Source organism: Poecile atricapillus, chromosome 2, assembly GCF_030490865.1.
Source record: "Poecile atricapillus isolate bPoeAtr1 chromosome 2, bPoeAtr1.hap1, whole genome shotgun sequence".
Classification (NCBI taxonomy): domain Eukaryota; kingdom Metazoa; phylum Chordata; class Aves; order Passeriformes; family Paridae; genus Poecile; species Poecile atricapillus.
This window is the reverse complement of record NC_081250.1, coordinates 42,953,541-43,097,419: the sequence shown is the minus strand read 5'-3', so window position 1 is coordinate 43,097,419 and position 143,879 is coordinate 42,953,541. Positions and strand designations below refer to the sequence as shown.

The 143,879-nt window shown below is 40.4% G+C and overlaps 2 protein-coding genes across 6 annotated transcripts; one reads left to right on the top strand and one right to left on the bottom strand.

Annotated features, from left to right (window-relative positions):
* The first annotated feature begins 34,520 nt into the window (after positions 1-34,520).
* On the top strand, positions 34,521-66,690 carry CAPN7 (calpain 7). 5 transcript variants are annotated; one of them, XM_058833702.1, is made up of 21 exons: positions 34,521-34,730; positions 38,726-38,834; positions 39,433-39,590; positions 41,833-41,900; positions 42,955-43,155; positions 43,591-43,677; positions 44,353-44,479; positions 44,789-44,874; positions 46,563-46,656; positions 48,236-48,382; positions 50,013-50,119; positions 51,657-51,777; positions 52,031-52,175; positions 53,623-53,722; positions 55,367-55,502; positions 55,926-56,001; positions 58,215-58,360; positions 59,120-59,182; positions 61,558-61,688; positions 62,665-62,757; positions 62,838-66,690. In XM_058833702.1, exons 1-21 carry the CDS (start codon positions 34,629-34,631, stop codon positions 62,980-62,982), a joined length of 2,442 nt encoding a protein of 813 aa, XP_058689685.1. In that variant the 5' UTR covers positions 34,521-34,628; the 3' UTR covers positions 62,983-66,690. The 5 variants fall into 5 exon arrangements, with proteins under 5 accessions (XP_058689685.1, XP_058689686.1, XP_058689689.1 ...); XM_058833703.1 differs by lacking the exon at positions 59,120-59,182; XM_058833706.1 differs by lacking the exons at positions 55,367-55,502; positions 58,215-58,360.
* Positions 66,691-67,522: 832 nt separating this feature from the next.
* SH3BP5 (SH3 domain binding protein 5) lies at positions 67,523-118,718 on the bottom strand. The gene is made up of 9 exons (XM_058833707.1): positions 118,541-118,718; positions 116,304-116,366; positions 106,092-106,220; positions 87,188-87,352; positions 79,068-79,198; positions 75,145-75,187; positions 73,043-73,262; positions 69,654-69,914; positions 67,523-68,981 (listed from the first exon to the last, which is right to left on the bottom strand). Exons 1-9 carry the CDS (start codon positions 118,619-118,621, stop codon positions 68,800-68,802), a joined length of 1,275 nt encoding a protein of 424 aa, XP_058689690.1. The 5' UTR covers positions 118,622-118,718; the 3' UTR covers positions 67,523-68,799.
* Between the last annotated feature and the right edge of the window lie 25,161 nt (positions 118,719-143,879).

The following is a 143,879-nucleotide window of genomic DNA, read 5'->3' as shown; positions in this document are numbered from 1 at the left end:
CCCATGTGTTTGACATGGCTGTGAAAAAAAACCCAAACACAACCCCAAGAAAATACCAATGGCTATTATAAAATTTCAGTTGGTGTTTTCAGGATACTCTCTGATAAAAAAGCTCATTGGAGTACTTGGTCAAATCAAACATCTTTCCAGTGAATTGAAAAAGAAAGCATTACACAGTAATGAAATTCTAAGGTAAAATGAAAAAAATATAAGGAGTTGGAAACTTGTTAGGATGAAGTTATTGTAATGCCTTGGAAACACATAGGAATATTTCAACTTTGTATTGGAAATCATGTAAATATCATACCCTTAGGGCAAAAACTTGAGCAGAGAGAAACTGGAATAAAGGGAATTTTTAGCTGCAAAGCAACTCTGTTTACATTCTGAACATTGTCTTAGCACCTTAATCTAGCCTTTTAGTAAAATAGAAAGGTGTAAGCAAATCAACAAAAGTAATGGAAAATATCAGTAAATTGATTTATGAAGAAGTATTAGAAAACTATACTTTTGTTTGAGATAACCAAAAATTCATTAACTACAACCACATAACTGAACTGCAGATATCATTTATCTCACATGCTACTGGAATGAGTAGAAATAATGGAATGAATAGTAGTCTAATGGAGACTACATATATTTAAAACCTTAATAATTACTTCTGCCAAGTATGCTGTAGAAGTAGTGGTATCTGTAATATTCAAAAAGGCTTAAAACAAACAATTTAAAATCTTAAAAGAAGTAATCCTTCTGGATCAAAACAGACTTATAGAAGAGGATATTTGGAATAACGAGTCACAAAAGGATAAGGCACGTACGTAGTGAAAAAGGGTTGTTTTCTAGTCTCAGCTTGTCATTTGGAAATTACTCATTCCCAATAGATAATAAGTTTCTTTATTAATCAGACTTAATTTTTTTAATCCCTCTCCATTTTCTGCTGAATTGGTGCAGGAGAGTGCTTAATGATTTTTATATGTACAAATAATTTCAATTACAAAAATACTTTTACATAGGAGCATGAAGCAGAGAAAGGATCATATTCAGTGTTTCTCCTTCATCTGTCCTAACATAAAATATCATGGGGACATGCATGCATGCTCTCAAATACTACAAAAACCAGAAACACTTTGAAAAATAAAGCTGTTCTTATTTAATGTCTATCTTAGACCTCCTACCTTCCTTCCAGGATTTCCCCGGACACCATGATCACCACTTTCTCCAAGACACTTACAAATAACCTTACAGCATTTTCTTTCTGCAACGGTATCCTGAAAAATTACAGGAAACATTTCATTTGCATATATTAATCATAAAACAAATACTTATTTTTCCCCTCCTTTTGTTTGTATCATAGAAGGACTTACAAGGTTTCTCTGCAAGATGTTTGCAATATCTTCAAACCCAACACTCAGAGGTTCATTGTATCCAAACCCTCTGCCAAACTCTATTTCCCAAAATTCAGTCAAGTTCTGTGTATAGTCCAGGCCAACTAATAGAAGTGCATCGAGACCTTCAACATAAGCACAGACTTAAATTAGTGAATTTAACCACTATTAAAAACCATACTATTTAACCAACAATATAAATTTTAATAACAGCAATTCCCTGCAAGACTTAAATTTCATGGCTTCAACACAGAATGCTAAAAGAAATCAAGCTATTGAGAAAAACGTGTAAGAGGAAAATCGAGACCAGTAATTTTCCAGTTGATTTCTCTCCCTAGCTGTCAGACCAGATTGTTACTCAGATGCCCAAACACAAGTTCAAGCCTGTTTTTTTCCTAGAGAAGTCAGAGCTGTACCTAACCTCTGATGAGAGGAGTTCATCCTGAATTGCTTCAGGTGTTGGAGCTAGACTTCAGAAACAAGAACCTCTGCACCCCTAGGCATGTCTCTGGCATCATCTGCCCTTATAATGACAAGGCATCACATACACATGTTTCACATGAAGAAGTAAATACTCTCCCAGGGACTCCTGGGCAATGCCACATGAGCATGGAGAGGCAGTGTTACATGGAAAAGTTGGAATGGGGGAGCTGTACATCAGGCCTGTGGTAGTAGGAGGCTGGAACATCCATGTGTTACTGTAATACCTTTAAAGCGAAGTGAGTCTGCTGCTTTCTTCAGGTCTTCCAGTGAATCATCCAGTCCATCTGAAAATACTAACAGAACCTGTCAGGAAAGGGAGTAATGACAAGTCAATTGCAAAGGGACTGAAAGTTCAGTCTTTGTAAAAAGTACAGTTCACATTGAGAAATGGCTCTGAGATAGTCAAATTGCATTAGACTGTGGTAGATCTGAAATGTGTGCTGGAAAATGGTAGTGAGGAACAACGAGAACAGAACACAAAAGCTTCTCTTCCTTGGTAGCATTTCTATTTGAGGGATTTTTCTTGCTGAATATAGCATGGCTATTATACCTGTTATCTTAGCATGCAAGATAGGAGACAAATTCTTTTTTAACTTACCCACTGAAAAACTTTCTCTGATGTCTGAAGAATTATCTTATATGTGAATGTGGAGAATCATTTAAAGCAAACAAATTTTCCCATTTCTCCAATAGCAGTTCCCATTGGCTGTCAACTGGGCCACACCAGTAAGAGCATCCTTTTTGGTTCTAGTCCTCTCCCCATGCAGATAGGCATGTCATCACCCTACTCTGTTCTCTGCCCTGTATTTCCTTCCTAAGACATCAGGTTTAGCTCACCTCAGGATGTTAATAATTTATATTTGCTACATTTCCATTTTTTCAGGCCAAAGAGTTATAGTTGTCCTCTTCCAGGAAAGCACAATTTCTTACAGTTCTCCCTCAAGCTATCAGTCCCTTCCCATTTTTCTCCTTCAATTCCCTCTTCAAATCAACAGAAGATCAGATTCCATTCACTCAGTGGATTTGCCTAGAAAGAAGCTGCACAAGTAAATTGTGTCCTTTCCCCAATGGTAATGACTTAAAATCCTCCTAAACTCTCTGACCAAAAAGTGGGCAAGCACAGCTAGAGCTTCTTTCCTCCTACCTTCATATTTTACATTTCCTATGCATGGCATGGTTTTGACCAACGCAAACACCATTACTTCTGTTAAAGTAATTTTTTCCACAAGTGACAAAAGCAAATGAAGTGACTCTCACACCAATTAAAGCTAGAGCTAACTGGTAAGTTACCAAATACTCAACATGGAGGCATTGGTACAAATTCTATGCTTACTCAAGCACCATGTGATACAGCAGAGAGCTGGACCATGGATGGGTAAACTCATCACAGATTGTTAAAGACAACACTGTAGGCCCAGTTTTGGTTGTTTTTAATATGATCTTTCCATTTTAAAAACATGGGGAACAGAAAATGTGGGGTGTTATCATGGCATTATATATAAATATATGTTAAGCTATTATTTTTACAAAGCATCTGTTTATATCAAGCTCTTGTTGGAACACATGCATTGTTGAAAATGCTGGAATTAGGTACAACTTTTTTTGCTGCTAAACAAACAAATAACAAAGAAAAGAAGAAATTCAATCAACAGAGAATCATAGTCCCTGATGAGTTTTATAATGAATAATCTTTACAGAACAAGCATGTTATTGCTCAGGATCCTAGGAAGATTAAATTATGATTTCATGCACATTCTAAATTCTTGTACTTTCAATTTGTATATAAACAGTGCCAGAGAAGAATATTAATCCACTGGTAAAGTGCTGAGATATGTAGCATATTTAAGCATATAAGCATATAAGAATATAAACATATTTTAGGATATAAGCAGAAAGAAGCCTTGCTTGACGCTGATCTCCAGAACTGGCAATTAGGAGGAAAAAAGCACTGCTTTTACTTTTATGTCAAACAAGTTCTTTCTCCGAGACTCAGAACAAACAAAATCTTATGTGGTCATGTTCCCTGTTCAGACATTTTATGAAATCTTTGGAAAAAACCCATTCAATATGCAAATTGGTAAGTAAATTAATTACTTAAATTGGTAAGTCACACACTTATGCAAATGCTGTAAAAAATAGAATGCCAACTTTCACCAGAAAGAGGAGGAATTTGTAATATGGCTTCCTCACTCCACGCCAGATTAAAATTGGTGTTTTATAAAAATGAAAATAAAGTTGGATGAGGAAACCTCTTATGTATTTGGCAATAACTACCCAGTCCTTCCTTAGTAGGAAGGTCTTCCTGCATGGAGACCTTAGTAAGTGCTAATATTCAAACAATTACTACAGGACATGCTCAGTGCTTTACAGACAGTGCCTTATCAAGAATAAATTGTTAAGGCATTGACCCTGCAATACTCCAATGAGATCTGAATTTCTTGAACACAAGTTGAAAGAATCCCCATTCATTTCAGAAGAGATTAGATGAAGCTTTATGCTTCTCCCTTCACCTCACTTCAAGATGGATGAATTAACTGCAGCATCTAAGCAGATTTTCCTCATCATCAGTCATCTGTAAGTAGAACCCAGCTTTGTTACTTGAAATTATTTGACAAGTTAATGACATGAACAAACTTCTGTAAACAAATTTCTCAGATGACCTTTTTCTGTAACTTCTGCTTTGAGCTGCCACTATTCTGGACAAAGACACAGAATCATGAATTAGAATGTAGTTTCCTTTTAAGAATAAGAGTTCCTGAAAGAAAACCACTTTCTACTGCCCAAAGTACAATCATTCCATAGTATATATAAGAAGGTTGTTTGTAAGAATACTCATCATCACATGTATTAAACCAAATGCTCTAGGTACCATCTCACTACAGGAGTGCCTAAGGAATTGGAATTGCTACATCAAGTTATATCAGATCAATGAAAAAACACGAGGCTCTACATAAACTTAAGAAAATATGAGGGTGACTGAGCACTGGCACAGCTTGCCTGGAAACATTGAGAAGTCTCCATTGAAGACACACAAAAGACATCAGGACACAGCCCTGGACAGCCTGCTCTAGTTGTTCCTCATTGGGCACAGGGATTGAAGAAGGTGCCTTCCAGGGACTCCTTCTAATCTTTACCATTCTGTGATTCTGCATATTAGCATCATCTATTCCCAAACTACTTTTTTGTCTTCCTGGAGTACTCAGCATCAGAGTCTCTAAATATCAAAAATGCCTAATTTTTCCAAGATGTATGTTCATACCACTAAGTTACCTTAACTTTAGCAGAGGTCACATTAAAGAAGTTCTCCTCAAGTGCCTGCAAAAAGTCTGCAGTCATGTAGGTGTCCACAGTGCTCTGTGTATCTAAGAACTTCTGGATGATCTCTTCATTATAGTCTTCAAAACCAGAGTCAAAGATTAATTGTTTGTTCTGTGCCAATACTTGGAACTTAAACCCAATGTCAACTGGAGCATTACAGCTGGTATTTGGCAGTGATTTCATCTGGAGTAGAAGTCTGGGGAGGAATGCTTGCAGTTTCTGTTTCAGAAGCACTGTGGATACTGGCTGCATGCTCCTTGAAATATCAATTGCTATAGAAAGATCTATGATGCATTCTGAAAAAAAAAAACAAACCAAGAAACAAGGAACTATAAACATACATTCATTGTGATCTTGTTCTCTGCCAGAATCATGGAACAAAATTTGACATGATTGATTTAAAGCCAGAAGTAAGAATCAGTGAGATAGATTTTCCATAAATATAAAGCACCATCAGCCCACAGGTTTCAGTATGGCCATGTGAACTTGCAAATACAAAGAACTAAATAACCTGACACCTGCACATACCCAAACTGCAAATCATATCTGTTCTCCAGCTGCCCAGTGTCCTCAAAGGACCTAATCTTGAAAATGTCTCCATGAGCTTTGCTACCGACCGAGAATGTACAACACAAATTCCAGCTGTGAAGGGAACCTTGATGACTGACTGTGCTCTTTCACAAGACCAGGTGAAACGTGCAAATGTAGAAAAACAGACCAAAGAAACAAACATGAGAGAGAGAGAGAGGCAGTGTTGCCTACATGAAATGTCATAACCATTGTGAAAAACAGCTGCTGTAAGGTGATGGATACCTCAGTTATGGAATTGATTGCATTGCTCCTTATAATAACAACCGATAGTGTGACATGGTTAATTCCTCCCCTGCCCCAACCATCTTGCCATCATTAAAACTTCAGCCACACACCATGGTTTTTTTCTTCTCTACCTTGATTTTTTTCTCATGTTGAATATTATTCTGAGATCCTAGATGCATTATTATTCATTGTAACTCAGCAAGGAAGTCAGAGGTATGCAATTTTAGCTGTAAAACAGAACTCTATCTAAATTTATTCTCTTTTCACTCACTGACTCTGAAACACTTAGCAATCACAAGATTGCTTTCTGTGTTTGCTAGTTTAGGCTTGTTCCTATTATTCCACATAAATTTTCTAAGTTTTCCCTCTCTCATCAAAAAGATAAATGTGTTCAGTTCTTTAACCAAATACTTCTGGAAATAATTTCATCTCAGAGGGACCATCATTATGTTTCAATATTTTCACTTGTGGTACAAACTGCCCCCTAGAGGATATGATCTCCTGGAAAGCAGTGTGAAAATCTTTGAATGTGAAAGGTCACATTGAACGCGATTTTATGGCTAAAAAACTCTGACATTCAGACCTCAGAGCAACATCAAAAAATCTATGTTTCATCTTCTTAGGTCACAACAAAACAATCAGTTAAATATATCTATACCTGCATACCTGTCTACACACATACATGAACACAAAATCTAATGGATATTTCTTCCAGTATGTGTTCCTGTACAGAACACAGATTATGTGTTCACAAGGAGAATCTTCTAAGACCTGGGTCTTTTTAGTCACATAGTTTGGGGGCATTGTGAAGGGTAATCATGAACTCAGTAACTTTGCCCTGACAATTGGTCACCCACACTGCTCAGTTCTTAAAACGTTCTCTGTCAAGTCTTCAGCGTGTGAGCAAGAATAACAAAACAGCAGTGAATAGTTCACTTTTTGTGCTACTGTGTTGTGCATGAGAATGTGTAAAACATCTGGTAGGTATTCTATGCCTTGTTGGTAATCTCTATTTATTTGCAGGAGTAAACAGCTCTGTGTTGCCACACTCTTTTTCTCACCACCTCCTATGAACATCCACATTGTTAAACTGCCCTGCCTTACTGCTGCAAAGGTATCTTTTTTCTCCTGACAACATGCTGTCCCTGAAATTCAATTCTTTAAATTGACAAATCTGTCAGTTTAAAAGAAGGTGACTGGAGAAAAGGGAATGAATAGATTTATTACAGGAAAGAAGGTCAGTGAATATATTAAAACAGATGACAGGACAAGATGAAATAGGCTTCACAGAAAGTTGATCTTCATTTTGAGACAAATTTATGCAGATCTTAGCAATAAATACATGCATCACTGGGGTGAAACCCAACATGCTTTCCTTAACTTCTCTCTCTCTAAACAAGTGTCCCTGTATATATATTAAGTTTACTGCTGTATCTCCCATTAAATCTCCCTGTTCCCTGCCATGAAACACCAGGAGGTGCTACTGTGTCAGCCATAGTCATGCCTCTCCATGGCAGCATATTCCACTTCCACAGCAGCCCTCTCTCTCTACTTGCAGGAGTCAGGGAATACTTTTTCATCTGGGAGTCTGCTCAGCTCTTGATGGGAAAAAGAGTGGGTGGTAGTGCAGAGCTCATACTGAATCAGGCCCAGCTGTTCTCTCTGCAAACCACCTGAGCAGATTTAACTCACACAAGTTACTTCTGTCTTTAGGAAGAAAGGTTCAGCCCTTCATTTTGGCCCCCAACACCCCACCAAACACCAGAGAGTTTTGGGTTGTTCAAGATCTCAGTAGCCTAGGACACATGAGAGGTCCAGCTGTTGTTTAAAAATGCCTTAGACAAGCAGTGTGGTCATCCCAGTGTTCCTTTCTCAGTAAGTTTCTGATCACAAAGGGAATGAAACCTGGAGAACTGGGTTGGATCAATGTTATGGCATAAAAAGGAGAACAAAAAGCATACATCCAACACAAGTAAAATATCACCTCTATGTGAACACAACACACAGGAAGACAACAAGGAGCCTTAAAGGACAGTCACAGTCCTTACAACGATGAGCAAAGAGAGAAGAAAGGCTCCAGAACTGTCTCTTCTTCAATCAATGTCATGCACTTATGCCACAGTCAGAAGAGATCAGCTTTTTGATTTGTCATGCACTCCATTTTTCTTTTTTTCAACTTAACAAACACATCTATGATATTATCAAACTACATAGCCAGTATGAATATGTAATGTTAAAGAGCAACTGTGTATGTCTTCAGTGTTCCCTCATAAGGCACCTGGTAATGCGGCACCAAATCAGAATAAACTCAGACTCAAAACCAGCATGTGACATTCGATAAAAGTCGATGTTAACTAAAGGCATTACTGAACATTTATTTTCTTTGGGGATGGCAGACTCTCAGGCTGTATGACATTCAAGCTACTGTTGCCATCTAAAAGATGTAGTAAGGGATACCACTTTCTGTTTCTCATCCAGGAAAAGCTTTTGGGTAGCACCTCAGAATAACCATGGATTTGCTGTTCACATCTTGCCAATACCTCCCACATATCCAAGGATGGATTTCCTCACACTCCTTCTGCACAGTGCCTCTGTGAGACTTCAGTGTTGCTGACAGAAAGTGGCTGCTGACAGACCCACTGAAGCAGCGTGGTCAGCTGGAGACAGCGAAGTTATGCTTCTATGAGGTTCTTTTTAAAATATCACTGAATTGTCTGTTTCCCTCTTTTTATTAAGATACCTGCTGGAAGTATCTGCTCTGGCTCCTTTCAGACACTGAGGAACTACGAATATGAAGGCTTAATGTGAAGCACTGTCTTACTTCAGAAGCTGTTTACCATACCAAGGAGTGTAGTGGCTCTTGACTGAAGCAAAGTACAAGCTGTGAGTTGCAGACACGGGCAGTATTCTTTGGTCAAACAATTGCACTGCTGTGCAGCTAGCTCAGGTGCTTTTATCAGGGACTGCAGAAAGCTGTGTGGATATTTGTCATTGTACACACAACAAAAGTTTTGTTCCTTACCCTGACCAGGGAGACGTTTGCATTAATAGACCTGATGGACATTATTTTTGATGGTTTTCAGTGCATCAAGATTTTCCACTGTGAAATCTCCTTGCATCATCAGCTATTAAAAACAGCTCTCAAGGGGAATTTTATCATCCCTATGTCAGCTTCAAAAACATAGATCCCATTCCTCCTCAAAGCCATTGCTGCATCCTCTGCCCTGTCAGCAGAGTACTCACTGAAAATGGCTCTGCACAAGCCTCTTTTTGGCTACCAGCACTTACTATGAAGTGATTCTCTAGCACTGGAGGCTCTGCCCTATTTTGGTGCCTCCTTTGTAATGTAACTTTCATATCTTCTATAAAGAATCATTCTTGTTATAAAAAGTGTTCAACAAGAATTCATTGTATGCCACATCACTGTGCTCAATCACACCAACACAGATTTTGTCTTGCCATTGATCATTGTGCATGATCTTGAAGTTCTTTGCCCCTATACTCCAGGATCCATCTACCCAGAAAATGATGCCTGTAATGGAAGCTTTCTTGCAGAATGAAGAAATATGTTTTAACTTTCCTCTTTCCCTAAAGGTTGTGTAATCTAATAAAAAAGTAATTTTGAGTTCTAATTGCTGTTTAGAATCCAAGGCTGGACTAGCCTTTTGCAGAAAAACCGTTCCATCTATCCTGCTAAATTGCCATCACCCACTAGTTCCTTCTTTTCCCCTGTTTATCATGCAGCGGGTCAGAAGATACATCTTTCTGCAACACCATTAGTAGAAAAAGGAGAGATGCTGAAATCCGCAACACAATTTTAATTCGTAGTCTGCTCAGAACTTATCTGTAGTAGATGCATATTAAACAGTTCCATATGTGAAACATAACCATAAGAATTGTTGGCCTGGTCTCAAGAGAGCAAAGGAAAAGTTAGTCATGCACTTTGAGCTCCATTCTATATGCATACATTAATAATTAATATTTATTTTCTGAAGGGGAAAAAAATTAGTTCACACCAACTTAAAGAGTACTAAGCACATTTCTTTGTAGTAAGTATTAAACTCACATGTCTCCACAAATTCTAGAAGCATATAACACTAGCAGAGCATAGATGGAACAGTTTTCCAAATAGATTCCTCAAATCGACAGTCATGCAGAAAATATTGTTCAACTGGGCAGAACAGTTCTCAAACAGATCTTCCACAAGACCTGACTACCAAAATGGAACTGCTAAATACTGTGACTTACCTTGCTTTTGGCAGTCTTGCAACTGTAAGAGCTTTACATTGCTTTTGCAAATATGAAACCACAGCATGCATGAACAAAGTCAAAATTTAATGAGCTGTTGCATTAAATTTTGCATTACTTTTTTAGGAAAACTCTCTTATTGCAGTTATAAGTTTTATAAAAAACATACCACATTATCCCTAATAGAAGTCATAGTTAGAAAAAAAAATTCATCAATTCTTTATCCCTCTCTAACATGGGGTATAAATGTAAAAAAACAATTTTGCTGTCAACTTGAAGAGCCATTTCTTAAGTGTATTACCAGTTTCCTCTGACTCTGCAGAGAAGGTGAAAATGTAGAGAAGAAGAAGTGGTTTCCAGGCATCCATTCTGAAAACCTTCCTAGGGAAAAAAAATTCAAAATCAAAGATAAAGGGACACAGAGCATAATTCCCTAAAAAAGAGACCTTTAATTGTGGAGGATCTGGGTAAGTGTATTTTATTAACAACATGCAGGCTTTCTACCTGTATGCAAATTAAAGTAGCACTTTAAATTCATATTTTTTTCCCCTCAGTTTTTAACATACAGGCTTTGAACACAGCACTGTAAGAGTTTGACACTGATGTACAGCATATAACCAGTAGGAACTGTTTAATGCTTTGCTCTCACAATCATGCTTTGTTCTGATTCACACAGCTATATTTACCATGATCTAAATCTCAACTAAAAGCAAGCTATTCATAGTCTTGCAGTTATGCCTTTAAGATTCCCTTCTAGACTTGAAGTTTCCCACCCCCACATCAATTAAGGGAAAGCTCGGTGGTGTTAGCTATATATGATACACATAAATAAGAACAAGCATTCATTTACAAATGAAATACACCAGTGGGTCAGTAATAAAGACAATTGTCATAGAGAAATGGAAATACAGTATAAAAATTTTCCAAAAGCCAAAACTCAATGTTGTGGGTAATAGGAATGAAATCTCTCAGGAAGTACAAAATAAAGTCATGTTGAGCTTAAGCACACTAAACAAATGGGAACAAAACAGTTTTGAATAACTTTCTATTCTAGGATAAAAGCACACTTGATTCTGCCTTTAACAACCCATTAAACTGTTTATTCTGTATTTTGGATCTGCAAATACAACTTAGTAGAAGGACTACAGCTGATCTAACATTATAGCACATTAGGGTAACAGCATATAATATTGCCCTAGGTCTTGTAAATAACAAAAGGCAATGAATAGAAATTATCTGATTGAATCTATATTCTAACCTCAGGCAAGAGCAAAACTTCATTTCCAAGTATCACTACACCAAGCTGCACTGAAGCTCTTGAAGAATTCTTTGGAACCTTTGGGGAAAAAAGCACCATATTTCTTGCATTTCAAGACATTTAACAGAAACAGGAACTTTTCACTTTTATTACAACTGCAGTGGCACAGAAATTCCAGCTGCAACTGAGGTCCCTATGCAACGAAAGAGGTTCCAGGTATTATGTAGTCTTCAACAGGAGCAGAAAGAAATGCTGGGGTTGGTGCATTGAGGAAACCTCCTTCGTGCCTCTGCACATCACAATTTTCTTTAATAAGTATTACTAACATAAAGAAAACTGGTTTGCAACCATTTTGCATGCCATCTTCATGATTAAATTTTTTTCTTAGATTTGACTAATTTTTCTGCATATATTTCTGAGAATTAATGACTGTCTTAAGAGTTCCCCTTGATCATTTTGACAGAGACTTAATCCTGTTATCTATTTTCACTACTACACCTAATTATAAGAGCCTATTTTTTAGCTGTTAATAAGCTAAAACTTTATTCTGACAGACAATAAAGTATTTTAATGGTAGCCCCAAAAAAATAATGCTTACAAATTTTCATTACTGTGTTACACAGTTCCTGCTTGGATTGCAGTTATTATGCCAGAGCAGCATTAATATCTTGAACTCTCTTGTTTGAATAAATTGCAACAGATCTATAGACCCAGCTAGACGCGTACATATTCAAGGGCAGATAAGTAAATTGCTGCCAGTATTTCCAAAGCCTCCAATTTTGCTCCAGAAATTTCCATGACTATGAGTATGTGAAAAACTCAAGAGCACCAAATAGCAGCAAGCTTCCAGGGTATATATGGCTGCTCACACTCAGATGAATAAAATACAGTTGGTGTTTTAGCAAAGGGCTAGACTTTCCTCAATTACCTAAATATTCAGATTTCATATAAAAATCTCTTACTGTTCTAATATACAATATAATCTGTGATTGTTTAGCTATGCATCTATTTCCATGCCTCCTAACAGCTATGGTATTTGTTTGCCTCCTTCAGCTTCTTTGAGCCCCATGACTCAAGAATGTTCTCTAAGAATGCTCCCTGTTCTTTGGGTCAGATACCCTAGACGTGAAAAATCTCTCCCACTCTCCCTAAACAGTAAGTGCTGGATGGGAACATATTTACCACTTGCTTTGGTTTTCCCTTAATTAGTCCCTACTGACATCAAGCAGCTTCTTTAAATACACAGAAACACTGCAATTTAGAAACATATGCAGACTAATTTTCCTACTTGTACTATTTATTTTTCCTTATCTTCACGTACAAAATTCAAATCATGCACTACATGCTGCATAGATAGAGTCGCTTTAGGCCTTCTGTGTGTATTCCTCATTACTTACTAATATAAAATGAGAAATAATTTAATGGAAAATTCACATCATACAGCTTATAGATACCATGGATCAAAGCCTAAATAAACTCACTCAGAAGCATGCAGTGCTACAGTAGCAATTACAGTAGCAATATCTTAATTCTAAGAATTATTTGAATGTAAAATAGTATATACAAGGTCTTAGCATAAGGTACTTATATTTGCATATCTGTAGTTGCTTATATAAATATATATATAAGCATAATTATGCAAGGTGCTAAGGCAGCAATTCACCAAAATCTAAGACATCTTTCCACTTTAATTCTATTTCAGGAGACAAGAGCTGAAAATTATTGGAAGTCCTTAGAAAACAGTATAAAATAATACATATTTTAAAGCTCATTTTACTGCCAGCATTTTTACTTATTTGTTCTCAGAGATACACAAATTGTATATAAATCTCAAAGGAAGAAAAAGATCAACAGTATTCCTGAATACTTTAAATGCTTTGCAAAGATTACTTGCCAATATATTTTGTTTTCCTTTTTTAACCAACTAATGTACCAGTCTTATCTTCAGTTGCTTCAATGTTTTAGGCAGGCAAAAAAGTTATTCTGTAGATTTTTGTTGCCCGAGCAAAATGAACTCTCAAATGATAATATGCTTCTTAAGCACAGTGTGAAAATGAGATCATGGAGATCTTGAAGCAACATCTCTTTTTCACCTATGATTTATAAGCATCTTGCATACAGGATCTCCCTGCACACATGACTGAGGACATTTTCCCTCTTGTGTTGGTATATACTGACAAAAGGAACACAATCTTTCTTGTCTTAACTTAAAATCCCCTATCTACCAGTGCAAATAAATGTCATCATGTAATTTTCTCCTACCTACAGAAGTACTACAGTTAGATTACTTCAACTTCTACATGCTTATATTATGCTTTCTGAAGTCTTCGAAATAAGCTCATGTCCTAGAATACAGCAGACAGAAAGCTTCAGCTTACATGCCCCGGTTAGTTACTCCTCTCCTCCACTATCCCCTTTTCTCTCACTAAAGCTAATTTAAAGCCCATTTTTCCACTGTGGAATTTCCTAGTTTTACCTAACAGTAAAACAGGAGAAGTCTATCTCACCCTCCCACCTTACCACACTCCTCATACATCCATATATTGAACTTTAAATACTGAGAAATCATAGTACCAGAAGAAAGATAAATGTTGCTGTAAAAATAATACAAAATACTTTCCAGGTGTCAGCTCTTTATGTAAAGGATGAAATATTTTTGCTAGTTTTCTCCTCTCTACAGGCACATATTTTTTCCTACAAGTACATTATCTTCTTGTTAGTGCTGAAATGTCTCAGGAAGAAAGTTGCTGCAGGTTTCCTGGAGAAAAAGGAGTTTCCTAATGATACCAGGTAGAATCACAGGACCAGGCACCAATTCAAGCAAAGAGACCCTAGGTGACTTACCTGACTTAAGAAGTCAATGTGAACAACACGAGGTTCAATATGTTTCAAGGGGTGGTTTTGTTTAGAAGGGCATGCAGACACAGCTGGAAAGGATGTGGCCACCAGGATAGGAACACCCCCACAGACAGACGTAAGTACAAATAAGCATACAACCAACCATGAGGAGTTTACACCCAGTCTTACAAGAAAAAACTGACTGACACTTAAAATCAGTTTCATTTACAGTTAAAATCAGTGTCTGCCTGTCTCTGAGCAAATGGGATGGATGTTTACTTGCTGACTTCATTTTAGACAATGAGGAAATGTAATGATTTTCCATTTCGGTATTTGGTGCACCTTTTATAAACCTTTTGCCTATTTTCCCATTTCTCAGTAAAGCTTAGTAATTATCACATTATGATCCTGTAAGTAGATATTCCTTATAATTCATACTTCTATCTTCCTAATGGTTTAAACAGAACAAATTGCAATAAGTACACATTAACAAAATTTTATAAATAGACCCTGGCAGCCTCAAACATTTCTTAACCTACCATGAAATTGAAAATAAAATTACGGTTTCTCTCTTCAGTCCAGAAGATCCCTCAAAAACAAATCTTCTATCAGAAAGCCCAACTATTTATGATATCTCCATATCTGTAACCATACCCTTTTAGTGTCCCCCGAAGTCAAATGTGTTCAATGTATCAAGTACATATCTATATTCCCTTAGGATTAGGACAATTCCCTCAGAAGTCCTGACCGTCCTCTAAAAATCTTTCTCTATTTTACACACCTTCCCTTAGCTCAGCATGAGCAACCTGCAACTCCCATAACATATGACAGTGAGACAAGCAGAGCTGTTCTTGCTGCTTGCCAGGTGCCAGAAGTAAAAATTCTGTAAGACTCAGATAACAAATTTTCTGACACTGCTATGTTGCCTGCCCCAACTCCCAATACTTTGCTTTAGGGAAATCTTCACTGAAAAGTCTGTGTTTTTTCCCTCATAAAGTTATTTTTTAACACAGAATAAAAAAAAAAAAAACACAAATGGCTGATAACCTCATTAGCTAAAAATTAATTCTAACCAGCATATTTACAACATCTACCTAAAACCACAGTTAGCTTTTCTGAGAGTCTGATAAGCTTTCACTTCTTCACTTTGCACATTCTGTAATTAGCTGTTTACTAATCACACCCTAATTTAAACTGCTACACTCCGGTAAAACGAATTAAAGCTTGCTTCTAAGCATATGAATTCAACTAGACTATCCCAAATTATCGTTAAAATATGAATGTTGCATCCCACCTGACATATGAACATAACTATGCACATTACTATGGCTTTAGACTTTACGCTTGCCTTAGTTTCCTTAAGAAAGAAGTCAACCTGAAAGGTTACATCTCACCTTTCATCCCAGATGGGGGAAAAAAATTTAAAACCAAACCCAGTAAATGGAGCTGTGAAACTTAAGAGTCTTTAAACCTTGTTAAATGAGTTTTACCTAGCAATGACTCATCTTGACCCAGAGTAAGTTCACTTTCAAACTCCTAAACACTCTGTTCTTTGGCCTCAATTAAAGAAGAGCACAAGGGGACCTCCTTTGACAATTTGGGACTGCAACCAATAACCTGTATATATGTATTTCACAGCAAGGTGAATGTATCTCCTACTAAAGAAGTTGTTAAAAGGGGTAAAGGAGGCCAAAAGAATAGCTCCTTCATATGGAGGAGTAGTTTTCCCACATCAGAAAGTTCTTATGGAACTAGAGATACATTTGTTATTGTTCCTCTCTCTCTTTCCTATCTGTTCCGGCCTTAGACTTACTTTGCTGTAGTATCATGCCAGTGCCACAGATCAAGTTTGTTTACATACAGAAAAGAATATAAAAGCAATCAATAGAAAGCATTAAAGCAGGAAACCAAAACCATTTCACAGACCTTGTAAAATGGGCCAGCTAAACCCAGAGGATGATACAAGTAATTTTTCATATCCTTGCTAGTCCCTTTGACTGGAAAGTAGACAAATGTCAACAGCATAAAGGCTAAACCTTACCCACATGTGCTTCACTGACTCATTTAGTAAAGGATATTAAGTGAACTAAGCACAAACATTTCATTCATGAAAGCAGCTTCTCAAAGCCAAAAGTTCTTAAGAAAACCAGCAGATGTGACTCTCCTACTTCCAGGAATATTGAGTGGGAAGGTATCTTATCCACGGGAGTAAGTACTCAAACTCATCTGGAAAAAATTAATTTTATAAAAAGTCTTTTTCTAGAATAAAAAATAGTGTAAGTCACCTCATGTTGAGCCACCACAAAGTGGGGAATTTAAAATTGAGGACAACAGTTTGTACGCAGCGTTACACAATTTTTAAACCATCAATTATTCACTAACATATGCTACATGTACCTTTGAGATAGGATTCTAAAAATATGAGCTTACTGGGGTGGCAAGATGCAGATCCTTGCTTTATAAAAACTTAATGTTAAAAAAATCTTACCTTGCAATAGTCAATAGAAGTAAAACTTCTGCCAACATACTTGCTTAAAAACCTAATTATCCTCTCATTTCTAGTGCTGAAAATCATGCACTAGATCTTTACCAGAATCTATCACTTTTGAGGGCAGGAAAATATGAAGCTAGGAAAAATCAAGATTTTTGCTTGTGAATATCCTCACAAGACTACATCACCCATAATTAGTTCTAGGCTCATGTTGTCTTGTCAAATACAACAACTTTGTAAAATGAACAAAGCAAACAGACATATGCATTTCTGAAGCATCCTGATATTATTACTAGGTGCATATTTTACTTTGAATCATTAGAAATAAATTTTGTTTATCCAAAGGCTCTTTTCTTATTCATTGACATGAAGGAGATTTGTTTGGCTGAATGATACTGTATTTGGATTTGAATATGTGGAAGAATTATGTAAATGATTGTGTACAGGCCAATTACAGCTGAGTAACTTTGTGACAATCATCTTTACAACTGCAGCTGTTGTGAAACGAATGAAAATTAAACAGCATGTTTTATATATTGCCACACTGGGAGAAGAACCCATGATAAATTCTGGAAAGTAAGTGTGGAAATCTGACACTTTCTTAGGTGTCTGCGTGCCTATGCTGGTAACATAGAAAATGCGTTTTGTGACAGTCGCTATGCACTAAAGCCAAAATGCACCAGATAAAATGCAACTTAATCCACATGCAAATGTTCATTGATAATCCTCAGAAATGGTACCTCACTACAGCAGATCTTGAAAAACAGTTTTGTGAGGAGCTAAGAAAATTTAAAATATAACTATACAAAACCAAAATAAGACAAAAATTCTAATTTTTCCCTGAAGCTAAATTAATTTGAATACAATCTGGCACCTCTCAAGTGCTGCATTTTCTCAAAAAATCAGTGTTCTCTGATTTATTTTTTTTTAAATACTATAATCCAAGCTTTTAAACACTGAAATGAGCTACATCACACTTGTAAAATGAGGGTTTGTCATACATGGTTAGTTAGTATTACATAGAACTATCTTGGCAGATGAAAGAACATCATTTGAATCTCCAGACTACTGCTGAAGGTGTTGGTTCTCTTCTTTCAAAGCCTTGTCCCTGATGTTCCAAACCAGCAAGAATTGTGCACATAAATTCTTTCACCATACTTTTTATATTGACAATGTCCACTGAAATTCACTCCATACACACTGAATAACCTATGTAAAAAATGTATTTTGAGATAATATTCAATTAATAATAGTCATGGAATTTGGCTTTTACAACATCATCTAGAAAAAGAACTCTCTGTTTCCCTAGGACCACACAAAAGAAAACAAGTATATCAATGTTTTTTCCCTGAGCACTAATAACACTTCCAGGACAATGTTTCAGTTCAAGACTTCCATATGCCTCTAATTATTTACTGATTAGAATTCTTGCATGAACCATAATGTTTCTACAATCTAATTTTGCCTTGGAAGATTGTAGGTTCAGTTCAGATGTAAAAGGGCTTCTAAACAAATGCTTTTACTTTGTCTGGTGTCAGGAAAGCCGAAAAGAAGTGGAATCTTGCACAACATAGTGACATACATATGATTTAACTACATTCAGCCCCTTTTTAAAAGCATGATAATTACTTCCAAACACTGCAAGCAGGGCTTCTGGGATCCTCTGAAAGTTGAGAAGTGGGTTGAAATACCACCCAGAGACACTGGCCTCAACAGACAGTAAATTTCCCTCCAATGGAAGGAAGACAGCAACCATTATGTTACCAAATTTATCTGGAGCCGTTGTAGGTAAGAAAAATGCTTCTTCATGCTACAGAAATGTTTGAGATGTTGCAAATTTAAATGAGAAAAAAAATGCTAAAAGCTCAATTGCCCACATTCAAGACTTAGAGTTTTCTGTTCCCTTCGGAAGGGAGTCACCCATCTTTTTTTCTTTATGGAAGCAGTTTTGATGCAGGTAGTAGAGCAACCTAACCTCAGGGACACCCCCATGCAAGATGAATCATCATCCTTGTAATTGTTTACTTCCACTTGTAGAGCCTCCCACCTATTGTGCAAGGGAATCTGGAAAGTGGGGGACAGAAGACAAGGACACTTGGAAAAGATTGGATTTGTGCACAGTCAGGTTCCTTAGCTCGTCTTAAACCTGATATTTTCTTACGGAGCATTTAAGTGGGCATTTTCCCTACCTTTGGACTCTGGAAATGGGTGACATGACTGGAGCACTTACTGGTGAAGACCAAAGCAAAAATGTTGTTGAGTATCTCAGTTTTGTATGTATCAGTCATAGACAGGTCCCCTGTTTCCCACTGATCAGGCAGGGTGCAGTTTCTTTCTCTTCCTTTTTTTGTTCTAAGCATCTGAAGAAAACCTGTTTGTTATTTTTCATTTCCCTAGCCAGGTTCAGTTCCAGATGTGTCTTGGCTTGCCTGATTGCCTCCACACACCCTGACTTTTTCTCTTCAGTATTTCATTTTATTTTTAATTTGCTTTAACCTACACCTGTGTCATCCTTTTTTGCTGTTGTTGTTGTTTCCCTAGGAAACATCTTCTATGTATCCTACAGTTTCAAAACCCACACCATTTGTTCTGTTTAATAGCAATCAGGTGTCTCAGGAAAGACAGGGAGCAACTTTGCTTTTCTTTCAATTTATTTCCTATTCAACATATCCCTTGGGATACAAATCAGCAATGAACTACAAACTTCAATAGCACAGTTTACAGTAGATAAGGATCTGGTGTACAGATGGGACTTTCATTCCAACCTCTCCAGTAATGTCTTTCCTTAGAAGGAAAAGGAAAAGCTATTGCACTTAGACTGCCTGGCACAGGCAATGATCAGTTATTGTGAGTTTATAGGTCACACTGTGTCAAGATACGAGAGAGATATTTTGCTTTATTTCCAGTGAAAGTGAGATTCAGTAGGAAAGTCCACTTCTGAACACAGTAACTGAGAAAGGTGTAAAGGCTAAAAGTAGGATGAGCTAATAGCATGGTAAGCAAGGCTAATGCTGGAACAGAGATCACGTGAGTAAACAATTTCTGTAGATCTATCCCTGCTCCAGTTACAAGGAGCTCTACACAGTATGGATGACCACACCAACTAATGGGGCAATGGCACTGTTTGGGGTGATTTTAGGGATGTAGTGGCTTTAATTCTATTTTGTTGAACTTTTTACTGAAAAACTGATTTCAGGCATCAAATACTGTAATGTTTTGATAGACTCTCCCGCATCTGGAGGTAGAGAACACGCTGGTCAGAATATGAGACGGACACTGCTGGATGTTTGCCTGATACAGCATTCGAACTAAACCTACTTGCAGAATATCTGAAAAAGTTTCTGGATCATCCTGATCCGGTAGGACATTCACATGATGACAGTACACAGGTAGTATAGTTAATCCTGTACAGATAAAAAATCCTCACTCCCTAGGAAGGTAAGAATTCTTCAAAAAACACATTTTAAAAACTTGACTTTTTAAACTTCTGACAAATATCTTGGGCTCGGTTTACAACACTGCAGTGACATCTCATGGCTCCATAATAGTTCCAGCAGTGAACACATGCTGTCAAACAACACAGACAAAACTGAGGAACTCAAATATCTGCATGTAGAAAAGGTAGCTGGCACTGCTATGGGATAATCTAACCCCATTAGGTGGTAACAGCGGACTCATTTATCCTCCCAAATGGATAAATGCTGCCTGTTACAGGGTACTTACATCTGTTTGCACACAAGCTTGCATCCCATGTCAAGGATGCCAGTTTTAAATAAAAGGATGGAACGGATGTGGAGAATAAAATTACAAGGAACTAGACAGGGGTTAGTGAAGTTAAGAAGCAGGGTCAGAGGAGCAGCAGTAACTGCTGGAAAAATTGATTCCTACCCTTCCTAACACAGACAAGCTACCATGCCAAGACATAGACGCCTTAAGTAGCCACCTGTTTCAAGGGGAAAAAGAGGAGAAAAAAAAAAAGAAAAAAACCCCAAACCAAAACAAAAAACCAGTCTCTTAATTTAAGAAGCCTGAATCATCACATGAATATCATTACAGGGAGTTTTATACCTGCATTGCAGAATCCAGCAAGAGGTGGATAATTGCATGTATTAATAAAGTTGAAATTTTCTTAGAAAAAAAAACTATCAAAATGCTCAGTCAAAACTGAGGACTAAACCCATTCCAGTCTAGTCAATCACTGCATCTGTATACCTTTTCAAAATTTAATGCAAGATCTGTCTTTATTCCTCATTAAAACCCAAGCACAAGATCATTTTCCAGGTCATAAGAAAGCTACTATATAATTTATTTTCTTATGATGAATAGCAAAGCTTTTAACTAGGTCTCTTGGGAACCTGTTTTGGGGTTTTTTGCATTGCTAGGATCATTAAGGTACTTTATAAAAGGAAGGAAACTGAGGAGATGGAGGGAAAAGAAGCAGGCTTACATTGCTGTAGCTGAGGGTAGTTTTTTCACACAATACAGTTTTTGGGTGATTATTTTTAAAGGGTTCAAGCTCAGGCTTATGGTGAAAACTCTGCTGTCCCAGTATGCCACCATTGCATCATTAATTTTTTACTCCAGTGGCTTAAATCTTCATCATGTCTTCAAGGTCTTGATCTGAATGTGGGTGCACTGTCTAGAGAATGTGTATGCACTATCTAGAAGAACACACAGTGAGCTCTAAATAGGCTCTACTTCCATTTGATTAATTTTATGTCCTACTACAGATATTGAAAAGTCTGAGTATTTCAAAACAGGAACTGCAAAAAGTAAAACCTGTAAATCTGTAACACTCAAAAGAAATAACATAAACATTAAGGCTATGGAGTCTGCATTATCTCTACTCTCCTGGCTTTGACACAGGTCATTAATGGAGTCGAATCTTGCTGTGGCAATTTTGGTATTTAGTGAAAATTACTCGGATTTCAATCTGAGAACACATAAAGAAAATCCTCAAAGACACACTCACCTTCTACAGAAATATGTTTTCCTCCTCTGGCAGTCACCAGTTCTCATACAAAAGAAAGGAAATTAGAACATCTGGCAAAGTGAACTCTGCTATGTTCCTAAGAATGGAGGGTTCATTGAGCTCTATTATAAACTGGAATACTTCCCACTTGGCTGATACATAAAGATGAGATCAAGTTAATAAATAATAAAACATGCACAAATGCACACCTTTACTACTTTTCTTGATTTCCCTTTATTACTTCATAACACATATCACTCTCACCTAAACATTTGTTTTGTTTGGGTTTTACTTCTGTTCTTGTGACATACTCTTTGGTTTTGAAGATCCTGATCTATTGAAGAGCCTAACTTCATTGCAGCGTGTCATATGAGGCACAGACAGAAGGATCAATATTTGCATTTGACTGGACAACACAGACCCTTCAAACCCATGTGCTCCTTTTCCTGCTCTTTTTTTCTCTCATACGATCAAACAACCATGTCTCCATTGAAGTAATAGTGATTTCAGAGATCAGCAATAACTCTGCAGATTCATCCAAGCACAAAGCAGGGTAAAAAGAATAAATTATAAGTTTGGAAAGACATCTAAGCATAAAGTGACTATTCAGACTACTGCTAAAAGATAGATGACTGAGTAAAGATACAGTGGATGTTTACAAAGCCATGAACAACTTGCATTTGTGTGCTCTTCACAAAACAAGTGGTTCTTCAACAAAAGGACAGGATATCAACTGAAGCCAGATGCTCACAGACTCACAGCTAGAAAAATGGAGGCTCAAGTATTGGATGCTTAAGTTGTGGAATGCTTTGCAGCAGTGTGTTGGGATTGCTAAAACGTCACATAAGCACAAAGAGCCATGAATTATGACAATGAATTGAAAGCAAATAAATCAGAGGGCATTAAAAGTCCAGCTTTTAGCTCTAGAAGTCTCTGATCCTAGAGCATTACTACATTTCTGCTGGGTTCTTTTATTCTTCTCTCACACAGATTTTCAGGGAGGGTGGAAAAATTACTTGAAAAAAATTTGATTAACCAAGGATTGGCTCATATTTTGATGAAAAATTTATCTACCATACAGAACACAAGGATTCCTCTTGGGACTCAAGTTTAAGATCATTACAGAGAGCCTGAAGTTAAACTCTAACAACAGGATCCACTTTAAAAAAGTGTATGCACATACCACTTGTAAAACACAGCAGAAAGACAATTTTCTGCAAGATACACTGGGGATTTTTGCCCAAAACAGCTATAACTGGCTGCTCCAGTTCCAGTTCTAAACTGCTTCTTTGTTTCTAGGCAGCAAAAGAGTCAAAGAAATGTTCATCCAACAATACTGTTGGAGGCCACAGCTCCGTTTTCCAGACCATGTTCACTGCCAACTTCCTTGCCGGCAGTACTTTAAAAATAAACAAAGCACAGGAATTTGTCTTAGCTCTGATGGATGCTTTCATATCATCATGCTGTTCACGTGTCTGAGGCAGACACAATATTGTTGAAAAACAAATACCTTATTGCCTTTTAAAACCTTCAATGTATAAGTAAAAACATAACAAAAATGAGACTCTACAGGTCACATTACCATGTGGAAAGGTTATAGAATATGACAGCCAGATTGGAAGTGACATTTCCAGGTCACGGTTTTCTGTCCTTAATTCCTTCTGATTGTACTCGACCATTTTATTTTGGTAGCTCAGAGCAGACATGCTGCAACAATGCAGATTATAAAATTCACTACATACTAGACTTTGTTCAGTGTTGTTTTATCACAGAGGTAAATACTGCAAAATGGTCCCACAGGACTAAAGGGAGACTCTGGTTACATGCAGAAGGAAAAATAATAGCTGGGTTTTCATTTGAAAATGGACTCAATATTTTTGGCATGCTATTTTTTCATTAACAGCTGGAGAGTTATGGTCAGATTAAGGGATTCAAATGTAGTGTACCTATAATTGCTCTTGTTCTGGCTGTACAAACACTTACACCCATGAGCAACTTAATCCGAGTGAAATTTTCAAAGGTAAAGTAAAAGTTTAGGATATGCAATATCCTAACGAGGTCCACCATTATATACACACTGGTGTCATCAGGACTTCAATGTCATTATTTTTTTCTGCTGCACTCTTATGCAATAGAAATGGCATTATTTTAGCACTCATAATGGAATCTGCCTGCTGCCTCCCTACTTACTGCTTACAACATGTCTGGCCTCCTTCAAACAAATCATGTAATTTGATGAAAGATGAAAACATGTCATTTGACTTAAAAAAGAAAAAAAATTGTAGCAAAAAACAGCTTGGCTGAGCACAAGTGTACTTATGCACGCAGGGAAAGACTGGGGAAAGCCGAAGATGTACACTTGGTATCTACTTCAAATGCTACCAGATTAGTTCTCTGCATCAATTCATGAGGAAAAGCTCTCTCAGAAAAGTGGCAATTACCAAGATGGGTCAAAACTACCTTGGAGCAATTGTACACCATCCTCCCACTATAATTATTCTGAGCAGTTTTTCATCATTCCTTCATACACATTTGTTCTTTTCACACAGATTTTATAGCTTAAGGTCATGAAAATGTTTTTACCACAAAGCTATCTCCAAAATTCAGTTGGATGTCATTAGTACAGTAATGAAGTTCATTCATGAAGGAAAAGGTTTTTCAAGCATCCAATATCTTGCTCACCCTGGAAGACAGTTATAAAGAGTATGGTTATTCGATGAAATCTTGCAAGAATGTAGTTAAACGGAGAAGCAATATTTTAATTAAAGCAAAATTTTAGTTTTTAATTAGAGTAAGCACATCAAGCAAAATAATCAGAATGAATTTTTAATTCATTAGCAGTATTGGCAGGAGGATAAACTACCCAGTCCTGTGTCAAACCATCTTACTTATAATCCACAGAAACCATTACTGTGATCCCAAGGATTTTCCAAAAAAAATCAACCTCCCCATAGTCCGCTGAGCTGACCTTTTTAATCAAGTCCAACTGATGTTCTTCAAACTCTCCCCATTGCAGGACATTTCCGTACTTAGACGGAAGTTGAAATTTAACCCATTTTGATATATCTATATTTATTAGAACTGTTAAACTTGCTAACAAATCAGAGAGAGCAATCAGAACTTGATTACAGTGTGAGATTTGGGGGGGGGGTGGGGGTTATGAAGAATGTAATCAAGAGACACCAATCACACACCTGAAAGACACAGTCTCAATTAAGAGTATGATGTGCAAACAAATTTACTGTTTGGGAAGGTCAAGTACAAACTCAATGAACAGTTGCCTCATGTACATTACCCTCCAAAAGACAGTATGCACAAAGGAGTTTTACCTTCTCACTGACCTCATTGTTTAGTATTTAGGCTTTCACACAGTACTTGGCACAGCACAACTGATACAAATCGAGTTCAGAAACTTAATTTTGCTGGCAAAATAGCAAAAGTACGTTCTTACACAAAACTTCTCCCAACAGAAGACAGCACTCTTAATACCCAAACCTTCATGATAGCAGCAGACACAGAAACACACAAACTGTACATGAAGGACAACCCACAGAAGGCATCAATGGTTTCTTATACCTATGCCCCCTTGATCACCAGCAAGGATCTTAAACAAGGGTCTTCCCTGCCAGATTCGGCAATATCAGCTGAGGCAGCAGGGATTGTTTCCTTCTGCAGATGTGGATTTAGTTTAGCCCATAAACTGCACTACAGGGTACACCCTCTGCAAATAGAAGAAGGTAACCCTAGAAAGGAAACTTGAAATCCACATATCCTCTATATGGGTCTTGTTACCCTCCAATAGGTTTCCAGTTGTGCCTTACATATCTAATATCAAGCAGTAACTAATTCAGTCCAGCTGACTGCTGAGTTTTACAGAGTTGCCTGTTAATAAATCTGAGGAGTAAAAATCCTTATTTGTAGTAATCTCTTCTTTCTCTTCAAGCTGATACCTTTATAAATACAATGGGGTATAAAGAACTGGGTTTTGGTAGTGGTGATGGGGTGGCAGAAGTGGTCTCAGTGGAAAGAAGTATGGGGCTACCTTGTGTCAAAAACAGCTGACCCAATAATGGACCCACTGCACAACTGCACACTGAAGCTGAGCCAGCCAAAGATTGTCACGCCTCTCTGAAAAATATTTTAAGAAAGGGCAGAAAAAGATAAGACTGAGAGGACAGTGTATGGTACCAACAGAGTAACAAGGTCACAGTAGAAGGCAGTCCATGCTGGAGCAGGTACAACCCCAAAGGGACTACAGTCAGTGGAGAACCCAGACCTGAACAAAGCACACAAGTAAACATAGCAGAAGAATAGAGGAACAAGTAGCAGCAAAGACAAAATGTTACATACTGACCTCTAACTCCTGCATCATACATCTCCCTCTTAAAGTACTTCATGTAACTTCCACCAGTAACAAGATGGGAGGGGTCTGGAATGAAGTTAAGCCTAGAAAAGTGGGAGGAAAAGTGTTTTCACAAAGTGTTTAAATGTTTGTTATCTCTGTTTCCCAACCCAAATCACTAACTGAATGTTTATGATAATGGGCAATAAATTACTTTAATCCCCAGCTGGAGTCTGTTTTGTCAACAGTAACTGGTGAATGATTTCCTTGTCTTTATCTTGACTCATGAGTTTTCTCACTGCTGTTCTCCTCTTTTCTCTGTTCCTCTCCCAGCCCTGTCCCGTTGTGGATGTAGAAGTGTGAGAGCTTGGCTGCCAGCTGCAGTCAACCTATCACACTGAGGAATGTGTCTAGAGTTTTAAATTTTGAATTGCCTGGGAGTACAAATTTGACAGCATAAGAAGCTGTTTTAGTAAAGGGCTTACTTGATTAAGTTCAAGTTTCTTGCAAATAACATTAGTCATGCTAATTAAAATGCCTTCATCGGACATGAGAAAATAAACGGCACCAAAGGAACATTTTTAAAAAAGGCATAGAGCCTTTAGAGTCTTTTATAAGAGGCATAGAGCCTCTCCCAATGCATAGAGCCTGAATTTTAATTTTTCTTTAAAAAGGAAATAAAATATCGGCCAATAGTAACCCTTCAGGTGTTGCTTCTGGTAAAAATTTTATATCCTATAAAGAATAAGGCTTTCCTTACAGAAATGTTTTTTTCAACAGATGACAGAGTCACATTTTAGCATCTATTTTATAATTTTCTGCCCTTGAAATTGAGAAAATTAACTAGGTTTATGTTAAAGACTTTGATATATTATTATCAAGATAAATTTCTCTCTTTTCTTCCCTCTTTCTATAATAAGCATCACAGTCCCATGACTGTTTCAAAAGAGATGCCACAAATTACAGCCCAGAAAGCTGAGAAACTGTTTTTGAAGTGTAAGGAGGAACATTTTACTTTTAGAAAGTTGTATTACTTTTTGCAATAAACCAAGAAATTTTGGAGGACTGCAATAATCTCTGCTGAAATAGTATTACTAAAAAAAAAAAAATCTACAGAATCTATAGTAACATGACTTTATATTTCAGACTGCTATTTCTCTAGTGTTTCAGGGGTAAGGGGACCCAAAATTTGTGACCAGTCTGAATACTGGATGTTTGACTGTAAAAACCAAATCTAATTCTCTGTGAGTGAGTCAAGAAAACTTCAAAATCAAAATTAACTTAAGCAACTTTAACCACACTCATAGTGTAAATCAGACCCAAACTAAAAATGTATTTTTTCCATTTCTGTTCCTTTAACCATGCAAAAAAAATTCTGGCTTCAATCTAATCATAGATGGACACCTAGTGGTATAATATAACTGATTCCTTTATTCAAATAGCTTCATAAATCCAAAGCCCTATGAATAGAAGGGATTTCTAGCATATTAAAAATTAAAATATCATATACAAACTTAAAGGCTTAAATTTTCACCTATGCTTTCCTTGACTTCCTATTTTCATAAAAGTACCATCTGTGGCAATCAGAGGTCTGGGTTCATATTCAGAAGCCTTCAATGAAGAAAAAATTAATTTTGTAGCAAAAAGACTTTAATATAATCAATAGGTAGGGGTTCAGTCCTGAAAATACAATACTTAGCCTATGTAACAATAAATTTGTGGCACTTGGCACAAAAATAAACCCAGATCAGTTAGTCTGTTTAAGAAAACATTTTATGCACTGGAAAATATAAACAGATTTGCTCTGGAACAGCCAAGCAAACCAGGCCCATAAATAGATATAAGGAGTTGCTCCTACATAGCTGAAAAATACGGGCAACATTTCCCTAAATTATTGCAGAATCCATTTAACACTTGTGCATACACATTCAACAAGTTATTGACAAAACAGGTATTAATATTCAAAGATGCTCTGAACAAACAGCAGCCATTGTTTAGTGAGCTATTTTACCTTCCTTGGCTTCTTGTCACTTCGTTCCTTGCCTCTAAGTTCTACATCTCCCCAACTCTTCAAAATATTAATAATCATCACATGTCTAAAATATATTCACCTGACATTTACTGTATTGAATCAAACTGGAAAACACAAACCGACAACCTTTTAATGTAGGATGAAGAGGCTATTCAATATACTTTAATGACTAAAATAATGCAAATGACATGAAGCGGGAGGGGGCCAATAGAGTGATTAGTTTTATTTATTTTATAGTAGTGACAACTACCATATTCTTGCTGTACTTGGACCTAAAAAAGGAAGAGATTACCTATAGTCTGACTAAATGTGAAACAGTACAGTCTAGGGAAGCAACAAGAGAACAATGTCCTGGCTAAGCAACAGTGTAAAAACATGAACAGCATCTCAGGTAGAAGGTCTGGAAAGCAACTTATAAAAGGAGAGCACTTGGGAAAGGATGTCTCTTATGTCACTCATAAGAGAGTAGAAATCTGGAAGGCAGTTACACACAGGGACACAAAGTTTCCCACACAGTGCTCCTCTTTAACAAATAGAGGAAAAAGTAACCATTGGTAAAATATATGGGATGCTGGTTCTTAAAACCATGAAGGGGGAGGTCCCTATGAACCTGAACACAGCATATCCAACTTCTGTTTCTGAACAAGGTGGTCACCTATTGCAAAAATTCACAAGTTACTTAAAAATGACAAGAAATAATAAGGAGAAGAGCCAGTGTTGTATTAGAGCATGAAATCTGGGAGAAAATAAACACCCTTGCATTTCAGCTAGTCCTCAGAGATCAGAAGGGTTGGGTGCAGCTATGCTGAATTTCTGATTATAACCAATTTGGCCCTCTAAGTCCAGTCATATTCAATAAGAACTTTCACAATCACAAATTCGTGACTGGTACAGTTTATCTGAGCAACAGAAATAAAGATTTGGAATAACCATTGATAAATGCACTTATTGCATTAATGATAAATAGGTCAAGGCAAGCTGGCAATTAGTTAAGCTAAATTACCAATTCAAGCTAAAGTAACAAAATCAGCTTTTCACTAAGCTTAACTTCAGTTAATCAGCTTCATTTCACCAGAGTATGTCCTGACACAGTCAGAACTACAAATCTTAAAAAAAAAGGCCTACCTGTTTTGGGGTGGAGAGAGGAGGAAGCCCAACAACTTGTCTATGACCTGGGGTCATATTTTCATCCTCTACATGGAAGATTCCAAATGTCAGTGTTATATTTTTGGGTGAATGGGGTGCACTGTAGTCAAATATAGTTGGTCAAATGTTGTTGCTATCATAGGTGGGAGGGAAGCCCCTTTCTCATTTTCCTATTGATGGGTAAATTTTTTCAGATGCAAAGGAAGGATGATGAGGGGTTTTTTGACCTTTGGACAAGCTGAGCTATGGGACTTACAAATTAATCAAAGGTAGAATAGAACCTTGATACTTCAGCATTTCTTCAGACAAGTCTAAGCAGCAGTAAAGGCTGTCTGATCTCTGTCCAGTAGTCTGCTTCCATCAGCCTGTTAAAACTATACATCATTGTCTCCTCAAAGGACCAGATGCACACTTTTAACGTGCCCTGTTTCACCTGGGTGAGGGGGATTCACATCTCAGGGTCAACATCCCTGTACAGAGGTGCAAAGTGCTCTTCTGTGCTTCACTGAGACAACATTGGGCTGGAAGGCCTCTGCTTCACCCCACATACTGAGTTGTTAAGCCTTGCTCTAGCCAGGTGCAAGACAAGCGTCTCAGCTCACGTTGGCTCAACCAGCCTCGACAATTCTCTGCAGCAAGCCTGACAATTTTCCATAGCCAGTGATACAAATAGTCTGTTTTATGAAAGCCTGCTATAGACAGTTGTACAAGGATCTCTCCTCTGTATGTAGTAAACAGCCTGCAAAATTAAATGTTGTTAAATCACAGGGGAAAAAGCACCACATTAGGTACATAATGACAGATGCTAAACCATTAATCTTTTCTCAGAAAAGCTGAGTCACTCTGGAGAGTGCTCAGAACTTCGGTCAATGCTAAGCAGTGGTTAAAAGTGCAAACAGAGTTTTAGGCATCATTATGAAACAGAAGAAAACAATGCACAAGGATACAAAATTAATAAGACAACTCTAAAACTGCACATCATTTTGGTCACTCCATGTCAAAGGAAACATTGTGAGCCTGAAAAGAGATAATGGTAGAAAGAGATAGTAAAGAACACAAATTTATGGGCAAAATAAAAGATGTGAGTGATAGGATCATAATTTTTTTATAAACAAGGGAGAAAAGATGAAAAAATGCACTGAGAAACAGTATGGAAACTGGTTTATTGTTTTTGGTTTTGTTTTTGTTTTAATGGAATGTTATACAACAAATTTAAACATTCCCACAAAATATTTTGAATGTCAAAAGCAAAATGTGCTAAAGCAACAATTAGACTAATTAATTGAAAATAAACCCAGCAAGTAGTATCAGAGGCAATAATGTGAGTTCAACTCACAGTCTACAGGAAGCTGAGACAAAATACTACTTTGACTTTATCCTATTCCTATACTCTTTCAACAGGCATCAACTACATTCCAGTCAGAGGAATAAAGGACCAGAGTAACTCCTGTTCTGACTATGTATTGCCTCAACAGAGCAAAAGTAACCGTGGAGGAATTCACAGACCAAATCATATTGAAGGTTTGTATCTTTGGGGTTTTCAATGCCTGGGGTGAGGGGGGAAGCACTAAAAGCACTTTCCTCTTCACACATGCTCCCTGGCCCCTTGGTCATGGTCACAAGCCACAAGACTAGTCCTGGCCAGTTTTGGGGTCTGACCAACCCTTTTATCTCAGTCTCCTGGCATTCTTGCCTCCTTTCATCCTGTGTTTGGGTTATTACTCCTTCCTTGTCCTAAAAGTCCTGCATTCTTTCACACTTTTGCTAGCACAGCCAGCAGATGTTCATCCTGTTTTTGAAAGCACAGCAGAGATTACAGAGACAATATACATTTCTCTACCAAGTGGAATACATTTTAAAGATAATATACGTTTCCAAGGTAGCTATTCCTAATTAATGCCTAAATTTTTAACTCCCTTGTCTCATTATAAAGCATTAAAAAACCTTGGCTTCAGTCAAATGAAAATAGGTATATCAATAAACAAAATTTAGATAAGAAGCATCACCAACATGCAAATGTCTACAAATCCCTACAACACATGTTTGAAAAAATGAGGAGGAGAAGAGGCAGCAAAGCAAGAATCAAAAACTAGGAGGAAGGAAGAGGAGCTGGGAGACAGCAAATTACAGCATTATGTGAGACAAAAGAAAAAGAGGGATGAAAGTATCTTCAGAGGAAGGACAAATGAGAATTTACTGATTCTGCCTTGTTAGCAATGAAAAACTATGACACAGAAACAGAGACCTGAATTTCATCATCTGACACTGCCTCTGCAAAAAGGCATGGGGTGGAGGGAATAATATTAAGATAACATATAGAACATATGACCTTCGCAGAGAATACTGACTGCAAAAGGCAGGCAGGAAGGAAAGAAAGCAAGCATTAGATGAAATTAGGAAGGAAGGCACATAAGGTAAGTAAAAGGTAAGTAAAAGGTGTTAAGTAAGGAATACTCACAGTAAATATTACCAAAGGGAAGAAAAACTGGGGCAGAGGAGGACCTGGATGTGGAATTGGGAATTGTGACAGTGGAAAAAGGGATTTAACAATCTTAGTGGAAGTGGTTTTCTGCACAGTATCTTGGGAGGCAAGAGTTAACCATACAAACATTTCAATGTCTGGGATATATCAACATCAATTGAAAGAAATTATTCTTCCTCATCTAGAAAGAAAATGGGCCAATTTTAATATCTGTCTCCAAAAGTAAAACAGCACTACAAGCAAAAGGCAAAAAATTTATGTGCGTGAAGTCTTAGCTGCAGTCATGACCTTAATAACTTACTGTACTTTTTGTACATTTAAAAGTCTTTTGTAGAATTTTACAGAGGATCAGTAGGAAACAGAAACACACATGCCATTTATTACCTGAAAAGGGCCAATCACAGTGACCATCAAATAGTGAAAAAATAATTCTTCCAAGTGACATTTTTTAATCCAGATTAGCTGGAAGAGGCCTTAGTTTATGTTACAGAATAAGGGGTTTTGGCATGTAGATTTAAGTAAGGAACAGCATTATCTGTGGTTCTGCCCAGTTCAGCCTCCTTTTCATCATGTGTATCACTCTGAATACTTCAGAGTTGCATTTGATCCATAAATGGTTTAGTCTGAAGCCATGATACACAAATTAATTTTAGGCTATGCAAGTTACACCACTATGTGTCAACATCAACTTGAAGCAGACCCTGACTGAAACGCTTTCATTTTCATGGTATCATTAGGGAATATGGAACAAATAGAGCTTTATTCAGAAAAACCTTTTAGTGTAATGTGAATCTTTGCTGTGCTCAGACAAAACCCATAAAATATACTTTGAAAGAAAGAGAAAACTCAAAACTACTAACTTTTTAAGGAGCACAGCCAAAAAGGAAAGTTATGAAGAATAAAAGAACTTCCCCCTACATAGCAGATCTCAAAAACTGAGTTCCTTTTTGCACTAAACATTACTGTATTTATATAAATGCAGTCAGTAAAGCACAAAGGGATAAGGAAGAGAAGAAGATGGAATGGGAACACTTAACTCTGTACTTAAGAAAATTATAGGGAAAATAATAGATTTCAGTATTTCAGTACCTAGTACTCCTGCATTTAGCTGCACCTTGAACTAGATCTATAATCAGAAGACAGGCTGAAAAGACACACATAAAGGAGAGCTGCATAATAACTTGCCAGACGGTATTTTTATATCTCATGAAAACAATGCCTTGCAATAAACTGTATTTTCAGGCCAAAGTAAACGTCTGTAGAATCACAGAATTGTTCAGGTAAGAAGGAACCTCATCCAACCTTCTGTGGAAAGAGGAGCATTGATGAGACTAGCACCCTGTCTATACCCTCCTGAAAACTTCCAGCAATGTCCCCAGGGAGGCTGCTGCAATGAATGGTTGATGCTTCTATAAACATTTTCTTTCTTATGTCAAGATGAAACCTCTTCCAGTGCAACCTGTCCCCATAATCCCTTGCCATGTGACTTCTTGTGGAGGGTCCCCACTCCTCAAGAATCCCATCCCTCAGATTTCCCCGAACTGCCTCTTATGGTAGAAAAAAAGAGAAAATCCTGAACATCCTAGCTAAGCAAAACTGCTAGCCTGATTTTTTTTGTTTTAACGAGGATCAGTACAATAAACCCAGGATTTTTTGTTTGCTTTCCACTTTACACCTATACGACAAACAGGTGCACACTGAAAATGCTCTCTTTTAAAGGCTAGAAAACCTAGCTTCAAGGGGATTAACCATGTCCATCTCTATTAGCAAGTGAGAAATGGAAAAAAAAAGAACAACCTCACTCTGTAACCCCTGAGCTGCACCTGCTTCCTTCACTCATGACTGACAACCACGGGAAAGAAGGGATGGAAGAGAATCCAGGGAAGTGATTCTTCACCTGTACTCGGCACAGGTGAGGCCACACCTTGGGTGCTGTGTCCAGCTCTGGGCCCTTCAGTTCAGGGAGGACTCTGAGGTGTTGGAGTGAGTCCAGACAAAAGGAGCGACGGAGATGGTGAAGCGTCTGGAACACAAATCCTATGAGGAGCAGCTGAGGGAGCTGCGGGTGCTCAGCCTTGAGGAGGGGAGCACCTCCTCTCTCTGGGGAGACCTTATTGCTGTCTACAACTCTCTGTAAGGAGCGTGTATCCAGGCGAGGTCGATCAGTGACAGGACAAGAGAACGTAGTCTTAACCTGTGCCAAGAGAGGTTCAAGTTGGTCATTAAGAGAAATTTCTTCACCGAAGGAATGATTAGACACTGGGTTGCCCATGGAGGAGGTAGAGTCAACGCCCCTGGAGGTGTTTAAGGCTGGACGTAGCACTTAGTGTCACAGTCTGGTTGACACGGTGGTGTTCGGTCATGGGTTGGGTTCCATGATCTCAGAAGTCTTTTCCAACCGAACTAATTCCGCAATTTTGTAACCACGTAGCTCCCTGCGCGCGCTCGCCCCTCAATCGCCTCAGGCAACCGCGCGCTGCTCCCGCCCACCGCCTCACCCCCTCCGCGCGCCCGAGCACGCGCAGTGCGGCCCCGGGCGGGGCGGCCGCTGCCGGGGCGCGCGGGCGAGGGCGCGCGGTGGGCGTGGCCAAACGAGGCGGACCGGCCGCTCTCGGAGCCTGTGGGCGTGGCCACGTGCGCGGCGGGGCGGGGCGGGGGCGTGGCCAGACATGGGGGCGCGGCCGACGGGAGCGGCGGGGTCAGGGAGGCGGGGGAAGCGGCCGGGCGGGCGTGGGGCTGCTGGTGGAGGCGGGAACAGGGACAAGGTGGGCTTCGACGGGAGCTGTCGCCGCTGTCGCCGGCACCGGGAGGGCGCCGGCCATGGACGCCACCACGCTGGAGCTGGACGCGGTGAAGTTCGCGCAGCTGGCGGTGCAGCGGGACCAGAGCGGGCGCTACCAGGAAGCGGTCTTCTACTACAAGGTACGGCGGGGACGCGCCGGTTCCCTCGGGGCGCCGGTGTCTCCTTCCCCTCGCCGCGGGCCGCGTGATGCTCTTGAGTCTTGAGCTACAGGAGCGTTCGCTCTCCCTGCTTGGTCCCCCGAGGGCCGGAGAGGGGTGTTCGGCACCCCCGCGGCCCGGCACGGCCCTGCAGGCGGAGAGAGACGCGCTGGGTCAGTGCGGCCGCCCCCGCCCTCCTCCGGCGGGTGTGCGCCGAGGACGAGCTGCTCGGCCCGGGGAAGACGAGGCGGTGCCCGCCGAGACGAGAGCGGAAGGCCGTGCGTGAGCGTCGAAAGTTTTTCAGTCTCCGGAGGAGCCGCGTCCTTCAGGGCGGGTTGCGAAACGCCTTTTCCCTGCGTCGTGTTTTTAGGTGGGAAGGAGCGCTGGCCGTGCGCTGATGTTTACCGACAGGCTTAGGGGTAGCACTGCAGGTACTCCGGGTACTGCAGGTATTCCCGTTTAAAAAAACGGGAATGGGCACTTCTTCCAGCTGCTGGAGACACAGCCCCTTTAGTGCTTCTGGGAAGATTCATCATAACCTAAAAACGTCTCTGCCCGGCTGGTTCTACACTTTCATTCCTGGCCTCTCCTCAAGCCCTGCCGGGCCAAAAAGACTGATCGGTTTTATGCTGGCGATGTAAGCCCTGGGCATTTTGGAGAACTACAAGTGGTCAGGCTGCTGCTCCTGGGTGTGCAGCTGTGAGCAACTCTGTTGTACATCAAGTAAATAGAGAGGTTTGTGGTGAAATACAAGATGCTCAGCAGTAAGACAGTTTCAGATCACAAGCTATCAGTGATAGGTTTTCAACCTCATGTGAATATTCTTTCCGTTTGAAAACAGATTTTATCATTTCCATACAGTTTCAGGTTGACGTAGCTAAGGGTTGATTCAGTGTCTTGCTTGATATCTGTAGGATTACTACTGGTATTAAGTAGTGTTTGTGCGACCATTAGGCATTTTCCACCTATGAATATAGTACCTATATTTTTCACCTAATTGTCTCATTTTGTGTTTCTATGTGTTGTAAATTTACATTGAAGTTCCATATCCCATTGACTTCTCACCTGCAAGAAGGTATCTCTGTGAAGCCTCTGTTTATCCTTATCACAGTAATCATTCCACAAATTTCATTATCCTGACAAATAACTTGTTAAGGGATCTGTAGTTGGCCTTTTATTTCATAAGTATGAGATGTCTGTGAAATGTAAAAAGTATGGTGTTAATATCATGGTGGCCTATGCACATAAGTGTGAAAGAATAGGAAGAAGAGTGTTTTTTTCTTTTTTTTTTCAACCCAGTTGTTAGTTTTCTGGGGGCTAAATGTATACATGTAAACTTTATATATGCAAAAGTTATAATTGCCCATAACAACACTGATAAGCTCTGTGTTCATCAGCAGCAGTATGTGTGCATGGTCTGATAACCATGTGCAGTACTGCTTTAGTGCTGTGTATTTCTTCTTTTATCTGGGAGAAATTACTCAATGCTATCAGAATGAAAATATCTTTTTGTGAAAACAGTCACCCTTGTATGCTTTTGAACTTATATGTGTGTGGAAAATCTTTTTCACATACTGTTTACAGGTGATATTCTTGCTAAGTAGAAAAATGCACCCCTGGTAGTCTTGGTGCACTTGAAGCTACATGAGACAAGAGTGTAACCCAGATACGTTTGACTTTCTGGATGTTGCCTGAAGAATATCTGCCGTGTTAGATTACACAAAATAGTTACAAAATGTAATTTGTTATTTCAGGGGTACTTTATTTATTTATTTATTCCAGCACAGTGGAAGTAAGCTCTGGCCTGTCACAGCTTTCTTATCAACTGCTCTAAAAAGTTCAGAGCCCACTGGTGCAATTACTAAGCATGGGGGAAAGCTTGGGTACTGAACTGGCTTCTGGAGGAACTTGACCTTAAGGATGAAATATGGAAAATGCTACAGTTATTGCCATAGACAACACCAAAACAGACCCGTGTGAATGGAGTTCCTGTGGTTAGCAAGTGTGCTTGGCTTCCTGCTACCATGCAACTTTGATAGAAGCCTAGAGGAGTGCTGTGTGTGGACCAGCTTTGGGCAGCTTGCTAATTAATGGTGCTCTGCAGAAATGTCAGGATCATATTTGGACACTGATGACTTCAGCCAAAAGTGCTGAAGGCTGTTGCTAAGTCTGGCTGTTGACCAGCTGTTAGCAGCTTGCAGGCTGATGATCAGTACTTAGCTTATTGTGTCTGTGCCACACCACTTGTGACAAACGGTAGTGACATTGGAGAGATCATAAATGCTAAGTCTGAATTGCACGTCCGTCTGGTCTCTGGAAACAGCTGGCATGCTGGCTCCACAGGCACTCTGTCAACTGCTTCAGTCCTTTGCAGGTTTGGTTTATAAAATACTTCTTTCCATTGTGTTTACTTCCTAAAACCAGGCAAAACCAATTGTGCATGAAATCACAGAAGCAATATCAGTTATACACTGGTTTTGCAGCACTGGTTTGGAAATCCACATTTGTTCTTTGCATCATATATAGACCACATACCTTGGTGATACAGCACCTGTTTTGTCAGTCTGTATTTGCAGGATGTCACAGACTAATATACCCATCCCTTGAGCATGTAGCTGTAGTGCACTTTTTTTCCCCTGCAAAAAAATTGTTGTGTGCTAGAGCTTAATGGTGGTTAATTGCTACATATAAAAGGTACTTCTGCTTACCCTTCAGTGGCTGTGGATGTTTTATGTGATGCAATATGGAGATTGATGCTGGCAGGGAGCATGTGGTACTTTGTTCTGTGATGTTTCTCAGTGAAAATTTATCCTGGTAACAAATACAGGCTGTATCAGGATCAGTTTTAAGTTTGGGCAAACTGAAGAGATGGATATGGGAGCAAACTGCTAGCCAAAATAGTAGCCATAAAACACACAAGGGAGCTCTGGCCGTAGATCTGTGCTTGCCCTAAGCAGGGCAGCCTCTCTGAGCACCGTCTCTGTGAAGCAGCTCTCTAGTTACTCTTTTGCTTTCTGCCTTCCCAGCCTGCTTGCTACATGACCACCTCCTCTCCTCTACTACTGGTGGGAAGTCAGGCACTGCCACAGAAGTGGGGGGCTTTCCCATGACAATAATGAGGACAAAACAAGGTTTCTGTCCTCATTTTTGTGGGGTGACAAATGTTGATTCTCCATATGGTTCAGAGACTGTGTCAGCTCTGGCTGTTTATTGCAACCCTGCCAAACCTTACATGTTTTTCATAAATTCAGTGAAGGGATAGACAGCTTATGCAACTGAAGGCGTTTTTTCTTAATAGATTTTTATAGAATTGAAAAAGCCTTAATGTGGGTAATATATTGTGCTTCTGAGCCAGAGGCCTATGCTCCCTCCTGAAAGGAGACTTCCGTCCAGTATTTTGTGTACATACAAACATCTTAAAGAAACAAGTTTGAGAAGCTAGGAAGCCTCACATTTGTAGACTTTCCAGATTGGATAGCTTTAGCTGAGTAATAATAGTTTTAAAAAGTACTTTCTAAACAAGAATCATTGGTGTGTGATTTTAAAAAGCTCTTCTTTTTTTTAACTTTCATTATTACCAGATTAAATGCAAGTAATTGGAATAGCTACATGCTTTTCCTAACTTTAAATTCTCATCTTTAAAATCAAACTGATTTCAGTGCATGCTTGAAGAGTTTTACTTAAAATATCTTAATTTCATACATTACTATTTAAACAGGCCAAATATCTGGTCTTACAGAACTTGTGAATGTTTTTGTAGTCTTATAGATTGTCCCAGATGTGAGAAATTGAACATGATCTAGCTTATAACTTGAACCTTTTTCTTTTGAGCAGAATTTCGCTGCAGCCACTGGGTCTTTTTGCAGATATAAGGGCTTGCTTTCATGCAACTCATGGCTGCTGTACGCCCTCTGTTTATGGTAAGTAATTTTCTAGGCAGCAAACATTAACTTTGTCTCCAATTCTTCTCCCTGCAGGAAGCTGCACAAGCCTTGATTTATGCTGGGATGGCTGGGTCCAACTTGGAAAATATTCAAGAAAAAATAAATGAGTACTTGGAGAGAGTTCAAGCTCTCCATTCAGCAGGTGGGTAAGGAGCTTTCTAATTAAACCTCTGCTTAAATTAATTGAGTGGAAAGTTGTTTGCTGCTGTGAAATACATATCAATGGTGTTTGCTCTGTTTTTATTATTCTGATTTTCTTGTCCTTTGTGAAGAACCAAAATACAATGAGCACGTCAATGATTTGAATTCTGATACATCCTAAATTAAGCACAGACTGACTTTCTAAGGACTTGGGTGTGGGTATTCTTTGATTTTAAATATTCTGGGGAACCACAACTGCAGAGCAAATGTGAGAAAGGCTGTTAATAGAGGTATTATGAGACATGGACCTAAGGAACTTGTATATTGTCATAGGTGATGTATTTTCACAAATGATGCAATATTTTATGTAATTAAACATCCTTGTTCTCAGTGTAGTATGAAAGAGATTTTATTTACATAATTTCACATCTGAAATAATCCTGACGGCTAATCTCTGCTTCAGGGAAGTGTGATGATGTTTCCTTGTCCTTGCGTAGATGTTTGCATCTGATTAGAGCTGCTAGTGTTTTGGTGACATGTTCAGGGTGTTTTTACATGTCTGCTGGTGTAGAAAGTTAAATAGTTGTGTTTTCATTTAGTTCAGTCACAGAAGACAGACCCTCTGAAGTCAAAACAACAGTTGGACTTGGAGCGTGCTCACTTCCTAGTTACACAGGCTTTTGATGAAGATGATAAAGGCAATGCAGAAGAAGCTATAGAGTTGTACACAGAAGCGGTGGAACTCTGTTTGAAAACAGTATGTTAAGCTACAGGTTAACTTGGTGGAATTATGTGATGGTAAGAAATTCTTCCACTCTCACAAATGACTGACTCTTAAAAGCTGGCTTGAAAATGGAGTACCTGTATTTGTAAAAACTACCTTTTAATTTTTTTTTTGTCTGTTTCACTGGGTTTTTTTTAGTGTTTCTTCCAGTCTTTGTTATGTTACTATACAACGCTGTAAATTTCTGGGGACTTGTCATTTATGTGGTTTTTTTTTCTGAACTGGATTATACTAAAAGCTCAAAATATTCTTCAAAATTATTCAAAATATTCGAAATATTTGTCATGTTGATTTTTGCCCTGGAGCAAATACCACAAAAACAGAAATTAAAAACTGTTAAAAATGACGATGACTTGCTAATTTGTCAGCTGTATTAATTTCTGACGACATTAAAAGAAATCATTTAAGGGAAATTGGTGTGTGTGACATTTTCTGAAGACATAACAGTCTTCTGATGCCAAAACTATTAAAAATACTGCTTGATTACTCAAGTGTTCAGCAGCATAGGTGTTATGAGTAAATTCAGTTCACACTGAAATTGATCAGGATGAATTGGCCATTACATGAAACAATGAAGAATATAATTACAGGTACTGCTTTTTTCCCTTAAGTCCAGTTGCTTTAACTAACTCATTACAAGAAGAGCTCACCATCATAATGTAACTCCACCAAGTCTGTTTTTATTTTTCTCTTCTTTTCAATGTTGTAAAAATATTTGTGGGTTATTAAGGGTATTGTATTACTGTTGCTACATGCTTGAGTAAATCCTTTCCTCTGAATTATGTTAACAGGTTTTTCCTAGGCTGAAACCCCTGGTGATACAGTGTAACCAAATCAAGAGTTAGTAGAGCTGCTCTAGTTTTTCCACTTGAGCTGTTGAAGCAGAACATTTTCAGTTTATTACATAACGTTTACTGTGGCAGCATGCTCCTCTTCCTCTGCTGTGCTCCTCCTTCTGTTGTGTCAGTGCATGCAAATATTACTGAAGTTAGTCTGAAAATATCTCATATTAACAACTGCATTTATTGGGCATTTTATTAGGTACAAGATACTGCTGAAGTTTCTTTTAACCTTGACTAGCATATTCTTTTGTTGACGTGATGGTAAGGTTTGTCCCTCGGGGTGATCCAAAAGTACCTACTTCTTCCCAGGATGAAAGGAGATTTAAGGAACTCTACTATCTTGAAGGTTTTCTCCTTTCTCCTCAGTATATTCAGGGGAGAGATTTGTTTCTTCCTTATCCTTGAGGTACTCAGAGAGCAGCCATTACTCCTCTTCTGTGGCTGATTCCTAGATGAGTGTGCTGGTGTTCCACCTCCACTACTTACTTTCATAAATCTTTAAAAGTCTTTTCCAACCAGGAACCTTCATTTATTTGCAAATGAAATTAGTTGCTTACAGAGGGTGTTTCAAGTTTTGTTTCTTGGGGTGAAAGTAGCTTGCTTTTTGTATCCTCAGTTGACATCCCTGACCTGGAATAATTGGTCTAGGCACAAAGCTAGAACCTGAAACCTGCATGTGGGTGCCACAGGAGAAGCCACGCCTCATGTTGTGTCTCCTGCACATTGTTTGGCTGCAGAAGCCCTGCTTCATCTGTAAGGAAGAGAAAATTATAAACTGGCATAGATGACCTCCCAAATGGGAACAGAAGTTAACACTTCATACCTTTGTCGCCCTGTCCTAGGTTATTTAATGCTTTTGACTGCAAATTAAAAATGTTGTTCTTGCACCTCTGTCTTGTTTGTTTGAAGACAAACTTATTTTCTGAAAGTAAACACTTAAAATCTTTTTTTCTAAGTTATGATGATCATTTTAACACATGTGGGAAAAAGAATTGGAACACATCCAAGCTCAGCAGTATATGCAACATTATGTTTTGTCTTCTTTCTGCCAATAGTGTTTTAATACAATTAATCCTTCTGGCAATTCTTTTTGTATATGCACCGTTTTCCATGCTGAAGAATTTTAGTCACAACTTCCATTCTATCAAAATTTCACTAGAACAGCAAAATGATATTTGCTTACATAGTATTTTTTTATGCTGACTTTAAAAAAAGAAACAACAAATAAAACAAAATATTTGCTAATTTCAAAAAGAGAATTGGAAGAAATAGCTAGTTAATCTTAGCTGTAATCTAGAAGTATGACAACTGAACTTATAAAACATGTTGGTGGTTTTTGGATGTGTAGATTTTTCTTTTATTTTGCACTTTAGGCTACTGAAACCTCAGAAGCAGGCCTCCAGTCTAAACTGAAACAGCTGGCTCGACAAGCACTGGATAGGTGAGTACTGCTACTGTTAGTAAACATACTTGCTGTCAGTATTTGGATTCTCAGTCTAACATGTCTGTGTGGATTCTGTGTAGACTAATGTCCTGCAGAGTTCACCTTGGAGCTAGTTGCCAGCTGCTTCACTGCTGACAACCCTCTGGGAATCTTGGGACATGCAGAATCAGGAAAGGACTGTGTGCTTGTTAGAACAAATTCAGTACTTTGGAGATACAATCCAGGGTACTATAATTATTGGCCTCTATGAAAGATGCTGAATTTAGGCTAGCATGAAGTTAAGGTGTCCATCCATAAGGAAGACAGCTTGGAAACTGGGAAACAATTTTCTTTACAATAGCAATCTAATTTCATGGTATATGTGTAGTGAAATCTCTGTCTGAAACAATTTATGCAAATGTAAGTTCAGCATACCTCTTTTTAAATCAGCTCTATGATGGTGAATCCCAGGCTGTGTTGGGCTAAGTTTCAGTATAAACTGTGTTTTAGCACTTCTCAATCTGCATTGAGGAAAAAAATCCCTATATTTTGCATGTGTGTGACTATCCAGCAGCTTAATGCAGGAGTAAGAAAATATGGCTCCTGCATACACAATGTTCAAGCAGTTGAAAGTTTGGGTTGTGAGAATACCCATGGGTTTTACTATTATTGTACCTGCTAGACAAAATAAATCTGGAAGGTATGAGAGGATACAGATCAGTTTTTTCTCTGTGTTTTAGTGATCTTGTTCTGAGATTCCGCATACTGAACACTTACACAAATTCTCCTATCAGCATAATTTAGAGGCAATAACAATCTAATGAGTTCTGTCAAAAGTAGGTTGTATGAGTTGAAAATGCTATATTTTAATTGATTCAGTAACAGAAAAATAAAGAAGTACCAGCATCAGAAATAGATTTTTGTTTTTTAGAGGAAAGTACTGTTGGTCAACTTGGGCATTTGCTCATTCTGTTTAACATATGTGGGAGCATGAACCAAGAAAATCAGTAAAAGAACTGTAATTATATTTTTATCACTGTTGTAAAGAAAATGCGTTCTTTATTTGCTTTAGAGCAGAAGCACTGAAGGAATCTATGTCAAAGTCATCTCAGAAAGAAAAGCCAACTGCAGCAAAACCAAATCAACCAGTCAGAACGTTCTTTCCACTGGGACCTGATTTTTCTTTAAATGATAAACCACAGACAATCAGAGCAGTACAAGCTAGTGAATCTCAGCGTCAGAGATACACTGCAGAGGAGATAGAAGTACTCAGGTAAGTCTAAGACTTTTCAAAATGAGTTCATGATGGTCTGGCTCTGAGAAGCCAAAGTGCAAAGTTGTTTTTATAAATCTATAAAAAGATTTATACTGATACATCTGTAAAGATACAACTGCTACTTCACTGGAAATTGAAGGACCGTAGTATTTTACATTACTCTGCCTTCTATTACATCTGATTCCTTTTACTTTGGTTTTTATTATAGATGAAATAAGCTTCAAATAATCCATAAAACCATTAACCTAAATTGTGACTTTGGAAAACTATCAAATTTATAATGTTCAAGAGGTAGTTGTCTTGTGCTTTCAGAAGCACTGTGTATTACTAGTTTTTAAAAACTTCTTTTATTGTTACCTTCTGCAAGTTAATCTTCAGAAGATGATTGATAGGTTTATAACTCTTCTTTTTTGTTTTTCTTCTGACTTGCAGGAAGACTTCAAAGATTAATGGCATTGAATATGTACCTTTCATGAGTGTTGATCTGAGGGAACGTTTTGCCTTCCCTATGCCTTTTTCGTAAGTATACTTCAATTACTGAACTTCATTTTTGTTTTTATTTTCAAAACTTTTCCATATTTAGTATTTCTGTATTTTCTTTTTCAGGGTTTAAAATTGTTTATATATGCTTTTAAGCATAATTCAGGCAGAGATATTTAAATACTACCACTTCCTTCTTCCACTCTGAACTTAAAACTTTATTGTAAGCTGATCCTGCTCTGTAGTACTTTTGCACTTGTGTCTTCAAGCCTATAAAGATATTATTATGTTTGGCTTTTTGGATTATTGGGCTGGGCTGGCAGCTTGAGTCTGTTTTCTGATGCTGCTCCATGGTAATGAGTTTAGCTCTGTTGCCTGTAAAATGCAGGTGATAGCTGTTTCCTGTGTAAAGGGCTGTTCCAAGGAAGAGTGATTTATAACAGCTAGACTTTTATTCATAAGCAATAATAAAAAGATTACACAGCCATAATAGATAAAGACATTTGGGGTTGGTTGAATTTTTTTAACATTTTTGCCTTTTTCTGCCTTCAAAATCACAAACTTAGAAGCAGTGTTCCTTGAAATTGTTTTACAACTTTATAATTGTTCTGTGCATATTTTTCACCATCTATCAGACATATTTAAGACTGCAGATACCATAAAAAGCTCTTTTAAACTGCTGTTGATTCTGCTTTTTTTCTCTCTTAAATCTAGTGATAAGTGTGGGAAGCTACCGTTATCCCCCAAACAGAAAGCAATGTTTGCCAAGTGGGTGCGACCAGATGATATAACAAATAACCCTACAATGATCTATACTGTATCAAGTTTCAGCATAAAGCAGGTAAATTGTTCCCAAGGAAAATTGTGTGGGGAACTTTATTGTTCAAAGAGGAGTGCCCAAATATAAGAGTGCTTTCCTTGGCTCTTATGAGTTTAAATAAGTAGAAAAAATTTCGCTCTGTAGGGGGCTCATGTCGAGCAAGCATACATTTTCTGCCTCTTTAATAGTGGCTTTGCTTCTTTTGGTTTAAATCCTTCCCTTTTGAAGGGAATTACTAACTGACTGTTTTTCTTCCCTCCACACACTGCATTCATCTCTCAGTATCTGAGTTAGTCATAAATGTCCTCACTGGTTTTCTTTTCTTTGTAGACAATAGTGTCAGATTGTTCTTTTGTGGCATCACTAGCTATCAGTGCAGCATATGAAAGAAGATACAACAAAAAATTGATCACAAGGTAAGTAGCTCTTGCTTTGTAAGATCTTTTCAGACTTAATACTGCCAAGCTTTTGCAGCATGTTCTGTGGCAGCTGTACACAGTGAAAAAACAGCATTTGTTTCACCTTCATCTCCCTTGGACTCATGTGGTTTCAGCACTTCTAAGCTGGAAGCCAACTTTATATTGAAATAAAGGATTTGAAGTCTAACAGCAAAAAGCTGTTAGACAAACATTCCTAATAAAAATTTTGAGTTAAAATTGGGAACAAATCGTGAATTTATTCACCATAGACATGTTCAAAGAAACAACAAATTTCAGACATTTATATATGCTCTAATATCTGAGGTTTTTTATAGACACTCCCTAAAGTCTGCCCAATTTATTACATCATGGTATAGGTGTTCTATTTCTTTATTACTACCAGAATATCTCGTCTGTCTTTGTTTAGTGAATAACGCAAGTTTTATCCAGCTAAGCAGCACTTTATTAAATTTGCTGTCCTGGTTAGACAATTACCACTGAATAAGTTTTCTGGGGTGTAGCAAGCCTATGAATTGGCTCCCTTACTGTACCTGCAGTGTATTAATCAAGTTTTCTGGGGTGTATAGGCCTTTGACTCCTTAACTTGCTTAAGATAGCCTTCTTTTCCTATGACATTTTATTCATCTCTAGTTATATGACAACCATTAAACAGTTCTGTATCGAATTTTGTTCTTCAATTGTTGATTAAGTTTTCTAAGAGGTATGGATTCATGGAGTTCCTTTCTGCAGGTGCTGTGAGATAATTTCTCAGGGTTTTCTACTGACACTTAGCCAGCACAGGTCTAAATCAAAGGCACCTAAAACCACAGTCAAACATTTCTTGACTAATTAAGCATAGCTCATTACAAATTTTTTTTAAAAATCACAAAACTCCTGTGTAAGTAAGCTATAACTCACTGTCAATATACATATGTATACAGACACTGGAATCTAACTTCAGATGTGCTTTGAGGAGTAAGATTAGTTCGGAAGGATTTTGTATTTGTTTGGGATTTTTTAAGTATAACCTTTATTTATAATGCTCTCTAGTTTCATTTTTCTACTTTGTTAGCTGCTGTGCAGCAGATGGTGCATTTTACATCTCACTGTAGAATGAATGTTAACAACACTATCTCAGCTCCACTCAATTGGCATTCTATGATAAATTTGCCATGGGTTTTCTGGACTTTGCTGGGAGGCTCTTGCCAGACCAGTGTGTGAATGTTTTTGATTGTTTCATTTTAACCTATTCTTTTTAGAACTGAATCTGTATTCTTTTCAAGAGCAGCAAGTTCTGCACTGCCTTCTCCTCCAAAAGTTGGACTTGTTATTCAGACAAATATTGTATTTATATTGTAGATTTGTAAATACTGCTTGTTTAATCATAAGTTTGCTTGCCTTGCTTCTCTTTGTGAAACAATTAGGTTACTTATGTTCTTTTTGCTACTATATTAGTAGAAAGCTGCAGCAAGAGCAGGGCCTGAAAAGACATAAAACCTATTTAAACATGATTATTTTTACTAAATTTGAGTTTCTCTTCATTAAAAATTCCATATTTCTGTTCAGTGTAAATTCCATAAACAGACTGTGTTAATCTTGCTTTTATCATTGTAAGTGTAGATACAGCCAAGTCATTTATGTAATAATTTCCTCATTTTCTATTTTTTTTTTTTTTCTATTAACAGTATAATTTACCCTCAGAATAAGAAAGGAGAACCAGAATATAATCCATGTGGTAAATACATGGTGAAGCTTCATATCAATGGTGTTCCTAGAAAGGTAAATGTTTTTGGGCAACTTAGTACTGTTACTGCATATATCATGAGTTTTAAAGGGTTTTGATCAGCTTCACTATGAAGTGCTTGCATAGCAAAAACTTTAAGCAGGTGTTTTTTGGAAAGTAGTTTTTAATTGTTAAACCTTTTTAAGATTCATTTTGAAGTATGCACCCACATACTTCTTCTGTCTGTTCTTCTATAGGTGTTCATAAAAGTAGCCTTACATTAAATTAATGTAATTAAATGCCTTGTATTACTTACCAGAATTGTGAAAACCAAACAGGAACAAAGCTATGTATCCCCTGTTTATAAACTAGATGTGCACTCTTCCACTGCCTCTTAGAAAGAATTAAAAAATATAGAGGGGGGGGGGTTATCAGGAAGAGTATGGATATGAAATGACCATAGAGGAATAACTCAACTGATAACTCAAGCAAGGCCTTGCTCGACTACAGGTGTCTAGTAAGAAGAGGAAATGCCTGAAAATAAAAGTTAGCAAACTCACAAACAACTTAATTTTCTTTTCAGTGCAATAAATAAAAAATAATGTAAAAAAAATGTATTTTAATTATAATGTATTTTTCCGTGTAATACTTAACTGTAGCGCAGATCATGAATGTTTATCAGAGTTCAGAAGTTGAGTGGTTCTATTCATGAGGTGGGAAAGTAGAGGGAAACTCCTTAAAGGCTCTTAATTGTTAAGATATGACCTCTGGGTCAGGAACTCCTTGAGCTGCAAAATTCCAGAATCTGAATGTTTCAGGAAAGTATCATTTTTGTGTCTGCCTTGCTCTTCTTTCCAAAATATCTCCTAGTGGCTGCCTTTTGTCAGGATGAATGGCCATTTACTCTCCTATAAAAAGGTCTATTCAGTCCTGCACAGATAGGATTTGGTCAGAGAATGTGCTGTGTTGGTAGCCTGCATTTGTAAAGGACCAGTGCCAACAGGAAACTGAAACACCTATTCACAGGAACTGTTTCAGATTACTGCAAATATGCAGTAATAATCTGTAATGATGATGAATATATAGTACTTAACTTAAAGAAGAAATGTTACTACTGCCAGAGCTGCTGCTTTAAGGTGTTTTTCCTCTTTAGAGAGAAGAAACTTAGATCTGGAACTCAAGGCTATGAAAGTGATAGGACACTATTTGTTTCCTTAAAGATAAATAAATATTTATTTCTCTGATTCCTACCAAGAATTGTCCATGCTCTGATTCCTAATTAGATGAGGAATATTGTTAGGCTTTTCTTTACTTTTTATGCTTGTAATTTCATGGAACCTTTCCACAAGTGCCTTTTGCAGTAACTTGCACACTTTATAAAGAGTGTACTGTTACCATCAGTCAAGGCAGCCACTCACATGTCACCCAGTTAGACCAATGCAGTCAAGAGCTGGCAATAGAATTTCTTGTTCACTTGGGCAAACCACTGCAGGATTGATGGAAGTGTCCATATGTGAGAATAATGGTCAGGTCTGTTTGTGTCTGACAAGCTTCATATTAATGAGGGTTTTATCTTCTGATTACTTTCAAAATACTTTATTGGATTGATGACGATTTTTCATTCATTTCACACAGGTAATCATAGATGACCAGTTACCTGTTGATCATAGTGGGGAACTTCTCTGCTCTTATTCCAATAATAAGAATGAATTATGGGTGTCACTAATAGAAAAGGCTTACATGAAGGTCATGGGAGGATATGATTTTCCTGGATCAAATTCTGTAAGTATGAGATTATTTCTAAGAGGAAAATATTCCACTTAAATAATAATGGATAAAGTAATTTCCTTCTAGTGAAATCAAAGTGAACAGCTTGGGGAGACAAGTATTTGGTTAGACATTCTCTAAATTTTTTTCTGTTTCTTTCACAAATATTTTTAGCTGTACTTAATGAAATTATTCCATCAAAACAGAATGAGCAAGACATCTTGATGGTCAAAGTTAATCTTAGTTCTCAGACTTCAGTATTGATGCTTGTATGTATAGATTCTGGATGGAGGCGTTGGGTGAAGTCATAAATTCTCTTTGGCCATGCCAATACTGCTGATTTTGGTTTCTAACTCTTTCAATAAATAGGACAGTTCTCCCTCATTAGTTAATGGAGTCAGCTAGGAAAGGAACAGTCTAGTCATTTAGAAGGTCTATATAGAGGGAGCAAATACTTTGATCTGTGCAAGTTTGTCTATCAGATTGTTCCATTCATCTCCATAAATATGCATGGGGTTTCTATAATGTGGTTACTAAAGAAACAGTCAACATATTACATACAAGTGACATGCAGGTTATTCTTCAAAGAAGGTTTGCTGAAATGAGTAGCCCACATAATTTTTTACTTAGTTAAAATCAGAAAGGCTTCCTTTGTACTATTAAAATTTTAAAGATTTTTTTTTTTTAAATTTATGGTCCTAATTGGTGTCTTGATAATCACATTCTCGGTGGGTATACTTGGTAATCGTCACCTCTTGAAAAACTGTTATGGAGACAAATGTGGCTTTGTATAAGGGGTAAATGTAGCACACATCTTTATGTGTCAGGCTGCTTTGCTTTGAAGGCCAAAAGCTGGTGAAAATAACTATGTTTTATTCCCATTGTCATCGTCTAACTTGCTATCTGGTAAAGCAGCTTGACTGGTAACATTTAATCTCCACCCTTCCTGCCCCCTCCACTTTCCACTGTATTCCAGCTTCCTTCTGTAATCAGGGTTACTTACAATCAGACTGTCTTGTACTTTTAATTCCTCAAATTCCCACCCTCACAGTGCTGATTATTGACACTTCAAGCATTTACAGTCTCTGCTTTTGCTTTGAGGAGTACAAAGTAAAAGAATAGGAATTAAGAAATATTTCAAGGAGTTGAGAAATTAAAGCACCTTGTTATGGAAATACATGTCAGTGTCAGCTTTATCAAAAAGAATAAAAAACCCAAACCCTGAGCTTTAGAAAAAAAACCCATAAATTATTTAAAATGCATATATAATAGCAAGGTACCAAACAGTGCTTCTGAGATATGTTTTCCAAATCTGTAAATCAATGAAATAAATAGAACACATCACACAGTTGAGCATGACTGATGATTCTGATATGCTTCCATTGCTCTGGAATTTCATCAGTTCACTTTTCAGCTTGTTTGTTGATTTTTTTATTTTTTTTTTTAAGCTACTTGGAAATGATGTCCTTGTCTAATGAAAGAATTTTTGTTTGTTAGTCTTAATCTTGACCCTTTTATGTGCAGAGCTGTATTGTAACTTTTGTGTACTTGATTTCTTTCACGGCATTTTGTAAGCTGTGTACAGACATCATATGTTTATATATGGATTATCTGTTCTGATTTCTTTTGAATACTTTCATTTCAGAATATTGATCTTCATGCACTGACAGGTTGGATACCTGAAAGAATTGCTATGCATTCTGACAATCAAGCATTCAATAAAGACAGCACTTTCAGAATGCTTTATCAGAGGTAGACATTTGTTCTTTCCTAAGTAATTAAAATGCTTGCTGTGTATTAGCTGTGTTACCATTGTAAAAGCAGTACAGTCACCACAGATACTTCAACAGCATTTTGGTGCTGCTACAAATTGTGCTTTTAAAATCTCCATGTGCTTTCTGGAAGAAGAAAAATTGAGGTATTGGTGGCTTTGATAGAACAGAAGATTAAAATCCTGGGAAATTTTGTGCAACAGAATTATTCTTCTTTATGTATGAATAAAAAAAATAATAACCCTTTCCTTGATGAAGAAAACAGAATGTAGAGTCAGACAAGAGCAGTTTGGAACCAATATAACAGTTATATTATACCTGGTACCAGTTATAATATATACCAGTTAAGTGTTTAAAAAGAAGGATATGTGTGTTGTGTTTCCACACGGTTCCCCAGAACTGTATTATGTCTGCTGTCCTTAGCAAGCAGATATAATACAGTATTTCTAGTTGTATCACAAGATTATGCCCCATCAGTAAATCTCCTGGAGGAGCAACAAAAGTCCATCAAAACTGCAATACTGGTTTTCAGACCTACAGTAACAGTAGGTGGATTTGATGGTCTTAAAGGTCCAAAGTAAATGATTCTATTATTTTGCTTATGGTGTAAGATACAGCTGTAAATTATAAATGCCAAGTATACCAAGTACTTTGATTTCATTCAAAACAGTTTTGTGCAGCCAGTGTCTTATGTATTTCACTGCAGTAGAAGGGGGTTATTCTGTTGACTGAAACATCTGCATCCACAATAAAAGAGTCTTTCTACAGTGTTTTTTCACTTGTTTAGGAGCTCTCAGAGCTGCCAACAATTTTTCACATGTTCTGGTGTTGTAATTTGAAGGTGAGACTGAAGTTAGGATGGGATTTAGCCATTGGAGCATCACTGTTGTTCATCTGTGCTAGAGTGAAAATGTGTTGATCCATATAGTCCAGTGATCCTGTAATCTATCTAGGGACACTGAGTATGTACTTGGATTTTTAACATAGGCTGGAAACATGTTAGTGTGTTTTCATAACAGTAATTGTTCCAAAATTAACAATTGCTATTCAGAACACTAAATTTGAGTATAAACACCTGCAAAAGTATAGAAGCACGAACTTCTCATTCTTCAGAATCCCAGGGCTGTGACAGACTTGATAATTTGCTATATATAGTCATCAACTACGTGGTGATGAAACCACATTTGTGCTCAGCTGTGGATCTGTGAAGTATCTTAAAACTGACACAGGCTGAGCTTCAGATTGATAAGTGCTGAATTTTGTTTATGAGAATATGAAATTCTATTAAAATATTTTTTAATTTAAACTGATACTTAATTCTGAATGAAAAATAGTTCCACTTTCTCAAATTTTTTTCAGGAGTGATTTCTGCTGACAAAAACCCCTGTATCCCAGTTTTTATAAAACAGGGTTGTGATAATGGACAGTGTACAAACATGCTATTGCAGTATCTGGAAAATGTTAGATTGCAACTTGTGAGATTTAATTAAGCTTTTTTTTCACCCCTTTTTCAACAGATTTCACAAGGGAGATGTCCTTATCACAACAGCAACAGGGGTGATGTCTGAAGAGGAAGGAGAAAAGTGGGGTTTAGTTCCAACCCACGCATATGCAGTCTTGGATATAAGAGAATATAAGGTATCAAGTGAAACTAAAGGTGGTTTTAAACTCCTGTTTGAAACCTGCATGTGTTTCTAGGTTTACCCTAGATGGGTAGCTACTGATTTTTTTCCTCTAATGGCTAATGTGTTTTTTGTCTTGGACTCCACTGGGAAATTTCAGAAAACTTAATGATTCTGGGTTTTCATGATCCATATAAAAACCACTTTCAATATGTAAAAATTACTGTGACAAGATGAACTGACAATTTTACTTTGTGTGGTTTTTTTAGGGACTTCGATTTCTTCAGCTAAAAAATCCCTGGAGCCACTTACGTTGGAAGGGACGATACAGTGAAAATGACACAAGAAACTGGACCCCAGATTTACAAAAATACTTGAACTTTGATCCCAGGACAGCTCAAAAAATAGACAATGGTAATAAGGTTTTAAAAGTTAATATAGATCTTTGTGGTGTATCCCCTGCAGGAAGGTGGAAAGGAATGCTCACACACAAGGAGAGTAAAACAAATACTAGAAACTAAATAGTCCAAAAGTTTAGGAAGTATTTGTGTATTTAAATCTGTCATTTCAGGTTTTTCTGGGGTTTAAGTAATCTAGACTGTTAAATACATATCTGAAATTCATTGACAAGAAAGTACCTTCTTGGTTAAGTGTGCTGTCTCAATATGCGGGAGTTCAGTGCAAAGAGAACATTCTGACAATAAACTGTGTAATGCTGCTTTTTAATACATGAATGGACTTTCTGTGGGTTTTTTCCTCTCCAACGTTTTCAAATATGTATCAACATGCTTACTGTAATCAGTATTTAAATCAGTCTTTCTGCTGCAACAGCTGCATTTTACTTTCAGAAAGATGTCTGCTTTTTTACTGTGTCCTCATTGCTGTCTGCAGATCCCCAAGGGAGCTCTTTTGTTCAGTGCCACTGTTTTTACAACACTGTACCTCCAAATCCTTTAGATTATAGCTTTTATTGATAAACCTTCTTGTGCAAGTGCCTGATGAAAACTTTTGATTCAAACATAAAAATAGCAGCCCTGGATTTGTGACAGTTATGAGATAATAGCTTGTTATTTATTTACCCATTAATTTTGTGAGTAATTTGTAGCATTTAGTTGTTAAAATTTTGTATGAAATTACTCCAATGGAGTTATTCCTTCTAAGTGGATTTACACTTTGGTCTTCTTGTTTTTGTGTAGTTATTGTGACTGTTCTTTAGTGCTGCAAGATCTGCAACTGCCTGTGTCAGAGACATGATTTATAAAGCTGCTACAACAGGCACTGTTGTTAGCTGGAGTTGCAATTAAGTGAGCTATGGTGAACTAGAATAAATGCATGAGAATGTTGCAAAGATAAAGCAAATTTAGGGTGCAAAAACAAGTGACATAGGTATTGGATGAAGTATCTTAGAAATACATTTAAGCATACTCACATGTTGATTGAATACTTGATTTTGCTGGATGACTGCTGATGTAAGTTGTTGAATTTCTGGAACCTGTTTGACTCTGTGTTGTTTTGTTTTTAAGAAACCTAGGAAAGGGGAAATCAGGTCAGAATCACCTAATGATGTCTCAAAATAGCAGATTTTCTCATACCTTCTGCTTAGTGCTTGAGAAGGGAAAAGCATTCTGATGGCTTCAAAAAGTCCCTGATAATAAGCAGAGATTAACTTGTGTTTTCTTGCTTTAATTTGGTTAGGGGGGCAAGTTTAAATGAAGCAATTTAGGCAGTTCAGACATTACTACTACATTTTGCAGAAATGTTGGCTTATATAAGCTGTACCATTTGCTCAGAAAGAGACTTTTGAGACACAAGTAAAATCAAGGTATCTGTTAAGAAAATAATAACAGCATTTCCTTTTCAGGCATTTTCTGGATTTCCTGGGAGGACCTCTGCCAGTACTATGATGTTATTTATTTGAGTTGGAACCCAAGTCTTTTTAAAGAATCTACATGTATTCACAGGTTGGTCCAAAAGATAAAATTTTTGTTTCAAAATCTCAGTAAGTGTTCTGATGTGATGTTTCCTTCCTTCCATTCTTCCAGGTTACAGCTAGGGGTTGGAATTCCAACCCTGTTTTTTTGAGCCTGACTTTCTCAGCCCAGGCTTTGTTTTTGACTACTTCTGTAACATCAGTGGAGCTCAGTTGACCCTTGTGATGTTGCTGTGGAACTGTAATTGTGTAACCAGATTCTGACCTCAGTCCCACATCTCCCTGGTCAGAATAAAAATCAGATTTTTGTGCAGTCCATCTCTAAGCAGTGCCCAGACACTTAAGTGCTTAAGTGACCTAGTTATTATTTGGAATTCATTTTTCTGGCCACTTGCAAGTGAGTTGTGTGGCATGTGTTGTCTTTATAGGGTGTGTTCACTGACATCAGGGTAGTTTAACCAGTTATGTGTTTTAGCAGTTGTATTTATCATAAATAATCTTCCTTGCCTGCTGATTTGTTTTCTGAATGGGATATCTGTCTCTTACCAAAAATCTATTACATTCAGGGGTTTTGTCTCCCAGTTTGAAGATAAGTGTGTGTATCTGTGTCTTGGTTTTGGAAAGCAAGGGTTTTTATATTTTTACACTCCACTAGGCTGTACTTTACCACTCCTTCCACACTGTCCCTGCATGTGTTAGCTCTGCACAAGCTCCTTCATCCACAGCGTGACTGCTGAGTTTATCTGTAAAGGCTCCTTCCATTTTTGCGCTCCAATTATTTCTAAAATACACTGTGGTGATGTAGCAAGATGAGATAATGTGTATGCTAAAGTCAGAGCTCACCTCCTGGTCTGTCTGTCCTTACTTCATCAGTGTCTGTCTTCCCTGTGTCTAGGGAAAAGCCTTAGCAGTGGCGGTTGCCATAAAATGCACAGTAACAACAGTGATAATTTGAAGCTTTGTTAATGCAACCTTCCACACATGCTGTTCAGCTTTACAAGTGTGAGAGGGACAAGGAGACTAAGGAATAGCTGTATACACTTCTGTTTCCAGTGTGCCACACTTTGTGTTCAGTCATCAGCACCTTCTGGGGTTTTTTTCACTGTATTTTTCTTGTCTAGACACTTCAAAAGGCAGCAGGCAGATTCTGCAGCAGGGCACTTCAAAGGTCTTTAACACTTCTGGCAGTACACCCTTCCAAGCATGAAACAGGCCAATTTTTAAAATAAAAATTGCCTCAGGAAAAAAAAAAAAATCAGTGGAGGAAAAGATTTGGCAAGCTTTTGAAAGATAGATTTCTACAGTTACAAAAGTGTAGGTGTTTTTCATTTAATACTGGTGTGTGCAATCATGGATATGGTTGTGCAGCTCAGGCTGCTTAAATGGTTCTGCTTTTTCTGTGCTTTGTATGGTTGCAGTCACCAGCCAGGCTATTTATGTTTAGCATTTTTTATTATCATACATGTATTGTGATGAACTCATTTACAAAACAAGGTTCTAAAGATAATGCTTCTGATGTGACTGTGTTATGTAACCACTGCCACAGATTCCAGTAGAAAACTAGGCTTTGGTAACTTGTTACTGATAATATCTGTGTACGTGTAGGATTTGGAGTTGGTTTCAAAGCACAGATTAGTTTCTTACTGGTCTAACAACATGTCTATATCACTTTCAGTACGTGGGATGCAAAGCAGGGCCCGGTGAAGGATGCCTACAGCCTGGCCAACAACCCTCAGTACAAGCTGGAGGTGCAGTGTCCACAGGGTGGTGCTGCTGTCTGGGTCCTGCTCAGCAGGCACATCACTGACAAGGTGCTGGTTCTGCACTGCACAGCTTCTATAAATCTTTCTATATGGCTTTCTCTTATTAGTATATTACTGCCTATGTTCAGGTGTGTATGCCTGTGTACATGTAGAATTTTTTAATTCAGCAGGTACATGTACCTCCAATTGAAACAGTAAAATTGGAGCTAAGTGATTCTATTCCACCATAAAGGTTCTGAAGTAACTTTGACTCCTGGGGCCTGAATAAATTAAATTAGTGGATGTTTGTTTACTTCAAACATTTGAAAAAGAATTCTGTTGAGTATCCAAATAAATACAAATATCAGATCATACTGCGTGGTAATCAAAAGGGATGGTAGAAGGTGTACTGGATGCTGATTAAGCATTCATCATTTTTCACAGAATTGCACAACTCTGATTTATGTTTTTTTGTGGGTTTTGTTTTTATAGGATGACTTTGCACACAATCGGGAATTCATTACGATGGTTGTATACAAGACTGATGGCAAAAAAGTTTACTATCCAGGTTAGTGTACTTTAATTGCCAAGAAACTGATGTTATAAATAAATGAAGAAGCACACAGAATTTTGTGGAGAGGAAAGGCACTTTTTGCTTTAAATCTAGATGTCACATTAAGGGGTCAGTCTTCTGAAATCATTGTTTTGCTCTGTTTGATCCTACTTGAAGTCTACACTGAAGGAATAGGCCATTCTACACATGCTATAAGCACTCTTAAGAGGTCTACATAGTCCTGCTGACACTTATTTTGATGCAACATTTTCTTTATTTTTTCTGTTTATTTTTCAGTGCCAGAAGTTAATGCTTAGAAGATGATCTGTGTTAGTTTCTCTGATAGCATAATTATTTCCCATTTAAGGTCTACAGGTTCCACAAAATGAAAAGAATCAGGGTTAATTGTCCCATGAACATAGCTTAGTAAATAACGTAAGTAAGCTTATGAAATATAGGTGAACAGCATGTTTCCAGGTATCAGGTATGTAATGTTTAAAATGTTCCAATTTTATCAAAATCTCACTCTTGGTCATTATATGTCAGATTCTTTTCACCTTTGAAGAGAGGTATGCTGTAGCTGTGAAGTAGCCAAGTACACTTTATTTCAAGAGAGATAGCAGGTCTGAAACACAGGCTGAGACACAGGGTGTAAAGGTAATGCCCAGGTTGAATGGATAGACTGAAACTTTAAGGTAGAGCTAATAAGATCATATTTTTATTTATTCTTTCCATTAAGTTAAAGATTGCTAAAAATATTCCTTGGAATTATTTAGTGAAGGTGCATCCCAAAACAAGTAGGATTTGGCCTGTTGCTTTTACAGATAGGAACCTCTTTAGAACCAGGTTTGCATTCAGGTGGCTGCTCATGCAACAACTCCCTTAGTAGATTTGAAAGCTTTTTTTCACCAGAATGGAATTTATGGGACTTTTTCTATTGGAATGGCTAATAAGCATTGCATTGTTCACATCCAATCTTGTTCAGTGAACTCTGCTGACCAATTCTCCCAGAATCCAAACTTGCCCTAGGACCTGTCTTTCTGTGGAAAGATCTGTTGACACCTGACCAAATCATCATCTGTTTTTACAAGAGCTCCTCTGTGAGGAGAAGCAACTGCCCAAGTTGCTTCTGGTGTTCTTGGTAGTTGTAGTAGTGCTTATTTTACATGTGTGTCCCACTGCAAACATTCTTAAGTGAGCAAACCCAAACACAATTGTATAGTGGAAGGAATTGTTCAGTTGTGCTTGAAAGAGACGGCCTAGCAAGACCAGTAGCAAAAACTGAATGATTGATGGGTTTTGTCTTGCTACACAAACTCTTTTAAAAATTTCTGATCTCACGAGCTCAAACTTGTTTAAAACCTTTTTCCGTAGAAATAGATTGGTCAAGCTGCAGTATTATTTTTAACCATCTGTTAAAATAAGATGAGAACAAAGCAACTTAATCCTTTGGCAGCAAGGCCGAGACTTCCCATTCCTAAGCTTCTTATTGTTTTATATTAATCCTTTCCCCTCTCCCATGTTGCTTTGTGGAAGAAAATAAAAGGATCTGATCCTGAACCTATTGAAGTAATTGGCTAGACTTGGTCCTGCTTCACTGAAATTAAAAGAAGTCTGGAAAGAACCAATTAGAGGCCAAATAACAAATTACACTGTCTAGTTGTAAAAGCAAACATTTGGGATCTTTTTAAGTACCACATGTGCATTGGTATTGGGATGCAACTGCATCTGTGTAATGATCACAGAATTTGAAGAGAGAGGGAGAGAAAGCGTGCGTGATTTAGTTAAAGGAATTAACTAATGTTTTGAAGTATTGTTTACGAGTTGGCCAAAGATTTTGGCAGCTGGCATTCTGGAACTGTCCAGCCAATGAAGAAAGAGCAGACACTTCAGAGATTTTCAAAGAATGCTTAAACATTCATTATCTTTCTCTTTCAACATAAGTACAGTAGTCTTCTTGGAGTAGTGACATTGGTGGGAGATGGATAAGCAGTCCTTGCAAGTCTTAGGATTTAAGCTGTACTTTCAAGCACAGAATTTGTGTCTTGTCATATGTGATATGCCTCTCTTGAAAACAGTAGTTGATGTTAAGACTGTCCTTTTTATGGGTAAGTCTTGAGGCTCTCCTCTGTTCAGAGCACTTGGGTCTGTTCAGTCTAATCTTAGAAGTTTACCAAGCTGATGGATTTTTTTAGTCAGGGAAAAATTACCATTCTTTCCTTTTTCAGCTGATCCTCCTCCTTATATTGATGGTATTCGGATCAACAGTCCTCATTATCTGACCAAGATAAAGCTGACCTCTCCAGGTTCCCATACATTCACCTTAGTGGTGTCCCAGTATGAGAAACAAAACACCATCCATTACACCATCAGGGTAGGTGCTGTTGTTTCACAATGCATGTAAACAATTGAACAGTGAAGAGTCCTTTGTTTTTATATTTGATAAAGAGGGTATTTCTGAATATTGCTATTTTGGAGAGGGAAGTTATGAATGATGGATCAGAACCACTGGATGAAGTGTTTGATAATGGTCTCCATTTGGAGTTAAGATAGTAATGTGGTTTCAGTAACAAAATTTTAGTAACAAAATCAGCTGAAAAATACTCTTATTTCCTAGAATAAAAAAGTATCTGTATACAGTATCTGTATACATTGTCTCTCTTTGTATCCAAAAATAAATCTATTATTTAAAGCCATTTTAAATCCTGGTTAAGATTTAAAGACTTTCAACTTCTGTAAGTCTTGACTTAGGATTTGGGTTTTTCTCTTAGCTGGTGAGTCACACAATGATCAATGCTAGATTTTTTTTCACTGAAAAAAGAGTTTGTTTCCATTTTGCTTGTTTTGTTGGTTGGGGTTTTTTGGGGGGGTTTTGTTTGTTTGTTTGTGGAGTTTTTTTTGGGGGGGGGGGGGGGGGGTTGTTAAGAAGAATTAAGTAGAACTAAGTCTTAGTCCCAGTCCCTTAGTTTGAATTTTGTGTTTGACACAGGGTCATCTGATGGGTAATACAGGCATGTAGTGAACAAGTATCTAATAATGTTGTGTAAGCAATTCTGCTTTCTTTTAATTTGTCATGATTCCATTTGAAAAGTGTAAGGTGAATATGTGACCTGCTGCATCTTTTACAATACAGGTGTATTCCTTGTGCAAGTTCACCTTTTCCAAGATTCCTACACCTTACACCATTTCCAAACGGGTAAAGAAACATTTTCTTTTATAGGTCATTGGTTTGGCTTTTCTATATTTAAGATATACAAGGTTTTTAAATATATTTTGTTACTACTGCCCCACCTCCCCCACAGAGCGTGTTGTTGCAGCTGTGCCATTGCAGACGTGCTGCAAAGCCTTTGTAGAACAGATTGGCCTTTGGAACAGCAACCCCTACCCTCGTAAGTCATCACTCTGCAGAAATCAGGTTGTGCTAGTAATGGTGCAGAGTGAAAACCCCCCAGAAGTGTTGCTCATTTCCTCTTGGGAGAATTGCATGATTTTCTTGGAAAAACTCCTGCCATGATGGGACAAAATCAGCAATGCCAAACCAAAGGCACCAGTAATAAGACCGTAAGAAACAAACTTAGGATGGCAATATCACAACACATTATTGTTCCTAAATTTTGCAAAGATACCTCAAGGGTCTGTAACAATTGGAATAAACACTCCCATTGCCAGACAGGATCAAAAGAAAGTAAATCCATTGTACATTTCCTGTAGAAATGTTTCCTGAGAGTATAGGAACAGGGGGGAGAGTGAAAAACTTGACTGAAACTAAGTCAGAAGCTCAGGCAGTTTTGGGGCCAGCTGCTGTTCATATTTCAGCTGTCAACATGAGCAGCAGTTATACCTTCAGCTGAAGTATAAATATAGCCAAGAGCTCACAGGGAAAACTAACTTGCATGTATTTTCATGTTTTAGCAATTTTATCCCCAGGAAAGAATAAACCAGCAGCTGTTAACTTTATCTCTGTACCTACCATGCATACTGTGGGGAATCCTATTATAGTCTGAAGTCTTCTGTCCAAACAGTAACATACTGAGGAAGAGAGAAACAAGGGAGTTTGAGCCACAGTGGAGCAGTCCATTTCCTAGGACACTCATGCCTGAAGCCCAGGATTGCATTACTTTGTGTGGTCAGGGGCACATGCTGGCTTGCAGCTTGGCTCTTGAGTTCAGACAATATTCCGTACCAGTTGTTAATTCTGGAACAGTCCCTTGAAGCGTGTTCTAGAGAATGGTGAGTGAATAGAGAGATGCATGGGAAGAGCAAGATGACTTGTTTGGTCCTTCCAGAAACCATTGTCCTATACAGCTATTAAAAACTGGGCTTACTTGGAGGAAGTGCTTTAAGAGGTCAAAAACACATTCAAGGTGAAAAACCTGTTTGAGGAGGGACATCCATTTTATGTTGTAATATGTTTGAAAAGAGAAGTATATAGAAAACTGTTGATTGTTTGAACATCTCTGTCTAGTATTCAAAGAAATAAAAAAGGTATGTTTTATCTATCCATGGCCAATTCTGTCTTTAGGATTGAACACAAAAAGTTAGTTGCCTGTATTTAATGCCGATTATGCCTATGCAGTCATCACACTCAAAAGCAAGCAGAGAACTAATTCACAGCTTAGCAGTAAAGGCAAGTTCTGTTAGATGTCCTGTACTGGAGTCAAGTGGTCACCTCTGGAGCTCACCAAGCCCTGATGTGATTCCTGGAATGAAGTGTAACAGAAATGGAAAAGGGCTAGAAAGCTCCACAGCACACAGCAGTTTTAGGTTCCTGGGTAGCAGCATGGCAGGAGGGATAAGTTCCCCTTGCTCCAATACTTACCATGTCTAAGGGGTTTGGGCACTGAGTGAAGAAATTAAATGACAAGAGAAAATGCTGCCCCTTTCTGATTTGACAGAGACAAGAGAGGAGTAACAGGAGAGATGGATCTCAGCTATAAATCTGTGGGAATGCCTGGCATGTCTTACGAGTCTAACCTTTCAGTTTAATGACTAGCAAGAGGAACTTGGAAACAGATGGCTTGCTTCTCAAAGTCTGAGCAGCATTTTTCCTCTTGTGTATCCTTACAGAACATAGTTATCTTGTCACTGCAGTGCTGGTTCTCAGAGTGCATGGAGGTGATGGACAGGGCTGGAGGCAGAGCTCTTTAAAAGAAAAGGTTATAACACTGTTAGTGTCCTGCCTGTATCACTGCTGTTTCTCATTTAACCCAATGGAGGAGTGTCTGAGGACAAAAAAAATCTGTGTAGTCTAGTAGGCGTGGGAGAGATGGAAATGTGGGTCTTCTGTTAGCTGCAGTTGTCACAGTCAGAAACAGTCACTCAGTGCTTGTTTCATGTAGGCTGGAAAAATGCAGTATGTCTCAGGGATTTAAGGCTTTGATTGAGGGTGATTGAGGGGACCTGCACAAGATTTTCTGAATGCTTAACACCACCTTTCATTTCACTTTAAAAATTAGGAGAGGTCACTAAAGTCAGTAACCTATAAAGTGAGAGGACACTCTAGTCTTGTTTGTGTGTGTATATCAGCAATACAAATCAGGATTTGTTTTCTGTACTTTTGACTTCTTTCAGGTTAATGGACAGTGGAAAGGTCACAGTGCTGGAGGATGTGGAAACTTCAGAGACACCTACAAAAATAACCCCATTTATCAATTCCAGCTAGACAAGAATGGACCATTACTAATTGAACTACGGGGGCCAAGGTTTGTAGAAAATAATTGTGCATCAATATGCATTACATGCCAAATATAAAGCTTTGTCGGTATCCACTGGGAGGGTGGGAAGCTCATGGAAAATCCAGAAGACAAGGTGTGGGAGTTGACTCAGATTTAGTACTACTTATGTTTCTATCTTTACCATCAATAGTGTTTTAAATCTACACATTAACTACTGAGGGAAATCTTTGACCTGTAAGGAAAGCAGCAGCCTTCCTGTCTTTTTAGTTTTGGCATCTGATCAGAGTTAGGGAAGAAGGTATAAAGGACTTCCTCTTAAAACTATTACGATCATAATTCCTTTTACTTTGCAGTAGAGCTAATATGCAAGATTAAACCCTTACAGCTCTCAAACACCTCTGGATGTGCATTTACTCTGCCAGTAGCAAGCCAGGAGAAGTGCTGGATGACAATGTCCTATAAAGTACACTCATGCAGGCCGAATTGCTTTGGCACAATTAATGATTACCTCAAAATACCAGAATTCAGCACTTCTGAACAACAACATCTCCTGACCTGCAGTCAAGTGTTTATCCTTTGCAAATCTTTACAGTGAGTTCTACAAAATGGCAGAACTTTTCTATCTCTCCTCCCCTCTTTGAGGAAACGCCTTCTCTCATGAAATGAAGATGAAGGCAGAGGTGTGGCTGCATGATTCCATTAATTGAGCAGTTCTTTGCATTTTTTCCTGCATTTGCACATCCTATTTGGGTAGCTGGAAGGACAGGGGCAGTGGTGCCTGTCACATGCACTAACACGAGCAGACAGTGTCCCAAGTTGTATTGCAACATGAGAAATTACACTGGGATCACTGACACCAAGTCCTCTGATAGCAATCCAATCACACAGGATCTCTGCCATGTGGCACAGGAGTGTGTCACAAGCTTAACTACTTGAATTCTGCTTGAGAGCACAAATAGCTAAAGAAAGTCTGTCTAAAGAAAGTCTGTCCTGTCACTTGCAGGCAATACAGTGTTGGTTTTGAACTTGTCACCGTCTCAACAGTGGGAGATCCTGGGTCCTATGGCTTTCAGAAAAAAAGCAGTGGTGACTACAGGTAACACTTAATGAAGTCTGCGTAGAGGTTTGAAACATGCTTTAGATCCCATTTCTAACAGGTAGTTTTCTTTATCATAGGTGTGGATTTTGCTACTTGGAGGTGGAGAACACATTTGCTGGAGTTTACAACATTATCCCCACCACATTCCTGCCTCAACAAGAGGGCCCCTTTTTCTTAGATTTTAACAGTACTACTCCTCTTAAGGTGTCACAGCTGCAGTGAGGAGACAGAACTGTGCAGTGCTGTTTAAGGAGATAGTTTTGATCTATCCAACAGCCTAAGAACAGGTGAAGAACCTTTACTACACATGCACAAAAGAAAAATACATCCTGAGTTCTAGCCAAAAGCATAGCATCATGGATTGTCAGTTAATTGTGGCGGGCACTTAGCTGTGGGTTTGCTGCTATGGTCCAGGAGTGAGCACTGTTCAATAGGCTTGGGAATAGGCTAAAATGCATATATTCAAATGAACCAGCAGAACTCAATTTATTTCAATTTTTCCACACTTTGAATCAAAGTCTAGTGAGTTATGAGAAAAACTAACATTGAAATTCCCTCCTCCCGACATACAGGGTATATGGGCTAAAGATTCTATTCTTGAAAGTAAACATGTAAGAAAAAAAATATTCTTGTGTATTCTGCTTATTCAGTCTCAGGACCAAATAGCTTTTATTACATATTTGTGCTGCTATCTATAATGTTTCAGCATGGAACTGGTTCTCACCTGTAAATGTAAATGTACTACTGCTGAGCAAATAGTATTCCATGTGTCATCTTATCTGGAATATGTATATAGGAGTAAAGGAAAAGGAACGTTCCAGCTTTAGCTATTTCTAAAAGCAAAGCAATTGACTTTAGTACCTAATAGAGTATGAGGTTCTGTGGCTTTCTTCCTGCCATCTGCCAGACCTAGGTTGATCCTGATGAGCAGGAAGGCCAGGAGGTTAGCCAGCAGCAGTGTCCAGGCACTGCAGCACAGCCTTCCTCGAGCAGCTATGAAAGGTTTTCCTTTGAAGATCCCCTGTAAGATTCACTGTATCTACTGAGTGTAGTCTCAGTTGCTGGTGCAAGGAGATGGGGAACTGCCCACCATCAGGAACTCAGCAAAGAAATGTTTTATTTTCATCACTTTTGTAAGTATACATCATGTAGGAAAGGATCATTTAAACCTCGCCCCCAATACACCACAGCTGCAAGGAATGCTCTTGCTGCTTCCATTATGCAGGACATCTTTGAAAACATACCTTTTTCCTTGTAAGTTGAAGCCAGTGAGGGAATTGAGCACACAGCCCATCTCATCAATAGAAGCAGGGTCAGAGTTCTTAAGAAAATAGTGGAGGTGGGATTAATGCAGAACAAGTTACTTTTTTAGCAGTGTCCCTTCTCTACTTGCTCTTCCTCTAGATCTGCATACATTGTATCTGAAGAGGATTCACGATAAGTTTTTATTTAATGCCAACTGCCTCACAAATCCTGAAATGGATTAAACTTTGTCATTTTCACAAAATTTACAGTATTTCACCATTGGGGGAAAGGGTATTTTAAAAAGAGCCATAGGAATTTTTGCTGCCATTCACACTGGTTTAGCAGTTTTGAAGCAAAAAGTTAGCACTTAAATCTTGCTTTAGATCACAAGTGACACTTGGCCATTGGGAAACTGAACACACATTCTACAGTAGCACCACAGAAATATCTGTGGGCTAAAATTATTCCAAAAGGAATCTGCTATAAGTCCTCTTCAGAAAGTAGGAGAACCTTTTGTTTCATTTGCTTTGTCAGACAGCTGCTTAACAAGTGTCTGGTGGTGAAAGGGCAGCGACAGCTCCTGTCTTCAGAAACACACACCTTGTTGACTGCAGTTCTCTCAGAGACCATCTGGGCTAGGGAATTTGTGACAAGTTTGTCACAGAGTGACTTACCTTCTTTTGCAGGGAAGTTTCTGATGATTATTGCAATAAATCAACAGAGGGAACAGCATGGGTGCAAGCTGAGAAAAAACCAGATTAGGTTCTTTGTGGTTATGCTTGGCTTTTGGAGTATGTGCCAAGGACTGCTTCATCCCTAAAATATGAAAATTTCATTCAACTCCCATTTTCTCTACAGGTTTCTGTTAAGTTTTTTGCTGAGGCTAAACCAGAATAGCAATGGAGTCCTCCACGTATCTTATCACCTCTAACATCAGAGGTAGTGAGGAAGTCTCAACTGAGTATCTTTTTGACAGTACAAAAAAGAGATGCCAGAAGTGCTGGCTTTCAGCACCAAGTTCTTGCACACTCTCTGCTGTTTGAGATCAAGCTGGTAGACTTGCCTACAGGAAAATCTGTTGTTGTTCTTCAGCAGCTGGTTTCTACTCTGCAGGAAGGAGTTTTTCTTTCTCTTTTCCCCTGAGCACAAGTTAGTGCCAAAGCTTATGCTGCATGGAACAAGCATAAGGCTCAGCTTCCGTACTGTGCTGAACTTCACTGAACTAAAAAGTAAGAAATGTACTTACTTTCCTAATGCCAGGCAAAGGCATTAAGGCCAAAGGATCCTGTCCCCAACAGGATACACTAATATTTATTACACATTCAGAACAGTCAGTGGATTGGGCTCATCCCCATTAATGCACAGGATTTAGGCTTACTGTCAATCTTATATATATATATATATATATATATAGCAAATTCTATTCAAATATTGCACCTGCATAGGCTACTAGAATGCCATCACTGTGCATTTCCCTTCAGCTATAGGACAGAACACTCAGGTGAAGTATTTGAGAGGTACTACACAATATCCATATAAATTGTAGCCGAGGGATTCGGTTATGGCAAATTAATTTTGCAACAAAGTTTTCTTGCCCTTTTTTCTTAAGAAAAAACGTTGATGTAAGCATTTAGGATTTGCTTTCATATTTTCTGCCAAATATATACTTTTATATTTTTTCCACAAGTCTGGAAAAAATACTGCAAAGTGAACTGATCCTTCTATTTTAACACAACCTCAGGCCACTAAGTTAAACTTTTCTTTCCCCTGTATTGTTTAGTATTTTTTGAGCCACGTGACAGAGAACATAGTTTGTTCTGTTTGTTCTGTTAGGAAGATACAGGTTAGCCCTTGGTTGATCCAATCCCTCATTTCTCCAAGATTCAGTGAGATGTAGTACCATGGATGAATGGTATCAACAGCTTCTAGCCCAGCTGCCCCAGACTGTGAGTCTGAGTTCAGTCCTGCTGCAACATCATGTAACTATTTTGTACAGTCATTATGCACGTAACCACACAATCTCTGCAGCCTCTGAACAGCCACCTATTTAGAATTACATTTGTGTACATACAGTAGAGGTTTTCATCGCTTCATCTAAAAGGACACAGAACTTGTTTGATAATACCAAAGAAAAGTAGAAGTTCTAGGTTAACATTTGCTTTATACATCCTCACATCAGGGCAGCTGAAGCAATCATGTATACTTTGATACACCAGAGGCTTATTTTTATACCCATGAATGCAGCTACCATCATGCTACACATCAGAATCCATGAAGAGCTTAAGTAAAAAGTAACTGGAGAAAGCTTGTTCATTTGCTTGTACTCCATAGCAATGTATATTCATTTCAGTCTGTCATATTTATAATTATGGCTTTTATGAAGTTTAAAATAAAAAGAGTTTTCCATTAATTTATTAGACACACAGTTCTGCCTGTTTGCTTGCATGTTTGAAGGGTGATTTACCTGCCAAGTCCATGGCTCACCAAAGGAGGAAGGCCTGCACCATGATCTTCCAGCAAATCTTGCAGCAGGGTGGTAGAAAAAGAAGGGCAGAGTGAGTTCCACACCCTTTCAAACTTCCAGATTAGTGGTTTTACCCAATCAGGACATATGCAGGGCAGCACACCCACAAAATTAATTCATTGCACCCAACTGTGGGAAGTTTGGGTTTCCAGTCAGATGAGTCAGAAATTTAATAACGAGAGGTTAAAAAAAAAAAAAAAAAAAAAAAAAAAAAAAAGGACAAAAAAAATCACTACCAAAACAACCATCCAAAGAACCCAGGAAAATGTAACAGGGGTTGACTGGGAGGTCTGCAAAAGTGAGATTCAACCACAAAGACCTCTGGCTAGTTTTTCTAATAGAAAGCAGCACAGACAATAGCTCAACTATGAAAGTTTAAGTAAAAACACTTAATACAGTTTGGCACTCCTGTACTGCTTTTCATATTTAATACAATCTATCCCTGCTTTTTCCCAAGTAATGGTTACATCAGAATTTGGAAGTACAGATTTCTTTCCTGAGCATTTTCTGGGCCTGGGAACTGCTGGCAGTAGAAGGTTTCAGCCTTAAGGTCTTCAGAAGATGTAAACATATAAATGTCTAACACAGTTACAGCTTAACACCTATCATGTGAGAAATCTATTTTTTTATGAAAATAGGATTCTTTGCCTCCAATTCTGCACAGCTTTACAGCCAATTTCAGCATCATTAGGTACAGAGGTCTTAAGTAACAGAATACCTCTCTCCTTCTGCACACTAAGGGGGTTTTGGAGAACCTGACTAAAGCTCTGGTCCTGTGGCACAGTTCAGAGTAAAAACTGATCCACATATGCAGGGATTTGGAAAGCTGGAAAGAGGTGCCAGTTGCCCACTTACTGCAATGGATTCTAACAGCAATGTGAGCTCAGCCTGCAGTCTCCAGCTGGAAGTGGATATTTGGAGGCTAAACTTGCTGTGGGAGAAGATTTGGTTCCCAGCACTTGAGAGAAACTTCACTTGCACAGACTCAAAAGGTGGAAAACAAAAATGTTTACTGTAGTGTGAAGAATTTTACATTAACTTTGAGAATAGATACACAAGCTGTGGCAGGGATGAAATACAACAGGACTGCAAAAACATAGAATAGAAAATACTTTGGGCAATACTAAGATTCCCATCAAATTAACAATAGAAACTGACATTTTAGATAAAATGGTGCTTTCAGAAATGCTTAGTCACCAAAACTGAAGAGTCCTAGGATTTTTACTACCACTTATTAGCATAATTATCAGACACTACTACTGCCTAACAGCTGCTGGCAAAACATGCCCCGTGCCCTTTCTAGTTTTATTGAACACTTTGTCTAGGGCATACTAAAATCCCAAGTCCCTTTAACAGTTATAAACCCCCACACAGTACAACCTACAGAGAAGCTTAAGAACACATTGTCAATCTACACTGGCAATTCCTTTTCTTCATGCATATTTCAAGGGCAAACCCCTTATCATAATCGTCCTGAAAACATCTATGACTCCCATTTTTGAGGAAAAAAACCAAAACAAAAAACACTTAAAGTGCTGAAAAATAATACTTCACTTCTCAGGGAAGCAGAAGGGCAAGGGGCCAATCAACTCTTTTTGGTCACTGGAATCACCTGCAGAGTCTAAGCCAGACTCAGGAAGGTGTCTAGAAAGGGCCTCCCACTGCTGGGCATTACCATCCCCTTCCTGACATCCATTTGTTTTATAGGCTTTTAGAGGCATGACTCGTTTTATCCTTTCTGTGAGCACCAAGGGAAGAGTGAAGGCTTTCAGACCCCACACATGCAACAGCTTTCCTGTATACAAAATATTTCTACAGTTTCAGCATAATACAGACCAATACAGATGTTTAAAGATTATGCCACTTGTACTCAAGAGATTGGTTGTATCTAAAGAGCATTTCATTCTATAAAACCGAAGCCAAACCGCTCTCTGCAAAAGTCTGGCTTGAATTTCAGACCCCTGACTGTCATGAATTTACACGGGAACATTACTAGTTATTGCTTCAGCCAGGCTGCTACAAAACAATTTACAAAGTCTGTGAAATATGAGCACAGCTTAAACATTTGATAACTCGTCCGGCCTACAAAGGATTTACTGAATAAAAACTTCAGCCCTCCACATCAATTAAACTTCTTAGTGCATTTTTAAATTCTCAGAGTAAACGCTTAAGATTTGGCATATATTATTGGCACAACGTTCTTCAAACACTTAGAAGTTCATGTATAAATATTTAGATTCCCATTATTCAGGACGGGGCACGAGAAGGCCTCAGCCAATCTGGGCAGCTTTCCTGCCCGCGCAAATTCCCTCTTTGATTTTCATGCACTGAAGGGAGAGCTGCTTCATTCGGTTATCCAGAGCCAGCCCTTCAGTGGAGCTGCTCCTGGTGCTGCTCCTATTCTTGTTCACTCTGTCGCTTGTCTTGTTCTCAGCCCCTTCTGCCCTATCCCCTGCAAAGAAAGGATTAAACTGGATGTTAAACCCGGATTTCATTCTGCAAGCTAAGCTTCAAGCAGGTGCCTCTGCAGCTTCCTTTGCCAAAGCACACAGAAATTACAGGAGCGGGAGCAAGACGCTTTAACAAAACCAAGTTGGCCTTCCAAGCCGTGCTCATCTTGTGCACTACATCAGCAAATTAGTGAGAACAGCCTTAGGATGGAGCAGACAAGGGCAGTGGTAATCCTCTAGTCTGAATTAGTCAGCCAAGGCTGGCAGAGCCTGCAAGAAGTTCCTTCTGGCATGTTATTTTTTGCAGGGTTTTTTTTCCCCCCTGGAAAGCAAGATTTTCAAAATCATCAAATCAATCAAAATTTCAAATAATGCAGGGCAGTAACTAAAATAAATAAATTCAAGTTTTCCTCCAAATAAATGTACCATGAGAATCCCACTGATGAAATCTCAAACCCCTGCACTAAGACAAAACTGGGGAAAATTCGCAGCCAGAACAATAATTAATATGTTATAAACATTGTTGTTAACTTTGAGACACAGGGCCTTCCCCAAAGAAGTGGCCAGCAGCTCAGAGCATTCCCTGGCATATGCCTAGGGAGGCTGGGAAGGTTTTCCTGCTCCCTTTATAAAGCTGAAAAACAGTGGCCCAGGGCGTATCCAGCTGTGCATACCTCTTTCAGCTTCACATTCGGGGGAGGAGGCCCCACTGCATTCGCTCCGGGGGCCCAGGACAGGGAAGATCATCCCAAACTCAGACAGGGAGACCGGGCTGGGCAGATCCAGGCTTCCAGGTCGTGTTGCAGGAGGAAACTGAGTGGGCACCTCACAGGGACTCGTAGGACCAGAGCTGAAGCTGGATACTGACTGAGTTTCTGAATCTTCTTCGGATACAAAGCTGCTGCCATTATCATCCTCAAACACTTCTGAAGCCACTGCAATGTTCAAAGAATATTCCAGTTAGTAATTAAGCCTCCCCTCCTGCACCTGTTTCAGTTTTCCAGGTTTTCATCTTCCATACACTGACACACTGCTAACCCATGGGCTGCCCCCTCTAGTTTTCTGCCCCCTGTGCAAAGCCTTAGCTTGGTTCTGCCCAGAGGAGCAGCACACCTGCCAGCCAGGCCATGCAAGGCCAGCTCTGCAGCAGCTACTGCTCCTCATGCTAAGAAGCTCTTAGATTTTTACTGGCCCTGCTGGCCTTGCTTACTTGTGGTCTTCAGCAGACATCTTGGGTTAGAGCCTAATTCCCTGTGTCTGCCTCCCCCAGCACTATCTTGATCCCAGCACAGCCTCCTGGTTATTTAAGGCACTAATTAGAAAGACACAGGTCCCAGGATTTATTTTTGAATGAGGATCACCAACCAGCACCAAATTAAAAAAAAACAAAACAAACCAAAGCACATATTCTTTTTCCTGCTTGTGTTTGCACAGATCTGAATTCTAATTAAAGCAACCCAAAACTGTCTGTCCAGATTAAGCTACAGGGAGAAGAGGAGGAACCCATTGAATAAGGTTCCATTTTGTGCAACACAAGGGTGTAGATTTTGCTGAAGTTAAACACACTTCAGAGGATCATTGCAGGGTGGGGACCAAAGACTTCTGCACACAAGCAGTCCCACTGGGATCAGAAGGTTCTCTACACACATCAGCCTCTACACCACACAAGTGTGTGCTGGCATCACATTGACCTGAAGTCCCAGACACAGCAAGACATCCACAGTGACCTGAGGTTATCTTCAATTCCTCTTCCTTGTGATGCCTGCCATTGTTTGTGAGGCTCAGAATCACTTTGGAAGAGCAGCAGGAGCAAAGCAGCAGCATTAACAAAATGGGTCAAAGGAGAAGCTTCAAAGAAATTCTTCTGTCACCTTGGCAGCCTGGGGCTCGCAGCCACTGCTCGGACACAAAGGTAGCAACAGAGGCTGCCACTGCCATGGTTATGGCAGAGATGTTCAACCTCTTTCTGCTGGACTTGCAGATTGCAGAACTGCATTTACACATTGCAAAACTGACCCAAAAGGCTTCAAACATAAAATGGATAACGTTATCCACCTTCCTGAGTCCTCTTCAGGGCACTTCATATTGAGACAGCTTTTCTTGTGGTTGGGGTTTTGTTTTGTTTTTAATGAACTCAAATCTAAGTCTGTAGAGGGGCCTTTTCACTTGCTGTGCTTCATCAATATATGGTGAGCAGTACAGATAACTGTGGGGGGCAAAAGCAATAAAAAGTTTGGCAAAAAATGTTTCCAATTAGAGTCCTCTGCTTGGCAAGAAGCAGTGACATCAGGCAGTATACAATTGGCACAGCTTAAACTGTAGCTTCCTTCTCACAATCTAAATTCACTGTAACAGGAGCATCTGCAAGGGCCAAGAAACATGCTGATGATGAGGTGTTTTACCCAACTCCAGCAGACAGAAATCAAGATATAAAAGGACCTTGCTGGAAAGCTCCCCCCACATTACAATGAGAACTTTATCCAGGCTATTTTATTATTTAATCCAGGCTGCTAGTGCTGCCATGTCATAACCCAGTTCTATGATGGCACCAGACACAAGGTGATCTCCTTCCACTCATGTCAGACTGTGCAATTCAAGACAGGGATGAGCCCACACTGCTGGTCCTTGCCTGCAGTCTCAGCAGCAGCCAGGGGAGCCAGCAACTAATATTAATTAATATTAACTTTCCTGTCTCTTTCTGCCCCTATATCCCAGGTCCCTGAATTCCTAAAGCATAAAATACCCTAAAACTCAGTTATAGCTAAGGCTTTCACGTGGCCTTTTGCACGAGGAGGGGGACTTGCAGGTATCCAAAAGAGGTAATTCCTGCCTAGGTCAGAAAGGGTCAGCCTCAGGAGTTCAGGGTGGTAGAAGATAAGCAGCCATACTGAAACCTGGCTGCATCAGCTGTCTGGACACAGCACCCACTTGCTGCTGCAACTCAGGTCCCAGCTGTGCAGTACTGAGTCAGAGAGCTCCAACACATTGTGCAGAAATTCCCGCCACTACAGAGGGTGGAGGCCAGCCCAGGGCTGCCTCCCAGCTCACACAAGGACCTACAAGGCCTCAGTGCCAGTACACACTGATGTCTGTAGGGAAATTGCATCTTCTGCCTTTAGGCACCAGGGCTGTGCAATCATGGAAGCCTGCAATCCTGACCTAAACCTTTCCCTGCATAAACAAAGCTGAAATACAAATAAAACTGGTGGTTGTGGGACTGGGGACCAAGAAAAAGACTTTTTGCATCACGAAGGGGAAAAAGTGTCCAGGAAGGAGGCAAAAGTAGTCCACATGTAATCCATCTCTCCACTTTCACTCAGAGCCAGGACAAATGCAAACTCACCACACAACAGAGATTGCAACACAAGGTTCCCATGTACCATCAGAAAGCCAAGGTTACCTTGCTTGTTTGGAGATTCCTTGGAGGCCGTTGCTGTCACCCATTTCTCCTACAGAGCCCCTCAGCACACTGCAGCAGCATATTGCTGCTTCTTCACTTCCCTTGTTCACAGCCCACCTGCTCTGCTGAAATCACACCTTAGCAAAAGACTCTGCAGCACAAAGGAGCTTATCTTTACACGCTTCCATGTGAGCATCACACCTTTCTGTACTACTGTAGCCACAATTTCAGCTCCCTCTGCCACAGGCCCAGCACTGGAACACAAGCACTTGATCCAAAGGGTCTGTTCCCACACTGGCTGAATCATCTGTGACAGCCTGCAACCACCCCAGGCGAGTCACTGACAGCAGCACCACTGGCATAAAATTAGACAAACACTTCGAAGTGTGTTAATTTTGCTCCTTTCATGCAGCACCGTACAAAAAAACTACTGAGATGTTAAGGGAATGGCTGATACACTTTAACTCCTTACCCTTTCCCTTGAAAACTGGCTATTAAAGAATGTAATCAACTCCTGCAATAACAAGAAGCGCCACAACTTAGCTATAGTCCCACAACAGCCAGCAAATTTCAAAACTGCAGAATATGCAGAGCAGCCCTAATGTCAGCATTTTTTACAATGCCCATGGGATATTCCCAAGCACAACAATGCTCTGTACTCACTGGAGACGGTGTCTGACTCCTGTTTACTCGCTGACAGGTCCTCCACAGAGGTGTTGCTCCCCTCGGCACCCACGCCACATCCTCGGGGCCCCATGGCAGTGGACCTTCTCCTCTCATGAATCTCATCTGAGATCATCTCCAGATTTTTCAAGGCAGTCTTATACTCTCCCTTTGCCAGGGCCAGTTTGGCCTGCAGGTCATCCACTGTTTTCTTCAGTTGCTGACAAGGGAGACAGGTATTAGATGGACTTTCACTACAAACAAGACACAGCACACAGTTCCCTGCTATGTGTCCAGGTGCCTTGGCTCTGCACAGGCAAGCACAAACCGGGGCTGGTATCTATGGGATGGGAGAGCTCAAAATTCAGAAGCACCCTAGCACAAGTAGTGGCACTTGTGAAGGAGACAACAGCAAGGCCAACCACAGGAGCCAGGGACTGGGATTGCCTCTAGAGTGTGGTCATGGCCCCTGGCTAAGCACAGAGCCGAGGCCCTGCTAAGATGTGAACTTGCAGGATGTCTCCTTAACAGGAATGCAGCTCTCAACTATGTCCCTGCTTATACCAGAGCCCCTAAGGTTTGCTGGCAGCCCGAGGGGGCTGAGCCTCACTCTCTGCTGAGCACCAATCCTGTCACTTCTGCTCACAAAACCTGCAGAACAGAATGCAGCAAACCCCAAACCCTGGCAGCTGTAATACAGCAGTTCCTGTGTCCCCAGGCACAAACACCACCCTACAGCAAGGACAGGAGTGTTGTACATCCTATTTCCCAAAGGGGAAACACTGCTTGTGTGTCTGTAGCTCTCTCAAAGCTGTTTTTTTGTGTATTAAAAGCAATCTGTGCTTTTTTCATAGAGTTTACACAATCACCTTGCATGAGGAGGGCACTGAGCAGCTGCCATGGAGAAGCAGCAGGCCCACAAACAGTGCCTTTGCCCATGGAAAAAAGGGAATTTCTCAAAAGATGCTTCTAGGCAGCAGGGATTACTGGCCTGGCACCCAGCCCAGGGCAGGCAAGGGTTCAGCTTGATGCAGCAGCAGCTGCAGGCAGGCAAGGCAGAGGAGGAGAGGGCACCCAAGCCTGGAACCAGGCAAGGAGAAAGGCGCACACCAGAGTCTCTGAGGCTTACAAAACGCTGTTCAATCTCAGGCAGCCCAGGGAAGGGCTCACAAAACCATTCTGGGATATGCCTTGAACCCCAGAAAATGAATGGGAATCCTTTTCTAGGTAGAGTCCTACTGACCCAGCACCCCACTGGAGCCTTCCTGCACCCAGGGCCAGCAGTCCAAGGCAATGTGCTCCACTTAAACCCTGTGCCACACAACAGCACCAGCCACTACCCTCCAACTGTGAGGAGCCAGGCTCCTAGTTTTGGGGGCCACATGCAGCAAAATTCACTCAAGTAGAAAGAGAATGATTCTTGCATTTGAATTTCTAGGGCTACTCTGCTCCCCCATCTCTGGCAGCTCCAAGACTGGCTGTAATAGCAGGGATTACCATCCCACACAGAACTGCCATGCCTGCCCCAGGGCCACTGTGCCCTGCAAGGCATGTGCTATGCCCAAGCATGGCCAGACATCATTGCACCACACAGAATGCAGTGCAGAGATGCCAAAAAGCCCTAAAAGCATAGCCAGCCAAATCCCAAATTCCTCTTATGCCAAACCCCAAATTAGAAATTCACATCTGCATAATATTTGAGCACTGCAAGCAGGCTACTTATTCTGTTAATTGATCCAACCAGTGAACATAAAAGAGCACCCCAAGTACAGTTAAACAGTCTGAAGCATAAAACATAGGGGGGGAAAAATGAAGCCCACAACAAACAAATAAATTCCAGACACATTAAACTACAAGAAGCAAAGACAGTCAAACTGTACTCTTTTGGTTCTGAGAGAGTTCAAACGCTCTTATTTCACATAAAAAAAAAAAAAAGACTATCTTAGACTTTTATCTTTAAAATGTGCTTAGCAAATTGCTCAAGAGGTTTTGAATTGGTTTTGTATAAAAACACAACATAGTTGTCAGAGCACTTGAGATGTAATTTCAGTATTTACTGTAAGCAGTAAAGAGTTTCAGATGGATCTGAATTATATACGTACCTCTAGTTGGACATAGTACTTCGCCTTGAGTTCAAAATAAGGTCTGTGAAAATACAAAGAACAGTTGTTTACAATCACTGGGACTGAACGCAGTGTACTGGTGTGGGAGTTGCTCTCTTTGTAGCATTAACACAGCTATTTTGTGTATCACTGCAATCCCAAGAGACCACTATCCAGATGATGGAACACCTACACATGCTCTCAGTGTCTCTCTCTTACTCCCTAATGCATTTATTTCTCAGGAGTCTTTTGACCTAAATTCAAATTGCAAAATTCCAGTTTTTGGAGTTCACAGCTTAATTCCTCCAGGCCTTCATTCTGCAAGATATTTAAATGTAACATCCAGCTTCAGGCACAGTCATCCTCTCCCTAGCCAGCTAATTTCTGAGCCCACAGCACATGTAAATTCCTACAGAAGGTGAACCTGCTCCATGTTCAAGTGTGAGGGGTGGTGGAGCAGTACTTGGATTTTTCAGTGAAGGAGAGGGTGTGAAGAGAAGTCAGAGCACCACACACAAGGGCACAGCACTTCCCAACAGTGGCCCACCAGGCACTTCCCTAAACTTGCTTGTAAGGTTGCAAGAGGACAGGGGTACGGGAGGCACAGTACAAAGCCTAGAAACCACTTTCTGCCCTCAAAGTTTTGAAGCCCACAAACCAATATCATCTGATACAACACCAAAAAAAAGATACAAAAAAAATAACTAATTTCAACAGGGCTCACTACCCTCCTCCCCACTCAGCAGCTATCATGGAAAGTAGGGGAGAGATAAGCAATCGGATATGGCTTTACACAAAACAGAATGTGAACCACCCTTGTTGTGTTTCTACCCTGACAGCAAGGCTCTTCTGAGCTGTAAGCCCTACTGCAGCTGCATTTTGGACTGTGCACTGGAATTCAGGAGTGTGAAACTGTGGCTTTCTGATCCTACTTTCTTTGAAGGGTTGAATTCACTACACAGTCATACACAAAATAACTGAGTTGTGTTTCCATTAGAGTAGGTTATTTACAGTTCTGATATTTTTAAGCACTCTCCCACCATCACCACGAGCACACAGCCAAGTCTTGATGCTTCCAGTGACATCAAAATGCACCTCTGCCTTCCCTTAGTGGGACATCACCCTGCCAAAGGCTACACAGATGCACCTGCCAGGCCAGATAAAACACTGCAGTTGAGAATTTGGATCCAACAGATAAAGGACTCCTACAGCTGTACCCCAAAGCAATGGCAGCAGACAGATACTGATAGAATGGTGTTGCAGGGAAACACGCACAGGGAACGCAGTGAAAACCACTCACCTCAAAGGACCTGATTCTCAGCCTTCCTTACCCTGATGCCAGTTGCGAGGAACAACCAGGCTTGAGTCCTAACTTCCTACCAGCTTCCACAAGCCTTGGGAAAAATCCCCTCTCTATCAGTGACAGGCATATGTGTGTTTGCATGGTGTGAAAAAACAATACATACCAGCATGTGTGTATATACACAAATACACATATGTGCACATACAAACAGGAACGTTTACTTGCAACAGGTAGGAAAAACACCACCTCAGCCACTGAAAGGAGACCAAGAGCAGGAGCTCGCACATAAACGCTCCTGCTCACTCATGGCTCACACACAGCCAGGCACCTGATGCCAGCAGGAACCAGGGCACTGGCAGGGGAGGCACTCCCGTGTCCCAGGGTCCCCTCATTCCCTGACATTCATGGCCCTGTAACCATTGAGGGCTGGTCTGGAACTCAGCAGGGCAGGAACTGCTCACTGATACAAGCATCATAGGCTGGCTGAGCCCAGGGCACTGCACAGACAAAGTGCTTTTCAAGTAGATGACAGGAAGAGTGAAAGGCACTTTGCCCAAGCCACCAGAGCAGAAAGTGACATCCAAAAACCATCTAACACAGGACAGTTCATTATCCTACAGCTCAGAGGCACTGAGAAGATCTGGTAACTGTTAAGAACATGCAGCTGTATGCACATTCATAGATCACAAGCAAGTAAGCACCTAAAAACTAAATTAAAAGCAAAACCAAAACAAAACTATCCAATAATCCTTTGCTCATCAACTTTACAGGGCAAATCATCTAAATTACTTTCCTCCAGGATGCCCCAGTGTTGCTTTCAAAAAAATAAGGCTTTAAGCATCTTAATCCCAACTGAAGCAAGGAGAAAATGCAAATCACTTCCTGCCCGGAAGAGAGCAACTCATTCAGTGAGTTAATCGTGGATAACAGTGAGTTATACACAAGTTTAAAAAGAAGATGAACAAATGGCCAAGAAGGCCTAGGTGTTAGAGCCAGTGCTCCCACACTACCCAGGGAGAAGGTCAGAGCAGGATGTTGGTGTTAAATCCTTCCTGAAAAGCAGCTAGAGGCCAGCTACACCCTACAATACAAACAGCTGAAAATCCAGCAGCCTCATTTCCCAGTTTCTATAGCCAGTTGACATCATGGATGTTTTCAGCTCAGCCGCTATTTTCCTTTATGTGAAAATTGCAATGCTGGAAGACAACTGACCTTTCCAACATCCCTATGCAGCATAACCTTAAAGACATCCATGACTACTTGTGCCACCAGGCATCTTTCACATCAGTGCTAGGCTAGAAGGGGCATTTCTGTGCAGCCTTTATTAAAGGATCTCCAAAACACCCTGCCTAGATGGTTTATGCTGCAGTCAGCCCTGCTGTGAGACAGAAGAATACACTGGGATCCTTCCACAGAAGTGGAAAACAGCTTGGCCCAAGGAGAATGACATAAGACACCCCTCAAAGGGTAGTTCCAGCAAAAAAATGACAACTCAAAGGCACGTCACACAAGAGGCAGAAGGGACACCAGACTCCACACCACCATAAAAAGCTATGTAGGACTCCACTGACAACTTAAACATGGTCTTTATTTTAAGTCTTATTGCAGGGGGGGAACTCCTGGCAGCCAAAATTGTTCTCAGATATTGGCCTTATCCAGAGGAATCTGTCATTTAGTGATCTGATGATGGTTTTCACAGCCCCTATGCAGTGCTAGACAAACAGCATGCAGCTCATTCTAGGAAGTCACACCACTACACTATTTCAGCAAACATGCTTGAATCTTGCTTGAGAAGTGCTAATCCTTTCTTGAATTGAGCAAACACCAGTCAAAATAGATTTTCAGTTGACCGATTTCACCAAAAAGTCATTTTTAGATGGAGGGGATTAAAAGCTAAATACAGCAAGCAGATTGTTTAGACAAGCCACAGTCTGGAAATATTAAAAAAAAAAGAAAAAAAAAAAAAGATTGTGAAATATAAAGAGGATTAAGAATTGGTTGTAAACAGGGCCAAAATTTTAAACAAGTTCTAAGCAAAAAGCTGTTTCACTTCTCTGCAACAGAGCCAAACTGCACAGCAAATGCAGACACAATTATTAATGACACAAGCTGCTTAGCTACGCCTTCCAAAGGGTATTTCCTTCCCCAAGAACGGCTCTCACACAGCTTTGCCATGGCAGTGGCAGGAAGTAAACAAGCCTCGTGTACAGCAGCTTTCACCCATGCAGTCTCACACCTTTCAGCTTTCTGTCACTTGCTTTGTTGCTCTCCTAACTAAAAATAAGAACTGTGAACAATCCCAGGCTGTGAAACATCCACACAGAGCTCTGCAGTCAGCACCTGTGTGGATCCCATGCACCTGTTCCTCAAATCACACACCACCCAAGAATTCAATGCACTCGAACAAGACCAAGGTGCTGCTCAGAAAAGGTTTCTTATCCCATCTGGTTCACCAGGTGTTTCATTAGGAGGACAAATACCAGTACCAACTGTGCTGTCAGGCTGCTACACACAGAGAGGAACCCAAAGAGCAATACACTTTCACTAGTTCAAAAACCCCATAATATAGGTATTTCCCCCAGTTTTCACCACTAAACTACTCTCCAAACATAAAACATACTTTGACTTATTGATGGCTCTTTTCAGCTTCTTCTCCAGTTGTTTCATCCTTCCCATGGCAGCATTGTATTTGGCTGCAGTCTCCTTGTGAACCAACTCACTTCTTGTTTTGGTCTGTTCCGCCTCCATGACCTTCAAGAGGGGAAAGAACAGGTTGAGCAGCAAGGCACAATGATCGACTTCTTATCATTTCAATTAACAACAACAACTTTGTAATCTCTCCAATCAGCTCATGTCAGGAAAGTGAAGGTACAGAAAAAATTATTCCCAGTGAACTTACTTTAAAGTCTTTCCCAAAAAGAGCAGCAGGTCTTCAAACACTGTAAATTATGACAAAGGTGTTAGAGCTTTTCACACAGTCTCTCTCACAGGAAGTTCAGAAGACCCTCAGCTTTTGGACCATCCATTTTTTAATCCAGTTAGGTACTCACAAGTGGAGCAACACTAGCAGAAGTCACCCAGTTACATTCAACAGTAATGTTTCTGTTTCCTCCTGCTTCTCTCCCTGGAACTTGGCTTTCCCTGCAGAGATCTTGCTGGTTGCTCAGCTCCCAGTGCAGCCCCATCACTCCGGAAAGGGCTAAACACCAACCACAGCAGAGGGAGAACTCAAATACAGTTCAGCCTGAATAACCAATCACTAGAAAACACTGTGTCTGAGATGGCTCTTCTCTTAAAACAGCTGACATGCCTGAAATCACAGTTTCAATACTGAAAATGCAAAGGTTCAAGCCCTGAGCTGACACCCCTACAGGCAGACAACAAAGTTATGCTGATGACCAGTCCCCTATCCTCATGTATCAAGATATCTAGAACACAAGTCTGATAAGGAGCAGCTGAGGGAGCTGGGGGTGTTTAGCCTGGAGAAAAGGAGGCTCAGGGAGACCTTATTGCTCTCCACAACCCCCTGGAAGGAGGGTGTAGCCAGGTAGGAATCAGCCTCTTCTCCCCAGCAAGAAGCTACAGGAAAGAGGAAAAGGCTTCAAGTTGCTCCAGGGGAGGTTTAAATTGAGTATTAGGAAAATTTTTTTCACTGAAAAGGGTTGTCAAGCATTGGGAGAAGGCCGCACTGTTAGTATCCCATAGCCACGCTTTGCCAGTAATTTTATGCAGGGTACTTTTATTGTCCAAATTTGAGATGTTAGAGGTGTAAGTCAGAAAATGTGTTTTGTTTAGTGCATTAGCAGTCAGTATCCAGCCAGGGAGGCAACTGATTTTTTTTAAAGTCAATTTTTTTAGGCAATTTTTTTAAGCTTCCTGTTTTGCAGCTATGAAGGTATTAATACAAAAAATGGCAGGACTTGATTGTCTCCGGTACTGGGTTTTGAAATGCCTCAGCTGTGATACCAACTACTCTGCAACCTCATGCAAATTTGTTCCACCTGGCTCCCACCACCAGACTGTGCATCTAAGCTCTCATATGCAGAGAGAATATTCAAAATAGCTTGATTTTAAATAACCTCACCCATAAAGCTCTAATTTTTTGAAAAACCATGCTAGTTCTCATGACCCTCAGGCAGAACTGAACAAGGAAAAGAGATGGTCAGCTCTGACTCACTTGGATCACTGCTCCTCTCAGGAAAACTGTCATATTGTCCTTTCTGATGCCTAAATGAAAGAGTGAAACTGCTAAAGCCATCAGCATTAACTCAGAGCTCCTGCTGCCACAACTGGAGGCCACCTTTTGCTTATCCACACATACCACTTATTATTAAAGAAAGTTTAAAATTCTGTAGAAATTCCTATGAGAAATAAAGATTTTCAAAGGATCTTTTGATAAGATACAAAACAATATACTCAACTCCAACACCCTTCAACTTTCTCACATACATAAGGCATCCATTTTCAAAGAAACGGGAAAAAAAAAAAATCTATCAGGCTCATAACATATTTTCTCCTGCATCCTGAAAAATAAACTGCAGTCTCTTATCTCAAACAACTGTTTTAAAGCCAGTTGGTGCAATGACTTGCCTTAGTGAAACATGTCAGACAAGGCTGGTTTTAACGTGGAAGTCTCTTAAATTAAACTGCAGTCTCCCAAGACTGCACAGAAGGTAGTTCATCTTCTTTCTAGTCTGGCAAGGAAACTGCAATTTAAAAATGCCGTAAGCTACAAAATAATGGAGCAACTGGAACTTGCCAGTGCTCAGTTACATGCCAGTCCCTCACATCCGTTCTTGGGGAAAAATTAGCATAAACTTTGATATCTGGGATAAATCACTTAATAAGTACAACCAACACCAGGGTCATAAAGCAGGTTAGGTGTCCAGTATCATGCTGATTTTTCAAATGTTTCATATCAAACATCACAGAAATGCTGAACCCTGCAGAACTGGGATCTGAGGATGACAGATTGCAATCGCCTCAAAATATCTGACAAAATGTGGAATTTGCTGCTGGCCATATATACCCACGTTCATTTCCAGAAAGGAAATGAATCCACCCCCTTTTCCAGAAAGAAAGAGGAAAAACAGGCTATCCTTCATCCTTTTGAGAAATCAGTGATGTAAGAAAATCTCTCTCTCCCCCCACACCCTTGTTTTTCTGTGGGAATTCTGTCCTCATGCTCACCTTATCCGCGCAAGCCTGCAGAGACAGTCTGTCCCCTTTCCCTGAAGCAGCAGCTCAAGGTGCATGCCCAAAGCTGAGGATATTACCTGGGGGACTGTAAGGTACCTCTGCAGAGGTCCACCACTTACCAGGATGTATTTAGGCACTTCATTTAAACAAGAAGAAACAAGAAATATCTTCCACCTCTCCGCAAAAGCCAAACAGCCTTTAAATGGAGAAGCTGTCCACCAGGGCTGGTGGACAGAAACAAACTACAAATGATGCTGCCACCTCGACAGCTGGCAAGTTCAATTTAAGACCAGCTAGGCAAACCCCTCACCTCCTTAAGAAGGCATAGAAAAAGACAGACAGGCTTTTGTAGGAAAGTACTTTTTATTAGAGCTAATAATATATTTGGTGAAAAAACTGCAGTGTCATATGGACTTGTAAGCAAGCTCTAGGTCACCGTTCCCAAACAAGCTGGTTTGTCTAACCCAAGTGCTTCTACCACCCACCTTCCCTTGTAGATGCTCCTAAGCCATCACAGATGCAACAGCATCACTCAGAAAAAGGCAGAAAAAGAAGTGAGGATGACACCTTTTCAGACAAAGGCTGCTCAAGACACATCTCGCCTCCTTACATCGTACCTGCCTTCCAGCTCACCCTTGGGGTGAGCAGGGGACACGCTCTTGGACAAAAACACCCAGAATGGATGAATTTCCAGGATACCCACACAACCACCAGACATTCCTGCAGCCCTTGCCTGTCCCTAACTACTGGATCACATACTCCAGGCAGAGCTCACTCTCCCAGGTAGCACAGGCTATAAAATACAAGTGATGGGAAACAAAGCAAGCAGAACCCCCCAACACAGGGATTAATCAATTCCTCTTCCCCCCTACCCTCTATTTCCTACCCAGTTGTCTGGAAAAGGAAGGTCAGTGTAGAGTATGTATTTACCATCAGTAAGTCTGTACAAGTAGCTTTGTTCCACCCAAAATGTTCCCATATCCTGAAGTAAAAATGGACTCCAGGCAAAATTTCAGTAACAACAACAGATGCAAAAAACCCATTTTCTCAGTGGAGTTGAGCAAAGCTGACCAGCTAAGCCAGAGAATTACTCTGGAGGACTGTTTCTTTCACAAAACATTAAATTGATTGTTCTTCTAGGGGAAGAATTAAAAATAAAAGAGGAAAGAGACAATGCAGTATCTGCAGGAGGAGAGAATCAACAATACAAGGGATTGCAAAAAAACCACTGCATTTCCAGGATAAAGTGACAGAGACCTAGACAAGGAAAGATGTGTGTTTTGTTGTTTCTTTCACAGATTTTTCTTCTCCCTCTTTTTCCCCTAAGCCTTTCTAGTTGCAGGAAGTATCTCTCCTCTCTACATCACGAAAGCACCCACACATTTGACACTGACAGATGGTACTTCACAGTGTAATATCAAAGGGAGCTTCACAAGCCAAATTAATCCAAGAGGGAGCATGCCTCCTCCCTCTTAACTCTCCCCTCATCCTCTTCTTTTTAAAATGTCTCATGATCAAGAGCCAAAACACTTCTTCTTCCTGCCAGAATTTATGAACTCATCATATCTCAGGAAAGACTGTAAAAACAGGACCTTTTTAAGACTGCAGATTCCAACAGCAATTAGAAATTAGCAATTTCTCTTGAAATTCATGAAGGGTCTTCCTTTCTGCTCCAGCTTGTGTCAAACTAGAGGTAACACATCTGTCAGTACTTTCCTTTTGTACATCTTTATGAATTATTTTCAATAGGAGCATAAATGTGAAGATCTTTTTCCTCCATCCATCCAAAATTCAATGTCCTTTGGTCCTTCCACAGGACTCTCTTTCACAGCCCTGCTCTCTGCACCCCACACTGCAGCATTACGATTCGAGGTACAAAAAGGCTGGTACCCACTAGCAAAAACATCACCTCCAAATTTTAAAGAGACACTGCAGTTACCAAAATCCTGGTAAGCCAGTGGCTAAGAGGGAACAGTACTCTTCTTCCCCAGGCAACTTAAGAGCTCATCAAGCCTGTCTACATTTCCATTATAATCAACAGAGAATTTATCTTACAATGAAATTGCCCCTCTGGACACATATAGTGCTCTCCAGACACCACTTATTGATCAAGTTGCCTTCCACCACAGTGGAGCTTTTGGCAAGTAATTTTGATACACAGTCAGGTTCTAGACACTAAGGAGCTAAATTCCAATTTAAGTGTCATTACACTTCTGAGATCTGTGGAAAAATGGACATTTAGGAAAAAAACACAGGACTTTACCCCAAAATACACATCAAGTTATGAGTAGAAGTGGGCAAAGCAGCTGCCTGACTTGCAAGGATTGCACCATAGTCCAGTGCTTCTCTGTTGTGAACACTTAGCTGAAGCACAGACATTTACAGGGATTAGTTGCATCTTCGCAGGTAGGCAGGAATCCAGCTCCTATTTATGCTCCCAGCCTTCTTTGGAAACACAGCTCAAATTGCAAGGTGCAAAGAAATTCTCAAGTGACAGCCTATACTCCATGTACATGTTCATGCTGGTTCTATCTGTTCCATGAATAGAAAGACTTTCCACATGTTATATTTCCAGCTCACCCAGGAAAAATAAAATTTCAGTAACTCTCCTGTTTCATATCAGTTGAATTGCATGATTTTCTAGATCAGTGGCTACAAAAGTCTTGCTTAAAGAAGCCCAATAGGTTGTCACTTTAAAAATAGTGTTAATGGCTTTTCAGACTATCAAGACACCGAAAAGCAATTACAACATACAACCCTTATCTCTATTTCCTCCCAATGAAGGTCTGGAAACAGCATTTCCTGTTTGGTACCCTGGAACCCAAGTCTTTGTCTATATCCATTAGGTCAAGTGCAGAAGTAACCTGGCAGCATTTGCACACATTGTAGCTGTGTAAGAAATCAGTTTCTCATTTGTTCTCTTGCCTGCCCTTTTTCTTTAGGCTTTCTGTTTATGGTGTTTGTCAGCTACCAAGCTGCTACAGGGCTCAGGTTTGGTTCCAAGTTTCAGATTAATTCAGTAAAGCCTGCTCCCTCTGCCTAAGAACAGAAAATAAAAACACTTTACTCTGGCCTGATATTTCTATCAGGAGAAACAAATGCATTAGTAGGCCACTTCTAACATTTAGCTCAAAGGTGCTTTTCTGCATTTGAGTCCTTGCTGCAAAAGGCCCACTGCAAGGTTACTTTCTGCCCCATAAAACTATCATCTATAAATGCATGCAAAAAAAGATAGAAAATCCAAATAACCAGAGTGCAAAAGCTTTCTCCAAGGGCAATTTTATATGTGCAAATAGAAGATGTCTATTTCTTAATACTCAGCCTTCACCCCAAGAAACATTCCATTAGTGATTTCTAACGTAATTAATAGTTAATGATCTGAGTTGTCAGCAACACTGTGGCAGTCAAGAAGAACTTTTGTTCTAAAAGATCTCATCCTCTAACCTCTTTTCATCCATAGCTTGGTGGGGAATGTCAATGTTTTCTGCTCTCTGAGATCCCAGCTCAGCCTCACTGAACACTAAGCACTTCATTAATTGCATGCACTGAAGCCAAGTGAAGTTTTTACTCCGCTCTTAGAGAAGATATAAAACTCAGTCAAGCACTCCAAACTAACTAAAGTTGGGTGTGTTCAGTCAAGACTTCCAACAGCACTTTCACCCTTTTTGGCTCTGGCCTTAGCCCTCAGACCTCCACCATGGCCAATGAAAATCCCAAGACAAGCTTCCACGGAACTCTCAAAACCTGCTGCACCTTGGCAAGGCACAGATGGGTGCTTTCTGGGCACTGAGTTTACCCAGACTACTTTAATCACCAGGAACTGCTGGACAAGTTTTCCATTCATGGAACCCTCAGCTGCTCTATACACTCCAGTCAGTGCCTAGGAGATTTTACAGCTGCAGTAAGTACACTAAGTTCCCCATTTACTGTTCAGCTGTAACAAATCAGAGACACTATGGCTTGAATCAGCCCCCCAACAAGCAGGTATCTAGCAATCAGTGATGATACCCATCAACACCACCAGCAGGACTCCACCAAACGCTGCCAGCAGCCATCTGCTGCTCTGAATCACTGGGTTTCCTCATCTCAGGTGCACACCTCTTACAGACTGTCAGGGAACAATCAAGGGTTGTAGGAGGACACAAGGATGCCTTCGAAATAGCCAAGGAAAAAAAAAAAAGAATTCATTTGTACTCTCGAGTTGCCATTGTTTCTTTCCTCACCCACCCCAACACACGTTTTTGTTATGCCAGCTAGAGGGAAGTAGGTGGCAGATGTGATTGCTGTCACTGTTCACTAAAACTCAGCAGTTCAGCAGTCAGAATCTCTAAGCAACTCCTTAGACACTTCTGGTTTTCCCACCTCTCAATTCTGAGATTCAAAAATTATCTATTTTAGAACTTTGTTCATATTGAGCAGGGATTACAGCTAAGGAAAATAACAGCTGGCACACACACACTGCAAAGGAGGAGTTCCCCTCATAAACACAGAGGTCACCAGATCTGCAAATACCAAATTGTAACAGGGACAATGACACAAACAGTACCCTGGAGTTCATTTTCTCTTTAATATATACCAGGTTTTCTATCTCTCCCATACACACGGTCAACATCCCTTCTGTTCAGTCAGCTGGATTTTAAAATTCACTCTGAAATAGAGGCTTTCTTGTGACTGAGAAGCTTCTGCAACAGAACAGAGCTGTTGCACTGAGGACTGAAAGACAATATGAGCATTGTATGGCATGATAGCATGTTTGGAATAGCAAGTTCAGCTTCACTGGCATATTAAGGAAATGACAGAACAAAGGTTTTTAACTTCAATTTTTGGTTCTTTTATGTTAAAGCAAACCTTTCTGCCTTTCTTTTTTTAACACAGAGAAGACAAATGACAGGAAAATTCTTCCTGACATCTGCTAGAAAGAATACTGTCTTTCTTTGTTAGTGCATCTCTTCTGTAGGTTTAAAAAGACCTTACAAAGGATGTAGGACCTTGTCTAACTTCCAAAGTTAATTTAGGATAAAGCAGCATGCAAGCTTTAAATGTAACACACAACTTTGAGTAATTCTACATTCAAACACACATTTCCGAAGCAAAGTGACTTGTTCAATATAGTCCATACTGAGAACAGGTTATACTAAAACAGGAACATGTCCCTGCTTTTCCAGGGTAAACACTCCCATAACACACATATTCAGGAACCCCATGCATCCCCATGCAATTATTCTGGCACAACTCCAAATGCAGATATGCCTTAAGACATTGTTTGTCCCTGTAAAATAGATGGCAGTAACTTTCTTTTCATTTTCTGTAGAGAGCTACTCCACTACTATAGCACCACCAGACAGAGAACTAGAGCTGTCCCAGAAGCAGCCAAGGTCCAGATCATTTAACCATAGTCTTCATAATTTTCACAGCTTCATTTCCTACATGTCATGTTATCTGGACCAAAAGAAAAACTTGGTCTTTCAGAAACTGGGCCTCATACACCACAGGAGAACACAGAGTATGGAAAAGGCAGATGCTGGGGCAAGTTTGTATTACCCTCTGAGTAGCATGGTTGAGCATCTCTTGCCAGGCAGAGTCAAACTGACGCTTGTCATCTTCCAGCAGCCTCTGCTCAGCAAGCGAAATGGTCTCTTTTGCAGCACGCAGCACTTCAGTGGCCCTCTGAAAGTCCTGAGTTGCCCTCTGGGCCTCCAGCTGTGCCTAAAGGGAAAAGAAACCAAACATTGGGATCAGAGAAAGACAAAGGAACCCTCACAGTCACATTCAGAAGATCTATGACACTAATCCCAAGACTTATTAAAACAGCCACGCACTGTTTCCCAAGCTTTTACTTGAAATGATGTATTTTTCACTGGAGTAAGTCCTGCTAAGACAGCAGTCCCCACCCAAAGATGTCATCTGCCAAGAAGTGTCTCATGGTGTTCCTGGTCAAAAAACTCACAGCTGATGGCCTCCAAATAAGCACCTGGCTGAGAGATAATACCTAATGATGTAGGTTTAATCCTCGATAAACAAATCAAAAGAAAATGAAATAGCAAACTAGTGGCATGTCAAGAATACACTGAGAATGGCACTCCCTGAGTTTAATCAGGGTGGATTTTTATCTGATATACCATTAATCATGCTGAGGAAATATGCTGGAATTATTACCTTGCTATAAAGAATAAACAAGTTCTCTGAGATGGCGACTGCTTAACTCTGGGCAGTTTTTAACATTGCTGTCCCCGGAACACAACTGATGCAGTAAGTCCCCAGCACAGAGACACAAGAATAATCAAGGCAATTTTTATAAAAAAATATTTACCTGAATTTTTCTACATTATATATTTCATAGATTTTTATTTAAAGCAGTATTTTTGAGCTACTTTGCTCAAATGTAATGTAAGCCTCGCATTCAATTAATTGAACATCCAGCACTGTGAAGACAGTTTTCATTTACACTTCAATGGTTTTTCAAAAATAAACCATAATTATCCAGCCCATGAAAAATGTCTATGAAATTACCTATGAAAAATGTCTTTGACCAGACATGACTGACAGAACAAAATAATGAATAAAACTTTACATATCATGATATACACAGAAGGAGTCTGAGACCCAAACATGAGAAAGGACTCTGACATACAGAATACTACCCTGAGGAAGATAAAGTCGTATGAATAAAGGAAGAGGTTTTAGTGTGAAGAAATGGTGGTCATTTGGGAAGTGGCTAAAAATCCCTGATACAAAGTTAGTGGAACAACAGTGCATTTCTTCAGCAAACAGCTGGCTACACCCCCTCAACACATGAAAATACCTCCATACTTGAGACACCACAGTTATTTGTACAGGTAATGGAAAAAAACCCTCCCTCTCTGCCCCATGGCAGGGGAGATGGACTCCTAATTTAAACACAAGTCTCAAAGGGAAATAAAGCACACTAAGTTTCCTTCACCATGTCCTGAAATAGCAGCAAGCTCTTCTTACTTCCTTTTCTCTCTCACATGGCGGTACTTCACCCCAAGGTAACCATACAAAAATAGGAATTATGTGTCAGAGGTCCTTCAGTTACTAGCTAGAGAGGGAAATCAAAGTCATCACAATCAGAGCAGTAATTTCCTTCCAACCAAGGTTCCTGATGCATTTCCTTCTGAAGTGGCTGGTGGTGTTTTCCACAGAGAAGTTCATCTAACCATGCCCTTCACTGTTTTCAGGCAGTTTACACAGTATCACCCTGCCTACAGCCTTCGTGAAGAGCCAGAGCACTAAAGTGTTAATTTCCATGCAAAACTCCACATTCCAAGGCAGCAGAGATCTTTGGGCCAAGGTTAGTGTATGCACAGCATCATTCATACAAGTTCAATGCCAACATTATCTCTTCTCTCTGCAAAAACCCCCACATGTTACATCTTGTCATCACCCCACTCACCAGCTCCCTGTTTCAAATGTATTAACGCATTTTATTAATTCAGAATAAGCCTGACTATAGAATATTTTTATTTTGCCACTAACTAACCTAAACCATGATACCCAGCAAACAAAAGCCATGGCAAACAAAAGCCATCTGAGGATCTTTAAACAAGGCTCAACCTAGGCTTCCAACAAAGAAGAAAAGCAAAAAGCCTGAATCTTCATCCCTAATATCTACTAATCTAAATTTTCTAAAAATTCATAACCTTTTTTTTTTTTGTCCATCCTGTCAGTTTGAGCTATGCTAGTAAAGGAATCAAATACAAATAATGGCCTAAAGTTTCCCATAAAAGTAGTTTGAGATGGGATTTTAAGATGGGAAATAAAATGCAAGACTCCAGTAAGAGCCTGCACCAAGTAATGTAGAACAACGCTGAGGATTTTTGGATGAAGAGCAAGACCAGTTTTCATGGAAGGCTCTACGAGAGGGAGCCAGGTCACAGTAGCTTCCAGCAAGAAGGCTGTGAAGGCAGCTTCAGCTCCATGGCTGCCCTGGCTGCATGAGCAGGCCTGCCCATGCAAGAAGTAACTTAAAAACAGACTGGAGACCCATTCCTAGCACAGCCAGAACCTCCTCAGCAAGTAACTGCTTTGGAAACTCGGTACAAGCAGATCCCAGGGGCAAAGCAAGCATAGAAGTACGGTTTTCTTACCGTAACTGCATCAGCACTTGAAAGTTTCTGTTGGCACAGATACCTGGGTCAGGGATCAAGACATCTAAGCCAGCAAAAAGCCTGCAGAGCATTAGAAGCTGAGATACTTAATCCCCACGGAAAACAACATTTAGTGGCAGCTTGCAGTACTCACAGCTCTTCTGATGAAGGCCCTAAAAGACAATTGACTCTAAAACAGGAAAACTGCCTTTATGATAAAAAAACAGAAGCCAAATCTACAATTCATTTAAAATTGTAAATTTTAAATTTAAATTTCTGCTTGCACCTGGACCTGTAGGACATTAACACAGCTGTTAACAGGCAGGACCACAAGTCTAGGCCCATAATCCATTCAGCTTCATGCCCTCTAACTGTGTGGGTAAGCGGAAAACTAAAACAAAGCCATACTTAAACACTCCCTCGCAGCTGCATTTGTTGAATACTGTTCTGCAGTGGCAATTTGGAACCACTGTTTTGTTTTTGAGCAACATAATCCAAATAGCAATTTAACTTCAACAGTTATCTGAAGTCAGTCTGCAGTCTTTACTTTAAGCAGCTTACTGGAAGCCTGAGAAAGAAAAAAAATGCTAGGATAAAGAGTGACACATTTGTCATTAGAAAAACATCAACAGGTTTGTGGCTTTGCCAATGTGAAAAAGGATACTCAAACACTTTCTTTTGTATTCTAGTACAGTTACCCAACATTTACCCTTCATTAAAACTCCCTACAGCACATACAAGTTGTTCTGCACCATCACCAACAGGTTGCTCTCATTCCTAAGCCCACAGGTGGCTCTTCCATTTGGTGGAAAAGAGAGAAGCCATATTCTTCATGTGCTTTTAAAACCACAGAGAAACCAACAAGAGCTTGCATCTCCATCCAGCCTCCTTATACTGCACATAAACTTTACCACTTTAGACAGTGGCTTCTTCTCTCAGACTAAAATCCAAAATTCAAATGAATGGCTGAAAACTAGGTTGTCTTCCATCACAAACTCGTGTTTGAGTTGAGAGAGGTTTAGCCTTGGGGTAGAACGAGAGACCATGTACTAGGGATGAGGACAAAAATTGCTGAGGGAGGTTGGAGGTCAACTTTCTGCCTGTCATCCACATGGCTGGTGCTTGACGGAGTCTACCCAATATAGAAGTGAGAATCTCTTTCATTGTAGTCAGAAGAGCCAGTCCAGTCAAAGTTCTTTTTGAAAATGAGTGAGTTCTGACACCTTGGGAACTGGGTGACCTGTGCCCCAGCTCACACTGCCACACACAGTGACACTGCTAATTGTGGTTCCTGATCAGTGCTTTCTGCCAGGAAACTCAACTGAATGTGCTCACCACTGCATACCTTCCCTGTATTAGTATAAAATAAAAAATGGGAGTCCTTAAGAAACACAACTAGGCAGCCACAGAGAATGAAGCTAAGGAGAATCCCACTGCCACAGCACATCTGTCACATACCGTCCACAGAGAGCATCAACTCTTCTGCCACTCTGTTTGTGCCTCCTCTGCAACTCAGTCTTCTACAAGCAACCAGCCACAAACACATCTCCCATAACAGTAAATCCCTTCCCTACAACCAGCAGCACATCCAGAAGTCCTGCTCTGCCCACTCAGCACCCTCCTCATGGCCAAGAGCTCTTTTTACACCACTCCCCACCCTGTGCTGTTCCACATGTGACCTCCTCTCACCAGCTCATCTGCTTCCCTGATTTCCCTGGCTCTGACAGGCACAGCCCTGAACTTCCCAGACAACCCCCAAAGACTCAGAATTGATATGCAGTAGCACCACTCACAGAAATAAATCGTGCACTGTGGTATAAAACATGTAATCTTAGAAAATAAATTATGTCAAATTAAAGGGTTACTGACAGGGTTCATAACTGCAAGCTATTAATATATTGCTGAAAGGTGCTCAGTCCTGACAAATCCCTTTTGGGGGATAAAGCTTCACCCTCATGGGCAGTCCTCTCTTAGCCTACACAGGGCCCTGCACAGAAGGGAAACATGCACAACAGCCAGACTGTGCTATCAGCTGGAAATATACCAAGTGCTAGGCCATAGTAAACTAACAAGAAAACAAGAAGAGGCACTTTTTAAATGCAGGCCTCCTGGAACCAGCAGCAGCACACAGACAACTTCTTGTCCACTTTCAAAGCAGAAAACTGTGCACTCTTTTATTATTAAATACAATTTTCTGGTTAGTCCACATAGCTTCTGTTGACCCAAGCCCTTGCCCAGCTGTTAATAGAGGATTTTCCCCCACCCTCCCATATATATCTTGAAGCTATGACATATCTCCATTTCACTTCATCTCTGATTTTTGTTTTTGTTTCTGCACAGTATCACTGACACTGAAACACAGTACACCACAGATATAACATTCCTCTGAGGTTAGCCAACATCTAGCGTACCCTGGTAGGCACTGCTCAGCCTCTGACACGTGAGCACACCTGCACAAAGCTAACAGCCCAGCCAGGCTGCCCCATATAGATGCAGAGGGTTTACTTTGAGGAGACAAGACTATGCAGAATTTCTCCCCTTAGCCAGCCACACCAGAGGACCACACCTCAAGTATTGATATTAAATGAAAAGGGCATCACAACACAACAAGAAATTTTCCCATTAGAAACATCAGTCAGCAAAGATCAGGTATTTTCAAAATTGGCTTCTCATTTATCCAGGTGAATTTATCTCATCCTGCACTGCCAAGGCCTTGACATCCACTTTATTTCAGCATCTCTGAGTTATTGCCAATGAAAGACATGAACAATCTCTGTTTATGAAATCACCATAAGCTGGAACGGGAAGGGAACACACAGATGCTGCTCAGAACAAGGCACCAGCACACCACATGCTGGCCCAAGGCCTTTGCTCTAGAAAGCACTTGTTTGTTACTGTGAAACCAGTGTTTCTCCCACCCACTAATATTTAAAACAATAGTTTAATTGCTACCAGCAAACATGTACTGGCTTACTAGCAAATAGATAATGATTATCTGTGCTCCAGTTCCACTCTTCAGAAGGAATCAAGCTTCAAATGTTTTCATTCTGGCCCCTTTTCCTTCTTTTATCAACATCCCACGTTAATTTGCTGTGCAAATTACAACAGGGAACACATTTTGAAACAGGAACTTTACTCCATCAATCGCCCATCAGAGCTGCTGCAGCACTGCCTGTCTTCAGGGATCCCTCTGATGGCAGGGACTGCACCAGGGCGTTCTGCACATGCTTCTGGCAGGGATGAGGATGGCAGGATCACCACTCATTGACCACAGCATCCTCATCTTACCCACCACTGCAGCAGATTCAGTAATTCAGAAGTCTACAAGGTGAAGGCATTTGAGTGCTCGCTGCACCACTCTCAGCAACCAGCCACTGAGTGCTGCTATTTTGGCTTCAGTTTTCCTCAACCTGTTTTAATTTAGCTGGCAGGCAGGAACAAGAGCAGCAGCCCAGATGTCAGGGGTCCATAATGCTCAACATCCAAACAAATAACAACAACCTTCACATTGGCACAGCTCCATCCACGGCAATTCTGCAAATGAGATTAAGTCAGAGGACGTGGTAGAAAAGGCAGAACCTCAGCCTAGACGGACCTTGTGAAACTTGAGGGCCAAGAGACACTTTAAAAGGAGATCTGTGGAGTTCTGCACTTGGGGTGGAATAATCCCACGGTCAGCCCTGTCAAAAAGGGCCTGCACGTTACAACAGGTGTCAGGCTGAGAAAGCTGAGAAGGAGCAGTTTCACTGGGAGTAATGCAAACCATGTCCTAGGCTAAATGAAGAGAGCCATGGCTGGCCAATCCTGCAGACAGGTTACACATACAGGTTTCAAATCCCCATCTCCCGCAGTCTTCAAGACTTGGCAAAGCCATGGCTGACGCAATCCAGCAATGTGACAGTTCTGCTTTGAGCAGAAAGTTGGGATTTGATGACCTCCAAAGGTCCTGTACAACCAGTATTTCTATCACATACCATCATATTTTTCTTAGTTTCTCAAAATTTGAAGAATGTTTTTGCAAAAACTTTGCAGTGATGCTGAACATTCTCCTAGATACTCAGATGCATTTATTTTACTGAATAAACAGACTAATGGTGCAACTGGGGAGGTAAGGGTTCTGTCTGCTTTTTTTAAGGACCATGACCTTCCTTTTCCCTCTCCCTACAGCCTAAAAACTCTGATCCAAACCAAAACTGAAAAGTAGTAAAAACACCCCAAAACCCCTTCTAGCAATACTTTTATACACAACTTCTAAAATCCAAGGCCTTGGGAGTGACCCTGTTTTGACAGATGTACAAAGCCTGAGCTACATATATAATCTACAATGACTTTGCATCAAAAAACAGTCTCTGAAGAGTCTAGTCTGAATTACCCTTGTATTCCCTAAGGAGTTTATTATAAAGCTATGCAATTGAACATGGGTTAGAATTTGTTTCTTCAAAAGCAGGTTGAAAGATTTTTAACTAGATGGAGAAGGCAAAGGGGAGGAAAAGGTGAAAACAAGACTTGCTAGAGTTCTGTGAAACACAAACCACTTCCTCCCTGCTGCATAACTAGAGAAATGTCTGTGAAACACCAAAACCATGTGTCCTTTAGCCTCTGCTTTTGATTAGGTGACTTATTCTTGTGCTGGGCTTTTTGGTCCCCTATGTTCATCCACCCCTTCTCCTCTAACAGCCAGATGGTTGTAGAACTGACCTGACTCCCGGTTCTGCGTTACATTCCTGTAGTCTATAAAGAGGCGCAGGAAATACGAGCAGACCTACGAAGCATGTTTCAAGAGACACCTAGCTCTGTGCTAAAGTTAGCTGGTATGTGTAACTCCTTTAAGACAGGATCACAAGTGTGTTTGAAGACCCAGAAGGTTCAGGGCACAACCAAGAGCTCATTCATTAGCTGCTTCTTTTACCAGCATGCAGACAGCTGGAGTACTCAAAGGCAGAATCCCACCTCCCTTCTTTGGGAGCTGTGGAAGGAAATGAGAAAGAAAATATCTGAACACACAGTTCCCTTAAACACTGTTAAGACCAGACCAGGACTGGACTGCACAATCAGCTGCCAGCTCTTCTCTATTCTCTGGCAGCTCCCATCCAGGTTGTAACCAGGATCTTGTGAAATGAGGGCAAGAATATCACCTCTGAGCTGATCATTGCCACTGCGCAGTCATCTGAAACCTGCTGGTCTCCTCACTGGTATTAATTGATGTAGCTCCTTCCCTTACAGGAATAGGGAGGCAATGTTCACTTGGGTGCAGAAGTTGCATGGCAGACACTACCCCAAGCCTTCTGCCCCTCCTTTGTTTTTCATGTGGTTGTTGAGAGATGCTGGTGTGCCTGGAGTTACTCACTCTAATTAACCACTCTATGGCACCTGAACATGACAAATGGTTCAGTCTAGAACCATCCCGGCACAGCCTTCTTGGGCATTCACTGATGTCTGCTTATTAATTGTGTCAATTGTTTGTGGCCGAAACTGTTAAGCTGTTGCTCTCTGGAAGAGGGGATGATAGAATATGTCCATATGATAGAATATGTTTTGATCTCCAAGGTAAAAGATCTTATTAAGAGAGAAAAACACCGAGATAATCCTCCCTGCTCTGTGCACCTGCGTTCTGACAGCTTAGGCAGTGAGTCAGCGAGGCTAGGGCTTACAGCCGGTTTCTAAGTTTACAGAGGCTCTACATGCTCATCTGCACCTGGCAGCAGCCTGCTTTTCTGGAATTAAATATAGAAGCAAGGAACTACTCCCACAAATACACCCTGCAAGAGGTACACCACCTGCTTTAGTGGCTTTTGTTAATTGTCCAAGATAATCAACATTCAGCACATACAGATGCAACAGGTATGTTCAGCAGAAACACTGGATCGTTGTCTCATGTAATTGCCACCAAAGCAGCAAATGTTTTTAAGTAGAAATTTCCAGAGTGTTGGCAATGGATTGGCAGCCTGGTTCTGGTTCACCTTGTGCATGCATACTGGCATAAGCAAAGACAAAGCACATGGGTTATGAGTTTCACCTGGCTGATGGCCTGTTCCGGACGTGTTCTCCCAGTTCCCAGAAAGCCTCACACCCACCAGCAACTGCCTGTCCTCAATACCAGGAATATGCTCTGGAAGAAAGTTCTAGGCTGACCTTGTCCACCTTTGCATGCTCACAGATACTTTTGAGACAGTAATTTTCCTAAGGGACACACTGAAGATAACTACTGACCCCTCAATATTTTTCCTAGTTGAACTGCACAACTCCACACCACAGGTGAATAACAGCCTCGCTTTACTTAAACAAAAAAGTTGCAGGCGGTGTCCTGGACTAATGAAGGGCTAAGTCCATTCCTCGAAGGAAACAGTCTAGGTAGCAGCAGGAATAGGGAATATGTCAATTACACTTCACAGCAATAAAATCCTCCTTTGAGAACAAGCCATTAGCACACTTCACCAAATTAAAAGAACATACCAAGATAAACCAAACAACAACAAAACAACAAACAAACAACCACCAGAAACAGACACAGCTAAAAGATGCAGACATTTCTTCCACATCCTGGCAGCAAAATTTCTTGTCTAATAGTACAACTTTTTGTTTGCTGCTATTGAGATGTATTTCTTACAGAAACTAAGTAAATGCAGAGCCATCTTTTCCAGAAAGAACAGACAAAAGCTCTAAAAATCATACCGTTTTACTAGAAGTCACAACAAAACACATCCAGAAGGCAATAACCAACATCCATATCACATCTGTTTTGGTGGCAGACCTTAGCATGAGCATTTATGACTCCAAAATAAACCTATTTAGACCACTGTACACAGTAAACACCTGGTTGGCTGAAAAAATTCCCCAAAAGTTCCAACACTTGTGCTGCCTTCAGCAGTCATCCCTGAGCAATTATCACACAAAACAGGTACTTAGGATATCACCCTGACCTCAAGCCACCCAGGCTCAGATGACAACTACTATTTTTAACAGATTATCCTGTCTGTGGTTTACAATCCCTTGAAATAGCCTTTACTAGAGGCCAGAAAAAAAAAATCAGGGGAGGAAATGGTGACAGACAACAAAGGAAAGCAACCTTTCCTTTAAATTGTTTTTTCCTGTAGTTCTGTGTTTTGGCAATAGCTGTGCGAGTGCTACAGCCACACAAAGGAATGCACAACCTCAGCTCTCAGGTTTTTCCAAACTGAAAAGGATGCAAAATGATGTTACTCAAATCTCCATACAAGAGTAGAGGAAAAAAGGGACTCCATTCTATTTTCACATTCCAGCACCCTTTGAGAGCTGCTTACACCTTCCTGCCATTTCCAGCATCTGTTATTGTATCTATGGCTAAGCATAATAGCCAAACCACTATCACTTCTTTCTGCCTAAATAATCTGACATATATCAAAAACCCCAAATTTTTCTGCATTAGCCTTCTCCTTGTTACTCCAAAGAACTGAGGGTATTTCCACACCAAATGAACCCAGTATTCCATTACTTCAGACCTACTTGCACAATACTTTAAGTATTTCACAACAGGAAAAAAAACCCAAAGCATTCTTGAAGGTAGGAAAAATAATTAGGTCATTTAATTCCCAACAATTAATGGAGAAGAGGCTGAACAGGCATCTGGCTTTGAACTACAGCCATCATCTATGGCTGAGAACTGATGGAAGCTTTGTAGGATTGGAGAAAGTCAGAGAAAGAGACCCCAAAAGAAAGAGTAATTTTTTTTCATCTTTCCTAGATAAATTCTTCAAAACAGATTAATCAGTATTTTCTTCTACTTCAGCAAAGAAAAGCAGAAGGAAGAACCTCTAATTTATAGCGCACAGTCAACAAATCTATGATGGAGCCCTGCAAAGCACATCAGCAAATAACCATTAGAAAACCAATTACAGTTTTTGTATCAACAGCTTATACAACCAGAGATACAGGTGATCTAACTTTTAGAGGGGGACACACATACACACAGAACTTACTGACACAGGTATTTCAACAAGCAAGTGGTTAAAATTAGTTCCCACAATCCAAATGTGCCAGGAACATGGTACTTGCAGATGATATTGTTACAGATGCCACCTCCTCTGCAGGAAATATAAGCAACAGAGAAGTAAATTTGAATCAGGTAAGGATTTTTTTTCTGTTCATCTGAGAAGCAGCAGTTGTCAGTGCCCCCAAACATGGGACAGATTAAGAGGGTAAAAACCTGCCAGCCACACTGACCTACTGTCCTGCCTTAGTAGGGTTGATGGTAAGACAAACACATTAAGGAGCTTTCTTTTACAGATCAGATTTTCGGCATAACTTTCCCAAGCCAACCAGGCAATATCTGTCATCATCTTGGCAGTTTAAGGACACCCAGCTTGACACACTCCAGTATCACACTGCTCAACCAGGTGACAGAGCCAGAACACAAAAGTCACATTGATCCAGGCTTTAAGTAAATAAATAATGTTAAATCAGCCAGGCAAAACCCAGAGCTTGTTGACCCAGGTAAGTGACCCTGAGTTCCCTGCTTCCTAGGCTTTGTTGCTACTTTGGCCTGAAGGAAAATGCAACAGAACCATGATTCAAGACTTAAAATACAGTTTTCAAATTCTAAGCATTCAAGTGGAACAAAGAGAGCACACCAAGCACAAGCTCTGTGCAGCAGCAGTGAGACATTGAGTGCTGATGGCAGGGTAAGGACTCCCACACGCTGCTCACCCTCTTTCAGATGCAATTGTGCAAACATGACAGGAGAGCATCGAACTCTGAGCATGGCAAAACATTTGCTTGACTGAATCCAAAGTACATCCTGCTTTAGAAAAAGCTTACAAAATTCAGTGGGTTCCCTGGTGAAAGTCCAGGAAGTGGCTCCTCACCCTCAACAAAGTTACAGGTTCCCTTGCTTGGCTAATGCCCTCTTCAGCCATGCATCATGTGGGAAGGGAGATTAATATACTGGGAATGCCCTTTGGGATCACAGCAGTGGGAACTCCACATTTCACCACAGGACTGACGTCACATCGACATGGTTTCCCCAAGATTTAATGATGTGTTTTGTAATAAAAAAAACCAAAAACACTGGTGGGAAGAAGGGGTTCAGACCTAGAGCAGGCCCATGGGGAGCAAGAAGGAAAAAAGGACACACAAAACTTCATAGGCAAACAGGGACAACAGAGAGCCTCAATGCTTCATACTTTCAGGCACTTCTTGCACAGCTCACCTACGTTTCATTCCCTTACCATTTCTTCATGGCTTCCCGACTGCTCACACTGAAATTTCCACGTCTTTTTTCCCTTCAGAGCACACCAGCCATCTCTTCCCAGGCAAGGCTCGTGCTGCCCGCCACCCTCCTGTGCCTGGCCTGCCGCAGCTCTAATAACCAAGGCCATCGCATCAGCCTCTGTCCCACAGACAGGTTTCTCAACCACCAAGGAAAGTCCCAGTTCAGGAAGGGAGCTGCTTCTCTGCCTCACCATCCCACCAATCCAAGTAATCTAAAAATCACAGCCATTTCCATATGGTTGATTTACAGACCTGAGAGTGAGTCGCTTCTCATGCCATTCACCCCACCTTCCTAATCCAGAAATCATTCCCTCCTATCTCCCACTGCCAAGAGGTTTCCCGAGACCCACCTGGGCAGCTGCAAGACAGCATCCTCAGTTAAAAGGGCAAACAGCACAGGCAGGGCACAAACAACACAACCTACACTGCCAGCCTGGACTGGTTACTGCAAAAGGCCAGAGCACCAACATCCATCCAAAATACAAATAATACAAAATGCAGAAAAAAACCCAAGTCCTAGTGATATGACAAGGGAAACAGTTTTAAACTGAAAGGGGAGAGATTTAGATTACATGCTAGGAAGGAATTATTTACTCAGGGAGTACTGAGGTACTGTAACGGGTTGCACAGAGCAGTTGTGGAAGCCCCATCCCTGGAAGTGTTCAAGGACTTGGGCATTGAGCAACCTGGTCTAGCAGGTAGCACCTATGCCCATGGCAGGTGGGCTGGAACTTCAGCCACAGAAAGCAGTCCAGTGCTCTGGGTGCTTGATTTTTTAATTAAACACTTGGAAAAATTTGAAGGTTTGGCAAAGTTTATTTTCAAGTTTCTGCATTCCTTCCTTTCAAAATGTGAATCCACATGATAGTTATTTGGTTTATGAACAGTTAACCAGAAACATTCCTTCAGCCAGGAAAGGTCAGCTGGTTGTTCCACTGTAACTGTGCCAGTAATTTTGCTTTTTACTAGCTCCATGGCAAGTCTCCAAACAAGAATGCAAGTCTGTCACAGTTCTGCTGACATTTAATTTTTGCTTCTCGAGTTCCTTCTCCCTCCACCTTTTTTTTTTTTTTTTTTGCCAAAATAAGCTTACCAGATTAGATAAATCAGTCTTAACCCTTTGTTGTCCTAAACATGAGCATCAGGACTTCAGCTCATAAAAGTAGGACGAATAAGGAGACTCCTTATGAGATGGGAAGTCAATATACCGATGGATAATTATAAAAGACATTATGGATGTCTGTAATAGATGGATAATAATAGACATTTAGTGTCTAGGAACTAGAGGGAAAGACCTGAATATCTACCACTGTTGGAACTGGACCCAGGAGCTGTCATCTACACTCAGTGCTGCCCTCCTTTTCCCAGCAGAGCCAGCTGGTGCTGTGATCCCATTAGCTCTCACTCACTGAGTGAATTTGGATAGAAAACTTGGGTGCTGCAGGAATTGACACTGGCAAGAGCACAGTTGCAAGTTTCTAATTAATCTTTAAGCATGTTTGTCAGTTTTGAACCTCCAAGTTACATGAATTTAAAAAGCTTTTGTTTTCCGAGCTAAGGAAGTTACCGTCTGTTAACTTTCCATACTTGCCACACTACTTTCAGACATCTCAAGCTGTACACTTAGAAGCTGAGATGGCCACTGCAGAAAGTTTTGTTCATTTAGTGGCATGATCTCTACAAAGAAGGGTATCAGTCTCATCTGCTGAGGAAGACTCTTCCAGCTAGGTAGGTGTGCTCTTATCTGCTCACACCCCTCCCACCTTCACCACAAAGTGGCTCAGTTCCTCCTCCGTTCCTGTTCTGCAAGATTACAGCAGCTGCTTTTCATCCTGATTCACTTTGAATAAAAAATTCATTGAATCATATCAAAACTCACATTTGAGAGGAAATAATTTCCCAGTGGTAACTAGGCTCCCCCAGTTTTGTGAAGACAAGCAGAATGGAGGTGTAGGATCTGAATATCTGAAAGATCACCTCTAATTCTTTATTCTCTCAGCTGATTTCTTCACACATGTGGCAATCCAGTTACAAAATATTACATGAGTAAAAGATTATTAGTGAGGGGAGAGAAAGGAGTTCTACAACATAAAAAGTTGCAGTGAACAGGATGGGACAGCTGTCCCTACTTGTCTATCAACTGCACTTCCTCTTGGGTATGCCTGGACATCAACGAAGAAGAATCGCTGTAAACACTCATTCCAGTGGGTTTTCCCAAGCCTTTTCAGATAAAAGAGTGCTGCTTAAGCATGCCAAGAACATGAAAAAAGAATTAGTTTTAAAACCCAGGAAGACTGACCCAAGAGGAAGCAGAACATGCATATCCCCCAACATATTGCTGTATGCACACATGGTACAGGTGGGACCTTTAGTGAGTGGTACAGACAGGTATGACCTAGCACAGACCTTTCACCTATTTTTGCTTGAAGCAAGTTTTGTGACACTTTTTTGTAAAAGGTAAATGAGGCAGGGGGGCAGAGGGGTAAAGGGAATATCACAAAGCAAAACCATGTCTCTCCCAAATAGGCTCAGTACCGAAGCTGAGTACTGTCCTCATCTACTCCCAATCTAAGCCAATAAAATGTAACCCCTCACCCTGTCACAAAATCAAATCAAACCAGCCCACCACCAAACAAAAATGAACCAAAAAAATGCTGAAACTCAATAAAAAGCAATACTCCTAGGGCTTTTTGCAGGGTAGGGTCACTAAAAATGCATGGATTGTTTCATTTGTGGGGATGGGAACACACTTTTATCAGATTCTTTTTCCAGCAGAAGCAAAGCAGAAAGGCACATCTCCTGTTCAATTTGTCTATGGGTTCACAAGTGATGATATATGGATAGTAGTGTTTCAATGGCACCTCTCACCGAGTGACCCCAAAGTGCTTTTACTTCCCTTAATGAACTCAGCTTCACAGCAGCTTGACAGCTTCATTTTACATGGGAACCAAGAGAGAGATGAAGTCATTCATCTGTGCCATGCAGCAGCACAAAATCAGCTCCTGCCAGCCCAGTGATTTATGCATTAGACCACACTTGCTTCTGCACAGCATCCTGTCACCAGGGAAGTAACACACTTCCCAGCTCTGTCACTTGCTCAGACACTACTGTGAACACGATTGCATAGGCACTTTCCAGCTCCAGCCCTGCAAAATGTTAAGTCAACAGTGGCTTAAGACACTCCTTACCTCAGAGGCTCAGGACTTCTGTTTACATTATTAATGTTTCCTGGGAACTTCACCTTTCTTCCCCATTAGCTTTGGGCAAGAAAAGTCTAATTCTTTGACTAGTCAACTAAGGAAGAAGCTAATAGTGGGGAAAAAATAAAAGAAAAAAGAAAAAACCGCCACCCAATCCAAACAGACATGGGAAGTTTGATTTTCTGAACATTTAGAACCTGTGCCACCTTCTGGATTACAGGAATTTCATACTGCTGCAATGTGGGCACTGCTTGTGTACATGCACAATCCTCCATGTGCCAAGGTTCTTCCACTGAACATTTGCATTACTGCGTAAGTTAAAGAACAATGTGAAAAGACAATACACCAAACAAAATATCTTCTCACAGCACAAGTACTTGAAAATCTGATTAAACAACAAATTGGAATCAAAATGCTCCGAAACAGTAAGGTGTGTCTTCAATCAACAGAAAAGGCCCATTGCTGTACCAAATGAGGAATCATAACAGCTCTGTCTTGGCAGAAGTCACATGTTATCTCCTTGAGCAAGAACATTAGCTAGATCTCACTTGAGTCTCAGCAAAAGCCAAATATTACTGCTTTGGTACTCACAGACAGCATCCTGACCTCCTGTGCCATGATTTCAGAAGGCAAAGTACTCAGATCATAACACTAAGGGACCAATGTTCTGGTAAAGCAAAGTTTCACCCAGAGACAGGCTAAGCCATAGCTTTCTTGGCAAACACTCCACAAACAAGATCCCACAGGACTTTTGCATAGGAGAGTTAATTTGTTTTCAATTCCCCATCTTCTGCCAACACAGGATTGCACAAGATGGGGATAAGGGTGAGTAGACAAAAGGGCTCGAGATCCTAAAGCTTCTCCAGTGTTACACTTCAGTTGGTCACCTGATTTTTGATGACCCCACATCACTGCCCTCATACCTCCTTAATGGGTTTTTGTCTTAATAGATGAAACACGTCTTTCCAAAAGAGACTCGTGCTGCTGCCAAGTGAAAGCAAGCTCCTCAATGCGACTTAATGCAGCTTGCATCAAGTAACTTACCCTGCCACTGACATCTTAAACTCAAGTAACTCTGGACAACTCCAGAGTTACTCATTTGCATTTCTGCCAAACTAAAAGTCACTAATTATGCAATTCTGTATTTCCAAAAGGCTTAAAATGTATAGGTCATATTTTTACTTCCCCTTAGCGAGAGCAACAAACAGGAATTTACACTTCCCCTTCTCTTACCAGTAGAGTCACTCATTTTTCACTTATTGTTAAATTAAAGCTGTTTCAGCCCCCAAGAACCTTGTGCCTATATTTTTGGAGGCAGCCTAATGGCTCTAAAATAACTATAAAGACAGGAGGAGGAAGACAATTCCTCATAGGCTAGATGTTATTATTAATTTAAAATTAAAAAAAAAAAAAAAACAAGCTCTTCCCATGATTTCTCTACAGTTTTGCAAATCAAAGTAGAGAGAGAGATGCAGACTGGCACCTATTCATGCTAATACTCTGGTACATTCCTCCAGTTTCATATTTCCTTACCTATTCACCCCTTCTCCATGCTTTATCATAGTGGATTTGCACCCAGTTAAGTGGAACTTTTCTAGATTAAATTAAAACTAGAAAAACTCTTCAGGCAGTGCTTTAGTGATGATTGGCATCAATCTTTCCAGTCTCCCAGCTTCCAGATAGATTCACCATCGTTCAGTGCTCGCACTCCTCTTGGCCCTCACGTTTTCCATTTTAAGACATTATTAGACAAAGGGTGAAAGGGAAACCAGAGACCATCTTCTATCTCTGTCTGCTGAGCAGATACAAAGCATGTATCTGTTCCATGACCAGATTCATTACACAAAATGAAAAAAAGGTGAAATGAGTGGTTAGAAGGGCAACCCCTGCTTTAAAATGAAATGCCATCAAGGAATTACAAGACAATCGAATGTGTAACAAATAAACAGATCTGGGATAAATAGCATTAAACCTAGCTAGTGGCAGAATGGACTGGGAGAAAAATACGGTTCCCTCTAACAAGCCTACTACTGGTGCAGTGATTCTACTAATTTAAGGACCTCCAGGAACTTCAGCTTCTTAGTGGCCTTGCAAAGTATCTTTGAACCAGAATGACTGAATGGATTTCAGGGGTAGCAGAGACATAACAATACTAAATTCCATTTCCAGAACATCATCTCCTGCCAGCTTCAGGACAGAGAGCAAAGTTCACTGCTCTGAATTTGTGATGTTACAAACTTCAAAGTCCATTGATCTTTTGATGGTTTTGGCTTTTTTGTACTGCAAAGTGCGTGCTTCTACCATTAACTTTTCCAAGTGTAACTCTTGAAGTTCTAAGCATGCTGTGCCTTACCCAGCTATTTATAGCAATAGAAGTATAAGATCATGCTCAAGGCAGGGTCACAGGGATTGTTTTTCCAAATTGCACATACTAGTTTACACAATCACTAACTTCTGTAGCTCACCACTGGTTTATCTCTAGCACACACCATAGTCCTCATGAGCAGGGCTTCAGAGCAATTACAGATGAGAGGCGGATACTTCAAAGCACAGCAAGCAGGGTAGAGTTTACCTATTTGCCACTTCTAGTCTGCAGGACTAAGCCTAATATCCCCTACACCCCATCCCCATTGCCTGAGACAATGCCTCCAAAACAATGTTATACAATTTAAAGCATCACGATAGTCACATTACCTTGTATGCCACACCCCATCAATCCAGTTCCTGCTTCATCAGCTTTCACGGGAATAAAGCTTGTTCATTCCTCCCTTTCCTGTGTGCTGTTCTGAGGATGCATTCTCTTCCCTCCTCTTCTCTTACTGTGAGAGTTACTCTCTGCCTCCTGGCACAAACCTACTCTACTTTCCTCATCCCTCTACCTACTTTTACGAACAAAATCCTTCTGCAGTTTTCATGTATTTCACATATGCCACCCCACCTCTCACTCTCCCATTGAACACAATCACATCCCAGCTACCCAGCCACAGGTGCCACCCCACACATCCTTCAAGCCAAACACAGAAGTAGCAGCTCTAGGCAGCTCTTCCTGATTCTTCCTGCCTCAAGAGAAAAAGAGAAATAGCTACCAGGAACACACTTCCCTTGGGGAAAAAACAAAAAGCCTCACACACCAGCAAGCCCCACCACAAACACCCAGCAGAAGCACTGCCTAAGCCACCACACACTCAACTCTCAGCAGCTTTTTCTCTAAAAATGAGATGCTGCCTGACATGTCATGAGCTTTCTGGCTTTCTCTTCATCCACCAGGTCACACTCTTCTTTCCACATCTCATCCTTCCCTGAGCTAAACAGACCTATCAATAATCAAATAGTAGCTGGGGCATGGGAAATGAGGCCCTGATGACAGAGAAAGCCGAGCTTAGTTTGTCCCCAAACCAAAAACACTTTAGAGCCACATTTAGCACATTCCTACTTCATCACAGCCCAATCAGCACCAAACCATGCGTGTTTCCCCAAACCTGCCCCACTCCAGCCTTCTTCCTTGCAGCTTCCAGCTGCAGCCATTTAGCTGCTGAGCATTTTGCTTTAAGAAGAAAATCCAGATACACAATGTCTACACTGTATTTTTAAATAAGTACAACCACTGATAGGAAAGAGCAGGGCTCTGAAAGGCCATTTATAATGAGAGAATAGAAGCAGTCTTTTGTTATTTTGTCTGCTGTAGCTCTTCTGGGTTTGAAGAGCATGTGCAGCTGTAGCTGTGAAGAAATCCATTTTGCCATCAATTCCCATGGCTGACATGCAACTGAAGACACAGACCAGTGTCAGCCAAGTTCATATGCTTAGGATGTTATTAATAGCAGGAAAGCAACACCATCACTGTGTGCCCTCCAACTATCACCACAAGCTTATAAGGCAGAAAATTCTTACCTGCCTGGCCACCCTCCGAGCTTCCCAGTATGGTTTAGAGTCTTCTACAGCTTTTCCAATCTTCTTTACCAGTTCATCCAGTTTTACTGTTGCCTCAACCAGCACAGAGCGGAACTTCTGGCGTGCATCCTTCAAAACATCGCAGGGAAGAAAGAAAGGGCAAAGGCAGATTAGAGCTTTAAAAATTATTTCTACCTTTTTGTTCCTACCTTCAGGTTCCTCTTTAGATTCATACAGGAGCTGACACATCCAAAAGAGTTACTGGCATTTGGACTAAGAATTTTTCAGCAGAGGAACCCTGGAACCCAGAGCCAAATCCTAAAGCCAACATCCTGGACACCAAATCTTTTCTTTCAGTGACAGCTTTTATATAAAGCCTACAACAGCCTGTTCTAGATGTTACCTCTGGCAGAGTTTCTCAGAGAGGAACTGTTTGTAAATTACTCACTCGGTGAGAAGTCATACAGCAGTGTAACAAGTTCTGAGAGGGACTTCAATGGCAAAGACATCTCATATAGATAATGCTAGAATGGTGCTAGCAGGCAGGCCAAATCCCCACAGCAGGATGGCAAATCAGCTGGAATTGGCACAGAAAGCCCATCTTTTTAGCTCTGGTTTCTATCAGTGGAGAAGGGCACCTACATTCCACTTCACTGGTAATACTTTCTATATTTAAAAAATCCAGCAACTTCCAAATGGGATGAGCTGCGCTCCTTCCCTACATGATTAGCTAAAGCAATTAAAATATTTTCTCTGCTCCAGTGAAATTTCCACACATGTAAGCAAAGTGATTCTGATTCCAATCTCAGAATCCACCACAGACTTGAAATATATGAAATTATTGCAGATTGATGCAAATTCAGACTGGGACCTGGCCCAAGATTTAAGGAGATGAAGAGGAAGGGCCATGTGAGCTCTCAACAAGGCTTGTAACTCTAATTAGAGTGCTGCATTTATGCAGACTGCTGGAGTGACATGTTGATAATCAGGAAGCAGCTGGCTTGAAGAAGTGCCCTAATTCAGGACGGTTTTGTCATTATTGTTAAGGATTTCTAGAATGCAAAACTGCTTATTCACTGGAAGATTTAAAATACATTGCAAGTTGCTACTATGCTCTCAGAAGTGGAAAAAATGCAACAATATATCAGTTTTTATAGAAAAAGCAACTTATTTCTGCAACAGCTTTGCTTCCTTTTTAGTGTTATGTAAAACCTGAACCAGCATCAGCATTATTTTAGTCCAGGGCAAATAGCTTTGGATTCTTAAGGTACTCCAATTTATTCTAAGGAATTATTGAAATGGATCACAAGGTCAAAAATGGAGAATTAAATGGACATTAACTTGTTATTTCATTAACTCAAATCCAGTCAATAATCTCATTTCTCAGTGAAAGCCTGAAAAGTATCATTTAAACAATATTAATTGAGTCAATGATTTTCTCAGTGAGAAGAATTTGAATACTTCCAGTTAAATTACTGGACCATAAACGGTTCACTGCTCAAAATGAGCTTTGTAGTAACTGAAAAATATATTCCAAGTATGATGACTATATTGCAAGAAAAGTATTAAGTACTGAAGTATATTTAACAAAGAGAAAAATTCTTTGCAGGTGTAGGAACAGAATTAAAAGCTTATTTCTAAATGAATGAGCTGGAAGATTTCACTCTCTTTGTGAAAGCTGCATATAAGGATACTAGTTATGCAAAGCAAATAGTTTAGGTAAAAAAAGCCTTGTGCAGTGATTCATCAAAAAGTTCAATTCCCATGTTTTTAAGACAAGTGCTTGGAACAAAGAAATCATCACTATAAATCTATGCTTGGAGACCTACCCCAAATTTATTCATGTAATAATTATATACAGTCCTATCCAACAGGAAAAAGATGACTAGTCCCCACCTGGAGTTTAAAACAAACAAACAAAAAAAACCAAAAAGACACTAAGAACAAAGCAGTCAAATTAACAGCAACTTCTGTACCTATTCATCTCCCTTTAACTCTGACGAAGCAGATGCAAATTACTGAACTCCAGGTGCTCCTCTAACTGGTGCCTGAAGCACAGGTCTTACAAATGGTGAAATAGACATTTGCCCATGAGCACAACTCCCATGTGCCCATGAGCACAGTAGTTAGTTACACAGAATAGGAAGCTTCAGCTGAAAAACACACTGGTGTGAAATACCAGTTTATCATTTTTCCTCCAAAGATGATTGGTTCTCCTTTTAAGGCCTCATTTAGGTCTGAACACCCTCATTCTTGCAGTGAAGAACAGTAACGAAAACCAAAACACACCAGAACTTAATATCTGTATCATCAACTTATTTTAAATGACATTTATTCTCAGGCTCCTGACTGTCAGGAACAGAAGCCTGCAGGCTCCAACGCCTTCTGCATGACAGAACAAGCAGATGCTCAATTCTCTGCTGGGATCAGTCCCCCTACCAAAGGCTTCCAGCCCTTCTGACCCAGGATGCAGAGATCTCTGAGGTGAGATTCCAAAGCCATGCCCTCTGCAGCCCTCCACATGCCACTTTTACCCTCCACCAGCCCCAACTACACTACCAAAGCAGACAATCCCACACTGTCTATTTACAGTGTGTGTTCCTGTGGCAAAGCAGCACCTCCACATCACCCAGCCCCCTCAACCCAAAGTGACCCAGCTCTCCTGACCGTGCCCCTGACCTGGGAGCCACAGGAACACCTCCTGAGAGCAGGGTCACAGCTCCCTCCTGCAAACACCCGGCCATGCGCTGGCAGAGCATCTGCAAAAGTCATCACCCTTGGCACAGCGCAAAACTCCCCTGGCAGGTAGTCCTGGGGAAGTCTGAGTGAGAGCTACAGGTGCAGCAGTTATTTTTATGCTTCATGTGAAAATGGGGAGGTCAGAAGCACCGAGATAATCGCACCAGTAGGACTGGGCTTGGTGCACTTACTCCTTATGGGACATGAGAAGTACATCTGTTGTTCCTGGAAATGAATGGGCCACTGGTCAAGGCAGCAACCTGGGAGCTGATTTAATTCACTGCTTTATGTCTGGCTTCCCATGTTACTGTCACTGAGACACTGACCCACATGTGAAGTGGCTCAAAGCTATAAATCCTCTTAATGGTGTTTTCTGTAAGGACACTCACATCAGAAACTCAGAGGCTCAGAACAGCACATCACTGCAGCTCAGCCAGGGTCCCAGTACGGGGCAAGTCCTACATCCATGTTAGAAAGACAACCACAACACTTTCAAGCTACTTATCAAATCCTCTGGAATGACCTGCCCCTCCATACTAGCGTTACTATTTAACTACCAAACTCTTGCTTCATTTAGACCTTTATCTAGCACACAGGGATAACAGAGAAAGGAAAATATGTCAATTCCTGCAACTAGTCACGAGAAAAACCAAGACAGTGCAAAATATGCCACAGAAATTTTCTAGCACAGTCCTCAATCTCTAGTTTCTGTATTTCAGTTTCTTGAAAGATAATTCATTCCAGCAGAAATGCTATTCATTGGTAACAGCAAGTATGCAGCCTTAGGTAATATGTGAGTCACACTCATAGTTTCTGGGTGGGTTTTTATGTTTTGGGGTTTTTTTTTTTTTAAAAACACATTGTGTTTTTCTCACTACTGCACTGAATACATACACAGACTCTAACAGAAGCAATGCAACTGCCATGAGACATCTCAAACACCCTGACACTTTTAAAGCATGTTTTCCCATCTACTCACTCCTAATCTTCTGTGATCATTTTTAAGAACACCTTGCTTCTGACTTTAAAAATAGAAAGGTAACATTTAAAATGTTAGCCAGTAAGCTTTCAGTATTTTTTCCCTCCTCTTTTCTTAAATGAGATGATGATAAACCTTTTCCAAGCTGGACAAAAGCCAATTAAGGCACTTTATCCTCAATGTGTTTCGCAAGGTTAAAAAACCAAAAAGCAGCAGGAGAAGCTTCTCACCTAAATTACAGCCTTAGTAAGTAGACTCTCACTAGCTAGATGTTTGTCATACGCACACTCTAGCAGGCAGAGCACTTAATGCACCACGTGGACAGCTGCAGTTCATGTTTCAACATCTTGATCTATGGCTGCAAGAGCTCCACACTCATCAACTTTCTTCCTGGAAATCCTTAGCACTTTTTTTCAAAAGAGATTTCACTAGCACCATCTTAGGGAGCATGCCAGACTTCCACTCCATCTATGTTTTTGCTGCAATAGTCATTTATTAAAAGCAGACTTTGTTTGTAATGCCATGCTGTTGGGCAGCTTTTTGCTACTGCACCAGAAAGAGGGACCACACTTAAGGACAGGTCATCCTTACAGCAGCATTTTGAAGATCCATCCTCAAATGTGGGGAAAAACCTAAAATACAATTTTCAACCTACATTGTGCCTGTCAGAGAAAAAAGCATGCCTGTTTTCCTCACTCCTGAATGATGGTGATGAGCTGGTGTTAGATGCCAGATGACAAGCAAATAACTATTTCTGCCCATCAAATGAAACATGTATTTTCAAACTATTTTATTTTTTAAATGAGCATTACATATCAACCATGTCTGAATCATCTTCATTCTGAGCACATCTAAATTTCATTTACAAAGGTTGTCCCATGACCGTTCTGTCAGTCTGGTGTGCAGAACCTCTGGCAAGCATGGGAGATGCACGGGAAGTGGAATTGCTGACTGAGAGACAGGCTTCACCTATTTCCAAGAGGCTGACAGTATCCATACCCACCTTCTCTGCTACAAAGGCTTACCAGCAGCAAAAGCTCACCTCCAAGTTAAACCAGCATCAGTATCATACATCCACACCAAACAGATGCACAAGGTGAGCTCAGAAATCTACCCTCAAGCCTCAAACCAGTTAAACACACTTTTAACATCTCTTTGGTACCTGAGCAGTTCAAGTAAGCCAGACTGGAACCAAACCTTAAAAACAAAGTGCAAGGCAGGGGATAAGTAGTATCCTTAATTTTTAAGGCAAAAGTCTTTGGTTTGTTGTTTTTTTTAGGCAGATACTAATATGCCATCTAAAAACTATTAAAAACTTACTAAAAAAAGTACCTGAAAGTTGCTCTAACCTCCCGTTTGCAGTTATGATTTGAGATTACCAATACTTTTTACTACAAATGTTTTTAATTCTCTTAGAATAAGAAAGAAGAAAGCAGCCATGGGAGGGCACTGGGTGCTCCTTCCAAAGCAAGATTTCTCCACCTAACCCCTCCTCTCTCAGGCTGGAAACCCTTGTCTATGTCAAGAACATGAATCAAGCAAAGCCCTTTGACTCATTTGGGTGACAAAATCTTTCCAGAGCCACAGCAGAGGAAGAAGCCTTCCCTTACTCATCCTTGGATGAAAGCAGAAGGCAAAATAACAAGCAATTCACACACAGGAGCCATTTCCTATGGAAGCAGGTAAATCATAAAGAAATCCGGAAAGATTTGTCCTGATAGCGTTGGATGAATCCATCATGCATGTATATCCTGCCCCAAAAGCCAGCAGGAACACCAGCCAGTGAGCTGCTTTGTCCTTATCTCTGCATTCTTGTGTAGACATTGGAAAATGCTGCACAGGGATACTGATAAGGTGGCGGATGTTTCCACAGAGAGATGTTTCCTCAAGCCAGGCAGGCACGCTCAGAATGAGATTCCAAACACTGAGAGGTCATATTTCTAAAACCTGAAAGATGGAGGATTTTTTTTTAAAATCTACTTGCATGTTTTATGTGTGACAGGGTCAACAGCTCAAGTTTTTTCCCTAAAACCAAGTATTTTAGTGAAGAAGTAAGAAGCTATTCTAAATAACTGGTGAATATCTGCCTGCCAGCAGGAAGCAGAGAATTAATTCCTTGTTTTGCTTGTGCATGCAGCTTTTGCTTAACCTAACTGTCTTTATCTCAACCCACAGGTTTTCTCACTTCTATTCTTCTGGTTCTCCCTCCGGTCCCACTGGCAGGGAGGGAGCAAGGAGCTGTCATGCTTAGCAGCCAGCTGGGGTTAAACCATGAGAAAAAGTCCTTCCCCTTCTGAGAAGGGTTCAAATGCTGACAAGGCTCACAAGAGAAAGAGCACCACAGCTCATTAAGCCCTTTCCTTATATCCAACAACAGCCCAGGGTGACCTTTATGATAAATCCAGACCTAAAAGTAACAAAGTCTTGCAGATCAGGACTGGAGGATCTAGGCAAGCACTCAAGAAGGATCCCAACCAGGCCCTCTAATAATGAGCATGGCTGAAAGCAGCACTGTTCAGCTCTAGTTTTCCTGTGCAGTATCTCCCATGAACAAACACTGGCAAGCTTGTAGCTCCAGCAACACAAAAAACTCCAACAAAAACCACATTTGGGATAGCTGGGATTCCAGTGGTAACTTTAATGGTATGTGCTGCATTTCCCCTCCCCGCAATGCTGCCAGAGGGTCCCTGGGTTAATTTGTTACATCTGAGCTGTACTTTCAGAGCCAGAGCTGGCTGGACAGGCAAATCCTGCACATTTGTTAAGTACATTTGCAGCTCCTGATGCGAGTTCAGATGGAGATCCATTTCCAATAAACAGGAAAAAACCTCTTACATCTGGCCAAAACACACTTGTATCGCCCCTGCAAGACATTTCCCCCAGCTCTTCACAGACACTTCAAACATAAACAGGGACGTTAGCGAACCCAAGTGTTAAATCCCTCAGAGAACCCTCATCATCCTTCTGCTGTGTCAGTAATGCTCAGTGTTGCACTTAGTAGGAGCAGCACTATGGATTTTAAATCAAGTCTAATCAAAGATTCATTAACAGGCAATACATTAACACAACATATAACTACCAGCCACTCAGTGCCCTTCAGCAGCTCCGCAACTCCTGAACAGGCTGCGAGCGTCAGCAGGTCAGGATATTTCTTCAGGGTTTAATAGGATAGATCAAAAGAGCAAAAAATGAGTAGTTCTTCCAAGTAAAAGAATAGATGTAGCCAACTTCAATGTATCTGTTCAAGTCCTGCCATGCATGTATATCCAGTGCTCTCACAGGTAGTGTGGGCACAGAACATATTTTAAAAGATTAAAAAACCCAGGCCGTTCAACTTAAAAACAGATCAGATGGCAGCTTCAGTGGAGAACTTAAAGAAATGGCAGGCTGGTCAACTTAAAACAGAATTCCCCATTTTATCACCTCTGTAAGCAGCAGACACCAGTATTTTCTACATTGCTGAAACATGGACATTCCTGTGGCTACACCAAGACAGAGTAGCCACAAAATCTTAAAAGCCTCTACTGAATTCAGCCCCACAACATTTTCCACTGGGTAACGCAGCATTATTGCTTCCATTCTGCAGATGCAGACCTGAGGCACAGCAAGAATAAAAGCATGGGTTTAGAAGGATTTAACAGCTTTTTTTTTTTTTCTCCAGTTAATGGGAACTGGAGACAGCCAGCAGTCCCACTTAGAACAACCTACATAAAGCTACATGCAGGAAGTCCAGAACAGTCTTGCAGAACTCAGATGCCACAAGGTTACCCTTCCTGCTTATCAGAGAGTACATCAAGTCACAAAAACATGGATGTATTTTTCTGAACTTCCTTCAAAGAAATATACCTTCTACTCAAACACTCCCATCGCTTTTCCAGATTATTCTGGGAAAAAAATCAACAGTGGGAATGTATGGACCACAAAGTAAGGCGACAGGAAGCTGGCAGTCAGCAGTTTGTGCTCTAAATAATGGACTGATACATCTATGTTCCCATTAAAGATATTGAAAAGATGAAGAAAATGATGCTAGCAAAACAGGATAAATATAACTCCATTGTCTGGTTAGAAAACACCCACATGTATCTTTCTTCCAATGAAATATAGCAAGAACACCACAAACTAGGAAGGGGAAGCAAGAAGGATGCAAAGCAGCTAATAAGAGCCAAAAGCACAAATTTTCAAAGGGAAACTCAGCATGGCTCTCCCAGAAGCCCACATTTTCAACATTATCCATGGATTTTGAAAGCCTTTGAAACAGAATGATCCCAACTACAAAATGATCCCAACTACAAACTCCTCCTTCTAAACTCTGGATTTATCCTATATAGCTGCTTGGCACATCTTTCTTTCTTGTCCAGAGTATGAATGCAGAGATTTTCTGCTAACCACAAGCATTGGGTGTTGTGGGATTTTTTTATTCCTTTCCCCTAGAAAGGTTTTAAGTGCATTTAAAATGCATTTATCGACCTGTACATAAATTAAGCCTTGCTTACATCATCTAACTGCATTTGTCCTCAATATTTAAGCAGATCAAATCTAATGAAAATTTTTATGGATTAAAAATTATGCAGCTGCATGATACCACAAACCTTACATCCAGTAAGATTTTTGGATGAAAACTGAAGAGGAAACATTCTAGAAAGCATACTCTTGGCGGTATTTCACCTTAATTCCATCAAAAACTGATTACAGTAAGTACTACAGACAGATCTGCAACAAACACTTAATGGCAAAGTGCAGAGAATGATTATATGATTTCTGTCTATCTAACCTACCTGGTATTTACTAGGCTGAGTAAGCAACAAGGCAAGTCCAAGCTAAGGTGGAAATTCTGCTCATTTACTTACAATTATATTTCCAGGAGCCTTTCAGCCTCTACAGCTCAGCACGTGTTACACACACTGTAGCTACAAATCTGCAGGCTTGACAAACACTTGATCACATGAATAACTTTAATCAAGCAGCCAAATCCCATCTTAAAGTCACTGGGATTTATTTCATGTGGATGCCTTTGCATTATTATTACTATTCCATCTGCTTCATAAAATGTTCTCAGTGTAAGGTTATGACAAAATTAATGAAATCCAGGCAACTATCCATAACACCATCTTTCAGTTTCAGTACCTCAGCATGAAATAAGGAGACTGAAAAGATACATATAATGATTTTTTTTTTCAATATATCTGTATAAAGATTCCTGAAGTCCATTTAATTTCTACTGTGGCAGACCAGAATACTGATTTGTAAAGTTCACTCATAAAATTTTAATCATGCTAGTGACACTGAACAGTTTTCACAAGCAGAAATACTGTGTAATTTTGTACAGCAAATAGTTCCCCATTTAACTAAGTTTATTTACCAATAAAGTCATGATCTACATGCCACAAATGACAGAAAATGCAAACAAGTGGGGAGAAGAAAAAAGCTACAGGACAAGGCTGCTTTGTTTCCAAAGATCATAACCCCATTTTCTGTTCAGTGCTCTCAGTGGATATTTCAGTATTCTAAAATTCTACCAAGAACCACCCCATGCTTGAGGTGTCCATCTCATGAAAAGATACACACAAGGAAAAGATTTTAAAATAATAAACTTTAAAAAAGTAAAAATCAGACAAACAAACCAAACTTTGACATTTTGAAGGTACAGACAGTAACCTACAGATGTACTTTTATAGTATGTTCCTCACTGCAATCTCAACGTGTTTTGATACAGTATTCAAAACTATGTAATGATATCAAAATTATTTAGGATGTCAAGTCATATTTTATGCCAGTTTTTCTTTAGCAGCATATTCATCTTATACTTCCACTGGGTTTATCTTCTCTGTTTCGCAAACAGAAGAAAATTCAGATACACAAACAGGACAGTTTGGTTTGCTTCACTATTAGATCAATAATATTGAGCCTTCCAGAATAATTACCAAGTAGATAAAGCTCAAATTTGGGGATTTAGAAACAATTTATTCAGAACTTGCTATTAGATTTTTAAGTATCCAAGAAAACATCGCTGTATAAGCAGGAAGTCTTTTATTCCAACTTTCCTTCATCACCTTCCTTGCTCAGGAAGTGATGACAAAAAAAGGCAAAGATAACAAACTAAAAAAAAACCAAACAGCCACCAAAGAGAAGATCCTGGCAGACAGCTGTGTGGCAAAAACCTCTTAACCAAATAAACTTTCCCTGTCTATAATCAACAAACACAAGACAGTGACTTGTAAAAATAAAACTTGTCTACACTTAGTGTCAAAACCCAAAAATAAGTTCTGGCAGTGGTTGTGTGTGAGGCTTTCCACGCAGAGTTTTTACATTGTCAGCATACCTCTACCTTTTCCCTTTCTTTTCAGCTGTTGGGTCAATTCATATCTTTAAAAAAATCATCACCAGACTCCTGCTGCAAAACTACCTTTCAGGAGGCAACCTACTTAAAAACACTGTCCCTTTTGTTCACAAAATCCAACATGCACAAAAGGAAAATGCAAGGATAAATTCTGTACCTCCAGCTCCGTCTCTCTACGATTGATATCATCAGTAGATTGATTCAGTTTTTCTAGCTCCCCCTAGAAGGAAAGAAAGTCAGATGCATAGTAAGAAATCAGGGAAAAAACATTTCTGAGAAGGTTCATTCAGCATCCCTACTGAAAGCTCACATGGGCTTGGCTAATGAATACGGTGAAAAGAGGAAACCTTGAGATGTTCAGCCTAACTTTGCCACTGGTCCTCTACTTTGCTATTGAAAAGAAAAAATAATCAGAGAAGCTCTGTAGTTTTATGTTAAGGCAATACATTTCCTATTCTGGCTACTCCTTCACTATTACAAATAAACACAAGGTTCAGTAAGCTCTGTCTCATTAATCAATACAGCAAGGAACTGGGGAGACAGACACACCCACCCCAAAAGATTAGCATAAAGTTTGTACTATCACAGGAGACACACAGTGGAAGGACAGAACCGATAAGAAACACATAGATGCCACATCTAAAAATGAGAGGCATTTTATTCTGGATTTTGGCAAACCATTTTATAACACAACCAGTCAATGGGACATACAGTTATGTCTATGTAATTTGCCTTCCTGCCAACATTCTGATCCCTTAACATCAGAAACAAAAGTGTTAAATCCCTTGAATAAATATGTAGTAGAGTAGTGTTGGCATGAATGAAGTTATTGTAAAAATAAAGCTCATTCTTATTGACTTTCTTACCACAAAAAGCAACCCTCAGGAGGATATCTGATAGCTTTCCTTATCTGAGCTACATGTTCCTTCATGAGAGATTATAAGATTTTTAACAGTAGTGTTCTCCAATTTAAGTGTTATTTAATTGTCAACATGTGTAACAGAATACGCCGTGAAATGTTTTGCCGTACAAACCGAACGTTGTAAATTGATTGTCACTTGAGCAGTTTCCCACTAGACTACAAGAATGACTCTGGTTACAACCAGAAAGGAATTAATTACAACAGTTTAGCTCTCTTATCCTCAGAGGTCAGATTTCGTTTCCTGCTCCTAGGATTTGGAAAATACCTATTTGAGTATCCATGTTGCCTGAAACAAACATTCATCCAAAAATGACCTAATTGTCTCTTACTGTCACTTACTCAGAACCTGACGGCTCTCATGGAAGCAGACATGGCAGCCTGTTTTCCCAACCAAACAGAAAACTTAACAAAAACAATTGTTTTGCCAACCATTCACAAATTGTATACGTGGAAACGTGTTGCAAGCTGAAGAACCTAAGGCCAAAATTAGATCAATAGACACCAACCAAGCTCAGCTTCTTAAAATCAGGGCAGTACCTGGATGGCTTTTGGTTGAGGGCCTTGTTCTGTGTAACCATGTTTTGAGAATTTTGCAATTCCTCTGTGCAGCCCTGGAAAACTAAATGCTCGCGATGGAGAAAAGAATGACAATTACAGCGAGCAGGGATCTATGCCAAGGATCCTCTCAGCAATGTACACACATGTTATATTCATTCATGACAAACAGTCCCAGCAATGCTGGAGGCAAAAGCCATAAATCTGCAGAGACCTAAAAATACATTTCATTTCAGGGACCACAGCATGCTTAAAGTTTGCACCAGGCTATTGGTCGAGACATGATTTTGGGGAGAAAAGCTTTGTTTAGACACCACGCAAGAATAAAAAGCATTGCAGAAGGCATTCACAGAGAGGAAGCACCATATTCCACTAACGCTCCTTTTTAAAACAAATAAAAAATAATGGTAAAAACAACGAAATAAATTTTTTAAACCTACGCTTTCCCGCATTTATGAATTTCTGAGCACCAGCCCCGCTCCACGAGCAAGGTCACGGTGTCATGGTCAAAACTAAAAAGGGGAGGGGGGGTGAATTTCAGCAGGAGGAGGAGGAGAAGGAGGGAGAGCCAACAGAGCCGGGCGCGGAGCGATGCCCGGGCTAACAAAGGGCTGGGGCGCCCCGGGGGCGCTTCGGGCGCCGAGACACCCGGGGCTGCTCCGGGGGGGGGAAAAATTAACTACGTAAATAGAATTAATTAATTAAATAAATAAATGAATAAATGTGTGTATATATGTATGCCTGTGTCCACGTAAGTGTATGTATATATATATGCATATATATATATATATATGCATGCACATACGCCTGAAAAGCAATGAAATCAAAGGCACCCATTATTACACAGAGCCAACAACGCACACATTGAAACGAGCCCTCAGAACACCGCAGCCGCCCCTCGGGAGTCAGGCCCTCACCTGGATGCGGGGGTCCACCTCCTCGTCCTCGGGGCGCGGTGGTTCCTCGGCGGGGCGGCCTCGCCGGCCCCCCGGCTCCATGGCGGCTCCCGCTGCTCCCGCCGCCGCCGCCTCCCGCTCCGCCGCTCCCGGCCGCCGCTCCGCCGCTCCGGCCCCGCCTCCGGGGGAACCCCTCCCTCCCCGCAGCGCCCCCGTCTCTTTGTGCCTTCGCAGCGCGAAATTGCGGGGTTTCCTTCCTTTCCCCCCTCACGCCCGTCCCCTCCCCGCCTTTTTTTTTCTTTTTTTTTTTTTTTTTTTTTTCCCCCCCGCCTTAACCTTCCCTCACACCCCGTTTTTCTGGCGTGCTGATTCCTGGGTGCCCCCCGCAACAGCGCTGCGTGAAACCAGGATGAGTAGTTCCAGGTGCGGGGAAGAGCTAAGGACACCTTGCCGGATTTTTTAATTTATTTTCTGTTCCCCCCCTCCTTCTTTTTTTTCTTCCTCTTTTTCAAGCTCCGCTGGAGGCTGACATGCCTATGGAGAGAAAAAAAAATAATGAAAAAAGAAATCAGGGGAAAGGGAGAAGAGAAAAATACTAAAGGCACTTTCAACAACCTTGAAAATTCAAATGAAACCCAGATTTCTATTGTGTGGCAGCTAAGCGGGCAACTATTGTACATACTGCATGCAGCAGAAGAAGACATACTGAAGACACATCCTTTTGTTGTCAGTAAAAAAGAACTTCATAGAAGAAGTATGTACATGCATGGCCCATGTCTAGCAGAGCACTTCAGATTAGTGTCTACCTAATCACAGGGGTGGATAACAAGTAATTTTAAACAGATGAGGAATATATTTCCACCTCTAAAGTATCACTATTAATTTAACCCCATTTTTTTGTTAGAAAAATCCTCAAAAGGTAATAAAAAAATGAAAAATTTTGATGTGGTGAAGAAAAAAAGCTTATTTTGTGAGACTGAAGGTGAAAAAGAATCTCATATCTCTATATAAGATAAAAAAAGGAGGGAGATAAAATAAGAAGATAAAATTAGTATTGCTAAGGTAACTAAGGTAGAAAAGGAGGCAAAAGAAAAGCAGTCAGTCTCTTAAATGCTATAAAGCAACAGGGGGGTGGAAATAAAATATGGCAAGAGAGTGACATAAACATTTGAAAATAGTATAAACATGTAAAGTGACACCAACAAACTAAAATAATCAAGGAACAGAGGAGGTGTTGCAAAAACGCAGATGGGTTGTTTGCAACATCTTCACTGCTCACAGCAGAAGAAATCATCATGTAAAGGGGAGGAAAAAAATAAAAACAAACCAAAAACCAAATCAGCCAAAGCCATGTGTTTACTCTTACTGCTGTCCATTAAGGGAATCCAATGTGTACACACAGCCAGAGGTTCCCAGGGCCTTGGCATTTCTCTTCCCTGGTGTGCTGTGACTCATATCAAGACTGTAGTGGTCAAATGTCCAACATTCCCATCATCCTAAAACAGCATGAAAACACAAAGCTGCACATGGAAGACTTCATGTGGACGGTCCTGCTGTTACCACTTCGATTTCTAAAATGCAAGACTGTCTAAAAGATTTACTGCAGCTATGCCATGTTCCTCCAGAACCTACCCAGGCTGACCCACGGTGATGTCACAAAAAGCACTGCCCACTGCTCGGGGTACAGAAGTGCTCCTGCACACACTCCCAAAGGGATTTGTTATGTTTGCACAAAGGAACCTGTTCTTCCATTACTACTGTGACAATCCCTGTGATTGTTGCAGCTCGAAAACCTCCAGCCAAACTCATCAATCTGCTACCATCAAGGCAGAGCAAGCTGTGTCTCTCCTCAGTGGCACAGTGGATTTAGAGAGCTGGGAGAGCTGCCTGCAGAGCTTAGTACTGTGCAAGAGATGGTGTGGATACACAAGCCCCTTTTCCCATGAATCTGAAATCTCTCATAGAGCCCTGAGGCTATTGAGATCATTTTATATCAAACCGATACATTGGGAAGATCTACATATAATAAAATCAGTGAAGAATGCACATCTGTCATTACTGCAGACATCACTAAAACATTAACAGAAAAGTGGCCTGAAGGAAAAGATTTGACAGAACAGGGAAAGGGAGACTATTCAGTACACATAAAGATCAATAAAAGACTCAAGGCTATTATTTACATGTTCATTTTCTTCTCTTTGCCAGGGAATGGCTTTTGCTGAAACTGCTGTCCCGTGCAAAGGGCAGCAGGCCCCAAGAAACACCCGAGGAACAAACCTGAGTATCACATAGGCAGGCCTCACACATGAGCACCTTCTCCACAGGTTTGTTGGTGACACCAAGCTGTGTGGTGTGACACAAGTTGGAGGCAAGGGATATCATCTAGAGAGACCTTGACAAGTGTGAGAGGTTGGTCTGGGCCAGCCTCTTGAAGTTCAACAAGGCCAAGTGCAAGCTGCTGCACCTGGGCTGGGCCATCCCAAACACAAATTCAGGCTGGGTGGAGAATGTACTGAACAGAAGGACTTGAAAGTGTTGGTTGACAAGAAGCTCTGCATGACTCAGGAATGTGTGCTTGCAGCCTAGAAAGCCAACCACATCCTGGGCTGCATCAAGAGAAGCACAAGCAGCAGGGTGAGGGAGGTGATCCTCCCGCTCTGATCCACTCTGGTGAGACCTCACCTGGAATGGTGTATCAGAGGAAGTTCTTTACTGTGAGGGTGGTGAGGAACTGGCACAGGTTGCTGAGAGAACTTACGGATGCCCCATCCCTGGCAGTGTTCAAAGCCAAGTTGGATGAGGCTTTGTGCACCCTGGTCTAATGGAAGACATTGTTGCCCATGGCAGGGGGATGGAGCTAGATGATCTTTCAGGTCCCTTCCAGACCGAAGCATTCGGTCAACACTGTTTATGTCAACACTGTGCAAGACATGAACTGCAGTAGATGGCATTTGGGTATTACTTTTGCCAAATCAGGAGTGATCTCATCCCAGCAAATCCCTCTTACACAATCTGTTGAAGGCCAGACTGCTCCCCAGCCCCACCCCACACCCAGAAAGCCAGTCATGCTGACCTTTCCGCTCCCCCCACAGGCCCTACGCGCGCCAAGGCGTCTGAGCAAAGCTTGCACGAGGCCTGACCAAGACAGTTTGTACTTTCTCATGTATCAATATTTCAAAACCCTAGTCCCAAGTATTCAATATTTGAACAAAGCACTCTGAAGTCAAGGCAGGAAGAAACTGCTTGCTCTTTCACTAATGGGATTCCAGAGTGGCCACAGCAGAGAATCAGTCCAGACCTGTCAGGCTGGGCTGCAACTTAACATGAGCTATGCTGAAGAGGGTACAGCTCAACTAAAAAGCACAAGGAGAGGTTCTGGTGCAGGAAAAACCACGATCCAAGTCGCTTCAGCAACCAATTTAAGTGTACCAGACAACACTCCTGTCTTGTGGCATGACAGCAGCCATTTAGGGTATAAGCCTTATCATTAACATCATGCCCTAGAGCACAGAAATCCCTAGGCAAGGGTGATGTTCTGGCTGAGAGAACTGCTACAGCTCTGCTTTTGGGGGGAGTTGCTACATAACCACATTATCTGGTCCCACAGAAATCCTCAGTGTACAGGCAAAGGAAAGATTTGGCAAGGGAAAGATTGAAATGTCTGTACTTTGAGGAAGGAATACAGAGCAGAATTTTCTTCCTCGTTCTGGAAGATGGTTTGTAGATTCAGTATTACATTGCTGAACAGCCGATGGGGAACTTGAAGTTGCATTTTAAATAAAATCATCTGGGAAGAAGTATGCATCAGTGAAGAATCGCCTGAGGAAACATCCTAATGACTATAGTTAATTTAGGGATAAAATTCAAAGGGAATGGATTGTGTAATTTTACATATATTTGATAATGGTAGATTTTGAATGGAATTTAAGGAAGAGTTGGTTTTTTTTCCAAATTTCATTTTACATTCAAATATCTGCTCATATTTGCCCTCAAAGCTTGCTTCTGCCCCAGCACTAGAGGCAAGAGCCCAAAATACAAATCAAAAATTGCATTTCCTTCCTCATAAACATGTATCGTCCCTTTTTGAACATTGATAGCAAACTAAGCAGAGTTCAGGACTAATTAATGCACATTTGATCACTGAAGACACATTTCAGCCCATGGAAATGTTCAAGGAGAAAACAGCCTAAGAGACAGAGCCATGCTTACAGAATACTGCACCTCTTCTCAAGGGGACTGGAGAAACAGTTCTGCTTTGAAAAATTCTTCTGCTTCCACTGATGATGGTGCTAGAGGCTAACTTCCAATTGGCTTCAAATGTTGAAGTGCTGTTGCAATTTGGTTTTAAATAGCTTGCTAACAAACAAACACAGAAGTATAAACAGTCCAGTTCTAAGGAGTAATAAACAAGGTTCCCAAAATACATTTATAAGCATAAAATCTACCATAGTAGATTCTACCACATAGCTTTTTAGCTGAATTAACCCTGAAGAGCAGTTTACTACGCTGACTTTTGCAATGTTACACCAGAAGTTAGTTTAACTCAGGGAACGCCTCATTTAAACACAGAGCCACCATCTCTATCTTCCAAGCTGCAGCAAAGACATTGCTCTGTCAGTGTTCAAGTCCTGTATACTTTCCTGGTTTTTCAGAAGTTTACTGCACGTGTTGGAAACATTTTTAAACATTAAGTGGCATCTTGCCCACAGTCATAGTACATCTGAAGACCTGGGCCTCTATCACTTAGTCTTTTATAGGAGGCTAAGCACAGAATTTTTATGGAAGATATGCACTGCATTTGTTGAAGATTTTAAACTTCTTGGATGCATATGCAGGATATTAAACACAAAGGGGTCAGAATCAAAACTTCCCCTGGCTTATTTCTCAAGCAAATTTTCACGCTTCCATACTCACAATGGTTGTGGCCTGATTGTGCTCTGCATTTTAGAAAGCACTAAAAATCAATTATCTCTCCTACACCAGTTTGTAAGATGGTATCGCCTTATGAACTTGGCACACAAAGACATATTAATGGAGCTTGAGCATCTGTGGTACAAAAAACTTGTAGATTTCCCCACCTACAAGGAATGTATTTAAAGAAAAGGCTACATTCCAAAATACCCTTTGATTTCACTTCTCTTTAATAAGCACTGTTTAAAATTAAAAATAACCTCAAGGCTTCACAGGGCTACAAAGAAAGGAGGCTCATTTTAAAGAGGTACAATCTATTTTCAAGCCATACTAATCTTAGTATCTTCATGAAAACGAAATACAAAGACTATTAACAAAATTATCTGCTGGGCCATTTTCTGTTGCATATACTTTTATCTCACATCATATCATGAGCTACTTTTCTTATCATTTTGAAGCCTGAAATTGATGATGCTTCATACAGAGAGTGTGAGTGCACTATAGTTTTTTATACACACACATAGACACACTCACATGCACTATGCTATATATATGTGTAAAAAATGCGTGACTAACAGCTTGATGGATTTCCCTGCTTATTCTTATTTCATTGGGAAAGAACCACCATCATCACAGGAAAATTTCTCCTCCTCCAAGCTGGCTTTTGGCAAGGCTGGTGGTGGTGGAATTTCCCACTGGAAAAAACCATCCGTGCAATGACACTACACTTGCAGCAGTCCTGCTGCTCCTCTGGCCAAAATGCAGAGTATGCTGCTTTTGCAGATTTAGAAAATAACAGAATAACATGAGCCTCTTCCTCAGATCTGCTGCTGAATGATAAGGAAGATCCCTTTTACAGTGCTTCATACTTGAAAAGGGAAAAACCCTATACTGCGCCCTTTTAAGTTGAATATATCCACTTTAGGGTCCCAGTCCTGCTATCTCCTTTCATTAATAAGCAGCCTCACATCAGTTTCAGTGGCAGCAGGATCAAATGCAAAGGTGTTAGTCTGTGCCCAAAATGAGACCTCAGACAAGAGGTATTGGCTCGTGAGAGTCAAAATATGATGCAAGTGCCATTCTCCTCAACCCAGCCTGACAATTCCCTAATACTTTGCAGGGGTGTGGATACATCATTGCTATTCAGTATAAAAACACCCACCCTCATATTTTATTCTTTATACTTAGACATCTATGCAAATCACATTTAAAGCACTTATTTAAAGAACCACCTCTGAATCTCTAATAACATCAGCCACGTGCAAGAATGCATCTCATTTTTTTAGTAGTTTTCTTAGTTTTCAGACTGGTTCCATATTTGTAGCTATTTAACTGTATCAGTAGGTTTCTTACTGATAAATTAAAGGATAAAATCCATTCACAGGTTTCTTGCCATCAGCCCATGCTGCTCATGAAACCAAATGCAACACTGATGAAGGCAGGAGTCCCTATGAAAATGTAAGGACAAAAAAGAAATGCCAGGTAGTGAAGTTTCTGTGGGTCTGGTTCAGGGTACTCATGTGTCTGGTGCACTTTCTGTAAGAGAGCCAGGAAGGGCTCTTAAAGCTGGCAAATCCACAGCCCTTCCCTCTCACAGCATGGCTGCTCTACGCATTTGGCACATTCCAGCTCACCAGGAAAGGGTCTCCATGTGCCTCCTGGTCCCAGGCAATGCTCCTGACAGATGCTCTGTGACACCCACTCCCTGCAGTGAGTCATCTCCTGCAGAGCAAAGGTACCTGCTGTGTGCGGGCTGGAGCAGTGCTCTGTGCAAAGGCAACCAGGTGACTGCTAAAGACTCTCCAGCCACAGACTTTGCTTCTTACTAATCTTGCTATCAGGCAGGAAATTCACTCATACCCTATTTTAAGCTGTTGAACACACCACATTAAGATCTTGAGTTTCCATCAGAGATCTCAGAGAATTCCTTTCAAGCATCAGCTATCTGATGAAAGGAGAACCTTTCCCTTTAGTTTCCAGCACAAATCCCATTTCTTATAAGTGCCAACTGATCAATAGAGGGAAACAGCATAGACATTTCAAATAAAAGCATGGCCCAGAGGATGAGGGAAATTAATACCTATTCAAAATAAGCTTCCAAACAGGGCTGGGAAGACCAGGTAGCTACAGGAAGATTTGGGATCTCATTATCATCATGAACAGCTCAAGTGCAAAGAGAAAAGGCAGAATCATGATCTATATCCAGAGAAAAAAAAAAAGACAGGGATGAGCAACCAAAGGGGAACTCCTGCCTCTGAGTTGTGAAGGCAGACTGGCAGCCAAGAGGGAGACAGCTGGGAAGCCCAGAGATGGGGACAGGCCCTTCCACAGCCAAGTCTCATTAGCAAGATATTAAGAAAGGTCTTTGCACTGTCTATTTGCTTCCTAACCACATTTGACTGCCTATAATCAGCGACAGGAGAAATAGAAAATGTTTTCTATACCCTCCTCTTCAGTTTCCTTTCCAGATTCATTATAACCCTATTTTACCTTGTGCCAGAAAATATGAGCTTATGAAGTATCTAGATACAGAAAAAAAAATGTCAGTTTAACAAATCTGAATTTGATGTCTGCAAGATCCTAAGTGTCTATATTTCAAGTGTGCCCTTCCACATATATAGGGAATTCAAACCTTTAAAATACTTGAATTAAAAATATCAGTCTTTGATTTGTACAAGTGAAATGCTTCCTTGTGTAAAAAGCCCCTTTTTTCCTACTCCCAGCATTAATAGCTAGATTTTCTGCCCTGGCAGAATCATACTTTTCAGTGCTTCCTGTTACATTAAAAATGGAATGATTGAGCACATTGTGTGTAGGAGTGAAGCAGAGTCTGTTTTAGCACCCAGCTTTGTATGTCAGGAGAAGATGTAGTGATTAACTGTGATCCCTCTCCTTCCTTCTCCCATGCCATAACCTGCAGGAGCACGCTGCTGCAGAGCCACATCCCTGCATTTCCATCTTGGTGCCCAAGAGCAGCCTACAGCAGCAGCACCAAGACTGTGAAACCAAAGTCAGTCACACAGGGCAGGTTTTGAAGCCTTCCTGGCATAACTACACTGCAGCAATACCTGACCAAATGCCTCACATCTCCTAGAGCTTAATAAACACTTTGGATAGCAATGCAGATCTCACCTCTGCTCCCCATTCTCAAGTCTGTCATCTCTACCTCTCCCTCACCATCCAGCCCAGCCTTGTTTATTCCCCAGTCTCAATACCTTCCCTTTCTACCACTGCAAGTATTGCTTAACCCATTGTTTCCCTCCTTCCTTAATTTGTATTTATCCTTAATTTCTCTTTTCCCTTCTTTCATGTATAACCTGTTACATAGCAATTGCCATTAGCTATGGTTCAACACCACCATTTGTCAAAATGATGCAGCTTCATCATTTCACCTCCCACTTTGGGGTTGGGTTTGCTCATCTGTTGCAGAGACTAAAAACTTTCGCAGTACTATTTGTAACATGTTGATTTACCCCAGAGCAGAGCAGTCTCTTTTGCCACAGGAAACACATTCGACCCTAGCTGCAAATTCCTCTCCACTGACGTCTCTCCAATGTGACAGCAGTTTTGCAATCCCAGTAAATAAGAGGTCACAAAGACAGAAATGAAATATTTTACTTTGAGAGCCTCTGCAACACCCCCAGCAGTCAGAAATTATTTTTTTTAGATGCCCTCTAGACATCCAGAGTTGGATTCACTTTGTGAAGGTAACTGGATTAAAAAACTACTCCCTTTTGTCTGAAAGGGCATTCATTCTTTTGTTTTCCTTGTTCTGTTGACACAAAAAGGTAAGATGACAATTCCTTTATTCTCTTCCAGTGTCTATATCAGAGCAGCAATTTCCCAGCTCAAATTGCAGGTATATTTCCTAGATGTAATAGCCACTACCTATGTCAGCAGCAAGTTCCACAACAGCAGGAAGAGATAAGGGAACACAGTTCAGCCCTTTGGAAAATCCTGCCCAAAAGGATCATGTGGAGCCTGACAGATTGTCCTTTATTAAGATGCAGATGAACACAAATCACTCCACACTGGGGACTGTGTTCCTCTGATCTAAAATATGACCTCTGAGTCTCCTTTTCAGCTCCTTGGCCTTTCCTCCAATTTCCTCCCACCCTTTTATTTCCTACCCTCCCACAGGGTAACTCCTTTCAAGTGAGTTGTTCACACCAGAAGCCACACATACACCCCTGCACCCACACTTCTGTCGAGCCACCAAGGCACAAACAAATCTCCTGTTATGCAAAGTATCTGAATTCCCTGGAAGTAATAAGTATGTTGAATACCTGGGAGAGATTCTGGGTAGGACAGTGGGATTTTTTTATGTCCAAAATATGATTTCATATGTCAAAAATAAAAAGGTACCTTCATTTCTCTAAGTTTTTCACATTGCTTTTTGTGAAAAAAGTGTTCAGGTCTTGAAAAGGAGAAGCTGTCCAGGTGATTTGCTGTCAGGACCATTTCAGCAAGGGGACTTAGGAAATCAACCTGGAGGAAAGTAGTTGAAGGGATTTGCCTTTGATGGGTGTGTGAGGCTCATCCAGCCCTTGTTTGGAGAAGCATACACACCTTGTAAAATAAACTGAGAAGATGTTTGGCATATCAATCTCTCAACAGCCAACCTACCAGAAAGGAGAGGGATCTGCCTCCTTGCTCACAAGAAGGTTTGGTGTGCTCAACACCCCAGGGACGCAGAAGACGTCTGTCAGATTTCCCAGGCGGATTGGGAAAACTGTCAGTAATGCAAACAAAATGCTGACGCACAGGGACAAAAGCTGCTCGAGTGCAGTCTGGCATCCACACTGCTCCCCAGTCCCAGCAAACAGGAGTGGGAGGGTACCCCGGTATAACAGCAGGGACAGAATCAGTATTTCCACTGCCACTGAACAGTGCTGGGATGAGCAGTGGGATACCAGCACAGGAACACCCTCTCCAAACAGAAGGAGATGAAACTGATTTTTGGGTGCAGGCCTTCTGCAGACAGAGCAAAAGGAACAAAGCAGATGTCAGACAGTCTGCAGTACAGCTCTCCTCTTGCAGGCACCCCTTTGGAGCAGTAACTCTTTCAAGGGGGGAAGGGGAGAAAAAACAGCCACCCAGCAGTGTGTTAATCTTCACAGATGGAGCAGCTTTAATGCTATCTAATCCTCCAGAGGGAGGAAACAGCATTTCCTTTGTGCCAAGGATATCAAAATGGTTGAAGACAGCAATCTCCACTGACATTAACTTTATTAAAGGAGGGGTATTTCCATGAGCTCTGAGAAGGCTTGGTCAAGAGCCAGCTGGAGATGCACTGCATGTAAACATCCACTCATAACAACACAAAATAGCAGTCAGGAACTCTCGGAAGAATATACAGGCACCAAGCATGCACACAAACTGGAGATTGCATATCACAGCCACACACATCAGTTATACAGCTATCAAACAACTGCATTGCAGCAGCAATGTGAGCAGATAGTTACTGCTTTCTACTCTTATTTTAATTTGGTTCCTGTATTATTTTGCTGCAGCTATATAATCAACTTGTACTCTGAAGAGGGAAGTGGTGCCCCTGGGTTGTCATAACAAGAACACCAAACCTTCTTGAGCCTCTTCCTTGGCAGTGAATGATTTTTACATGTAAATTGGATGCAGAAGTGAAAGAAAGGATAAGTATACTCAGTAAATTTTGAGTATCAGGAGCCAGCACTTCATTAAACTTTACTTTAAATAACAGTAGTATTTACATTCCACTAATGCTTTCTTGCATCTAAATATCAAACAACTGTCACTTCACGATGTCATTGCATATAAAGTCAGTTCTTAAACAGTTTAGGTAATGCACAGTTCAAACATCATCTTGGATGTCAGTCCATCCCACCCAGCCTGCTTGGGCAAAATGGAAAATTAAAGCTCTGAACCGAGAATCTGAAATATAAAGCTCTACTATTGTAACAGAAGCATTCATCTCCCCTTCCTGGAGGACAGTTCAATTATCATCATGTCCCCAAGCAGATTTTGCACTGAATCACTGTGACATCTGCTAGGGAAATGAACACAAATCTATATCTGCATGCAGCAAATACATTGGCAAGGTTGCAAATGGGGGAAGGGAAATAAGTGTCACTTTTCACACAAACTAGAAAATGACAGCTTGTCACATCCATGAGTAAATACTAGCAGAAGTGAGAGAAGGCAAGATGCTTCTTCACCTTTTACCCCCTCCATAGCATTACAAAGATACAGATTAAGGACAAAACTGTGGCTTCTTCTTCCCTGTCTGCAGTAACAGCATCTGCACACATTTCAGCATCTGGGAACGCTAACAATTATGGATCATATCTTCCATTTGTGCAGGTTAGTAGAGCTCCCCTGAGTTCAAGGGAGTTGTGCCTCTTTCTTAGCTGAAGGGCCAGTCCAACATGCCAGAGCTGGGGAAACAGAAGCTGGAAGAGCCCCAGAGAGTGAGGGTGCAGAGCAACCTCCTTCAGGTCACTTATGGCAAAGGAGACTTGCCCATTGCCTTGTCATCAGCAATTTTATGATAGAGAAGCAAGGGGTTTAGTCATGACTTGCATACATGCAAAAATCATGATATAATGTAGTACAACTCTCTTTGTACAGAAAAAAAAAAACCAAAACAACAAAACTGAGAAAAAGGATAAAGTTAGCTTGAATACCCCAGTATTTCCCCAAGGACAGAAGCATGTCCACAGACAACTGCTTCCAAGCCACTCACACTTTAGAGCTGGACTGAGCCCATGGGCACCTTTCCCATCTTCCTTCGGTCTGGCACACAAGGCTTCACCAGTTGCATCACATGGCAAGGCACACAGTTACTGACTCCCAAGTGCAGGATGGAGAAAAGGCCATGGTATGAAGTTAGGAGAGAAAATCACCTTCTAGCAAGAGATTCCTTGGCTCCACAACCAGCTGCACTATAACTGTGCACCATAACCATAACTGTGATCTCTCCTCTGATGCAAGGCTGGAGATAAAGGCAGCACAGCAGAGCACACCTGAGACTCAAATACCTAAGTCTCATGCAGGATGTGCAAGATGGATCTGACTTTACACCCATAGAGGAAGGAGCAGCATCATTCTAAGCTCCTTTTAAGATAATCATACCTTTTACACCAGGGTTACAGTAGCTGCAGCTGTATTAGAAGGAAACAGGCTCTCTACCAAAAATACATAAATGGGTACAAAACCTCTGCATATCACACCTTCACCTGTAACAAATGCACTGCATTAACATTTAACAGTATCTCAGTACTAGAGCAGAGCAGAGCACCCTTTCATCAATTATGGCTTGTTTTCTGGTGCACCTTCCTCATACCCAAAAGCCTGTGTTCAGACATCTCTCTTCATATTCTCTGATTCAAATGGCAAGATGAACATGATTGTAAAAAGGGTACCATTACAGTTTCTTTTTAAAGAGATGTACAACCTTCCGCCCACACTTTCTTGTGCTTTTGCAGTGAAAATTTCTTCCTAATTGGTATCCAAGTGTGCAGTCAGATCAATTTCTCTTCAAAAAAAGTGCTGCTTTTATCCAGATGAAAACAGATACTACAGACTTCACTTACAGGCTCTGATTTTAAAAATGACTGTAATCAGACTGTGATAGAACCACTCTGATAACAGATGTGTGACTAATGTGTTTCCTAGTGTTATGATAATTCAACTACAAAATAAACAAATAAATGTTTTAAAATAAGAAAAACTTTAGGAACTTGGACAGTGGCAATGAATGCCGAATTCAGAGTCCAAAATTCTCCCCTGAAATGTTGTTAGTTCATATCCTCCTACTTTTCCGCAATCCTGATCTTCAAAACTTAGGGTAAGGAACTTTGAAATTTGGACTTTTGATCTGAATTTGCTTTTTCATGTAAGAAATATACTTTAAGCTTTCAGGAGTTAGATATTTAGAGTCTGGTCTCACAATAAAGAACATTGATTCTTCTAGTCAGTAGAAAAATAGAAACAGTTTCTCTTGAAAGCTGCATTACACAGTTTACAATTAGGAACTGCCTGGAAAAAAAAAATTAGAAAAGAAAGACTAGAGAGCTTTTTTAAGCTATGTAAAGGAAGGTTATTATTAGAACTGCCAGAATTCTTTACATTGGCATAATGCAGTAAGAACACAGAAATACTTTTCTACTAAATTATGGTTTTCATCCAGGCACTTTAAATTACTATTTTCACAAATCCACATGGCCCAACTCAAGGAATGCTGGCTAGAGCCATGCCACTGCCTGTTTCAAAGCGGAGGTGGACAACAAGTGTATGATCTGCCAGGTACCTCCTTGTGTGCTTGCCACAGCCTGACCCACAGCCCGGCTGCTGCTGCTGCTGCCACCCCTGCCCCAAGCACTGCCATGGAAGATTGCAAAATAAGCAGGTACAGAGCAGGTAAAGAGAAAGCAAAGGAACACCTGTACACCCTGAAGGGGAAGAATAAATGCAAGCAAGAAAGAAAACTTCAGGTTTAGAACTGACCTTCCTTCCAAAAGATGTATTCAAATGGTCTCACAGCTATCTTATACACAGATGTACAAGCAATAAAAAAAATCACTGAGAAGTTCAAAAGACACCAGTTGCTTTTATCTGCCACACATTTTGCTTTTGAGTCTGTGGTTCTGTGGGGTTTCTCAGATGAGCAGACCTCTCTTCTAAGTATTTCTAACACACCTATTGACTTAGATTCCTATCCTGCAAATCCTAACAGTCATTACATATATGCATTCTTGTCTGCAGTATCCCAAATCTATTTTATATCTGTTTTATCTATCTACTATATATTATATCTAGGACATCTTTAAAAATTGCAAGCACATGAAACACAACAGAGTTTTGTAAAGTATTTCTGTCACAATACAAAACGTCCAGCCGTTTTTAAATCAAGAAATCCTAGACAGGTTTCCTCCATCAGCTCCAGGTAATCTGGTACATTTCCCACCTTTTCATCAACAAGAACTCTAAGTGGGGGAAGAGAAGGAAGAGAATTCTGCAGCTTCTACATAATATAACCGAATATCCTCCTCCTGTCAAACCCTCCTCCTTCTCCTCCCAAAATGGCTTAAAATATATTCACAGTAAATCTCCATTTAAGGGTCTTACTATCATGCCATTGTTTCAAACTCTACAACTCAGAGGATTGGGAACTGAGGTTTTGTTTCTGGTAATGAGAACTGAGTTTTTAATACAACAGCCTGAACCAGGACTCCAAGAAGAAAAACAGAACAATTAAAGAGGGCTGCATATTGGGAAGACAGCATAGAGAGTTGACATTGCACACAAAGCCTTATTTCCACACTCCTTGCTTACTTTCTCTTCTACTGGTGTTCAAATTGAGTTTTTATCTTTCTTCTACAGCATGAGTTCCCTGCTTTAAGGCCAACTGAGCAACTTTTCTTCGTAGGGACTTAAGGAACTTGAAGCAAGACAATGAGAGCTAAAGCCAAGTCATGCCAAGTGGGCAATCCTTATTATTTATACTGATTAGGAGTTTGAGCCTCACACTACTGTATGGTATATTATATCAAGAGCCTTGAGTCAGATAGAGATGCTTGGGAAAAACAAGAAGAAGCAAGTCACCTCTGACTGCCTGAACCTCTCAGCCGAGTCTCACATGCAGGCCATGCTCTGCCTGAGAGCACAGAGAACAGAGCTAAAAGCAGGCAAACATAGCTGAAACTCCAGCCTCAAGGAACACCAGAGCCTACCTCCCTCTGGTGCTCTGTTCATTTCCTAAACAGACTGCAAGAGTAGCCAAATTACATCCAGAGCAGCTTAACTCAGCATTTTCATCTTTCTGATGCAGCCATTTAGCCTTAGCTAGTCTCAGTATCTAAGCTCAGTGATACAAACCCACGAGTGAGCCTGTCCATCACTCTCTACCGCTTAATCCTCCTCTGCCTCAAGAAACTGAGGATGTGACCTGCAGTTTAAGTTTCTCCAAACAGATTTTTGGTGTGTAAGACACTACTGTGCATTTCCTAGCCAGGTTTATGAAAATCCTGTACTGTCCAGGTCACTCAAAGGAACAAAGCAAACTGTCTGGAGAACAGAGAGCAGGAGCACTTATGTTATCTTGCACCATTGTTGACCTTTGTGCTTCTGTCATAGTTAGGATCCTCAACCAAATCAACTCTCTAGGCAATGATTTACCCTATCTATGCTTCTCTTTCTGTTAAAAATTCCACAGTTTTTGTTTTTTGGAACCAAAGCAGAAGCCAAACAGCCTCTGTGTTCTTTCTCACACATGTCACAGATTAATTCAAATATAATTCCCCTGTCCTCAAATCTCTCACTTCTTCTCTTCAGCTGTGCTGCTCTTCCTCTCACACCTACTTTTTGAAGGGAACATGACCCAAAATTAGGAAATAAGCCCTGGGACTTGATCTACAGAGCACAGGTGCTTTCTTTGCACAAATATCTGTAAGCACCACTTGGCTAAAAGAAATTAGAACATTAGTTTGTAGTGAATGAGGTTTCCCTTCTTTCTGTGCAGCCTCACAAACCAGGCTGCATTATATGTCAGCTCACAGACCAATTAATGCAATTTAGGATCTTTCTTAGACTAAGAACTTGCTGAGATGGCAGCAAATGGCTGAAGGGAAGAGGCTGGATGACATACTCTGCTGAGCTGTATGTGAAGAGTGATGTGAAACTGTTTGAACTCACTAGTCAGCAGAACAAGATGACAGAGAAGGCTCTTACTGCTCATATAAGAAAAATAATGTGAATTGTCTACATTTTTGTGAAGGCTTAACAGAAAAAGGATAAATTAAAAGAAAAAATAAAAGAGAGATGTTGAATAAGGGTATAATAAAGTGCAATTAACTCCATATTGCGTGTGGAGCAATTTCCTCCAACACATCCTCAACACAAATGAGGCACAGCGGGAACCAAGGCCAGTGGAGGAAGCAGTGCTTTTTACAGAGCATTTACCAGAAGAACTTATCTTTTATAAATAATAAATACGGATAAGGATGACTAAATCCTGATAGTTTCAGCCCAAATTTGGATTCTGCTGTTCTAAGTACCATGTAAACATTCAGGAAATCAAACCTGCCCTTAAATACTTGCAGTCTAAAGACAATAAGCTAGAGAAGGAAGGAAATGTTTATCACATACACATAACAGGTGTTAGTTACATGGTAGCTTGCATCACGGAAGGGAGAAAGCCAGGCAAGTCAATTTACTTAAGGGTAGGAGGATAATAAAGAAGGACATTGTGGAAAATGGGGAAAAGGGCTGGATAGGAGATTACTTGCTGATGGGCCTGATTTCCTGGTTCAGAAATCACCCTGAGCCAAGCAGGTACAGAGGTCTGCCCGTGCAGTCTGCTGGCTGCAACCGTGTACCCCTGTGCAATGTGGGACTCTGCAGAGGAACCTCCCAAGAAGTGCAGCACTGCTCCCTTCCCAACCATGCACAGCCAGTGCTCCTCAGCATCCACTGTGTGTGACACTGCACAGGCCTGATCACCCTGAGCTTGCATCACTTAGTAGAACACCCACCTCACCCCTGTCTCTGACAGAGGGAGACCCAGGCAGTGACCCAGGCTGCCAAAGCACTGCTCTGTAGAAACATTTGCCTCCCTTACCATTTACTGTTCTTCGCATTTTCTGGTGAAATTTCTCAGTAGCCAAAAAATCCCAAGTGGCATCTTAGGGCTATCAGGATGAGTATACTCCATAATACAAGGAAGTACCCTTGGAGACCCTTTTGGCTTTCTCCCTGCCTGCACAGCTATTCTCTTTTTTAATGAAAACAAGAACTTTGAGAGAGAAGGGGAAATAGTGACAAAAAAGCCTATCCCAACATTCAGTCATTTGAGGGCCATGCTGCAGGTCCAGTACAGTTTATCTGAGAGCACAGTGTACCACCAAGGCACAAGGTTTAAATGCATGTATGAATTCTTTTTAGGCTTTCAGAACTTTGCTGGTACACAAAGCTTAAAAAAAAAAAGTTTGAATTCTTCAAGCATTTTTCTGCCAGGTCATGAAAAAATGCTCCCTTTCTAAATTAAATTTCTTTGAGTTCATATATGAAGTGGATAATTCTGGATTTCTGCCTTCTCTCAGAACAATGAGCAAATGGGTATCTATGCTGTTAACTTCCCTATTGATTTTGTGATTCACAGTGTAATCAATTTCCCTGTCTCTCCCCAGACTTCTGCCCCAGGGCAAGGAGAGCTGTACTAATGGTATGGGACAGTGGGGCTGTCTCTGCTTGGTTCTGTTACAAATACTGCTGATCTGTGAACACACACTCTCATTTTTTTTTTTTTTTTTTGCCTCCTTCCTCTCTAATGGCACATTCACCTGAGGAGATCAGCAAGTAGCTAAGTCCCAGATTCTCATAATTAGTATCCTCCCCATGTCTAACCAGCAAACTAATAGAGCCCACTCACAATTTACCAAGATTGTGAATTTGCATCCCTTACCACCATCACTTAGGCTTTATCTCTTTCTATTCAGTCATATCAGCACTGTGTCTGTGTTGATATTCCTATATTTGTGGTTCTTATCAGCTTGTGACTCAGTGGCTAGCTCTTTGCTAATGCAGCTATGTGGTTTAGGAGGGATTTGCTTCAGTATCCACTTTTCCTTTCTTCCTGAAGGCTCACTAGCTTCCAGTCCAATCCATACTCTTTGCATTCCACTAGCAAATACAACCCATGGGTGTTTTTGCATCCTTCTTTCAAATGCTGCATTGTCTTGCCTAACAATGTTTGCCAAAGTCTCTACATCAGCACATTTTTGAGTTCTGGCATGCCTTTCTGCATTTCTTGTACTTTTTAGATTCCATTTTCTAGTACCTCCACTGTACTGGACAGTTGTTCAACCTTCTTAAATTTCCTAAACCAGCCTGGGGGATTCCCTCTGCCTTGTAAACTATAACTGATCAATATAACTGGTCAGTTTTGTGTTGTCTAGTAATAGTGTTCTCTGATGGCCTTGTCTCAGACCTCACTCAGTGTATGGCAATGCATCAGGGACCCTGTGAATGGTCCACCTCCCTTGATGGAAAAAGCTGGTGTCTCAGTTTGAATTTTCAATTTGTACTCACCTATTAAAAACAGAACAAGAAAATGCACTCTTCACCTCTTATCCTTACTTGGTCACAATTCAAAAGTCTGAGACATATCAACTGATTCAGAATGGGAGGAAAGAAAAAGTCTTATGACTGTCTTCATCTTTTGCTGGTACTCACTGTCTGCATAAAAGGCTTTTTCAGTTGGCCTCTGCTTTTCCAGAGCAACGTCAGCTGTGGTGCCATTTTTAGCTGTGACATTTTCCCCACTCAGAATATTTTCTTAGTCCATTATACCCCGTGTACCATCTGCCGTACAATAGTCACACAGTGCCAAGAAGCCTGGTCACAGTCTGCTTTATTCAGTGGACGAGCCCTAATTGGTTAGCCTGGCACAATATGAGCCTCCACATAGCACAGCATCCCATTCCAACTGCTCGTGCCACGGTTTCTCCAGGGTACAACAATCCAGCACAGCCTCAGAGACAGCTGTGACCACCGATTAGTTCCGACACGGAACAGTCGTGCTTCCATTCACCTGCTGTGAAGACAGGAGGGAGCAGCCACGCTGCAGGCCTCCAGACGCCCTTTGTTCTCAGTTTCACGCTGAGAACATGGCAGAAAGGAAGAGGCTGTGAGACTGGGAGCTGAGGAAAGCACTGCACATCCTGGATGGAAATTGTCCCAGTGATTCTACTGCCCTGCCTGGTGCTAAAGAGTGCTGGAGGGGTGGGGAATAGGAAGGCTGGGGTTATAGTGTTGTCTCTAGCTTTGTTTTGGATGCAGCCTCAGTAATATGAGCCAAGATCATCTAACCCATTGAACAAAGGGCAGATGCCATTTTTAGTATCTCTCTTGCAGGCTGTACAGTTGTTGGCTCTGAACACCTTGATGCCAGCACTGTAGAATGCAAACATCCAGTTTCACTCTTCTCACCTGTGAGCTGGCCACAGCTCCTTGAATCCACAGGCAGCGACACAGACCAACCTACCGTGAGAAACACCACAGGGTAACACTCAACACCCCTGTTCCACCTCTGTTTCAGTGACTAGTGTAAAAAGATGCCAAGGCTGAACACAGTCCTGACATAATTAGGGGAACCTCACAGTCCCACAGCTGTGACACCCCATCAGCCTCTGTTAACCAAGGCTTAACCTCTTGCCCTGCCCAAATACACCAGTACACTCTGAGCTGCTGCTCTCCCAGCCTGCACAGACAAATTAAAGTTTGATATGACAAGGACACATTTTCTATTTGATTATGGATGCTAAATCTGAATCAGAGTGCCTGTACAAATTACAGGCCACATAGCTCCTCAGGCTTGCCTGAGAAAGTAGCCTGGGAAAAACATGAGAAAGAATTAAAACAATCCTCAGGGAAACAAAACAGTCTTGCAGGTGTTGTTTTGCTCTCCTTGTTTTCCTTGCAGGAGAAGGTCAGGGGGATGGTGAGCCCCACTGACCAATGATGGTGATGTAGTAGTTTACTAACCAATAAGAGTTTCTTTTCTGTACTTTCCACGTATCTGTCTATAAAACAGGCCTGGAGCAATAAACTGGGAGATTCTCTCCTGTTCTGACTCCTTTGAGAGTCCGTGTCGTTCTTTCCGCCGTTCCCAATTAGAACGACAATTTGATCACTGGGTATTTATAGAGGAAGTGGTAGGCCAGATGCTACTTCTTCATGGTGGAAGTCAGGACAAGTTTGGTGGAAAGGTAAGGAAGAATAACATGATCTACCAGGAGTCCAGTATCACAGTGTTAATACTCACTTGTTAACCCCTACTGTAGTTCCCAACCAAAGTAACCTTTCCTTGAAATGTGCTAAGGCCCAAATCTCTGGCCTCCATGAGAGTCAGTACAAACTGATGGCACAACTCAGCATTTTGTAAGATCAGGCCCTTGATAACAAGTAAGATGGTTCTGAGCAAGAAAACCCACCAGATGCATTAGTAGATAGGCACAGTGCTTGGAGAGGAGCCAGGAAAGAACTGTGCCAGAAGAGGCTGCCTGAGGGAAGCAGGTCCTTTGTGACACTTCTCCTGGGCTGAACATACCTGCTAGTGCCACTCACCACTGTCTTGGGAAGTAGGAAAAAGCAGTCTGCTCTGTTTCTGCCTATTATCCAGTTGCTGGGAAGGAGCCATTTGGATACAGCCTCTGCACTTAGCTTGGTATAAGTTTCATTCATAGAAGCTTTTCCATGAAGTCACTTATTTTGGGGTTGGCAGATCCCACTCACTTGTGCAAAAGGCAAGGAGAAGTCAGCTCCAAATAAAGAGAAGGGAATGTGTAAGAAAGGCAAGGAGTCGATACATTCTTACAAATCAGTTTCTGCACTGGCAGCTAATTAGCATTTACACTTATTCAAATATTTAATATCCAAAAGAATTACTGTTGCATAAAATGCAGTTGAGGCAATTTTACATGTAGCTTATTAGCAGTAATGGATTATACTGAACACACCATGCTTAAAGTGAGACATAAAGCCAGCAATATGTAAATGTAATTTTATTCTATTCTTCCTCTTTCCCTTGAAATGAGAAGAGCTTGCCAGAGACAAAATGGGGACTACTAAAGTAGGAGAAACTGTAAAATGGCAAACTAAACTGCAGCTGACTTCACACAGTAATTAATGAGGGAGATACTGCCTCTCTGGTCATGTGCATCCTATGCATCTCTGCTTGAATGGCTGCTCAACTGGAGAGCAGCTCATCTACAAAACAAAAGAAGTGGGAAAAAATGAAGCTAATATAAACAGAGATATGTGTAATGTTTTTGTGGAATTGAAGAAATATTGTATTAAGGCACTGAATTTTGAAATTTGTATAAAGCACTGCAGTTTCTAAGGTATGAATAGAGTGGGACACAAATGAAACAGAAAGAAACAGCAAGTTGTCAATGCAACAAATTATTGCCTCATAGAGAGACAATTAAAATCCCAGCTGCCATTAAAAGTAATAGTATTTCACCTTACTCTCCCTCACATTGTGCTAAGGACATTCCCTCTAAATAACAAGTATCTCTGACATGCAACTATATTTTCTTAAAAAAAAAAAAAGAAAAAAAAAAGTTTTTTCTTTCTTTGATATCCAAGTGCTATTTAAGTAGACAAAAAGAGGATTGAATGTAAGAAAATACTCTTAGTTGTCTGGTCTATAGTTAATTATTACCAGCTCTTACTATCACCTCGTTAACGATTTAGACAATTCAGTTCTGGGACTAAAAGGAAGGTAGCACTGGTTAGTGGCTAGTGCCACCTTGTGAACAAAATCCCAAACACCCTTCCTTCACCCTTTTAACCAAACTACTCATACAGCAAGGTAGAGTAAAAAAATAAAATCCAACTTTTGCATGAGTAAGTAACTTTAGATATCTTTATTTAGGGATAAAACATGAGACTAAGCCTTCAACCAGGCCAGACAAGAGCTTGACAAAATAGAGACAGTCTAGAAAGAAGATAAATATTTTACAGTACAGCTGATGGTAAAATAAGCTACTCATTTTTCACTGCATTTCAAACAACACGAGCAGAGGGATAGCCAACCCTCCAACTTCCCTATGGACTCCACAAGAGTGGGATTTGCAGTGTTCTGATGAGGAACAGATAGGAAAGACAGGAGAGATCAAGTGAAGAGCAGCACTGACACTTCACATAACATACTAACAATTTTTATTACAAGGTCTGCAAATGGCACCATGCAATTGTAACTGAAACTGTGCCACTAAAACTAAAATTATTTCATATCGGTTAAGGCACTTCAATACACTTTTCTCCTCTTTGCCCACCTCTCCTACACCCCCAGTCCATCCCATGGATTTTGAGTACCTACTTCATCAGTTTTTTTGATCAGGTTTGTCTGTATCAGTGGTTCCTCTTTTTCCAACATCAAGGGTCAGCAAGGAGGGGGATGCATTAGATCTGCCATCCTAAAGTGCAAGCCTCTTTGCCATCCTAGAGGTGTAATCAGCTCTCAAGGAAGTCAGATGAATTTTCCCCTCAACTCTGACAGAAGGAGCCTTTTACCATGGCCATTTCTAAATTGGGAAAGTAGTTCCAGTTTTGTCCTTTTACCCAAATCCTTTCCTTTTCAAGGTTGCATTGTGTTTAACTCTTCATCTCCTACACTTTAAAGACTTGATGTTTATAGCAGTAGGAAAATAAAAATTAGAACTCACACCAAATGTAGCTCCTGGTTTCTTATGAACCATTTCTTCTGGGGGACTTCAGCTTACCAGGTGTCTGCTGGAAAGACAACACAGCAGACAGGAAGCAGTGCAGGAGGTTGATGGAATGTGTGGAAGGTAACCCTAACACAGCTGGTGAGGGAGCCAACTAAGGAAGGCACTGGACCTGTTGTTTGTGAACAGAGAAGGAGGGATGGGTGATATGATGGTTGGAGTCCATCTTAGGTACAGTGAACACAAAAAAAATTATAGAGTTTTTTATTCTCAGAGAGGGATGGAGATCAGCAGAATGACTAACTTGGATTTCCAGAGGGCAGAGTTTGGCCTGTTTAGGAGACTGTTGATAAAGTCCCTTGGGAAGCAGTCCTGAAGGGCAAATGAGCCCAGGAAGGTTGGACATGCTTGAAGAAGGAAATTGTAAAGTTAAGGTGCAGACTGTCGCCACATGCCTAAAGAAAAGCTGGAGTGGAAGAAGAGAAGCCTGGCTGAACAGAGAGCTTTGGCTGGATCTCAAGGGGGAAAAAAAAGAGGGTTTATGAGCTTTGGAAGAAGGGGCAAGCCTCTTAGGCAGACTAGAAGGATATCTTAAGGTTATACAGGGAGAAAATCAGAAGGACCAAAGCCCAAGGAGAACTTATTCTGGACACTACTGTAAAAGACAATCAAAATGTTCCTATAAATACATTAGCAACAAAAAGAGAATCTCCATTCTTTACTGGATGCAGGAGGAAACATAGTGACAAAGGATAAGGAAAAGGCTGACATAATTAATGCTGTCTTTGCTTCAGTCATTAAGACTGAATTACATTGGTCTTCATGTACCCACTGAAGTGGAAGACAGGGACAGGGAGCAGAAAGATGATCCCATAATCCATGGGCAAATTGTCAGTGAACCACTGGACCTGTGGAGCCAGCAGGACTAGGCAAGTGATCATCCCCCTGTACTCGCCACTGATGAGGCCACAACTTAAAACCTGTGTTCAGTTTTGGGCCCCTGAGAAAGACACTGAGGTGCTGGAGCATGTCCAAAGAAGGGCAACAAAGCTGGTGAAGGGTCTGGAGCACAAGTTTTATGAGGAGCAGCTGGGGAGCTGGGGGTGTTTAGCCTGGAGAAAAGGAGGTTCAGGGGACACCTTATCACTCTCTATCACTGCCTGAACGGAGATTCTAGCCAGGTGAGAATCAGTCCCTTCTCCCAAGTAAAAAGTGATTGTACAAGAGGAATTGGCATCAAGTTGCAGCAGGGGATGTTTGGATATAAGGAAAAAATGTCTTCACCAAAAGGGTTGTCAAGCACTAGAGCAGGCTGCTCAGGAAACTAGTGGATTCACCATGCCTAGTAGCATTTTGGAGACTTGTAGATATGGCATTTATGGACATGGTTTAGTGGTAGACTTGGCAGTGCTGGGTTAACATTTGGACTGAATGATCTTAAGAATTTTTTTCAACTTAAATGATTTTATGATTCTTCAGTTTTTCACTTTAAGATCCTTCCCTTTTCCCTACAGAAAAGGCAGAAAGTGAGAGCAAAGGCTTGAAGTCACCCAGGAAACCAACAGCAGGGCTGGAAATGGTACTTGCCATTCAAATTGTGATGACAAGTCATTCAGGAACCAGGTTTTCCGTCATCAGAGCCAGTAACTCTCATTAATAAAGGATCTGTTCTGTATTGAGATGGCTTGCTAGTCAGATGCCAAACCAAGATATAGGACAGAATTTCTCCAGTTCCATTTTCACACTAACTTATATTTGGAGTAAAGAAAATATCATATAATATCTCTGTGTCTTACCACAAGGGGGATGTCCTTTCTTCCTCTTCTTACCCATCTTGCAGAAATGAAGTTACAATTTTTAGGTCAGGGATTGTCTCTTACTCTCTGAGTCCACAGCACCTAGAAAAATGCTGTCCCATTCAAGGGCTCTCAGACATCACCACAACAAGTATGTAGTGAACATTTTTAAAGGGGTTTGATCAATAGAATCCTTGTTTGAAGATGACATGTTAAACTTGGCATTTGGGCTCCATTCACCTTGGCTTCTGAGACTCTCCTGTAGTACTGTACAATCTACAATTCCAGTAATTTATTTTTCTTTCCACATCCTGTAATATTTAAGACACGCACCATAAAAATCAATAGCAATATAAAATCAGCTGAAGTAAGGATATAGGATATAAAAGGCTCCAGGAATTGTTAGATCAAGCCACAAAAGAACATTTCTCATACTTTGCTTATATTTATGCCTCATATTTTACTCATATTTATGAATGCTATCAGCAGTAACATATTCACAACTCTCTACAAGGCTACATGAAACAAAAACTGTATCATCACAGTAACAGAGTTACACTACTGCTACCTATGCTGCAAAACCATTTGAGTGTCACTGGAGCAAAGTCTGACATTGCACATCTTCAGCTTTGTTTGGTATTTAAATATGAATAATACCACTGTTGCAGTTACAGTTTTAGTTGCATGCTGTTTGAACATGCCAGGCACACTCAAGCTCCTTTCTTAAAATTTTTGAAGGATGATTTTATTTTATTTTATTTTATTTTATTTTATTTTATTTTATTTTATGACAAGGATATTAATTTTTGGATTTTTTTTTACAGTATTACAAAATGCTGCCTGACACTGAATTTCTTGCCAAACAATAGGCTGGCCTGGCACATGAACAAATTATGTTGCTGCTAGCATTAACAAAACAGTCTTGCTCCTTGATCAGTCATTCACAGGTAATCTTTTTTTTTACAGAGGTACTAATATATCTTAAGATGTGTTCTAACTGCAATCATTTTATCTCACTGACCTACTATTGGTGGTTGAACAGGCAAAGATCTCCCATGCAGAAGTCTGTATAAATGAAGTACAAACTGCATGACAGAATTGAGGTTAAAGCTCTCAGTTGGTAAGCTTACCCCCTCTTCAGTGGGCTTTTGAGAACACCACTGCCCTACTTTAGGAGATGCATGTGGTTAATGCTGTAGGCTCTGTTTGTGGTATTTTCTTTTCCTTTAAGGTTTATGGGTTTTGGAACTTGGAAAGTAGCTTGGAAAGAAACCCTCTAAGCCTAAGGGCAGGTTAGTATTTTGTATAGAGGAAAATCTGTAAGAAGAAGACTTTTCACTATTTCTAAAATACATTCTGGCTCTGTATTAGCTTGATTGATTCAGTTTACTTTGAGATGGATTCTTGTCTCTCCTGAGTTTTATTTCTAACAGGCTTTTTCTT

Coding starts and splice junctions, on each gene's coding strand:
- CAPN7 (XM_058833702.1), top strand. CDS start 34,629: ATGGACGCCACCACGCTGGAGCTGGACGCGGTGAAGTTCGCGCAGCTG. Junction 46,657..48,235: donor TCAATGGTGTTCCTAGAAAG/GTAAATGTTTTT, acceptor CATTTCACACAG/GTAATCATAGATGACCAGTT. Junction 51,778..52,030: donor TGGATATAAGAGAATATAAG/GTATCAAGTGAA, acceptor TGGTTTTTTTAG/GGACTTCGATTTCTTCAGCT.
- SH3BP5 (XM_058833707.1), bottom strand. CDS start 118,621: ATGGAGCCGGGGGGCCGGCGAGGCCGCCCCGCCGAGGAACCACCGCGC. Junction 116,367..118,540: donor AGGTGGACCCCCGCATCCAG/GTGAGGGCCTGA, acceptor CTTTCCTTCTAG/GGGGAGCTAGAAAAACTGAA. Junction 87,353..106,091: donor CTCGGAGGGTGGCCAGGCAG/GTAAGAATTTTC, acceptor TTTTCCCTTTAG/GCACAGCTGGAGGCCCAGAG.